Here is a 144179-nt window from a genome sequence, read left to right as displayed (position 1 = left end):
ATCTGATCAGCAGAGCAGCTGAACACGTATATGTGCATGCACTGCTCTGCTGTCCAGATGTCAGGGAGTGATTCAAAAGTATCACTTTCCCTGCCAGCAGCGGATCGTCGGCAGACTTTTAGTGCCTATACTCACCTGCTGTTGCTAGGTGGCAATCCTATTCCCTATACTAAAGAAAGTTTGCAGATAATAGATTCCTGCAAACTACAGTATTCTTTCAGTGATGAGAGACTAGCAGCTAAACTGGATGGATATGTCTGGATGGAGGATACCTCCACTATTGCTGTCTCTTGGATGTCTGTTCAATGAATTTAGGAACCTGCTTGGTAGGAATATTCTTCAGGTTTAGCAAGATATTGTTTAATTTGGCATTCTCATCTTACATTGAGGATGATCCTTGTAGTCCACAAGTAGAAGACTGATAAAGACAAAAAATGTAATATTTGTGTTGCCTGTTTACTGTCCAAGGTTGAGTAAATCAAATCAATTGCATATACATTATTAATAAAATATAAGTTAATATTTAAACTAGTCTTAGTGTTGCATGTTTCATACCTTTTCTTACATTAACAGTCAAACAGTGTCCACAAAATTGACATGTTTTTCCTCCATGACTATTAAAATTGTATTTCATTAAGCTCCCCAAAATCGGATCCTCTTTGCAGCCTGTGTCCCTTGCTGGATGAGGCGCGGCTTTCTTCCCTGTATATAACTGTAAAGCTAATTTAAGGTTTCCTTCTTAGGATCTAATAGGCCTCTTTTATGAGAGTAGCCTGGAGCTGCTGCTCATTCCTCCCCCATTTAATCAGACAATGGTATCCATAAGCATTAATGTGATTAAGCAGTGTTCACTTCAATACCCCCTTTTTTATAACGAGCACCTCTGTTGTCTGGAAATATTTTTTTTTAAAGTGCAAGTCTTAGAGTATTTATTCAACTGCACCTTCTTTATCCCCCATTAGTTTTATGGTACACTCAAGTTAAAAAGAGCAGTGAACCACGCTTGACATGCTAAACTAAGGGTTGGAACTTTGAAGTGTATGAATGGGCAGGAGGAGGTGCTGGACACTGCTGTGGATGACTGATGTGCTCATAATGGACATACCATACAGATAAATGCAGCAGCACTCCTGCATAACAGCTTTTTATGTGCCATACAGCTTTTAGGGCCCTCCTGGGACTCCAGGACGTTTTATATGACAAACTGGAAAACTCAGGGGCATAACCAGAGGTACAGTATGGGGGCCCCATAGCAACATTTTCTCAGGATCCCCATAGGTCTACCTATACAGTGCCCCAATAGTTGTGCCCATTATGCAGTACCCCCTGTAGTTGTGCTCATTATGCAATGCCCCCTGTATTAGAGCCCATTATGCAATGCCCCCTGTATTAAAGACCCTTATGCAGTACCCCCAGTAGTACCCCTTATGCAGTGCCCCCAGTAATGCCCCTTATGTTGTGCCCCCAGTAATGCCCTTGATGAAGTGCCCCCAGTAATGCCCCTAGTAGTGCCCCTTATGCTGTGCCCTCAGTAATGCCCCTAGTAGTGCCCCTTATGCTGTGGCCCCCTCCCCTGAGCAGTACTTACCTATTTTCACGCTGGCCACTGGGCAACACTCCACTCCATGCTGTCAGCTCTCCAACATAACGCTGCCACTGACTGGATCTAACTAGATACAGCAGCAGGAGCAGGCTCCTCTCATCATGGGTGACATCATGACGTCACCTGCGCACTGCATCACTGGGAACGTTGGCCTCTGAAACGATCAGAGGTGTCTTTAGTCTCTGATCGCTTCAGAGACCAGCGTTCCCAGTTGCACCAGTAAGTCTTGGCCGGCCATGCTACAGAGGGTGCAGGGGGATGCTTGCTGGGCTGGCGGGCCCCCTAAGCCACCGGGCCCCATACCAAGCGCACCCCATGCACCCTCTATAGTTACGCCACTGGGAAAACCCATGTGTATTTGGGGTTTGCTCAGTTCACAAAATCACCAGGCACTTCCTATATGTCCCAAATAAGATCAAAAAAGTATAGGAAATGATGGACACTTATCCTGTTAATTTGGGCTTAAAAGGAGTTTGATTAACAGGATATATAGGAGCCCAGGGCATATATCAAGATGTTCTTAACTCCTACCTGATGACTGCTAAGCTATCTGCACCACACTACAGTAAACACTACATCACATCACTAAACCTTTTATGTTTTGGCTTTTTCTGTTACCGAGACAGCCACACTTCAGCGATGGTGGTGCATAGTGAGTGCAGGGCTATTACTTTAGTATAGTATACTTGTTGCTCCCCATGAGCCAAGGAGCCTGGGAATGTACTACCAAATATTAACCATACGGACAACTGTCAAACAAAGCTCCAAGCATTTGTAAAGTGCAATAGAAAATTCTGGGGCTAGGTAAATAGGTGTTTAATAAATAAGTCATTTACTAGAGAGAAAAACACCATATATGCAGCAAGAAGTTCCATCTCTAAAACCAACATGGCCACATGACAAAGAGAACTCTACAGACAAGAATGTGGCACCATCAGATTGGATTCGAAATGTTGGATGCAATTGTTTATAAAGCAAAATCTCTGAGCAGTGGTATAGGAAATATGTGACAAATCTTCTACATTGAACACACTCAGATCTGCCAGGTCCTATTACACAGGTAGGGAAATAAAACTAAAACATACTTCCCAACTTTTTCCAAATGCAGATCGGGACATCTGTGATTGAAAAGGGGGTGTGGCCTTGTGTCAAGATCCATGGCCTCCCGAGAAAAGTCGTGCCTGCCCCAATCTTCATCACGCTGGGGGCATGCCCAGCACTTCGGGAGCTGCTGCCATGCCCTCAGTGCCTCTCTGCACTTAATAGAAGCAGTGTGCATGCACATGGCATCTATTCACCGCTGCTCTGCTAAGAAGAGCAGTGGGTGAGAGACCCCCCTCCCACTGCGGAACACTGTGGCACGCGGATGGGACGGCGGGACAGTGCCCAAGAGCAGGACTGTCCGGCCATAATCTACACGGTTGGGAGGTATGAATAAAATATAGTTACTGTGCTTGTGTGTATAGATTGCTTTCTCTAGTTACAAATTTACAGCTACAACTGAATTGCTTGCTCATTTACAGAAATGGGTCCCTGCATAGTCTTTCAACATAAAATTGTAGTGTACTACCAAATAATAAACTAACTACAAATGCTATTTTAATAGTCATCATTTCTAGAACTACTTACATTTCCAACAGTTACGCTTTCATAAAGAAACATAATTTTAGCTGGTAGCCAACAGCAATTAAAGGAACTACACTATTAATCTAAAAACGAATTATAGCTCTTAATCTGACTCATAGTCTGGGTCCTGGGCCAAAAAAGGTTATGAACTTGTGTAATAAAAAGACGTTTTATCTGGCAGGCTTTAAAAAAAAAATGACACCACATAAAATCTAGGGTATGATAAATGTAAATGTATGTGCATATAGAAAATAAAACAAAAAAATCTGTATCATATCTTGTAAATTGATGGTCTTCTCTATTCTCCTTCATAACCAAGACCATAGGATCTGAGGACCTGATTCAGAGCCGCTTGCAAAAAGCGAGCGCTCGCTCTGAGTCAGGGCGGCCGCTTTTATTTTTAAACCGACCTCCTGGCCGCTCGCTAAGCTCTGGGTGACCACCCACAGCTTTTGCGAGTGGCCAGGTGATGGTCACGATGGTCACGACCATCAGGCTTGCGACGAGACCCTTGTGGTAGGGTGCGTGCGCAATGCCCCAACATCAACCCGCTTGCGAGCGCATAGCGCTTGCGAGCGGGTCTGAATCAGGCCCTGAGTGTATTATTATGTATAATAATTCTTGGAAAACATTACTGCATGATTCGTATGACAAACACAGACTACTGGTGAAACAGCACTAGCACTGTAAGTACATGATAGCAAATAATAACAACACGTTCAATAGCTCAGAATTAATGTAATAGTTCATAGTCGTTTGTTTGCTGTTTATTATAGGGATGAAATTTGCTAAATCAGGAGGAACTGTCACTATGTTTTACAACCTTTGGAATTAGATTTTTAAGCAACATTAACTGTTTAGATACCAGAATTGCTTACAGCATCGTCACTGAATCATCATTTAAAGCTGAAATTGTGAATTGAAATGTGCATTTATAATAGAGGTAGTCTCTTAGAGCATAGTTTCCCAAACTTCGCCATTACAGTCCAGGTTTTAAGAATATCCATGATTGAGCACAGGTGACTTAATTAGTACCTCAGTCAATTTGATTTAACCATCTGGACTCAAGCATGGATATCCTTAAAACCTGGACTGTAATGGTGGCGTTCGGGAAACTCTGGGCATAACTAAGCAGCGTATGCCTATGCGATCGCAGCTGTGATTTTGCATGGAACGCAGCTGCGAAAATATGTTAATGCCTGCCAAATCTCAGCCAGCATAAAGACGCCCATTGCTGCTTTCTCATATGCGTCCAATGTCGCTCTTCTGCGTAAACATCGGCACCATCGAAGCACATCGACCAGTCACGCAGCATTTACAAAAAGTCTGACCAGCCGCAGACACTGCAAGTCTCCTCACATACAGAGAGCTCTCATGCTGTGTATGCAATTGTAGTCGCTAATTTAGGCACGCCCATGAAATGGTGTTCAAATGGACAGACACGCCTGCGTTTTTACGGCCACTCCCCCAAATGAATACAACCTGTGATGTACTGACTGGTGCACCACTAGCACCGGGTTCAGGTGTGTTTAGAAATGCTTAGGTGGCTGAGTTCTTCGTAGCTTATATAGGACACACCGTGACAGAGAGGCAAGTTTGCTAATGTTCCCTTTTTTTGCAGACACAGTGACCAGACCGGAAGGAAGGTACAACACAATTTTATTGTAACCAATCAAAGATTAACAATTAACACAGGAAATGTTTACCATTCACAGATTGAATGAAATAAATTACACTTTTTAATATAAAGATCTTTGCTTATTACCTTCCTGTCCTCTACCGGTGACCCCAGCTGGCAAGCAAGTGACACCAACAAGAACCACAATTCCTACAGAACTTTTAATTTATCTAAAACAAATGAGAGACCTAAACATGAAACCTGCTGGTCGAGCTTGTATCAATAATGCATCGGCAACTGATATATTTAATATACAGTCTGTGCTACGTTTCTTTTTGCTAAGAAAAATGTGGGAAAACACATGCAGGTTAGGCTTGGATCAGTAGTGCACCAGCAGCCTATAGCTTTGAAACACAGTCTGTGCTGATAGCAGTAGTTCCCCGGCAACTTGCAGTAATTTACACAGTCTTTGGGCCTTGAGAAAAATGAGGACAACACTGAGGCTATGCTGATAGCAGTAGTTCACCAGCAGCAATAATGTAACACAGTTTTTGGGCCTTGAGAAAAATAAGGACAACACTAAGGCTATGCTGATAACAGTAGTTCACCTGGCAGAAATAATGTAACACAGTTTTTTGGGCCTTGAGAAAAATAAGGACAACATTGAGGCTATACTGATAGCAGTAGTTCACCGGGAGCAATAATGTAACACAGTTTTTGGGCTTTGAGAAAAATAAGGACAACACTGAGGCTATGCTGATAGCAGTAGTTCACCGGCAGCAATAATGTAACACAGTTTTTGGGCCTTGAAAAAATAAGGACAACACTGAGGCTATGCTGATAGCAGTAGTTCACCGGCAGCAATAATGTAACACAGTTTTTTGGGCCTTGAGAAAAATAAGGACAACACTGAGGCTATGCTGATAGCAGTAGTTCACCGGCAGTAATAATGTAACACAGTTTTTGAGCTTTGAGAAAAATAAGGACAACACTGAGGCTATGCTGATAGCAGTAGTTCACTGGCAGCAATAATATAACAGTTTTTGGGCCTTGAGAAAAATAAGGACAACACTGAGGCTATGCTGATAGCAGTAGTTCACCTGCCAGCAATAATGTAACAGTTTTTGGGCCTTGAGAAAAATAAGGACAACACTGAGGCTTTGCTGATAGCAGTAGTTCACCGGCAGCAATAATGTAACACAGTCTTTGGGCCTTGAGAAAAATAAGGACAACACTGAGGCTATGCTGATAGCAGTAGTTCACCAGCAGCAATAATGTAACACAGTCTCTGAGCCTTGAGAAAAATAAGGACAACACTGAGGCTATGCTGATAGCAGTAGTTCACCAGCAGCAATAATGTAACAGTCTTTGGGCCTTGAGAAAAATAAGGACAACACTGAGGCTATGCTGATAGCAGTAGTTCACCGGCAGCAATAATGTAACAGTCTTTGGGCCTTGAGAAAAATAAGGACAACACTGAGGCTATGCTGATAGCAGTAGTTCAAACTGTAACACAGTTTTTGAGCCTTGAGAAAAATAAGGACAACAGTCTTCCTAAATGCCTATGCCACAAATTACTATCACCAGAATTGCCAGCCGGGGTTACACAGGGCTAAATAAACAAGCAATGTACATTACACCACAGAAATTGACAAGGTAACAGATTCACAGTAAACATGCACCTTTTGCTAATGAGATGACAGCACAAGTAATATACATTACATCAGCATGAATGGACTTTTATTATTTATTTATTACCAGTTATTTATATAACGCACACATATTCCGCAGCGCTTTACAGAGAATATTTGACCATTCACATCAGTCCCTGCCCCAGTGGAGCTACAATCTATATTCCCTTCCACATGCATAAACACAGGTTAATTTTTTTTAACCTACCAGTATATTTTTGGAGTGTGGGAGGAAACCAGAGTACCCGGAGGAAACCCACGCAAGCACAGGGAGAATATACAAACTCCACACAGTTAGGACCATGGTGGGAAGTGAACCTATGACCTCATTGCTGTGAGGCAGTAACGCTAACCATTACACCATCTGTGCTGCCCAATGGATACCGGGCCAAACAGTGTATAAGAGACAATTTGCATTAACACCAGTACCAGTAACTATTCAAACATTTCATGCAAGCAAAATATTAATCAGCATTGACAATAATAACACAGCGAGCAGTGAACAGCTTTACAGAGTGCTATAACAGATAAAGGGCCACGGAGGGCCACTATCAACCACTTTAGCTAACACATGAGTCAAACAGTAAACAGAGCCAAATACATATCACAGGGCATTACATTTAGTTTACAGCTAGATATAAAATACTTTATACATAACCAACAGTGGCATCGGACATGAGCCGACACCCATAAGGCACGTCCCCTCCTGGACATGAGCCAGAGGTTCACAGGAAGGAAAATGACCACCAATACAATACTTGGGGAAAAGAGGGGGTGACCTATCTTTTACTTCCCCCCTATTTCAACATTACACACACACTTTACCTAATTTAAGACACTATGACTCCTTTCTACACCCAGTTGTGTGGGAGACTAACCCCCGGTCCCAGCTTTTACACAAAACCTAGTCTCCCAGTCTAATCATGGTTAGCCACAAGGTAAAGGATAATGCAATAGACCCATGGGACCCAGATAGGATAGGTGTACAGAGGGGCAGGGCCTTAATGGAGGGAAGATAGATGCTGTGGAGGGACAGAGTATAGGGAGGTTATGGTATGATCTCACCTCTGGCAGTGGCTATTCAGCCTCCTCCGATGTCCAGGGCAACTCTGGGATGCACAGCACCGCACCAGAGCTTCCAGCTGCAGACCCCCGGCAGGTGTTTTACAAGGACCAACAGATGCAAAATCCCTTTCCACAGGGGCTCTGTACAGCAAACATACAACAGCAGCAGGAGGGGTCCTGAAGCACTCTTCCTCTGGGGCTGTCTTTTCTTCTGCCCGTGCTGATGCCAGCAGGGTTTTTGTCACTGGCGGGGCCTTTTCCTCAGCTGGGGCTTCATCTGTGACGATGGAGCGATGAGACCTCCTTCCCAGGCAGCTCCTCTTCTCTCCCAGCATGCACAGATTTACAAATGTGGCTCCTGATAACAGATACTTAGGAAGGCAGTCCTTTATTCAGAGGGGGCTTCTTCCAAAGCAGGGTGCTCTATGCAAATCCCCAGGCAAGCTTCCTCCAGGGACCCACATCCAGCATCAGAGCACCTCTCCTGGCAGATTGGATAGGTAGCCTTCCGGGCTAATGTGAAGTCTGGTAATTGTAATCCAGGGCAAACATAAAAGTTATAACATCCTTAAGTTTACAGCTCCAAGGGCACTCCACTGAAACTTCTTACAGACAGCACCAGGTGCAGTATTTGTAATCCAGGATAAATGAGAGGGGTTACTGCTCCCCTATTTGTACAGATCCAGGGACACTCCACAGAAACACCTCACAGACAATCCTTTTTTCAGAAATTCCTCCCAGACTCAGCACTGACAGCCCTGGGAAAAGGATTTTATAAGCTCTCCCTCACTCTCCTCCCTGTTGGTCTGGCATCTATGAGTGGACAGGGATAACCCAGCAACAGGCCGCCTACAGGGATCTCTGCCTGGACACTAGGGCTGCCTATCAATGGGGCAGGATTTTCCCTCCAAAAATGGGTTGCTGACCAAGTGGCACTTTCTACCTCCCTGTCTGCACATGCTCAGTAAGGTCCGAGGGAGAAAGGTCAGCAAAAGTTCATTGAATTATCCTATGGGACCAATGGTGCTATATGATCTTATAAAAAAACTAACAGGGGCTTGTGGGGTAACTATATCCCCTAACTAGTTAAGGGGGTAACCCCATAACTATGGGGGTACCACAAACCTGTCACATTGCGAAGTATTCCTCTGTGCGTCCGTAATCGCCAAAGCGTACGCTGCTGAATCAGAGTAAATTCTTTGTTTGATAAATTTGTAATTTGGTTACATAGAGAGTTGAGGATTAGGGAGACACAGGCAGAAGTTATGCTGGGCCAGAATTGGAGAGAAGCAAGTAATTTCTAAGGGTTAGACTTTTTTACTAAAACACCAGAGCAACCAATCAGATTCCAGCTATTTCCTAGCATGTACTAGATGTATGATCGCAAGAATCTGGCCAACACCCTCCACTTCTCCGTTTTAGAAGCTTCAGAAAATCTATTGCAGCTGAACCTTAAGGGGCCTCAAACCCATCTCATCCCAGAGGACATTTTATTTCTCACCTCAGACTTCACAAAACTCCAAATTTTAAATATCTACTAGCGATGGCCTGGCCATCCTGTGGTTCTCCATTTGTTGTGAAACTACAAGTCCCAGCATACCTATCAGCTGGCAAAGTGTGCTAGGACTTGAAGTTTCACTACAGCTGGAGAGCCACAGGTTGGCCAGGCCTGTGGTCAGAGAACTACAGATCTGCATTAGTTACATGGATTACAGGTTTCCTTACTCTCATACAACTGGTGTTTCCAGATGGTTTTATAAATACTGATGGAATGACGTGAGTATCCAAAATTATGTGTAAATAAGTACCCGATATTAGTTAGATTGCACATACTAGTGGGGAAAAGGTGTGAAAAAATATATTTCCACATCTGCCAGCAAGATGTGCAGCCTGCCTGACTTACATTTTATGTTGGACAAAAACAATTTAGCTTGGAAGAAATTATCACAATTTCACTTCCTATAAACTGCAAAGCAGTAAACTATACAAAGGCTCTAATGGACAAGCATTACCAACACAGAGGGCCTGATTCAGAGCCGCTCGCTAGATTCAATCGCTTGCACAATGTGTATGCAAATTGCGTAGGCAGTGCTACCGCACAGCAAGCCGCAAGCACTGCGAGCACTTCAGTGTAAAAACAACCCAGGTGACGTGTACTATGATGCTGTCTTTTAATTATACATACCTCTAAAATGCCATTGAGATGCTCAGGCACGCCTGCATTTGCACCTCCACTCCGGCAAACGGCTTCTCCTGTCACTCACTCTGCTGGGCTGTCTATGCGCAGCGAGCGAATGCATTGTGAACTTTCGCTAAGGCATGTGCACAATGCATACACACTGCATACCATCGACATTAGCGAGAGTATGTATCTTAGCGACCGGGTCTGAATCAGGCCCAGAGTCCCTTATAAAATGAGATAAGTATATGTTAGTCCTTCTCACTTTTTCTAATTGTAGTTTGCAAACATCATTTTTAATATAAACTACTGGTTTTACAGATGGCATGTGCCTTTGCTTGTCAAGATGTCGTCTTTAATCGGTTGCAGAAATAATTGCTGAAGATAGTAAAAAGTCCTGGTTGGATTGGAGAGCTCCTTACGTAATACAGAATAGGTGTATTAATGCAGCAGGTTATGTGGTCAGATACAAACGAAGATCTATCAACATGGCTGTGCTATGCTTTGTGGATGATTTCCATCTATGGAAAGACATAAACTCAATTTGAAAAATGCTGGAAAAGATTACTTTGTCTAATGCATATCTATATAATAAGTGAGAAAGCATGTCTGTCTGTCCATCTTTTTGTCCTTTATGCAGGGCCAAAGTTTTGGACCTAGCTCCAGCAAATTTAGCATGGGATGGGTACGGGATGCCGGCGCTCGGGATCCTGGCGGTCAGAATCCCGATGCCGGAATCCCAACCAGGTTAAAGTCTGGGCGGCTACAGGTCAGTTATCCTAACCTAACCCCTATTCCTAACCCTAACCCCCCCTCCCTGCAGCCTAAACCTAGCCTTCCCCCTAGTGCCTAACCCTAACCCTTAACCTTCCCCCTATCCCTAGTACTTTACTTCGGGATCCCGGCAGTCGGGATGCTGGCGCCAGTATTCTGATAAGTGTCGGGATTCCTGGCGTCGGCATTCTGAATGCTGGAATCTCAGTGATCAAGATACTGACCACATTCCATTTAGCATGGTAGTTTAGTTTAACCAGGATTAGGATTTTGCCTAGGTTTGAACTTCATCAGGGTAAGAGCGGTCCTTTGCAAATGAGGGACTCTCAGTCACAAGCCGCACAAGAGACCCCAGAATCAGACCCCGTCACTTACCTTTGCAGACTCTGTCCTGCGGTTTCTTCCGGCTTCCTCGCACTGCTGCGGTGGCTCCATTCTCTCCGGGGGGTCCCGCTGCTGTCCTCTCTCCTTGCAGATGCTGGTGTTCACTCTGCTGTGACCAGCCCAGCATTCTACGTGCTGCTGCTGTCCGAGATGAATGGGCGCAGCTATTTTGGGCGAATCCATGTGACTCCACTACCTCCAATGGGATTGCTTCTCCTTCATTCTCGGCCATCAGCATCCGGTAGTTTCTATAAAAGAATCTCCTGTTGCACTCTCAAGTTGCCAGTGCAACAAGTCCCTTAGCTTGACAAAGTGAGCCTCCTCACTGCGCTCCCCAGAGCATTTACTACTTTTCAGCCACCAAGCAGCTCCCGTGCTGCTACCATTCTTCATACGGCTTCATAACCGCACCAAGCAACACCCGTGCTGCCAGCATTCTTCATACAGCTTCCTAGCTGCACCAAGCAGCCCTGTGCTGCCACCATTCTTCATACGGCTTCCTAGCTGCACCAAGCAGCTCCTGTGCTGCCACCATTCTTTATACAGCTTCCTAGCCACACCAAGCAGCCCTGTGCTGCCACCATGCTTCATACGGCTTCCTAGCCGCACCAAGTAGCTCCCGTGCTGCCACCATTCTTCATACGGCTTCCTAGTCACACCAAGCAGCTCCCGTGCTGCCACCATTTTTCATACGGCTTCCTAGCCGCACCAAGCAGCCCAGTGCTGCCACCATTCTTCGTACGGCTTCCTAGCCACACCAAGCAGCTCCCTTGCTGCCACCATTCTTCATATGGCTTCCTAGCCGTACCAAGCAGCTCCTGTGCTGCTACCGTTCTCCATTCAGCTCATAGCCACACCAAACAGCTTCCGAGCTGCCATTTATTATCAGCCGCCCTTCTACACTCACTCAAAGACCCATTTACATATTTATACTCTTTCATGTGTAGAAATTTCATTAAACCTAGTCTCCTCCAGAGAGCATCCGAGTCAAACAAGACAGGTCCAAGACCCAGCCCGTGAACACAGCCTGAAATCCCTTCGACTGTGACACTTCGGGGCTATGACCCAAAAGTCCCTCTGGCATCCTTCTGTGCATGCCACGGGGGATGCTGGTAGGGATCTGATTCTGCTTACTCTTTGGAGAGAAGCCCATAGGCTTCTATAGGATAACTCCATCTGAAAATGGCGTTACCCACCACATCCAAACCCCAGAATGCATTGCAACCTGAGACTTGTTGCATATGAGAAATGTGGTCAAACCTGCAATTTTGGGCTTTGACCACATTCTCCCTTTGCTGCATCCTGCACACTGTCACACAATCGCTAAAAATTGGGACACTCTTAAATTACACAGGTTCCAGGCTTGGCTCCAGTGGAAATTGTTAGTCTGCCAAAAACCTGTGAGAATGCAGCAAAAATATTCTTTTAACCTCAGCCTGAGCAAACTTGATCACTCATGCAAGATCATGTTAAATCCAGAGCCTCTGTGTTTGCATGCAAGGGTGTAACGAGGGTCGTAGCAAGCAACCCTGGGGGAAGAGGGCATGGCCTAATAATTGGAGGCGCAGCCATGCCCCCTTAGAAAAAATATATATATTTTTGCTGCGGCGCTGTGTGTTGGGGAGGAGGGTACTGTGAGCCCCTCAGCCCAGCTCAAATCCAGGGGCAGAGGAGACTGCTGCAAGCAGTCTCCCATTGCAGCCCAGCAGACAGCAGCATGTGCTGAGCTGCCGACAAGTAAGAGGGGGGGCGGCCCTGGGTAATTAGTTCCCACCCCACCCTCAGCACCCTTGGGAGAAACTAGAATTTTGTGGGCCACAGAGCAAGCTCTTAAAAGGGCCCCCACAAAGGAAAAAAAAACACATACATTTGCCCCAACACAGAGCCCATTCTTATTATGCCACACAGACCCCATTCAGATTATTCCACACAGAGCCCATTCAGGTTATGCCACATAGTAGTACCCCTTATACATGTTATGTCATGCAGTAGTAGTGCCCCTTACACATTATACCACACAGTAATGCCCATAACACATAATGCCACATAGCAGTAGTACCCCATATAACACATTATTCCACACAATAGTAGTGCCCCTTACATATTATGCTCCCCCGCAGCAACTCACCTCCCCATGTCCCTCCAGCAGCCTCTCAACTCCCCCTGTGTCAGGGCCGGTGCAAGGCTACTAGACACCCTAGGCAAAACATCTGCCTGCGCCCCCCCCCCTTCCACTTTGCAAAGGTGGAGTGCCAGATAAGTTTTGTTTGGGTTGAGTATGAGATCCCAGCAGTCAGGATGCCACTGGTCAGAATACCAACAGCGGCATCCCAACAGTCAGAATCCTGACACCCATAAGGACACAAGGTAAGTTTGACCCTTACCCCTACCTTTCCCTCCCCGGTGCCTAACCCTAACCTTCACCTACCAGCACCCTAACCCTATCCCTCCCTCCCCAGTGCCTAAACCTAACCTCCCCCTCATCGCACCCTAAACCTGACCCTCCCCTTTAGTGCCTAACCCTTCCCCTAACGTCGGTTACTTATCTTCGGGATGCTGGGTCGGAATTCTGGTGCCGGAATTCCAACGCTGTCAAGATTTTGGCGCCAGTATTTCTACTGTCTGCATCCCGCACGCCAGGATGCTGACTACATCCCGTTGTGTATAAATACTTAATACATATATACACATAAATACATATACATACATTATATATACACAATATATATATATATATTATATATATAATTATATATATATATACGTATAGTATACATACATACATACAGTATATATATATATATATATATATATACACACACACACACATTGTAAATATATATATATATATATATATATATATATACTTACAATTGGCACCCACTTCACTTGTACATTTTCCCTAGCCTACTTTCCTTTGCACTGCAGTTTGTGGTCCACGGACTGTGGCCCTGTTTCAGAGCTGGACGCTCTGACAGAGCGCTCACTCTGAATCAGGGCCGGCCTTCTTGTTTTTTAGAGCGGCCTCCTGGCCGCTTGCATAGCTGTGGGTGACCACCCACAGCTATAGCGAGCGGCCAGGAAGATGGTCGCGATGGTCAAGACCATCACGACCATCGGGCTTGTGACGAGACCCTTGTGGTAGGGTCTCGTTGCCCCAAGCCCCAGAGAGATTTCGACTCTCACAGAGCCGAAATCTCTCCCACTGACATCACTTGTGATGTCAGTGGGGCCGACCCCAGACGGTAGGCGTTCCCATGGGAATGCCTCTGTCTGGGAAGCCACGCCCCTGGCCCGCCCACCAAAGGGGGTGTGCTGTTACTCAACATCGACTGCACGCCCCCTTTGGTACGAGACCCGGAGCGACGGTTTGCCCGTCGCTATCTGGGTCTCGCGCATGCGCACGACGGAGCCGGCTCCATCATGCGCACTGGGCCACCATCGACCCGCTTGCGAGCGCATATCGCTCGCGAGCGGGTCTGAATCAGGCCCTGTGTGTGGAGACTGGAGAGCACCTTCACCCCCCCCCCACCCTCGTGGTGGAGAGGCCATCAGGCTGTAGAGTCTGTGTGGCTCGAGGGTCAGCATCAGCACAGGAGGCATATAGGGAGACATTGAAGCAGCTGCCGTCGGGAAGTCTGTAGGCGGAGCAGCAGAGTGGACCAGCCGGTGACACAATGACATCGCCGGCGCCGGACCCAGTTGCCGCAGCCTATGCCGTTGTAAGTGTGGGGTTTTTTGCCTTCTCCGGGGGTGGTGGGGGGAAGCGGGTGTAGATGGGCGCTGGGGTTTCACTGGATCTCTCAGCCAGCAGGAGTGACTTCCGTGCAGGGGTAGACAATGCCCTATCTCCAATGCAGCCTCAGCAGGCCTCCCATAAGGTCCCGGCGCCCTTAGGCAGCTGCCTAAAGCTGCCTAATGGAAGCGCTGACCCTGCCCTGTGTGCCATCAGCAGCCAGCCGGTGTGTATTTGGTGCTGGGCCACCAACTAGTTACAGCTGGTGCACTGGCAAGCAATGGCAGACATGGACAAATATCGCTGGCGCAATTTGAATCTGGCGCCGGTCGCGAGTCAATTGGAGCTCGCGGACCTGCAGCCAAATTAGGAGCTGCCACTGCGAGCTCTGATTGCCTCGTGAATGGCGGCGCTGTCTCTCCATGACGGCCTGTTTACAGCTTGCGGGCTGGCACCAAATCAATATTGTTGACACCAGGACCCCCTCAACGCCCCTCACTGGACCAGCCCACCCTTTGTGCATGACTGGGTACAGTGGGAGCGGAGGGACACAGAGGCAGCTCGGGCACCATAGCAGCCGCACCCCTTGCACCCATGGTAGTTACATCAATGTTTACAAGAATGTTAGCAAACAGTGGGGTCATTTTCAGGATCTATGGGGTTATAGGTGAGGACAATGTAAACAAATAAAGGATGCAGGTGTACTTCAGGGTCCAGTCTTCAACCCAGGCAACGCCAGGTATCCCAGCTAGTAGATAATAAATAAAATCCTGCAGCTACATCAACCAGTGCATTGATTTGTAATGACCATTTTGAAGAATAAGCATAGATCAAAAACAAAACTGTTGTCTAAGGGCCTCATTCAGAGATGAACGCAATGGCGATTACAGATGCAGATCGAGTGATTGTTTACCAGTGAGCATGCATATAAGTCACACCGTGCTTGCATAGTAATGGGGGTGGTCAGAAAAACGCAGACGTGTCTGACTGCTTGAACGCTGTTACATGGACGTGCATAAATTGGCCCTTGCGATCTCCTACACAGCATGAGAGCCCTCTGCATGTCAGGAGAGCATAATACATTACAAGAAGTGCTGGTTGTTATGAGAGTGTCAGCTGATTGTTAATGTGAAGACTGTGAGTTAAATCTTTCATAGGTGTCTATTTATAACCTTTTTATCTGGAGAAAACAGGTGCTATTTCACCTATACACATCGAGTAAGGCAAAAATAACCATCAATGTATAGTGCACTAAGGGCCTGATTCAATAAGGATTGCTATTGCGATCACAATAGCGATTACGCACACAGTCTCGTTGCGAAGATATGCTAATGATTGCAATTGCAACGCCATTGCAGCCTAACATAAGGACGCCCCTTTTACATTACACACACCTGTAATACTTTGCAAGTCTGCAAAACAATCGGGAACATCGAGTACAATCAGAGCCTCACGCCCACTTGCACAAGGTCTGAGCTTACTCAGGAATTGCTAACCTCATCGCACGCAGTGAAAGCCCAAGCTACGTATGGCATCACAATGGCTAATTTATGCACGCCCCTGTAACGGCGTTCAAACGCACTGGCAGGCCTGCATTATGCCGACCACCCCTCCATCACCACCCCGAACGGTGTAGAACGCAACAATCAGTCGGTTGCGTGCGTAATCGCAATTGCGATCCTTACCGAATCAGGTTCTACGTTGTCTCTTAGAAATATATTTACTTTATTCAATGCTAAATGTGTTGTACCGTATAGTCAATAAAATTTCTACAGGGATTATAATATGTTTCTTCCCTTTGTGCTCTTATTTTAGATAGGTCAGTAAAAAGAGCACATTTTCAAGGTTTGCCCTCAGTAGTAATATTGCCTAGAAACAGCCCACAACATGATGTCATGTTACAGTACATGGCAGTTCTGCAGCATGTGGGAATATACCACCAATATCATAGGGGGGACAACATGGAGTAAACACAATCAGCTCCACACTAGTGTGATTTTCTCACAGCTCACGCACAGTCCCCACACTAAGAGGTGTCTCCATGAGGTTGTATAAATTCAGGTCTTCACAGTATTTCTGTTGTGAAATGGGACATCATATCACCAAATGCATTAGCTGCAGTATGTTCCCAGCACTGCTGTGCAGGTGGTGTTGCACTATAATCTTTAGATGGATTTCTAAGTGGTACATGTAGTCTTGCTCATTGCTTCCCTTTTAAAGGTCATCTCAGGATATAATTTCCCTGCCTCTAAAGCAAGATGATCAATATTCCTAACAGTGCTTTGCAGTTGATGACACTGTAGAACCGTTTCCCTGACCTTTTTCTATAGCTATATCTAAAAGTTACCCAGGAATTTCTCAGAATGTCAGAATGTAGGTGAAGTATACGTTGTAGGTAGTTCTGCTATAAACATTCTCTGGGGAACCAATCCATCTAATTACATCTTAGCCCATAAAAATAATTGTCAAAAAGTGCAGCATTGGAATAAAAAAAAATAATTATTTGAACATCCCAGAGACCATGGGCCCTCATTCAGAGCCGCACGTTAACAACAGTACGCTCGTTGCGTTCCGATGTTGACTAACCACGCATGCGTCGGTGTTACACTGCGCATGTGCGTACGGCAGATTGCGAGCTTTTTTTCTCTCGTTCCTAAAATAGCGTACAGGAAGTGACATGTCAAATGTGATTGACAGAACAGGGCGTTTTTGGGTGTTGACGGGGGTGGAGATGAAAAAACGCAGGCGTGGCGAGGCGTTTTTGGGGCGTACATACATTAGCAGATGCGAACGTCAAATGTGTTCGGACCGTCTCATACGTCACTGGAACATCCGCTTTCCCTTCAAAATGCTCGCACAGCTTAGGGTCAGGATTACTCGACCACATTGGCGATGGCCTTCTCCTCCGTCCCGGGACTCAACGATGGTGCTGCGATTAATCGCGGCTGGTCAGTAAAGTAATTAGTGTTGGATTGAAAACCGGCTTGGTATGTGTTTGGAAAGCAGTTTATTGGGATAGCACAAAAGCGTACGCAGGTGGAAATCAGAGCTGCTAATGTCATGATTACACAATCAATTAGCGTACATTTTGGGTGTTTTATTTTGGCCACAATTTGTTGGTTATGGCCTATTGTAACAATAATGTCATCATGTTTTAATTAGCTCCCCTTTTTTTTGGTTTACTGTGGAATTTGCATCGCTATGTGATTTTTGAAGCGTTCCTTAAAGAGGCCTTTTTTTTTTTTTAAGAGGGTCAGTTTTTGCCTTTAGGGCCAGGATTAAATGTAACCCATTTGTACAATAATGTCACAATACAATGTCAGTTTTTTGTTTTTAATTTATTGTATAAACACCAACAAATTGGCCTAATATTTTTTGGCCTTTTTTTGTGGCAAAGATATTTGTTAAAATAAAAAAAAATGCCATAACTGGTAACATAAACGTAAATACCAAATTTATAAAAATTTCACAAGAAAGGAGAGGGAAGTTTTGACCAGAAAGGAATATGAGCCAAGCACAGAAGGAGTGTGGGCAAAGTCGCCATTGCTGTCACCGTTTTCTCGCCCGTTTGGCTGGGTGAGGGTGGGCGCCAGACCGGGTCCGGGATGCCATCGGGCTGGCCTGTCCAGAGGCAGATGTTGTGGCCTCTGGACTAGGCACAGGGCTAGGCACATTTGGAGGATTGGCTGATGTTGTGCCAGAGGTGGAGGATCCGGATGTTCCGGCAGGAAGGGAGGTCGGCTCCAACATGTGCTGGCGAACGAGCTGCTCCAGGGCATCGGCGATGCGGATGTTGGCCCTGGTATTTTCCGCCAGGGCCTGAGCAATGGTCACGTTGGCCGCAGCATTTTGCTCCAGGGCCTCAGCCACCCGTATCAGACTGGCGTCCATCCTCTGCAGAATCTCCGTATGGAAATCCGATTTAAAATTGAGTTCTGTGAGGAGGCCCACTGCCTGCGAGGGGGCACGCCCTGGACTGGCTTCTGCAGGGTCCTCAGCCGGATGTACTGGTTCCTCCCCTGCAGAGCCAGCAGAAATTCTGCGGCCAAGGCTCCCCTCTGGAGCAGACTCATCCGCCTCTGTCTCTGTTAGGAAAAATGCGAAAAGACTCACATTAGAATCTACATATTGGCACAATAGCATTTCAGAGTTGGTGACATCACAAGACTTACCTTTGCCAACATGAGGAGCCGCAAAGTCTGGCATGTCCGTATCCATGTTGGACACGCCAAACACCTCCACAGCCTGCACACACCCCTGTGCCAGCTCTTCTAAGTCTGTCAACTCCAATGACACAGGGGTGGGACCCCCACCTGTCCCTCTTGCATGCCTAGCCCTGTCGGCAAGTTTTTGCTTGAGACGATATTTGAAGTCTGCCCATCTGTGGAATGAAATTGGAACCATTATCCTTTGTTTTACAATGGGGTTTGTTTATAGGATGGGAAAGTGTTTACATACCGCCGTTTGACATCCCGGGCTAGACGGACATAATCACCCACCCTATTGACAGCAACGGCGACCTCCTCCCACATTCTCCACTTCTGGCTTTGGCTCATATTCCTGGCTGCCTGGGGCAGGATGTCAACGCACTTCTGGATCAAAACCTCCATCTCCTTGCTTGTGAAATGTGGCTGCCTTTTTTTTTTGGCAGCTTTGGCGGGTTGACTGGGGCCAGCAGTCTCTTCCATGTCATCCTCCTCACCTATTTGGGTAAATATGCAGATTTAGCCACTTCACAACTTGCACAATATTATGTTTTAAAAGAATCATTGAGACAAAATGCATGAAGGCCTTACCGCCGGATTTTTGGCCATTGTTTCCCTGGTCTGAAGCCATGTCTCTGCTTCCAGAATGAAATCAACCAGAAATTAAATGTGATTTCGTGACGTATTTATACATGCGTCCTTAGTTTGCGGCCGCATCATTGATTGTGCGTCCCTATGATTCATCCTTAATTTGTGCGGGAAAATAAACACTATTTATGGCTTGGTGTGTGTGGAGTCGAGGTTGCGTTGTTGGTTTGTTGGCGGTTAAGGTGGTTGGATTTGGTTGTTTGCGGTTGGAGGATTTGGCGGAGTTTGTTTATTTTTGGTTTTGCTACAGTTGTTTTGGTTTTCCGTTCGCATTTTTTGGGTTGATTTTTTTCCATCGTTTCCTGATTTGGTAAGTTTTGTGCAGTCTATTTTGTGGGCAATTGGTGTCTACTTCTGGTTTTTGGTTTTATATTTTTTTTTTTACACTAATTTCATCTATTTTAGTTTGTTTTGGCTTTCGGACCCAAAGACCTTTTTGTTGGAAATCTTATATATTCGAGTTGGGTAAGTCCATTTTTTTTCTTGCATTTGCGAACTAATTAACGCATTTTTGACAGTTGGTGTAGTGACTTGCATTTGCGAACTAATTAACGCATTTTTGACAGTTGGTGTAGTGACTTGCATTTGCGAACTAATTAACGCATTTTGGACAGTTGGTGTAGTGACTTGCATTTGCGAACTAATTAACGCATTTTTCGAGGCTTATTCATCATGTAAACCAGTTTTGCTTTGCCCTTTTCCATTTTTGGGGTCCATTTGACCCCTATTTGACGTACGGTGTGCAATGTCGTTTTCATCGATGGCCAAATGTGTGTTTCGACTATTTTATGTGTTGGCTTGCACCAATTTGACAAACAAAAAATCACCCTCTAAATTTTTGATGTCTCATTTTTGGCTTTTTTACAGTTTATACGTATCATGACAATACCCCGGCATGTAAGCAGCTATGGATGGTATCATAAAGCTAAGTTGTTTTATGTTACTTTTGGGGTGACTCAAAAGCCTTACATAGTAAACTTTGAATTTCAGGTAGATCTGGGGCGAATTGTTCTGGCCCTGCTCCCGGAAGACGACCAACCTCAAACTCGTCCCAGGCGTAGGCATCGTAGGCATGCAAGGCCCCAGATATTTCGAACACGTGTCACCCTTTTTGGAATGCCCGATGATGAGGTTTTAAGACGCTACCGTCTACCTCCCAAAATCATCATAGACACTCTCTCATTAATAGAAAGTGATCTTGAGCGGCAAATTGACAGTCCAACAGCAATACCACCACTGACGCAATTTATGGCGGTGTTACATTTCTGTGCCTCAGGATCGTTCCAAACAACGGTGGGCATAGTGGCGGGCATCTCCCAATCCTCCTTTTCCCGGATCCTGAGGGCAGTGATGGAGGCACTTTTCAAGCACCTCCATCATTTTATTAAAATGCCTTTGGATATGGGTGCCCTTAGTGTGGCCAAGGCCAATTTTTACCAAATAGCTGGCTTCCCACACATCATAGGGGTTGTGGATGGTACTCACATACCACTTCAGCCTCCAGCACGGCTGGAGGCAATATTTAGAAACCGTAAACACTATCACTCCCTGAATGTAATGGTGGTATGTGATGCCTCCCTCCAGATCCTGTCCCTGAATGCTAAATTACCAGGAAGTGCTCATGACTCCTTCGTCATCCGGCAATCAGGGATATGGCAGAAATTAACCAACCTACAAGCTGGTGATGCGTGGCTTCTGGGTAAGTGGAGACCTTTAGTACATAACAATGTTAAGCTTGATACACAGTGGTCCTGATGTTGGCTAATTTTTTACACAGGAGACAGTGGATACCCTTGCATGTCCTGGCTGCTCACTCCTTATTTGGCTCCCACACCAGGGCCACAAAGTGCGTATAATTCCGCACTTACAGCCACCAGGCAAGTGGTGGAGCGCTGTATCGGCCTTTTAAAAGGCCGATTCAGATGCCTCCACCGCTCTGGTGGCGAGCTCATGTATGTGCCGGATATGGTGTCTAAAATTGTGGTCCTGTGTGGGATATTTCACAACATTGCCATAAGGAGTGGTGTCCCAATGCAGCCAGAGGATGCCTTACCTGAGGATGGCCCCCCCGAGGTTGGTCGTAGGTCAGTATGTGGGGGGGCCATACGCGATGATGTGGTGGCCAGATTTTTTAGGTAAGTTGTAACAAAACTACAGTGTTTATACCTAATGTGTTTGTGTTTGTTTGCGAACATCTAATTTTGTGTTTTTTTTCTCACCATCTTCTGTTTGTTCACATAATCTTTGGCACTCCAACGCTCACTACTTCCTGCTACCCTTACCAAACCTGGATCTGGTCCTTTTGGGCATATATTCTGGAACCCATATTGCAACGCCATGTTTGTGGAATCATGTTGGCATGGTCCTTCGTCAACCAGTTCTTGATTTTTTGTTTTTATTTAATTATTTCTTGGTATGTGTTGTATTTGAATTTATCACTGTGTTCTTTTTTTGGGAGTGACCACTTTGTTTTCTCTGTTATGTTGTGAATAAATGTTTGGAGAGTGAAATGGTCTTCCTTTTTTGGGACGTTAACAGCAAGTGTAACCAGGTTAACACAAGTTACATTTGACTAAGGGGTAATCCAGTACTGACGCCAGTTGAGCTAAACTGAAATATGTTTTCAGATTCCCAACCCACACCAAAAGGAAGCCTGGCCCAACCTTGGGATTTGTAAGATTGGCCTAAGCAGCTTGCGCACCAACTAGGAACCTGTAAAATGTCGAAATATGTAATTGACACTACACCCAAAAAGGGAAATGACATTGTTACTGTTATGTGTTTCTTGTGTCTGTTTGACATACAAAGACAAAACACAATCTAACTTTTAAAAAAGGGAAATCCTTGCAGGAACAGTCTACTTATGTCATGCTAAACTATCTTGGTTTTGGATTTAAAAAATGAGCCAGAACGTATATTTATCAGAATAAATTTATTTAGAAACGATAACAAAAATAAAAAAACTACTGGCGAAGGAGGCCAGACAGCCGGTCGAGGGCCACCAGAATGCCGATTACATGTTGCCGCATCTGGCCAACACAATCCGCCACCTCTTGCCGACGCCTCTGTTCCTCTGTGGGTGAGAAAAGTGTGTGGGTTAATACAACAATAGGGAATCCACATTAAAAAAAAAAAAACACAACGAAATCACTCCTAAACCTAAAAAAAAAAAAAAAAAAGGGGGTGCTGCCAAAAATACAAGGCCTATGTACAAATTCCCACAGGTGTGATATGTGTATGTTGAAATCACCAGGAAGAGGTAAAGGCAAACTGCAAAATCACCAAAAGTCAAGCCACAAAAACACGAAGAAAGGCACGACACATGATTACATACAAACAGTTTGTGCTTTAAAAAAAATAAAAATAAAAACATACCGGGAGCCAAAACGGGAGCTCCGGAAATGCCTCCATGATCCTCCTCGGAGGATCCGTCATTCCCCAAAGAATGGGGAGGAGTTATGATGGACTCCGGGGAGGGGGTAATTGGAAGAGGGGTGGGTGGAGGAGAGGGGGAAGTGGGACGGAGGGGAAGGAGGCCCGACATTTCCGGGAGAGGGTCTGGGAAGGATGGGGAGGAGTGGGGAATAGGGGAAAGATTTGGGGTGGAGTGTTGGCTGGGGGTTGGGAATAGTGGCCGGGAACGCCGTCTGGACGGACGGTGACGGCGGAGTCTTGGCTGTCCCCCTAAAATATGACAAAGAAATTGCGGTTAGTTTCTGGACAAATCCGGGGACCAAAACTAAAAAAAAAAAAAAACCCAAAAAATAAGCCAAATAGGAGTAGAATGAATAAATCAGAAATAGAGGGAAAACATGCACACGCAGATATGAGTACAAATAATACATAGGACAGACAGGAAAACATGCACACGCAGATATGAGTACAAATAATAAATAGGACAGACAGGAAAACATGCACACGTAGATATGAGTACAAATAATAAATAGGACAGACAGGAAAACATGCACACGCAGATATGAGTACAAATAATAAATAGGACAGACAGGAAAACATGCACACGCAGATATGAGTACAAATAATAAATAGGACAGACAGGAAAACATGCACACGCAGATATGAGTACAAATAATACATAGGACAGACAGGAAAACCTGCACACGCAGATATGAGTACAAATAATACATAGGACAGACAGGAAAACATGCACACGCAGATATGAGTACAAATAATAAATAGGACAGACACGAAAACATGCACACGCAGTTTGCCCCACAAACACAAACATTAAAACCACAATACATAACACTTACTTTCCAGGATCTCCATGCGAAAGCATGCCAGCAAGCGGGGCGTTCGCCGTTGCAGGTCGGACCACCTGCGCTCCAGCTGCCCGATGTTGCGGCGTGAGCCGAAGGACCGCAGGCGGGACCGTGCCTCCGCATACGCGGAGCGCTTCTGCCGGTTGGTCATGGGTTGAGGTTGGCTGGTGATCCGGCGATCCATGACCTCCGTAAGTACCAGCAGCTCGTGCCTGGTGAATGCGGAGGCTCTCATGATGGCAATGGTGTTTTTCTTAAAAATCATTTTTGATAAAGTGTTTAAAAAATTTCTGATTGGCTAATGTATTTTGGAAATTAACAGGAGCAATTTTATTGGTTAGTGTATGAGTCATGTGTTCGACAGGGCCAGAAATCTCTGGAGAGTTATGATAGGCTTGATGCAGTGACATGCGTAAGCAAATTTAAATAAAGAAATGAACCCAGGGAAATATGCGGGGATCCACAGCAATAGAACAATTGTTTAATTGTGGTTCACATGTTTTTTGAACAATAAAAGCGAATGTTTCATCCGTACGTATTCTGCGGGTAAACACAAACACGGACAAGAGTAAAGTTTCTTGCATTGTGTTGAAAAAAAACAAACAATTAAGCTAATTGATACATTGATTGGCATGATACGATTGAGGGAGGTAGGCAGAATAAAGGAGCAGGTAATCGACATCTGACAAGGCCACTTCCTGTTTATACTTGTGCGTGCGTTCCTTTCAAGCCATTTCGGGGATGTACGCTCGCTATTTCGTACGCTCGTTAGTTAGAGGAGGGGTCGTCAGAGATTAGGGAGGAATTTTAGATGCGAACGAAAATACGAGCGAGCCATTGAATTTAAATATTTTTGTACGTACGCCTAACGTACGTGCGCTCGCTTGCGAGTGGGTCTGAATGAGGGCCCATATGTATATACTAGGGGTGTGCACCGGCCACTTTTCGTGTTTTGGTTTTGGATCTGGATCTTTCCTCGTGTTTTGGATCTGGATTGGTTTTGCCAAAACCACCCTTCCGTGTTTTGGGTTCTGGGTTTTGTGTTTTGGATCTGTATTTTTTTTAAAAAAAGCATAAAAACAGCTTACATCACAGAATTTGTGGGTTTTTCTGCTCCTATGCAATTATTAACCTCAATAACCTTCATTTCCACTCATTTCCAGTCTATTCTGAACACCTCACACCTCACAATATTGTTTTTATGGGCAAAAGATTGTACCGAGGTAGCTGGATGACTATGCTAAGCGACACGAGTGGGCGGCACAAACACGTGGCCCATCTAGGAGTGACACTGCAGTGGCAGACAGGATGGCAGTTTGAAAAACTAGGCCCCAAACAGTACATACTGCAAAGAAAAAAAAGAGGTGCAAGATGGAATTGTCCTTGGGCCCTCCCACCCACCCTTATGTTGTATAAATAGGACATGCACACTTTAACAAACCAATCATTTCAGCGCCAGGGTCTGCCACATGACTGTGGCTGAAATGATTGGTTCGTTTGGGCCCCCACAAAACAAGCTGGCAATTAATGTGTCCCTGCACAAACTGGCTCTACGGAGGCAAGATGTCGTCCTCATCCTCCTCATCCACCGATTCCTTGGATAAAACAGGAAAAAGGGATGTAGGTGTCCCTGGACTGCTTACGGTCTTAGCCAAAGTTTCTGAACTTGACAGTAACTTTTTATGAACGCGCTGCAGGTGCCGTATAAGGGAGGATGTTCCTAGGTGGTTAACGTCCCTACCCCTACTTATTTCACCTTTACATATGGTACATATGGCAAGACAGTTGTTGTCCGGATTTGGATAGAAATATTGCCAGACCAAAGAGGTGGAATGTTTGGTCTTCTGCCCAGGCATGACCGTGATGGGCTTTTTCATCCCATGGACAACAACTGTCTCCCCCGGAGCCTGATTTAAACAAACCACATCACCATCAGAATCCTCCTCGCCAACTTCCTCCTCAGTGCCAGCTACACCAGTATCCTCATCCTGTTGTACTTCAACAGTGACATCTTCAATTTGCATATCAGCAAGTGGACTGTGGGTGCTCCTTTCAGCACTTGCAGGGGGCGTGCAAATGGTGGAAAGAGCCACCTCTTCCCGTCCAGTGCTGGGAAGGTCAGGCATCGCAACCGCCACCACACTTGGACTCTCCTTGGGGATTTGTGATATCTTCTTAGAACGCATAGTTCTTCGCTGTGCTTTTGCCAGCTTAACTCGTTTGATTTTTTTAGCTGGAGGAGGGCTTCCATCGTCATGTGAAGCTGAACCACTAGTCATGAACATAGGGAAAGACCTTAGCAGTTCCTTGCCACTCCGTGTCGTAAATGGCATATTGGCAAGCTTACGTTTCTCTTCAGATGATTTAAATGTTTTTTCAAGGTCATTTTCCTGAACTTTGTCATTTGGGATTGTATGTGCCCTCTACTATGACATTGGGCATCGGCCTTGGCAGATGACGTTGATGGCATGTTATCGTCTATGTCATGACTAGTGGCAGCAGCTTCAGCACTAGGAGGAAGTGGTTCTTGATCTTTCCCTATTTTATTTTTATCGGAGAAAGTTTGGTCCTCCATTTATGTTATATTGATATATACGTGCGGCTAAGGCGCACACAAACACAGAAAATATTTTTTTATTTTTGTTGGAGACTAGTGCACTTTGTGGGTTACACCACCCTTTAAGAAATGAGCCAGCCAGCCCTTTACTTATGGGACACAGGCACACGCTTGGCGCTGCTCCTTCGTTGATGCACGTGCAGCCACAGTGCACACAATTCACAAACACAGAAAAAAAAAATTATTTTGTTTGGAGTGCCCTTTGGGGGTTACAGCACCCTTTAGCGGTCAATCCAGCCGCCCTTTATTTATGGGACACAGGCGCACGCTTGGCACTACTTTGTTGATGCACGTGCGGCTACTGCGCACACAATTCACAAACACAAAAAAATATATATTTTTATTTTGTTTGGAGTGCCCTTTGGGGGTTACAGCACCCTTTAACGGACAAGCCAGCCGGCCTTTTACTTATGGGACACAGGCGCACGCTTGGCGCTGCTCTTTGTTGATGCACGTGCAGCCACAGTGCACACAATTCACAAACACAGAAAAAAAATTTTTATTTTGTTTGGAGTGCCCTTTGGGGGTTACAGTACTCTTTAGCGGTCAATCCAGCCGGCCCTTTATTTATGGGACACAGGCGCACGCTTGGCACTACTTTGTTGATGCACGTGCGGCTACTGCGCACACAATTCACAAACACAGAAAATATTTTTTATTTTGTTTGGAGTGTACTTTGGGGGTTACAGCACCCTTTAACGGTCAAGCCAGCCGGCCCTTTACTTATGACACAGGCGCACGCTTGGCACTACTTTGTTGATGCACGTGTGGCTACTGCGCACACAATTCACAAACACAGAAAATATTTTTTTATTTTGTTTGTAGTGTACTTTGGGGGTTACAGCACCCTTTAACGGTCAAGCCAGCCGGCCCTTTACTTATGACACAGGCGCACGCTTGGCACTACTTTGTTGATGCACGTGCAGCTACTGCGCACACAATTCACAAACACAGAAAATATTTTTTTATTTTGTTTGGAGTGTACTTTGGGGGTTACAGCACCCTTTAACGGTCAAGCCAGCCGGCCCTTTACTTATGACACAGGCGCACGCTTGGCACTACTTTGTTGATGCACGTGCAGCTACTGTGCACACAATTCACAAACACAGAAAAAATATATATTTTTTTAGCACTTGGGGGGAGCACCCCTGACGGACAGAGCACCCCATGGACAACACTACAGCACCCCTTTAGGACTGGGACACTGCACAGGACTTTGGAGTGGACACAGCCCCTATGGACAACTGACTGCACAACACAGTCCAGCCAGCCCCTATGAACTTTGAAGTAGTGGACACAGCCCCTATGGACAACAGCAGCACAGCACAACACAGCTAGCCCCTATGGACTTTGAAGTAGTGGACACAGCCCCTATGGACAACAGCAGCACAGCGCAGCACAGCACAGCACAACACTACTCTGCACTACACTACACTACACTACACTACACAGCCCAGCCAGCCATAACTCCCACCCTCCCTCTTCACTGTCCACAGCCGAGTGAGAAAATGGCGCCGACGCGGGTACCTTACATAGGATCCAAAACCCGCGAGACCCGGAAGGCGGGATGATGACGTTTTGCCTCGATTTCAGATCCGAGTCAGGCGGGAAAAGTCGAGCCTGACTCGGATCGGCCTCGGATCGGGGGGGTTCGGATTTCAGAAATCCGAACCCACTCACCCCTAGTATATACCATAAACATCCATGTCCCTCCATCTTATAACACCCATGCTTGCTTAACAGTAAGGTCTCACTTCCATAGAACTTGTCTCCTCGTCTGCACTGATTGCTGCCTTCCAGGACTTCTGGTACTAACAACCACCCAGACAGACAGAGCACACCGGTCCACATTCCTATACATGCCCAAAGCCAGGCCGAATTAAGTCTCCAGGGGGCCCGGGGCACTTAAGACAGGGGGCCCGTCCCCACTCCTCCGGCCTTCCCCATCTTGTTAGGGCCTACCTAACTTATCATTGGGTCCACCCCAACTTATCATCTGGCCTGCCCCCACTGGTCATCCAGCACAGGGGAAGGGGGGCACAAACAGAAGAGGCCCCACATTGTACTGTATAAGGCGAATTACAGAACTATTGCTTGTATAATCTACACTGTGTCAGTCTCATTGTATTTACAATGTAACAGACAACACCTCCATAATTCTGGATGAGGGCAAAGACTATACAATTATCTGGGCGATCGGCCTAATATCAGTGGTTCGCCCAGATAATCTTACTGTGTTTGTTCCCGATCGACCTGAAAATGCTGAATTGTCCAGCATGTCCGTCTGATGTGATATTTTAAAGTTACAAGTCGGCCACATCGCGTAGTGTATGCGCTTGCCCAGGCTGAGGGACCGACATTTCCCCTGTTCCTTCACAGGGGAAGAACAGGGAAATATTTCCTCCCCAGGGGAGCAAGATAGATATTGTGGCCATTACATTGGGAATTATCTCATAAGGTTAAATTTACTAAGAATCATGTTGGTCCCGAGTTGATCTATTTTTAAACATGGATAGGAACGATAAAAATCTGGATTTTTTTTCTTTTTAAATAAAATCGGGTATTTACCTAGCTCCTGTGTTTGTCAGGATCGTGTTTCCCAATGGTGTATTTGATCGTTCCTGTGTGTTTCCCTCCCGAACAAGAAGCCTGGACATATCAGTGAGATATGTGAAGGCTGTTTGTGTGTGTATAAGTGTAATAGAGGGTTAAATGTAAAAAAAAAAAAAGCATAACCAGCCCTGGGCTCCTGACCCAGTCCTGGTTCTTAAAATTTTGGGGAAAAAACTAGTAGGGTTCCCCTCTATTTTAAGAACCTGCACTGGGGTGCCTTGTCAGTCCTGGGAGAAAAAAATGCATAGGGTTCCCCCTATTTTTAAAACCAGCAACGGACTCAATTCCAGTTGAGGTGTAATGCCACAGCCAGGGGACCCTTTCACCGGGTCACCCAGGCAAAAGCATTATAACCCCACACTGGTCAGCCCAAGCTGGGGATCTCAGGGGAGGTGGGAACCCCCCAATAAAAGGGTTCCCTCTCTCCCGAGCACCCCAAGCTTAAGCTGAAGCCCGGGGCTCTTCCCTGTATCCCTGGGCGGTGGTTCAGTTGTAATAGTGTTGAAATAGAATGAAACTATTGTTTTTTTTACAGTGGAACTACAGGTGCCAGCGTACCTGTCCTTTGGCACTTGTGGGACTACAAGTGCCAGCAGGTGGCTTACACCCGTATCCCCACTGTAAAAAAAAATGTTAAAAAACCACAAGACACACACACCGTAGATTTTACAATTTTAATACTTACCTAACACACTCACACATACTTACCTACTGCCAGATGTTTATGTCCCCTTCTCCAGGTAGAAATCCAATGGGTTACCAATAAAAAAAAAACAGTACTCACCTACCTCCTGGCGTAGATTCTGCCTTCTTTTCCAGTAGGATCCAATGGGTCTTGTCAAAACAAAAAAACGAGTGACCCATACCAGCTTGGACAAACATGGTATATGTGTTATCACATATACCTATACTACGTGGATTGACAGAAGATGCAAGTCTTCTGAAATTCTCACTGTCTGCCAGCCAATCAGAGACCGCTCTACATGTAGCAGCCGCTGATTGGCTGTGACCCACGTGCTGTAGAGTGACAGGCACATGGGTCACAGCCAATCAGTGGCCGCTACATGTAGAGCGGCCTCTGGTTGGCTGGTTGACCGTGAGAATTTCAGAAAACTTTTGTCGTCTGCCGCTGGAGGGTGGGGACGGAGGAGCCACGGCTTGTGAGAAGCAGTGTCTGCCGGGGAAGAAGCACTAGCAGAGAAGAAGCCAGAAGAAAGGACTGGGAGCCATCCCAAGGAAATAAGGTAAGTGGGAAAAAGCTGGGCAGTGGGCACAGTGTACAGGGCAGATGACAGAACCCTGGAGGGGGAGTGTAAAAAAAAGCCACTGGGCAGAGCACTGGATTTAATAAAAGGGAGGAGAGTAAAAAAAAAATTAGCTGGGCCCTGGGCAGAGCACTGGATTTAATAAACCATGGGGGGCTGCCTGTTTTGTCAGTCCCGGGCCCCACAATTTCTGATTGCAGCCCTGAGAACCGGGACTGCATCAGGAGCCCGGGGCAGGTTATGCTTTTTTGGGGGGGACACCGACTTTTTTTTTTTACATTTAAGCATTTAATTTACAATAACAAAGCAGGAACATACACAGATCACACTAATCTGTGTATATTTCTGCTAGACACGCTGGTCAGGAGAGGAAACTTCTATTTGGACACAGAGGGCCTGATTTAGACCCGCTCGTAAGCGCTATGTGCTCGCGAGCGGGTCGATGTTAGGCCACTGCGCATGCCGGAGCCGGCTCCGACGTGCACATGCGCGAGACCCGGCTGGTGAAGGGCGCTCCATCGCTCCGGGTCTCGCACCAAAATGGGGCGGCTGTTGATTTTGATTGACAGCTCGCACCGTTTTGGAGGCGTGGCGTGGGGGTGGCTTCACAAACGGAGGCGTTCCCATGCGAATGCCTGCCGTTTGTGGCCCCACTGACATCACCAGTGATGTCAGTGGGAGAGCCAGAAGCTCTCTGGGGCTTGCGGCCACGAGACCCTACCACAACGGTCTTGTCGCAAGCCCGATGGTCACTATGGTCTTGACCATCGCAACCATCATCCTGGCCGCTTGCAATAGCTGTGATTCAGAGTGAGCGCTCTTTCAGAGCGTCTGGCTCTGAATCAGGGCCAGAGGTCCTGATTCAGACCCGCTGGTGAGCGCTGAGCACTCGCAAGCGGGTTGATGTTACCCAAGTGCGCATGCGCACGACGGAGGCGGCTCCATCGTGCACATGCGCGAGACCCGAATAACGATGGCCAAGCCGTCGTTATGGGTCTCGCACCAAAGGGGGCTTGCTGTCGATGGTGATTGACAGCACGCCCCCTTTGGCGGGCATGCCGGGGGCGTGGCTGCCCAGACGGAGGCATTCCCATGGGAACGCCTACCGTCTGAGGCCGGTCCCACTGACATCACTAGTGATAGAGCCAAAAGCACTCCAAGGCTTGCGGCAGCGAGACCCTACCGCAGGGTCTCGTCGCAAGCCCGATGGTCGCGATGGTCTTGACCATCGCGATCATCATTTTGGCTGCTCGCTATAGCTGTGGGTGGTCACCCACAGCTATGTGAGCGGCCAGGAGGCCGCTCCAAAAAGGAGAAGGGACGGCCCTGATTCAGAGCGAGCACTCTGAAAGAGCGTCCGGCTCTGAATCAGGGCCAGAGGGCCTGATTCAGAGCCGGACGCTCTGACCAGAGCGCTCGCTCTGAATCAGGGCCCTCCTACCTAAAAATGGAGCGGCCTCTTGGACGCTCGCATAGCTGTGGGTGACCACCCACAGCTTATGCGAGCGTCCATGATGATGGTCGCGATGGTCAAGACCATCGCGACCATCGGGCTTGCGATGAAACCCTGCGGTAGGGTCTCGTTGCCGCAAGCCCTGGAGTGATGTCAGTGGGGCCGGACCCAGACGGTAGGCATTCCCATGGGAACGTCTCCGTCTGGGCAGCCACGCCCCCGGCACACCCACCAAAGGAAGCGTGCTGTCAATCACCATCGACAGCACGCCCCCTTTGGTGCGAGACCCATAACGACTGCTACCCCGTCGTTATTCGGGTCTCGCGCATGCGCACGACGGAGGCGCCTCCGTCGTGCGCATGCGCATTTGGGAAACATCGACCCGCTTGCGAGCGCTCGCGAGCGAGTCTGAATGAGACCCAGAGTTTGCTATCATTACACCCATGATAATAATCATGATTTTTGGTAAATTCCTGTGTTGTATTCCTGTATAGGGAAAGTACTGCCATGTTGAGATGATGGTGTATTCATTTCTCTTTGTATTTTCGGCTGCATTTTAACTTTGAATTTGGCCGTGATTAACTTTAAAGATACGGGAAATACTCCTGTTTTTGCAAAAGTAAATTCCCATGTTAGAAGAAATTACTCAATACTCCCATAAATTTACCCCATAGTGTATGGCCATGATATCTGCTGGGTGTCAGGCTGCCAGAGAAAATATCTGTCGGTCTGACACACATTTCAGCTGTCAGTGTCTGCCCACCATATGTTTTTCAGTACTACTTTAACTCCACCTGACAAACTGATTGTAACATTCAGTTAACTGCATCATGTACTAATGACGTAGACAGTTATAGACAATAGCTAGTATAGTATGTTCAGTATAATAGAAAAACTCCACAGGTGGGAAGACCACAGTTCAGATTTTTTTTTTGCCTTGTTAACTTTCTAAAGGAAACATCTGCTTGTGGTTGTGAAGTTGACTGTGTGTTGTTGTGGTTTTACAGTGAGTTACTAGATGGCACTGCTGCTTAACACTGGTCCTGAGTAACTCTACGGTTACTCAGAATGGTCACCGTAACTGAGATTGCCGGAGCCATATTAACTGTGTACGGGGTTGCAGTCGCAGGCTGAGACACGCCCACATCTGCGTATAAGTCACAACCCTCCATTGCCAACCACAAGCGGTCAGTGTCTGTCAATTACTTTGCAAATAAATCCTCACTGCAAGTGACAACAGTAATTAAATGTTACGCATGCGCAGTGCAACTAATTCACATGCGCAAATCACTGATAATTGCTCAAATTTATCAAACAAATGTTTGACTTAAATCTAAGTCCGTTTCTAGGGGCGGACGAGCAGTGCAATCACACTGGGTGCCCCACCCCCGACCCTATCTGGCAAGAACCAGGAGGACTACAAAACCCTCTCAATTTCCACCGCAGATTAGATTTGGCCAACCTGTGGCTCTCCAGCTATTGTTGTTATTATTATCCTTTATTTATATGGTGTCATACCGGTTCCGTGGAGCCTTACAAACTACACAGAAAACAGTGACTTACATTACAAAGAATTGCAGGACAAGGACGTGGTTTATATTCATTGCTGCAACAGCCGTCATAATACTCAAATAAGCAGCAGGGTAACAGAAACCAAGGGTTAGGTATCGTTGTAGGGTGTATGAAATAGATGATATTATAAGTAAGGGAAGGAAATGCACATGAGGGAAGCGGGCCCTGCCCGTAAGAGCTTACATTCTAAAGGGGAGGGGCAGACATACAGAGGTGACATGGATGGGGGTGACAGTGAGCAGGGGGCATAGATCAGTGTGTTAGGATGAGATCTGGACATCTTTTGATGAAGAAGTTGGTCTTGAAAGCCCTTTGAAGTTTTTAGAGAGGTGGAGAGTCTGATAGGGAGAGGAAGAGAGTTCCAGAGGTAGGATGCAGCACGGGCAAAATCTTGAAAGTGGGAGGAAGTAATCAGTTATCAGAAGATACAGTGTTCCATCTGTGGAAAAAGTGAGTGGGTGGAAGTGTGAAGGGAGATTAGAGATGTAAGTAGGAGAGGATGGGTGAGGGTTTTGTGAGCGAGTGTGATAACTCCAAGACGGCGCACTTGGGGGATAAAGGATGTGTTTGTTCTGTCAACAGATAATAAAATTGTGGGAAGTGAGGTTATTCGGGATTGTTGGAAAATGATCAGGTCAGTCTTATGGCACACATCCACTAGACAATTTCTATGAGCAATTAAAGATAACGATATCGTTATCGTTCAATCGCTCATGAATCGTGCAAGAATCGGCCACATTAATGTTGGAAATGACCAGCGATGCGCACTCCCACTGGCCGTTCCCAACAAACATCGGCCGAACATGCTGAACAACCTGACGATAACATCAGGTTGAGCATGTTAGGGGATGATTGATGTGACTACACTGAATGACTGCTTGCTCAGTGTAGACACAGCACAGACTGTCAAACAACTGCACGATTACAATGTCGTAATCGTGCAGTCGCTTTTAGGTCTGTTAGTGGATGTGTGCCTTTTTTACATGCTAGGTTTAAAAAAGCTCTGGGACATCCAGGAAGAAATAGCAGTGAGACAGTTGGAGATGTAAGTGAAAAGAGAGGGGAGAGGTCAGAGGAGCTCTGCGTGTCATCAGCATAGAGATGATATTGGAGGCCAAAATAGCTATTGAACTCACCTAAAGAGGACATATAGAGGGAGAAAAGGAGAGTTGAAAGAACTGAACCTTGGAGTACACCTATCGTTAGTGGAAGGGAGGGGGCAAGTGAAGTAATGAGAGGAGACAGAGAAGGAGTGGTCAGAGAGGTAGGAGGAGAGCAAGGAGAGGGCAGTGTCATGTAGACCAAGGGAGTGAAGGATTTGTATGAAGAGAGGGTGGTCCACAGTGTCAAAAGCATCAGACAGGTCGAGGAGAATAAGCAGAGAGTAGTGGCCCTTAAATTTGGAGTCTTCAAATACCCCAACAGACCGTGAGTAGTCTTTTAGGAATATTTTATTCAATGTGTAAATGTATACAGGCAGAGAGATTACAAATACTGTAGTTTACCTCTTTACACAATTCTATATTTACCTGATTTTATTTAGCTGTGTTTTTTTTTTTAAATATTTACTATAATAAAAGTTATGTTTTATTGTATATGTTTGGTAAGTGTGCACCATACATGACAATCTTTTCTCTTCCCTGGATTATTTTTGTATATGTTGATTGTCAGTGGTAGCGCCACCACACTATAAGGTAGTTAATAATAGGATCAAGATATCATATGTATGTGAAAATCTTTCTGGTGGTATTTAGTTGGTAACCTCTTTAACCCATATATTTACATTCCATTCATTAAAATAAATGTTTACCTTCACAGGCAGCACGATTGTGCAGTAGTTAGCATTGCTACCTCACAGCGCTGAGGTAATGGGTTCAATTCCCTGCAGGGCCCTACCTGTTTGGAGTAAGTAGATTCTCCCCATGTTTGTGTGGGTTTTCTCTGGGTATTTAGGCTTTTTCCTACAATCCAAAACAAATACTAGAAGGTTAATTGGCTTTAGACAAAAAAAATTAACCCTAGTATGTGTCCATGTGGTTGGGAATATAGATTGTAAGTTCCACCATGTGAATGACTAAATGACACAGGGTCTATTCATCATTACTTAATTTCTACAAAAGCAGGTAAAAATTAAGAATTTGATAACTTTTGTAGAAATTAAGTGTCAGGGTAATTCATCATTCATGTAACGCAGGAGATATCACTGATATCTCCTGGTTACAATTGTCCCCGGATAATTCCCATAGTCCCCATACTTTAGTATAGGGATGTGCAAATTATGTAATTCATCAAGTTCCAAAAAAGCATTTTTTTAAAAAATTGATAGTGATACCGTACACCATCCTGAGATGGCGTACAGCACCTGATGAAGCAGAGGGATCAGAAAAGATCTCTCCCTGCTGTGTCCTCTTACCTGTGGCATCTCCCTCCTGGCTCCCAGAGTAATCGGCGGCTGGGGACCTCCCTCCCGGCTCTCAGAGCAGGCGGCAGCGGGGGACCTACACCTACCTCCATGCGCAGCTTGAATACAGGCAGTGAAAACAAACAGCAGTTTTTCACAAGTGATAGTTTAGGGCAGGAGGCATGGGAAATGCCTCCCAAAATTAGGGCCTGATTCACTACTGATAGCAACTGGATTACGCACGCAATCGGCCGATTGTTGCGTACTGCACATGCATCGCACTGCAAGTTTGCAAACCGACCACTGCGATCACAGTGACTACATAGATCCATCGCAGAGTGATTGACAGGAAATACCATTTGTGTGAGGTGACGGGGTGGTCAGGGATACGCAGGCATGTCAGTGCGTTTGAACGCTGTGGCATGGGAGTGCATAAATTATCCACTGCAATGCCGTAACGTAGCTTGAGGACTCATAGCATGCAATGAAGTTAGGAATTCCTGAGTAAAGTCAGAGCTTGTGCAAGTGTGCGTGAGGCTGTGATGGTTCTCTATTATATCGATGGTTTTGCAGTCTTTCTAAACACTATGGATGTGTGTAAGGTAAACTGGGCATCCTTATGTAGTGCTGTGATGGCATAATGATTGCAATGGATTAGCATACTATCGCAGGTGAACTGCGTGTGTAATCACTATTGCAATCACAGTTGTGATCGGTAGTGAATCAGGCCCTTTGTTTGAACTTGCAGCGAGTTCAAACCATAATTATCACACGTGATATTTATGTTTTGATGAATGGAACCCTAAATATTCTTTGTAACACTAAATAAATGTTAATAGATAAAATATTCACTCATAAGCAGAATTGTCAGCCCCTATCCAGACACTTCATTCCCTAGCTGTCATCATTATCAGGGTGCACTTGCACCAGCCATATACCTGGCGCAAAATATAGATAGGTATAATTATGTGTATGCACAATGCTGCATTGCCAGAAACTCCAACCACATGCCTCTCTGAATGTAGCCAAGTTATGTGACCTTAGTCCAAGTGAAGATGCATTTGTTTTGCCTACAACTCTGTATCACCCAGTGTGGAAAATCATGTTCTTTTGGAGTGAAACATGAGGGTATATGTAATAGGCTGCAGAATTCATGCATCAGCAAGTCCCGTCCGAGACTGCCCAATGTTTTGAAAGTAGCAGTCATTTAAAAGGCAAAACCAGGCTGATTTTGCCTATGAAATGACTGCTTATTTAATATATTGGGCAGTCTCGCATCGGATTTGCCAATGCTTGAATTCTGCAGCCTATTACATATACCCCATGCTCTTTGCAAACATAATGCCTGCATCGATCCTAAATGTGCCTTTTCCAATCCTCATTCAAATAATCTTGTTCTGCAGGAATAAATCTTGTAGGAGAATTCATGCTTTCAGTCCATACTCGGAAAGCCGAACGCCGAGACAACACTGGCGCCGAAATCCTGACATGACTGGGGATGCCGACATCGTGATCCCAGCAGACGGCATCCTGATCGTAAGGACACCACGGAAAGGTGAGCATCAGCCGCGGGGGGGATAACACTTAGGTTTAGGCGCCCCGGGGGGTGATAGCGTTAGGCTGCGGGAGGGGGAGGTTAGGGTTAGGCTCCGGGCAGGGGGGGTTAGGTTCAGGCACCACCTGGGGGGGTTAGGGTTAGACACTAACTGGAGGGTTAGGGCTAGGCACAAAGGGGAGAGGGTTAGGTGTAGGCACTTACTGGGGGGTTAGTGTTAGGGTGCAGGGTAGGGAGGATTAGTGTTAGGGTACAGAAAAGGAGGGTTAGTTTTAGAGGGTAAATAGGACAGGGGAACAGTACTCACCATTCCCCTGTTGGGATTTGAACCTTATTGATGCCGCTGTCAGTGTACTGACAGCCGGCATCCCGTCCATCGGTATTTCATACCGATTCCGTATCAAACATTGGGGAGAGATAAAGTACCAACTATTTAGCTTCTAACTGCCATTTCAAAGGTTGTGTTTGAAAAATTACAGTTAGAAGCTGATTGGTTGGTACTTTATCCCTAATGTTTGATACATCTCCTCCTCATACTGATTACCTGCTCCAAATCCTGGCTTTTTTTCATGCTGCATTCACACTGTGAAATGATCTCCCAGCAGGGGCATAACTAGGTATTTGAATGCCCCATATTAAAAGTATGTAAAGATCCCTATGTACCACCCAGTGGTGGAAAATGTATATAACAAATGTGACTTTGACAAGGAAGATGGCTCCCCCTCAGTTTTGGGCGCCATAGCAGCTGCAGCCTTGCACTTATGGTAGTTATGCCTATGTCTCGCCATATACAACATAACTTTCCCCTATCCTCCTCCAAAAATTCCCAAATTACATCAATACCTCCTTAGGCTATGTAACCACATTAAAAACTCTCTACACTGTTCATATTTATTCGCCTTCTATACTTAAACAACCCTCTGACCCCCAAACCAACATTATCATGTTACTGACCCATGTAGCACCACTAAGCACTGTTTCCCATTGTACCAGTATGCAATATGTGACACTTAACATATTGTATCAAACTTCAATTGCCCTATACTGTACATTGACAGTTTGCAAGCAGCTTTGTTTGTTAATGCCCTCCCATGCGTTATTACTGTGTTTGTTCGCAATGGTAAAACACTATGGAGAATTTTGACACTATGAATAAATGTAAAAAATAAATAAATCAATCAATCAATCTCTGGCACTAGTACATTTTAATATGTCCACTTTAATATTCCTACTTATTTCTCTGTACATCTTATGAAGCCCTGTACTCTAGTAGTATTTGCTTTAAAAATAATAAGATTTGAAAATAGAATTTGTGAGACATCAGACAACCTTTGGCTGTTCTCTGATGACAATAAAAAGTTAGTGAATAAATTAGATGGTTTATTGTCACTTTCTCTAATACGAGCACAGAAGGGCGCGGGCCGCGGCGGGAGATGGGAGGAATCCGATCGGAAGAGGCATTCCAAAAAGAAGCCCACAGACTTGTATTGGGTATCGCCACCGGAAAATGGCGTTACCCACCAAGACGAAGCACCAAAATGCATCGCATTCCGGTGCTTAGTACATATGGGAAATGTGGAAAAATGCCTGAAAACGGCATTTTCGAGGGTTTTTATTGGATTTTCCCCTTTAGTACATCCCGCCCTATGTTGTATAATTGTGTTTTTAATCCTTCAATAAAGCTTTTTTTGTGGAATCTACTCCACCATTGTGCGCCCCTTGTTTTTTTCCGTTCATTGGTAAAAATATATTTACTTATTTAAAGCATGTTAAGCCACAGTACAATATAGTCATATTAATAATAAAAATAAAATAAACAATAAAATCATGAGCGGACGGGAACTTAATGGTAAACGTTCATTGAATCAGATTGAAATAGTCAGTAATAAACCACAATGGTATGATATCACTTTAAAAAGGAAAAAAAATAGAGCTTTTCACAGTACCAAGCAGCATAGGACATGACCTGGTATATTGGGACTTGTCAGTGGAGCTTTATGTATGCTGGAATGTTGTTACTATTTCAGAGTCAGACGTAAACGTGATCTGCTACTCTTTGGGGGAGCAAGTTGTATTCGTCTTTACTGCACATGTGCATTTTTCTGCAATTAACCGTTTTTTTGTTGTACACCAGACATGCGACTGCCTATGACTAGAGGACCAGGGTCAGAATGAGCATACAGATGTGGGCAGTGGGCAGTGGGCATGCACATGCAGCCAAAGTATAGTAGTTCCTTACTGTGATTAAACAGATTGGCTAAACATTGCAGAGCACATACGGTATATGTATCTGGTGTAACTGGTGTGTGGTTTGATAATGGTGCACGTTAGATGGTTTGATATATGATGGGGTACATGCAATTTAATTCTCTCCTGCCTCTCAGTCTTTCTTATTATAGTATAAATCTGTAATATAGTAGGACTCTGTGGTCCCTTGATGGCGGGCTACAAGCTTAAATGTTTTGAGTAAAATCTAAACTAAATCCCCATTCTTTATTATAGTGAGTGCAGAGCCTCTGTAATTTTTATTTAAACAATGTGGTTACATACAACAAGCAGGGATCTATGAGTGGGGGTGCAGTGGATCAGTGCCTTCTGTTTGTTTGATTAAATTTTGAATTCATCTTTTTGTGATCACATCTTCTCCTACACCCCAAATGTTAGCTCATTTAAACTAGGGATGAGTGGATCCGAACGCCCCCGACCGTCCGATCCGAGCTGGGAACCGAGTCCTGCTCGGGTTTTCCCGCCAGACTCGGTTCCCAAAACGAGGCAAAACGTCATCATCCCGCTGTCGGATTCTCGCAGGTTTTGGATTCTATAAAGGTCCTGTGATCGCCGCCATTTTTCGTTCCAACTGTGGAGTTTGCAGAGTTAGGGAGCTGGAAGAGCAGTGTTGTGTGTTAGTTACAAATATAAAAAATAATAAAGTACTGCTGGCTGGCTACTGTAAAGAGGGAGGGAGCTGGGAGCTGTTGCTGACGCTGACCATAGGGGCTGGCTACTGTTGTCCATATACAATACATAGGGGTTGGCTACTTTTGTCCTTGTCCATATAGAGGCTGGCTGTTGTCCTGTCCTTTGGGGCTGGATGGATGTCATGCTGTGTTGTCCAGGGGGTGCTCTGTCCTTCAGGGGTGCTCTCTTCACCCACCCCCAGTGTGAAAAGCTGGGCTGGCTGGCTGGCTACTGTTGTCCATATACATAGGGGCTGGCTGGCTACTGTTGTCCTTGTCCATATATTGACTGGCTGTTGTCCTGTCCATAGGGGCTGGCTGGCTGTAGTGCTGTGTTGTCCAGGGGCTGCCCTGTCTGCTGTAGGGGTACACTCATACAAATAATTTTTACAGGGGCTGCCCCATCTTCTGTAGGGGTATGCTCATACAAATAATTTTTACAGGGGCTGCCCTGTCTCCTGTAGGGGTACGCTCATACAATAAATTTTTACAGGGGCTGCCCTGTCTGCTGTAGGGGTATGCTCATAAAAATAATTTTTACAGGGGCTGCCCTGTCTCCTGTAGGGGTACGCTCATACAAATAATTTTTACAAGGGCTGCCCTGTCTGCTGTAGGGGTACGCTCATACAAATAATTTTTACAGGGGCTGCACTGTCTGCTGTAGGGGTACGCTCATACAAATAATTTTTAAAGGGGGTGCCCTGTCTGCTATAGGGGTATGCTCATACAATTAATTGTTACAGGTGCTGTCCTGTCTGCTGTAGGGGTATGCTCGTACAAATAATTTTTACAGGGGTTGTTCTGTCTGCTGTAGGGGTACGCTCATACAAATAATTTTTACAGGGGTTGTCCTGTCTGCTGTAGGGGTATGCTCATACAAATAATATTTACAGGGGCTGACCTGTCTGCTGTAGGGGTACGCACATACAAATATTTTTTACAGGGGCTGTCCTGTCTGCTGTAGGGGTACGCTCGTACAAATAATTTTTACAGGGGTTGTCCTGTCTGCTGTAGGGGTACGCTCATACAAATATTTTTTACAGGGGGTGCCCTGTCTGCTGTAGGGGTACGCTCATACAAATAATTTTTACAGGGGCTGTCCTGTGGGTTGTACGCTGCCCTTCATCAAAGTAATTTTTACAGGGGCTGTCCTGTGGGTTGTACGTTGCCCTTCATCAAAGTAATTTTTACAGGGGTTGTACACTGCCCTTCATCAAACCAGTGCTCGAAGTGGGAATTTAGAGGTGGGGGTATGGAAATTTGAATCTCCCCCCACACTCCCTGCTACCCTTTTAGCCCCTGGTTCTCTCACCCACTGCACCTCTCAGTCTCCTCTCTCACCCCCTAACACTTCTCCCTGCCTGCATCCCCCTCTCTCACCCCTTCTATTCTCCCTAACAGAATCCCTCTACCAGCCCCTCTCTCTGATTCCCTCTTACCTCCTGCTGTGCATCTGGAATAGAGCGGGGGCCTGGGAGCATGGGGTCCCTGCTTCATTTTCACTACAGTATAGTCACCACCGGCCACCAGCCAATCTCGGCTTGCGGACTGGCTCACTTGCAAAAGAAGGGAAGGCTTTTTAAATTTGGTGTCTGAACGCGAGCCAATGAGAAGCTGCCACTTGCCAGCTTCTCATTGTCGGGCACTCTGTGAGCCATGATTGGCTGGCTGTCAGTTCTGCTGCCGCTGCTTACTACTGCAGTGCAGCCGAGACCGTAAACTCCCGGCTCCAGGGCTGGACTGGGACTAAAAGTAGACCCTGGCATTTCAAGCGCACAGGTCCACCTTGGCGTCAGCATCTGGCCCTAGGAATAGACTCCTCCCCTTACTATTCCTGGCTCCTCCTACCTAGTCTATGCTCTTTATAAATATAATTAACAACATACAATTTAAAACACACAAGTATATATCATTCTTAGTATTAAAATACACACAACAGAGCTCATCCTGCAGGGGATTCAAACATGTGCTATAGGCATACATTTTGGTATTTGGTCGGTTAGGTATAGCTGGCACTACATTAGTGTAGGTCACGCACAAAGAAAACGGAAGGCCTTTTTTCAATTGACCAAGACCTAGTTTAGCAGTTGTGGAGAATAAGATAGTGCTCACTGTAGGAATTTTTTAGGGCAGAGGTGCTGAACACAGAGGAGGACACATCTGTGCACACCAAAGCAGAGTCGTAAGTACATATTTTGGTGCCTGAGTATATTAAGAGCATTGGTGTCCCCCTACACATTTTAGAAACAGAGAGACTGCGTGCCTAAGGCGCGCCCCCCAAAAAAAGGGTGTGGTCTTGCTGGGAATGGTGTGTGACCACACAATAGTATCACCAATTCAACCTTAGTCACATTACACCATACAGTAGTGTCCCTTATTCACATTACACGACACAGTAGTAGCGCCGTATAACACAGTAGTAACCCTTATAACACATTAGGCTATGCAGTAGTAGTGCCCCTTATAACACATTATGCCGCACACAGTAATAATAATGCCCCTAACTAGGGATGAGCGGGTTCGGTTCCCTGAGAACCGAACCCACCCGAACTTCGGGGATCCGGGGCGATCCGAGCCCAAGCTCGGATCTCCCTGTCTGCCCCGGATCCCTCTCCCGAGGCAAAACCTCGAGATCTGCTGTCGGATCTCGAGGTTTTGCCTCGAGCGGCCATTTTAAAAAAAATGCCTTTGCCTTTAATGGGCAAAGTGCTGATTGGCTGACAGAGCCGTCTGTCACGGCTCTCAGCCAATCAGCATTATGGTGCTCATTTGCATGTAGCACGGACTCGTGAGATCCGTGCTACATGCATCTGTGTGATTGACAGTGACACAGAGCACAGATGGGTCAGTGAGACCCGTCTGTGCTGCTGTGTATTTCAATGACACAGATGCACGCACGGACCAGGAGATCCGTGCTACTTGCATCTGTGTCATTGACACAGAGCACTAACGGGTCCGTGAGACCCGTCTGTGCTGCTGTGGTAAAAAAAAAAAAAAAAACCTGTGTAAAAAGAGAAAAAAATGGCGTGCCCCCCCCAAAAAAAAGAGCAACCAGCCCCGGGCATTAGTGACCCAGTGCTGGGTGTGCTTAAATACAGGGGACAAACGACATAGGGGTCCCCTGTACTTAAACACAACCGGCACCGGGCTAGTCAAAACCAGAGCTGGTTGCCAAAATACGGGGGACAAACGACGTAGGGGTCCCCCGTATTCTGCGCAACCAGCTCTGGGCTCTGATCCGGTCCTGGTTCTGGAAATACAGGGGGAAAAAATGAGTAGGGTTCCCCTGTATGTTCCAGAACCAGCACTGGACTTTTTCTAGCGGGGGGCTGATGCCACAGCCAGGGGAGCCCTTTCACCGGGCCCCCCAGCCGCAGCATCAGCCCTGACCGCTAGTCAGCCCAGGCCGGGGATCCCTGGAGAGCTGGGGACCCCCCCAATAAAGGGGTCACCCTCTCCAGGGCTCCCCAGGCCCATGCTGATAGCCCGGGGCTATCCCCGCCACCCCTGGTGGCGGTGGGTGGCGGGTTGATTGTGTGGTGTGGTGTAAATAAAGAATATCAAACATTGTCTTTACAAGTAGAACTGCAAGTCCCAGCAAGCCTGCCCCGCATGCTGGTACTTGGAGAACCACAAGTACCAGCATGCAGGGCATTAAGGGCCCACTAGTACCTGTAGTTCACCTGTAAAAAAATGTTTAAAAAAAACACAGGACACACACACCGTGACAGTATAAGTTTATTAAACATACATACACACACACATGTACACATACTCACCTATGTAACCCTGTAGCATCGGTCCACTTGTCCGGTAAAGTATCCATAGGGGACCTGTGAAAAAAAACATACTCACCATCTCCTATGCGAGGTTCTGTCCTCTTCGTTCCAAAGTAGGCATCCCCGGACTTGGCAAAAAAAAAAACGAAAACGCGATCCACGAACTTAGTACCGTTCTATAGAACGGTACTTCCCGAATGAGAGCTTAGCGGCGGGGTATCACCATGGAAACCCCGCTGCTAAGCGTTCATTGGCTGAGAGAGGCCATCTCCCGTCTCTCTCAGCCAATGAACGGCTCCCTCCATTGTAGTCAATGCTGGGAGCCGCAAGGTTATTAAAGTTTACCCTGCGGTTCCCACCATTGACTACAATGGAGGGAGCCGTTCATTGGCTGAGAGACGGGAGATGACCTCTCTCAGCCAATGAACGCTTAGCAGCGGGGTTTCCATGGTGATACCCCGCCGCTAAGCTCTCATTCGGGAAGTACCGTTCTATAGAACGGTACTAAGTTCGTGGATCGCGTTTTCGTTTTTTTTTTTGCCAAGTCCGGGGATGCCTACTTTGGAACGAAGAGGACAGAACCTCGCATAGGAGATGGTGAGTATGTTTTTTTTCACAGGTCCCCTAGGGATACTTTACCGGACAAGTGGACCGATGCTACAGGTTACATAGGTGAGTATGTGTACATGTGTGTGTGTGTATGTATGTTTAATAAACTTATACTGTCACGGTGTGTGTGTCCTGTGTTTTTTTAAACATTTTTTTTACAGGTGAACTACAGGTACTAGTGGGCCCTTAATGCCCTGCATGCTGGTACTTGTGGTTCTCCAAGTACCAGCATGCGGGGCAGGCTAGCTGGGACTTGCAGTTCTACTTGTAAAGACAATGTTTGATATTCTTTATTTACACCACACCACACAATCAACCCGCCACCCACCACCACCAGGGGTGGCGGGGATAGCCCCGGGCTATCAGCCTGGGCCTGGGGTGCCCTGGAGAGGGTGACCCCTTTATTGGGGGGGTCCCCAGCTCTCCAGGGATCCCCGGCCTGGGCTGACTAGCGGTCAGGGTTGATGCTGCGGCTGGGGGACCCGGTGAAAGGGCTCCCCTGGCTGTGGCATCAGCCCCCCGCTAGAAAAAGTCCAGTGCTGGTTCTGGAACATACAGGGGAACCCTACTCATTTTTTGTCCCCTATATTTCCAGAACCAGGACCGGATCAGAGCCCAGAGCTGGTTGCGCAGAATACAGGGGACCCCTACGTCGTTTGTCCCCCGTATTTTGGCAACCAGCGCTGGTTCTGACTAGCCCGGTGCTGGTTGTGCTTAAGTACAGGGGACCCCTACGTCGTTTGTCCCCTGTATTTAAGCACACCCAGCACTGGGTTACTAATGCCCGGGGCTGATTGCTCTTTTTTGGGGGGGTGCACGCCATTTTTTTCTTTTTTTACACAGGTTTTTTTTTTTTTTTTTTACCACAGCAGCACAGACGGGTCTCACGGACCTGTCATTGCTCTGTGCCAATCACACAGATGCATGTAGCACGGATCTCCCGGGTTCGTGCTACATGCAAATGGGCACCATAACGCTGATTGGCTTCCTGTCTGCCACTGCAGTGCCACTCCTAGATGGGCCACGTGTTTGTGCCGCCCCCTTGTGTCGCTTAGCATAGTCATCCAGCTTCCTCGGTACAACCTTTTGGCCTAAAAACAATATTGTGAGGTGTGAGGTGTTCAGAATAGAGTGGAAATGAGTGGAAATTAATGTTATTGGGGTTATTAATAGCGTAGGAACAAAAAAAGGCCCATTTATGTGATTTTAGCCTTTTTTTTTATTTTTTAAGACAAAACCCAGAACCCAAAACACGGAAGGGTGGTTTTGGCAAAACCAATCCAGATCCAAAACACAAAGAAAGATCCAGATCCAAAACCAAAACACAAAACACGAAAAGTGTCCGGTGCACACCCCTACCCCTAACACATTATGCCACACACAGTAGTACGTAATGTCCTTTACAAATTATGCCACACACACGTAATGCCCCTTCCACATCAAGCCACATATAGAAATGCCCCTGCCACATTATGCCACACATAGAAATGCCTACACATAAAGATATGCTTGGCAGGTATCTCAGCAGCCGGTATGGTGTTTGTCTATTTCTAGAATTTATAACAGTGGGACTGAGAAAACGGAAATATAAGGTTCCTCATATGCATGCATGGCTGTGTACACTACAGTACTTATAATAAGACTTATTATATGGCAGCCACTGCAAGTTGGCACAAACCACAGAGGAGCCCACCAAACCAAGGGGGTTAGAAATGCTGCACAGTGCACACTCTAGTAAGGTCACGGGTCAGGTCACTGATGTTGCTTAATCCAAGTTGGAGAAAGGACCTCAGACGTCACAACCACGTGACCGCTACAGCAGGGCCGGTCAGCTAACAGTATTACTATCTATGTGGGTATAGAGGAGGAATATAAAACTGTGGCAAGTGAAGAGAGCCACCGTGCCCGAAGCAAAGTAAAGTATGTAGTCCAAAAAATTGTTCAGTAATAACACCAGTCACAGCACCCTTTTTTACCCTCCCTCAAGGGCAGCATATGGATAGTCTAAAACATAAAGAAGAGGGAGTGCAAATAGTATATTAATTTTAAAACAATTATAGATTTACTTTTACGTACATCAGAGATAATTAAGATGGCATATTAGGGAAACAGGCCTGTATGAAGTCAGCGTCAAACGGTCCATTCCCACTTGGCTATCTCCTTCTGGTGACACAGACGTAGTGATGTCATCAAACAGGGACACATCTTGGAGCGCACTTAAATGATCTGTAAAGCTTGGACTCAGGAAACAGAGAATTGGTGCTGACTTCATACAGGCCTGTTTCCTTGACATGCCAGCTTTTATCATCTCTGATATACCTGCAATTAATAAAGTAAACCATTCATCATTTTAAAAATACTACACTAAGGCACTCAGCTGCCACGTGACATTGCTACACCACCTGCGTGCACTCCCCCCCCAAAGTTCAATATTCCCCTATGATATCATTAATATACAGCCTATAACTTAAATACACCCCCCATATAACATAATATTACACCCCTCAGATGACATTAATACACCTCCATACCACATAATATTACACCCCACAGGAAAAAAAATAATATGCTCCAGCCCCCTCACAGAAGACTGACCTGTCAGTAGCAGAAGCTGTGGGCGGCACAGGTCAGGTGTTTGGCAGGATGAGAAAGTCTTTGGGTACAGGTCTGGTGGATGACAGGTTAAGAATGCAGGGACAGGTATGGTAGGTGACAGTGTGAGTATGCGGGGAGTGGTCCGGTAGGTGACAGGGTAAGTGTGTGGGGAAAGGTGTGGTAGGTGACTGGGTAAGTGTGTGGGGAAAGGTCTGGTAGGTGACAGGGTAAGTGTGCGGGGAAAGGTGTGGTAGGTGACTGGGTAAGTGTGCGGGGAAAGGTGTGTTAGGTGACTGGGTAAGTGTGCGGGGAAAGGTGTGGTAGGTGACTGGGTAAGTGTGCGGGGAAAGGTGTGGTAGGTGACTGGGTAAGTGTGCGGGGAAAGGTGTGTTAGGTGACTGGGTAAGTGTGCAGGGAAAGGTGTGGTAGGTGACTGGGTAAGTGTATGGGGAAAGGTCTGGTAGGTGACAGGGTAAGTGTGTGAGGAAAGGTCTGGTAGGTGACTGGGTAAGTGTGTGGGGAAAGGTCTGGTAGGTGACAGGGTAAGTGTGCGGGGAAAGGTGTGGTAGGTGACTGGGTAAGTGTGCGGGGAAAGGTGTGTTAGGTGACTGGGTAAGTGTGCGGGGAAAGGTGTGGTAGGTGACTGGGTAAGTGTGTGGGGAAAGGTCTGGTAGGTGACAGGGTAAGTGTGTGGGGAAAGGTCTGGTAGGTGACAGGGTAAGTGTGTGGGGAAAGGTCTGGTAGGTGACTGGGTAAGTGTGCAGGGAGAGGTGTGGTAGGTGACTGGGTAAGTGTGCAGTGAAAGGTGTGGTAGGTGACTGGGAAAGTGTGCAGGGAAAGGTGTGGTAGGTGACTGGGTAAGTGTGCGGGGAAAGGTGTGGTAGGTGACAGGGTAAGTGTGTAGGGAAAGGTGTGGTAGGAGACTGGGTAAGTGTGCGGGGAAAGGTGTGGTAGGTGACAGGGTAAGTGTGTAGGGAAAGGTCTGGTAGGTGACTGGGTAAGTGTACGGGGGACAGGTCTGGTAGGTGATTTGGTGAGTGTCTGTGGGGCAGATGTGACAGGATGAGAGTCTGTAGGCTGGTCTGGGCACAGCACCCCTTTCTCCCTTCAATGTCCTCCTCTCACAGAACTCCCCCACTTCATTGCACTCTTCCCCCTTCATCATATCACAACACCCCCACCTTCCTTCAGTAGTCACAGGTTTATATTTCCCCTCTATGCCCATGTGTATAGTAACTTGTAGCTGACCAGCCCTGTAGTAGTGGTAACATGGTTGTGACAACAGAGGTCCTTCTGCCAACTTGGATCTAGCATCAACCCCCCCTTCCATGTACTGTACCCAGCCTCAGCAGCTCCTCTGTGTCCCCAGCAGCCCCCCTTCTATGTACTCAGCCCCAGCAGCCCCTCTGTGTGCCCAGCAGCCCCCCTTCTGTGTACTCAGCCCCAGCAGCCCTCCTTCTATGGACTCAGCCCCGCCAGCCCCTCTCTGTGTCTTCAGCAGACCCCCTCTTCTATGTCCTCAGCCCCAGTCCCTCTTGTATGTACTCAACCCCTGTGTGCCCAACAGCCCCTCTCTGTGTGCCAAACAGCTCCCTCTCCTATGTACCCAGCAGCCCGTGTGCCCAGCAGCCCCCTCCTATGTACCCAGTAGCCCCCTCCTATGTACCCAGTAGCCCCTCTGTGTGCCCAGCCCCCCCTCCTATGTACCCAGCAGCACCCCCTCCTATGTACCCAGCAGACCCCTTCCTATGTACCCAACAACCCCCCTCCTATGTTCCTAGCAGCCCCCATTCTATGTAACCAGCAGCCCCCCCTCCTATGTACCCAACAACCCCCCTCCTATGTTCCTAGCAGCCCCCATTCTATGTATCCAGCAGCCCCCCTCCTATGTACCCAGCAGCCCCCTCCTATGTACCCAGCAGCCCCCCTACTATGTCCAGCAGTCTCCCCCTATGTACCCAGCAGCCACTCTGTGTGCATATTAGCCCTCCTCCTCCTATGTACCCAGCACCCCCCTCCTATGTACTCAGCAGCCCCCCCTCCTATGTACCCAGCAGCCCCGCCCTACTATGTCCAGCAGTCTCCCCCTATGTACCCAGCAGCCACTCTGTGTGCACATTAGCCCTCCTCCTCCTATGTACCCAGCACCCCCCTCCTATGTGTCCAGCAGTCTCCCCCTATGTACCCAGCAGCCATTCTGTGAGCACATTAGCCCCCCTCCTATGTACCCAGCAGCCGCTCTGTGTGCACATTAGCCCCCCTCCTCCTATGTTTCCAGCACTCTCCCTCCTGTGTACTCAGTAACCCCCCCTCCCTGTACCCAACCGCAGCCCCCACACTTACCTTGTTGCTGCTCACACGAAGGTTGTAGACCTAACCCTCACACGAAGCGGCTCCTCGATCAAGCGGCGCGGTGTGACGTCACGCGCGCCGGGTCTTTTTTTCTTTTTTTTTTCCCTTGCATGCGCCGGTGGGCGAACACGCGGATGGCTGACACAAGCAGCCGCATCCTGGTGCGGCCGTGCAGCTCTAATAGGTGTCCGCCTATGAGCACATCACTGGTTCAGGTCTAGACAGTGGCGGCCACACACCGCCCCTATGGGCCGGCCCTGCTGCCGGACGGACCTCCAGATGGCCGGACTGGCCCATTTGTCCTGCCTGGCTACGTGACAGCGCCGTCGACACCGCTAGAGGTGTGTCCCCAGCGGGACACATCTTCACACGCTGATGTTCCAGCGCTGGGATCCCATACTCGATCCCAGCGCTGGTACATCTTCTGCAGCAAAAATGAAGTGGCAGCGGAAGTGGCGGTATGTCATACCGCCGTATACCGCCCCACTTCGACCACTGCATCAAACTAATTTTTACAGGGGCTGTCCTGTGGGTTGTACACTGCCCTTCATCAAAATAATTTTTACAGGGGCTGTCCTGGAAAAAAGTCCATGAAAGATGACATTTTGCCTCTTTCTGAGACCCGATTTTTGGCGGGAAAAATCCAAACTTGGAGGAAAAACTAATCCGAGCCTGCACATCCCTACTCTCTGCTACTGTGGTAACTCTCCTTTTGATAAGAATGAGAGCTATGGATTTACTGAATCGGTGGCTAGAAGAGGGAGCATATCTGTGTTGGGAAGAATGATCGGATCCGTGACTGTACCGACTTTGGTGAGGGGGATAATGTGATGGTGAGTAACTGGGTTGGGCCATCATTGCTGTGCTGGATCCATGAGAGGTTTCCGACCTATAGAAGTTATTCATCATTGTTTGTCTTTGAAGATTGTCCGGAGAAGAGTAAGATCTCTGATAGTTTGGAACAGGAGGTGAAAGTTCAGAGTATTTCGTGAACTCCCCATTGCCATCATGCCTGACGTCATGTTTTGCTGGACTGTTTCCAGTAAAACTGCCATTTCCTTGTGGTGAGTAGGCTGCGCTATTTGCTTCCGCGGAGCCATGGCTGCTTCCTGATCTGAATTGAATTTTCTGCGGCCTCCCAAAGAGTTTGATTCCATTTAACAAACTCATTCCATAGGGAACAGACTCCTCATGTTTGAAATTGACAAAAGCAAATTGTTTCGACTTTCCATCCTTGTCCTTTGGAATTTTAACGTTAATTGCAGGACCAGCCTGCAGAAACAGCTCAAACAGGATCTTCTCGATGGTCCTGGGATCTAAGTTCCCCACGAACAGCGTCTTATCAGCCTTGGCGGCGCCCTTCTCTCTCCTGAGTCCCGTCCTGTGTGCCCAGCAGCAGCAGTCTATGGGTGACGCGATAAGTCACCGCGCAGCGCCTTTTGGGGCCTAGTTTTTCAAACTGCCATCCTGTTTGCCACTGCAGTGCCACTCCTAGATGGGCCACTTGTTTGTGCCACCCACCTATGTCGCTTAGCATAGTCATCCAGCAACCTCGGTGCAACCTTTTGGTCTAAAAACCATATTGTGAGGCGTGAGGTGTGCAGATAAGACTGGAAATGAGTGGAAATTAATGTTATTGAGGTTAATAATAGCGTAGGAACAAAAAATAAATAAATTCTGTGATTTTAGTTGCTTTTACGCTTTTTTTCCCCAAAAAATACAGATCCAAAACACATAACTAGAGATGAGCGGGTTCGGATCTCAGAGATCCGAACCCCCCTAATTTCAGGGATCCTGGGCGATCGGAGCGCAGCTCGGGTCTCCCTGCCTGCCCCGGATCCCTGACCCGAGGTAAAACCTCGCGACCCCTCTGTCGAGTCGTGAGGTTTTGTTTTGAGCGGGCTTAATGCTGATTGGCTGAGAGAGCCGTCTGTCACGGCTCAGCCAGTCAGCGTTAAGCCCATTGAAAACAGCACAAAGGATAAAAAGAAGATGGCACCCGCCATCCCCCGCCATCTGACACTGCCGGCATCCCCTGCTGCCGACACCGCAGGCACCCCCACTGGCAACATCCCTCGCTGCCCACACCACCACTGCTGACACTCCTGCACTGCTGCCCAACATACTGAGGACACCATCAGTGACCCCCACACTGCCGACACTCCTACACTGAGGACACCACAAGCACCCCTGCACTTCCGACACAGTCAGAAAACCTGCACTGAGGACACCACTGGCACCCCCGCTCTGCCAACACCGCCGGCACCCTGCATTGAGAGCACCCCTGCACTACCGACACAGTCAGCAAACCTGCACTGAGGACACAGCCGGCACCCCCGCTCTGCCAACACCGCCGGTACCCTGCATTGAGAACACCCCCGCACTGCCAACACAGTCAGCAAACCTGCAATGAGGACACCGTTGCACCCCCGCACTGCCGACACAGCCAGCAAACCTGCACTAAGGACACCGCTGGCACCCCCACACTGCCGACACAGCCAGCAAATCTGCACTAAAGACACTGCTGGCACCCCCACACTGCCGACATCACCGGTACCCTTCACTGAGGACACTGCCAGCACCGCAGCACTGCCATTCCATGTACTGAGGACACTGTCAGCAACCCCGCTCTGCCGACACTGCTGTCACAGTAAGTGCACTATTGGTGTATCCAACCCACACTGTATAACACACTGTATCCGTGTTGGAAATTAGAAGCTGAACTGCCACTTGTTAGTGCCGCCCACTGTGTCACTGTAGGAACAAAAACAGGCAAATTTTATGTGAACACAAAAACAAAACACCAAGGAAAAAAATCCAAAACCAGATTTAGTTCCAAAACCAGGGGAGATCCAGATCCAAAACGAAAACACAAGGGTCAGCGAACATCTCTACACAAAACACAAAACCCAGAAGGGTGGTTGTGGCAAAACCAATCCAGATCCAAAACACGAACAAAGATCCAGATCCAAAACACGAACAAAGATCCAGATCCAAAACACAAAACACGAAAAATGGCCGGTGCACACCCCTAATTTAAACCAGCTTGAGTCAGGTGCTTTCCTAGGTCTTGTATGGCTGATATGCTGGTGGTAGTTTCACAGCCTGTGTGCAGGTGAGCTTCAAACCAGGGAGCATATCTTAAGGTTAATTCTAATGTGATAACAATTGCCATGTTTATAATTCTGAATGATAGAGTATGACTTTGAGAAAATTGGGGTCCCTTGACGGGGGGCTGAAAACTCAAATATTTTGATCAAAGTAAATCCCCATTGCTTTATTATGAAGAGTGCAGATTCAAACATTTTTTATTAAGTTTTGTTCTTCAAGAACACATACATTGGTAAAATAATAATAATTCTTGAAATCCGTATTTACCATTAGGAGGTATGTTTCGGAGCACATTTTTGAAATTCATTAATTACCAAATGAAAGTATTACTGACTATCTAAATATTATATACAGACGGGAAGTAGTTAGGAGAACGGCAGATGGGATGCCGCTGGTCGAAATCCCGACGTCGCAAGCCCGACACAGGCCTAAAGATAGGCATCAAAATACCAACACCTATCTCAATCCCGATGCCAGAATCTAGACAGACGCCATCCCAAATGTGGTAAGCCGGGGCATTTTAGCTGTTAGCCGTGGGGAAGGAGTGTTAGGTTTAGGCAGCATAGCAGGGTTAGGGTAGGTTTTTGGGGGCGGAGGTTAAGGATAGGCACCCCTACGGGGGGGGTTAGGCACCACTGGGAGGGTTAGGGTTGGGCACTAAGGGGGAGGGTTAGGTTTAGGCGCAAAGGGGGGATGGGGAGGGTTATGGTTATGCTACAAGAAGGGAGGGTTAGGGGGAGAAGGGGGGAGGGTTAATATACTTACCCGACTCCTGTCGGAATACTGACCATCGGGATGCCGCTGTCTGTATTTTGACAGAAGGCATCCCGATTGCCGTTATTTTATACCCATTCCATACAGACAAGTAATTATTCTTACTGCAGTTATAAAATACAGGCAGATTGAAATATTACAGTTGCTTCTAGGTGGATCATGTGACTGCATTACATCATAAAAGGCTTTTTGTGATGTCACTCAGCTTGGATATCAAAGATATTACTTATTTAGCACAGTACAGTCAGCTATCAACTGCTCTGTGTTGTGTGTATATTCACTAACTCTGTGACTACATCTGACAGAACTGATACGGTGTAGTCTAAGGTAAGTTTATTTTATATATGGGAATGGTATTACAAATAAGTTACTACATTTTTTAAACATATATTAAAATAATGTAAGGATACTGAATTTAAACCTCTATACGCTCCTGCCTATACCTTCTAAAAACATGCCTATACCTTCTAAAATTTACGCTATTTGCGTATGCCCTCAGACCTTGAGAAAATGTGTTTCCAATGCACAAGGTATATTATCCAAGCAAAGTACAGATAGTTACACGCTGTGATCTAAATACAATTTAGTGCAAAGAAATTATACAGACACAAGGTACAGTTATATATACGCACGTGCTCTGGGACCAGATTCCGGCATCAACAAGAAACCTCCATCAACAGCATCAGCATGAAGACTGGGGTCAGAACACACATATATATACCCTTACAGAAATAGACTATACAATAGAGAGGTTTGTTGCGATCCCATTGGTTCTCCATCACGGTGCTTCTGTTACAGGACATTTAATAGGTTGATTCAAATGGACACAGACCAGCCTCCGACAGCCTTTTGTCTCCATTTTCCCACCTCATGCAAACCTAAGCTGTTAATTTTACAAAGTACATTTTGGTGCTTTAACTTTCTACGGTCCATAAGTTGAGAATACATGTTGCGATCTTCACACCGATGATACCAGTTGAGAAAGTGCAGATCAGTACAACACCAAACACAGTTTACTTATCATGTATTAAACCTTAGATACCAAATAGTCTATATTTCACAGCAATAGTGCTAAATGAATAAAACTTGAATCTTATACGTTGAAGCTATGGAACCTTTTATGTGAGTGTGCATTGTGTAAGTATTAGGGGTTTGGGAAAAGATGCTAGTTAACTTGTGGCAGATGCGTAAGCACAAAGCTAATAAACAGTGTTCGCATGCGGGGTATTATGCATTCGCTAATGTGCGACATGTTAACAGCGCAACTGTGTGTATTAATGTGTGTACGGGGTATGGTAAAATATGCGATTGCATGATGCTAATAGCATCGCCATATGTACTTAAGTGTGAGTTTAGCTAAAATGGCGCTGAGCGGCCATTCGCAAAATGGCGTCTCGCAGATCTCATTTTCAAGATGGTGTCTTGCGGCCATTCGCAAGATGGCGTCGTTTCGATCTAATTTTAAGCTGATCTTGTCTCAGCCAATTATCCAGCTTCGACAGTCCACCCTTTGATAGTGAACAACATGCTATCACACTCTGGTTTTAAAAATATTAATTTAGGCTTACATTTATATATATTATTTAATGTTATTATGGGATGGCACAAGGTGGTTCTTAATCCATCAATAATGTGTCTCTGGGAGGGGACATAAGACTACCATTATACGCACACCGCGGATCTTGGAAGATCATGGGAGTGATGTGGGGATGCATCAATCCTATAAAGGCAGTCTTGAAGGGGGAATAGGGACTTACATTATTTGAGATGTTTTTTTTTTTTTTAAATAACCTTTTTATAATACATTTCATGCACATCTAAATATAATACATTATATGATGGTATTACCTAGTTCAGGGTTGTAATGCAGTTCTATATTTACCTCAGTATTCATACTGTCATTACTGACCACCATCATAATTTCGTTCTTTCTTTTTACCTTATCTTTAAATTTTCCACACTTCACCACAGTAGGAACACACTGGACACATATGCCAATTACTATGATGACAACCAGTATGAGGATCAGGAGTTTACCTATGCTTGCGATCATTTCCTGGACCCACTCCCCTAGACCTGAGAACCACTTTACTGTGTTCAACCATGACACCCACTCCTCTACCTTCTCCTCTACTTCAGCCACTGAAGCATTATGGTTCTACCGAAATTCCAATTTTAGCTGCAGAATTTCATCCATCTTCCGGTCTATCACCTCCTTGGGGTCGCTGGTATCATTGGTGACATAGGTGCAACACTTCACCCCAAATTGGGTGGCCAAAGTTACACAGTACCCTCCAGTGACAGCGGTTAAATAATTTAACACTAGCCTGTGTTGCACCAGTTCTTTCTTGTATGCTTGCAATTCCCTACCTGTATACCTGAAGGTGTCATCATACATCTCGGTGATATTATCTATCTATTTAGCAAGCTCCTGAATATATCTAAAATTTAATGTACCCCGAGCGATCCTGGTGGGATCCAGTGCTACTAAAACTTGAAAGCCAGTTGTCTCACTAATTAACTGAGTGGCTTTATGCACGTCACCAGGTATCATATTTCTTTTGCCTCTGTGTTCATACTGCGAGTGAAGATCGCATAACAGATCATGATTCATAGACTCATTATCAGCTCTCAGTGAGAAGGTCATCGTCTGATTATTCCCCGTCACTTCCCAACTCCCTGGTTTATTGGGGTTGGTTATGTTTAAGCACAAAAGTGATCTATCTACTTGGAATTGATAGAGTTTAAAACGAGGTGGTTTGGATGAGAGGAATTTTCCATCCAATGTTTTCCCTTTTTGCAATTCTAAACTTTCCGTAATATTCAGCGGAAATGGCACCAACCCTACATTATGCTGACCCTGTGGCACGTGTGAGCACACCCAACAATCAGTCTAGTTTAATACTTTGCCTACCATGCTATGGTACTCCTCTAAAGGATACCCACCCCAATACGGGTTATATTTAGGCTGGCACCTTTGGATACAGTTCTCATCAACTAGGGACCCACAAAGCTCACAAATACAGGAATCTTCAGACGATAAACCTCCACACCGTCCCCTAGTATCCGGAATAGCAGCTCTCTTAACAATTACAGTACTAAGATTGGTCAGACACTCCCCTGATTGGCATAGCACTCCTCCTTCTGACTCCACTCCATCAGCACTGCCATCAGCTACCATATCCTCTATCGGTCCCCCATCACAGAAACCGGACATTCCCAAACCAAGCAGAATGGTGAAAACTCTGTAAGAGAAATGAAAATGAACACAGCAGGCCAGTCCATTGCCACAACAAAGACCTGCAAATTTCTTTTAGTTCAGGTATCTCACTACAACCTTTTAATCCTCCCGGAACAAGCTCGCGTTCGACAGGTCCACGTTATCAGCCTTGTCTCCGCCTTGTTTCTCCACCGGTTGGTTGACCTGTTTGCAGTGAGTGGAATAGACCCAGGTATCTCTCTCAGCTGCCTTCAAGGATGTGGTACTCATTAGCCTTCCCACCGATCAGTCAAACAACCTGAACGCAAGAAATTTCTGATCATAACATATTCTCCAGGTTCAACATCATGACAGTTAGTTTCAGGCATATCATGGGACAACAATTTCAGTTTCTGTTGTTGCTGTTTTAACAGTTTACTCATTGATATAAGATATCTTACAGTTACCTCTTTGTTACCCTTCAAGTCTTCCTGTGGACTTATAATCAAATGAGGTTGTCTACCAAACAGTGTTTCAAAGGGGGACAGATTTAGAGGGGGTCTAGGAGTGGTCCTTATACTATGTAGGACCAACGGTAATGCTTCTGGCCATCCTAGTCCCGTCTCTGCCATGATTTTACTTCACTTATTTTTAATAGTCCCATTCATCCTCTCTACCTTGGCGTTGGCCTGCGGTCGGTAAGGGGTGTGAAGTCGACTATTAATACCCATAAGTTTACACATATTTTGAAAAACATTACCTGTGAAATGAGTACTCCTGTCACTCTTGATAATTTTAGGGATACCATATCTGCATACAAACTCCTGTACAATTTTCTTGGCAGTAAACGCAGCAGTATTAGTGGCCGCTGGGTAGGCCTCAACCCAATTGGAAAATACGTCACTGCACACTAATACATACTTGAGATTCCTGCAGGGTGGTAATTGGATGAAATCAATTTGTATTACCTGGAAAGGTCCGTCAGTCGGTGGAATGTGGGATGGTTCGGTAGGGATCGCTTTCCCTATGTTCTTCCTCAAGCAGGTCAGACAGGACATTGCTCTCTTTTCTGCTTGTGAAGAAAAACCCGGTGCACACCAGTATGCTCTCACCAAGTTGCACAAACCTTGCTTTCCCAGATGAGTCAGACCGTGTGCTGCCTCAGCCAGGCTGGAGTAATATGCCTTGGGGGCTACTGGCTAACCTTGTCCGTCCCTCCAGAGCCCGGTGGACTCTTTCCCACATCCCTTGGACTTCCAGACTGACTTTTCCTGGATTGAACACAAATTTTGCATCTCAATTAATTTCAATTAATTGTTTGAAAAGACATAATTTGTTCTGTTGGTATGTTCATTTTTAACCCTGCTGCCCATTTTGCAGCTTCATCTGCTCTGTTGTTGCCCAGTGACACCGGATCATCCTCACATGTATGGGCTTTACACATAATTACTGCCACCGTTTTGGGCAGTTGGATTGCTTTTAATAATTGTTTTTAATGTCTGGAGTGTGAAACTGGTGTGCCTGCTGCTGTCATAAAATTTCTCAGACGCCATAGAGCTCACAAATTGTGTACCACTCCGAACGCATACCTAGAGTCAGTGTAAATGTTAGCAGATTTGCCTGCTGCCAGTTCACACGCTCTAGTTAGTGCTACTAACTCTGCCACCTGGGCTGAGTGAGGAGGACCAAGGGGTTCAGCTTCTATGATGTCTGTGTCATTTACAACAGCATAACCTGTACATAATTCACCTGTGTCTGTTTGTCTATGACAACTCCCATCCGTGTAAAATGTCACATCCACATTCTCTAAAGGTGTGTCACGTATGTCAGGTCTAGCAGTAAAGGTCTGATTCAGATATTCCATACAATCGTGTGTATCATTATGTCCGCTGAACTCACTTTCCGCCAGAAACTCGTCTCCTTCCACCCTTTGTACATCATGTTGTACATATGGTAAATACATTGCTGGATTCAGCGTATTGCATCGTTTAACAGTGATGTTTACAGGTGCAATTAGAGCTAGTTCCCTTTTTTGGTAAACCTAGCTGAAGAAACATGTCTGGTTTGGGCAGAGTTCAGCAGAGCAGATACAGCGTGGGGAGTATAGACAATCATATTATGGCCCAATACTACGTCCTCACTTTTACTCACCAATAGAGCCATTGCTGCCACACTTCTTAAACACATTGGGAGTGATCTTGCCACAGTGTCTAATTGGGCACATGGCATCACCATGTTTTTGTGTGAGGACACCTGCAGTACAACCATCGGCTTCTGGGGGTCATTCAGACCCGCTCACGAGCGCAGGACACTTGCAAGCGGGTCGATGTTGCCCCACTGCGAATGCGCACGATGGAGGGAGCTCCGTCGTGTGCATGCGCGAGACCCGGATAGCGACGGGCTCTCCGTCGCTCCGGGTCTCGCACCAAAGGGGGCGTGCTGTCAATGTTGATTGACAGCACGCCCCCTTTGGTGGGCGTGCCGGGGGCGTGGCTGCCAGACGGAGGCATTCCCATGGGAATGCCTACCATCTGAAGCCGGCCCCACTGACATCACTAGTGATGTCAGTAGGAGTGATTTTGGCTCTGATAGAGCCAAAATCACTCCAGGGCTTGCAGCAGCAAGACCCTACCGCAGGGTCTCCATCGCAAGCCCGATGGTCGTGATGGTCTTGACCATCGCGACCATCATCATGGACGCTCGCATAAGCTGTGGGTGGTCACCGACAGCTATGCGAGCATCCAGGAGGACGCTCCATTTTCATGGAGGAGGGCCCTGATTCAGAGCGAGCGCTCTGGTCAGAGCATTGTACAATACAAATCAAAAGGTTTTTCATAATCAGGTATTCCAAATGCAGGTGCTTTTGTCAGACTATCCTTAAGATTAAAGAAAGCCTGCACTGATTCCTCTGTGTGTATGACACGATCAGGCTTTGAGGAAGAGACTAAGGGCCTCATTCAGAGGCGGTCGGAGGATGCAAGCGGTCGCTCAGAAACTGGGCGGCCACTTGCATCCTGACCGGCCGCCTCTGTTGCGGTTGTTAGGCTGTGGGTTAACACCCACAGCTCTAACGACCGCTCGGGTGATGGTCAGAGACCATTGCGACCATCGGGGCTTACAACGAGTAGGTAGGGTCTCACTTGGGTAGGGTAGGGTCTCACTTGTTGTAAGCCCCAGAGAGCTTCTGGCTCTGTCTGAGCCGGAAGCTCTCCACTGACATCACTAGTGATGTCAGTGGGGCCTCCCTCAAATGGTCGGTGATCCCATGGGAACGCCTCCATTTGGGCTGCCACCCCCCCGGCCCGCCTTCCAAATGGGGCGAGCTGTCAATCAACATTGACAGCTCGCCCCCTTTGGATCGAGACCCGCTACGACCGGCGCTGTCACTTGCCAGCTTCTCATTGTCGGGCACTCTGTGAGCCATGATTGGCTGGCTGTCAGTTCTGCTGCCGCTGCTTACTACTGCAGTGCAGCCGAGACCGTAAACTCCCGGCTCCAGGGCTGGACTGGGACTAAAAGTAGACCCTGGCATTTCAAGCGCACAGGTCCACCTTGGCGTCAGCATCTGGCCCTAGGTATAGACTCCTCCCCTTACTATTCCTGGCTCCTCCTACCTAGTCTATGCTCTTTATAAATATAATTAACAACATACAATTTAAAACACACAAGTATATATCATTCTTAGTATTAAAATACACACAACAGAGCTCATCCTGCAGGGGATTCAAACATGTGCTATAGGCAGACATTTTGGTATTTGGTCGGTTAGGTATAGCTGGCACTACATTAGTGTAGGTCACGCACAAAGAAAACGGAAGGCCTTTTTTCAATTGACCAAGACCTAGTTTAGCAGTTGTGGAGAATAAGATAGTGCTCACTGTAGGAATTTTTTAGGGCAGAGGTGCTGAACACAGAGGAGGACACATCTGTGCACACCAAAGCAGAGTCGTAAGTACATATTTTGGTGCCTGAGTATATTAAGAGCATTGGTGTCCCCCTACACATTTTAGAAACAGAGAGACTGCGTGCCTAAGGCGCGCCCCCCCAAAAAAGGGTGTGGTCTTGCTGGGAATGGTGTGTGACCACACAATAGTATCACCAATTCAACCTTAGTCACATTACACCATACAGTAGTGTCCCTTATTCACATTACACGACACAGTAGTAGCGCCGTATAACACAGTAGTAACCCTTATAACACATTAGGCTATGCAGTAGTAGTGCCCCTTATAACACATTATGCCGCACACAGTAATAATAATGCCCCTAACACATTATGCCACACACAGTAGTACGTAATGTCCTTTACAAATTATGCCACACACACGTAATGCCCCTTCCACATCAAGCCACATATAGAAATGCCCCTGCCACATTATGCCACACATAGAAATGCCTACACATAAAGATATGCTTGGCAGGTATCTCAGCAGCCGGTATGGTGTTTGTCTATTTCTAGAATTTATAACAGTGGGACTGAGAAAACGGAAATATAAGGTTCCTCATATGCATGCATGGCTGTGTACACTACAGTACTTATAATAAGACTTATTATATGGCAGCCACTGCAAGTTGGCACAAACCACAGAGGAGCCCACCAAACCAAGGGGGTTAGAAATGCTGCACAGTGCACACTCTAGTAAGGTCACGGGTCAGGTCACTGATGTTGCTTAATCCAAGTTGGAGAAAGGACCTCAGACGTCACAACCACGTGACCGCTACAGCAGGGCCGGTCAGCTAACAGTATTACTATCTATGTGGGTATAGAGGAGGAATATAAAACTGTGGCAAGTGAAGAGAGCCACCGTGCCCGAAGCAAAGTAAAGTATGTAGTCCAAAAAATTGTTCAGTAATAACACCAGTCACAGCACCCTTTTTTACCCTCCCTCAAGGGCAGCATATGGATAGTCTAAAACATAAAGAAGAGGGAGTGCAAATAGTATATTAATTTTAAAACAATTATAGATTTACTTTTACGTACATCAGAGATAATTAAGATGGCATATTAGGGAAACAGGCCTGTATGAAGTCAGCGTCAAACGGTCCATTCCCACTTGGCTATCTCCTTCTGGTGACACAGACGTAGTGATGTCATCAAACAGGGACACATCTTGGAGCGCACTTAAATGATCTGTAAAGCTTGGACTCAGGAAACAGAGAATTGGTGCTGACTTCATACAGGCCTGTTTCCTTGACATGCCAGCTTTTATCATCTCTGATATACCTGCAATTGATAAAGTAAACCATTCATCATTTTAAAAATACTACACTAAGGCACTCAGCTGCCACGTGACATTGCTACACCACCTGCGTGCACTCCCCCCCCAAAGTTCAATATTCCCCTATGATATCATTAATATACAGCCTATAACTTAAATACACCCCCCATATAACATAATATTACACCCCTCAGATGACATTAATACACCTCCATACCACATAATATTACACCCCACAGGAAAAAAAATAATATGCTCCAGCCCCCTCACAGAAGACTGACCTGTCAGTAGCAGAAGCTGTGGGCGGCACAGGTCAGGTGTTTGGCAGGATGAGAAAGTCTTTGGGTACAGGTCTGGTGGATGACAGGTTAAGAATGCAGGGACAGGTATGGTAGGTGACAGTGTGAGTATGCGGGGAGTGGTCCGGTAGGTGACAGGGTAAGTGTGTGGGGAAAGGTGTGGTAGGTGACTGGGTAAGTGTGTGGGGAAAGGTCTGGTAGGTGACAGGGTAAGTGTGCGGGGAAAGGTGTGGTAGGTGACTGGGTAAGTGTGCGGGGAAAGGTGTGTTAGGTGACTGGGTAAGTGTGCGGGGAAAGGTGTGGTAGGTGACTGGGTAAGTGTGCGGGGAAAGGTGTGGTAGGTGACTGGGTAAGTGTGCGGGGAAAGGTGTGTTAGGTGACTGGGTAAGTGTGCAGGGAAAGGTGTGGTAGGTGACTGGGTAAGTGTATGGGGAAAGGTCTGGTAGGTGACAGGGTAAGTGTGTGAGGAAAGGTCTGGTAGGTGACTGGGTAAGTGTGTGGGGAAAGGTCTGGTAGGTGACAGGGTAAGTGTGCGGGGAAAGGTGTGGTAGGTGACTGGGTAAGTGTGCGGGGAAAGGTGTGTTAGGTGACTGGGTAAGTGTGCGGGGAAAGGTGTGGTAGGTGACTGGGTAAGTGTGTGGGGAAAGGTCTGGTAGGTGACAGGGTAAGTGTGTGGGGAAAGGTCTGGTAGGTGACAGGGTAAGTGTGTGGGGAAAGGTCTGGTAGGTGACTGGGTAAGTGTGTGGGGAAAGGTGTGGTAGGTGACTGGGTAAGTGTATGGGGAAAGGTCTGGTAGGTGACAGGGTAAGTGTGTGTGGAAAGGTGTGGTAGGTGACTGGGTAAGTGTACGGGGAAAGGTGTGTTAGGTGACTGGGTAAGTGTGCAGGGAGAGGTGTGGTAGGTGACTGGGTAAGTGTGCAGTGAAAGGTGTGGTAGGTGACTGGGAAAGTGTGCAGGGAAAGGTGTGGTAGGTGACTGGGTAAGTGTGCGGGGAAAGGTGTGGTAGGTGACAGGGTAAGTGTGTAGGGAAAGGTGTGGTAGGAGACTGGGTAAGTGTGCGGGGAAAGGTGTGGTAGGTGACAGGGTAAGTGTGTAGGGAAAGGTCTGGTAGGTGACTGGGTAAGTGTACGGGGGACAGGTCTGGTAGGTGATTTGGTGAGTGTCTGTGGGGCAGATGTGACAGGATGAGAGTCTGTAGGCTGGTCTGGGCACAGCACCCCTTTCTCCCTTCAATGTCCTCCTCTCACAGAACTCCCCCACTTCATTGCACTCTTCCCCCTTCATCATATCACAACACCCCCACCTTCCTTCAGTAGTCACAGGTTTATATTTCCCCTCTATGCCCATGTGTATAGTAACTTGTAGCTGACCAGCCCTGTAGTAGTGGTAACATGGTTGTGACAACAGAGGTCCTTCTGCCAACTTGGATCTAGCATCAACCCCCCCTTCCATGTACTGTACCCAGCCTCAGCAGCTCCTCTGTGTCCCCAGCAGCCCCCCTTCTATGTACTCAGCCCCAGCAGCCCCTCTGTGTGCCCAGCAGCCCCCCTTCTGTGTACTCAGCCCCAGCAGCCCTCCTTCTATGGACTCAGCCCCGCCAGCCCCTCTCTGTGTCTTCAGCAGACCCCCTCTTCTATGTCCTCAGCCCCAGTCCCTCTTGTATGTACTCAACCCCTGTGTGCCCAACAGCCCCTCTCTGTGTGCCAAACAGCTCCCTCTCCTATGTACCCAGCAGCCCGTGAGCCCAGCAGCCCCCTCCTATGTACCCAGTAGCCCCCTCCTATGTACCCAGTAGCCCCTCTGTGTGCCCAGCATCTTTCCTATGTACCCAGCATCCCCTCGCTGTGTGCCCAGCAGCCCCATCCTATGTACCAGTCAGCCCCCCTCCTATGTACCCAGCTGCCCCCCCTCCTATGTACCCAGCAGCCCCCCCTCCTATGTACCCAGCAGCACCCCCTCCTATGTACCCAGCAGACCCCTTCCTATGTACCCAACAACCCCCCTCCTATGTTCCTAGCAGCCCCCATTCTATGTAACCAGCAGCCCCCCCTCCTATGTACCCAACAACCCCCCTCCTATGTTCCTAGCAGCCCCCATTCTATGTATCCAGCAGCCCCCCTCCTATGTACCCAGCAGCCCCCTCCTATGTACCCAGCAGCCCCCCTACTATGTCCAGCAGTCTCCCCCTATGTACCCAGCAGCCACTCTGTGTGCATATTAGCCCTCCTCCTCCTATGTACCCAGCACCCCCCTCCTATGTACTCAGCAGCCCCCCCTCCTATGTACCCAGCAGCCCCGCCCTACTATGTCCAGCAGTCTCCCCCTATGTACCCAGCAGCCACTCTGTGTGCACATTAGCCCTCCTCCTCCTATGTACCCAGCACCCCCCTCCTATGTGTCCAGCAGTCTCCCCCTATGTACCCAGCAGCCATTCTGTGAGCACATTAGCCCCCCTCCTATGTACCCAGCAGCCGCTCTGTGTGCACATTAGCCCCCCTCCTCCTATGTTTCCAGCACTCTCCCTCCTGTGTACTCAGTAACCCCCCCTCCCTGTACCCAACCGCAGCCCCCACACTTACCTTGTTGCTGCTCACACGAAGGTTGTAGACCTAACCCTCACACGAAGTGGCTCCTCGATCAAGCGGCGCGGTGTGACGTCACGCGCGCCGGGTCTTTTTTTCTTTTTTTTTTTCCTTGCATGCGCCGGTGGGCGAACACGCGGATGGCTGACACAAGCAGCCGCATCCTGGTGCGGCCGTGCAGCTCTAATAGGTGTCCGCCTATGAGCACATCACTGGTTCAGGTCTAGACAGTGGCGGCCACGCACCGCCCCTATGGGCCGGCCCTGCTGCCGGACGGACCTCCAGATGGCCGGACTGGCCCATTTGTCCTGCCTGGCTACGTGACAGCGCCGTCGACACCGCTAGAGGTGTGTCCCCAGCGGGACACATCTTCACACGCTGATGTTCCAGCGCTGGGATCCCATACTCGATCCCAGCGCTGGTACATCTTCTGCAGCAAAAATGAAGTGGCAGCGGAAGTGGCGGTATGTCATACCGCCGTATACCGCCCCACTTCGACCACTGCATCAAACTAATTTTTACAGGGGCTGTCCTGTGGGTTGTACACTGCCCTTCATCAAAATAATTTTTACAGGGGCTGTCCTGGAAAAAAGTCCATGAAAGATGACATTTTGCCTCTTTCTGAGACCCGATTTTTGGCGGGAAAAATCCAAACTTGGAGGAAAAACTAATCCGAGCCTGCACATCCCTACTCTCTGCTACTGTGGTAACTCTCCTTTTGATAAGAATGAGAGCTATGGATTTACTGAATCGGTGGCTAGAAGAGGGAGCATATCTGTGTTGGGAAGAATGATCGGATCCGTGACTGTACCGACTTTGGTGAGGGGGATAATGTGATGGTGAGTAACTGGGTTGGGCCATCATTGCTGTGCTGGATCCATGAGAGGTTTCCGACCTATAGAAGTTATTCATCATTGTTTGTCTTTGAAGATTGTCCGGAGAAGAGTAAGATCTCTGATAGTTTGGAACAGGAGGTGAAAGTTCAGAGTATTTCGTGAACTCCCCATTGCCATCATGCCTGACGTCATGTTTTGCTGGACTGTTTCCAGTAAAACTGCCATTTCCTTGTGGTGAGTAGGCTGCGCTATTTGCTTCCGCGGAGCCATGGCTGCTTCCTGATCTGAATTGAATTTTCTGCGGCCTCCCAAAGAGTTTGATTCCATTTAACAAACTCATTCCATAGGGAACAGACTCCTCATGTTTGAAATTGACAAAAGCAAATTGTTTCGACTTTCCATCCTTGTCCTTTGGAATTTTAACGTTAATTGCAGGACCAGCCTGCAGAAACAGCTCAAAACAGGATCTTCTCGATGGTCCTGGGATCTAAGTTCCCCACGAACAGCGTCTTATCAGCCTTGGCGGCGCCCTTCTCTCTCCTGAGTCCTGTCCTGTGTGCCCAGCAACAGCAGTCTATGGGTGACGCGATAAGTCACCGCGCAGCGCCTTTTGGGGCCTAGTTTTTCAAACTGCCATCCTGTTTGCCACTGCAGTGCCACTCCTAGATGGGCCACTTGTTTGTGCCACCCACCTATGTCGCTTAGCATAGTCATCCAGCAACCTCGGTGCAACCTTTTGGTCTAAAAACCATATTGTGAGGCGTGAGGTGTGCAGATAAGACTGGAAATGAGTGGAAATTAATGTTATTGAGGTTGATAATAGCGTAGGAACAAAAAATAAATAAATTCTGTGATTTTAGTTGCTTTTACGCTTTTTTTTCCCCAAAAAATACAGATCCAAAACACATAACTAGAGATGAGCGTGTTCGGATCTCAGAGATCCGAACCCCCCTAATTTCAGGGATCCTGGGCGATCGGAGCGCAGCTCGGGTCTCCCTGCCTGCCCCGGATCCCTGACCCGAGGTAAAACCTCGCGACCCCTCTGTCGAGTCGTGAGGTTTTGTTTTGAGCGGGCTTAATGCTGATTGGCTGAGAGAGCCGTCTGTCACGGCTCAGCCAGTCAGCGTTAAGCCCATTGAAAACAGCACAAAGGATAAAAAGAAGATGGCACCCGCCATACCCTTACAGAAATAGACTATACAATAGAGAGGTTTGTTGCAATCCCATTGGTTCTCCATCACGGTGCTTCTGTTACAGGACATTTAATAGGTTGATTCAAATGGACACAGACCAGCCTCCGACAGCCTTTTGTCTCCATTTTCCCACCTCATGCAAACCTAAGCTGTCAATTTTACAAAGTACATTTTGGTGCTTTAACTTTCTACGGTCCATAAGTTGAGAATACATGTTGCGATCTTCACACCGATGATACCAGTTGAGAAAGTGCAGATCAGTACAACACCAAACACAGTTTACTTATCATGTATTAAACCTTAGATACCAAATAGTCTATATTTCACAGCAATAGTGCTAAATGAATAAAACTTGAATCTTATACGTTGAAGCTATGGAACCTTTTATGTGAGTGTGCATTGTGTAAGTATTAGGGGTTTGGGAAAAGATGCTAGTTAACTTGTGGCAGATGCGTAAGCACAAAGCTAATAAACAGTGTTCGCATGCGGAGTATTATGCATTCGCTAATGTGCGACATGTTAACAGCGCAACTGTGTGTATTAATGTGTGTACGGGGTATGGTAAAATATGCGATTGCATGATGCTAATAGCATTGCCATATGTACTTAAGTGTGAGTTTATCTAAAATGGCGCTGAGCGGCCATTCGCAAAATGGCGTCTCGCAGATCTCATTTTCAAGATGGTGTCTTGCGGCCATTCGCAAGATGGCGTCGTTTCGATCTAATTTTAAGCTGATCTTGTCTCAGCCAATTATCCAGCTTCGACAGTCCACCCTTTGATAGCGAACAACATGCTATCACACTCTGGTTTTAAAAATATTAATTTAGGCTTACATTTATATATATTATTTAATGTTATTATGGGATGGCACAAGGTGGTTCTTAATCCATCAATAATGTGTCTCTGGGAGGGGACATAAGACTACCATTATACGCACACCGTGGATCTTGGAAGATCATGGGAGTGATGTGGGGATGCATCAATCCTATAAAGGCAGTCTTGAAGGGGGAATAGGGACTTACATTATTTGAGATGTTTTTTTTTTTTTAAATAACCTTTTTATAATACATTTCATGCACATCTAAATATAATACATTATATGATGGTATTACCTAGTTCAGGGTTGTAATGCAGTTCTATATTTACCTCAGTATTCATACTGTCATTACTGACCACCATCATAATTTTGTTCTTTCTTTTTACCTTATCTTTAAATTTTCCACACTTCACCACAGTAGGAACACACCGGACACATATGCCAATTACTATGATGACAACCAGTATGAGGATCAGGAGTTTACCTATGCTTGCGATCATTTCCTGGACCCACTCCCCTAGACCTGAGAACCTACTTCTAACCTCTACCTTCTCCTCTACTTCAGCCACTGAAGCATTATGGTTCTACCGAAATTCCAATTTTAGCTGCAGAATTTCATCCATCTTCCGGTCTATCACCTCCTTGGGGTCGCTGGTATCATTGGTGACATAGGTGCAACACTTCACCCCAAATTGGGTGGCCAAAGTTACACAGTACCCTCCAGTGACAGCGGTTAAATAATTTAACACTAGCCTGTGTTGCACCAGTTCTTTCTTGTATGCTTGCAATTCCCTACCTGTATACCTGAAGGTGTCATCATACATCTCGGTGATATTATCTATCTATTTAGCAAGCTCCTGAATATATCTAAAATTTAATGTACCCCGAGCGATCCTGGTGGGATCCAGTGCTACTAAAACTTGAAAGCCAGTTGTCTCACTAATTAACTGAGTGGCTTTATGCACGTCACCAGGTATCATATTTCTTTTGCCTCTGTGTTCATACTGCGAGTGAAGATCGCATAACAGATCATGATTCATAGACTCATTATCAGCTCTCAGTGAGAAGGTCATCGTCTGATTATTCCCCGTCACTTCCCAACTCCCTGGTTTATTGGGGTTGGTTATGTTTAAGCACAAAAGTGATCTATCTACTTGGAATTGATAGAGTTTAAAACGAGGTGGTTTGGATGAGAGGAATTTTCCATCCAATGTTTTCCCTTTTTGCAATTCTAAACTTTCCGTAATATTCAGCGGAAATGGCACCAACCCTACATTATGCTGACCCTGTGGCACGTGTGAGCACACCCAACAATCAGTCTAGTTTAATACTTTGCCTACCATGCTATGGTACTCCTCTAAAGGATACCCACCCCAATACGGGTTATATTTAGGCTGGCACCTTTGGATACAGTTCTCATCAACTAGGGACCCACAAAGCTCACAAATACAGGAATCTTCGGACAATAAACCTCCACACCGTCCCCTAGTATCCGGAATAGCAGCTCTCTTAACAATTACAGTACTAAGATTGGTCAGACACTCCCCTGATTGGCATAGCACTCCTCCTTCTGACTCCACTCCATCAGCACTGCCATCAGCTACCATATCCTCTATCGGTCCCCCATCACAGAAACCGGACATTCCCAAACCAAGCAGAATGGTGAAAACTCTGTAAGAGAAATGAAAATGAACACAGCAGGCCAGTCCATTGCCACAACAAAGACCTGCAAATTTCTTTTAGTTCAGGTATCTCACTACAACCTTTTAATCCTCCCGGAACAAGCTCGCGTTCGACAGGTCCACGTTATCAGCCTTGTCTCCGCCTTGTTTCTCCACCGGTTGGTTGACCTGTTTGCAGTGAGTGGAATAGACCCAGGTATCTCTCTCAGCTGCCTTCAAGGATGTGGTACTCATTAGCCTTCCCACCGATCAGTCAAACAACCTGAACGCAAGAAATTTCTGATCATAACATATTCTCCAGGTTCAACATCATGACAGTTAGTTTCAGGCATATCATGGGACAACAATTTCAGTTTCTGTTGTTGCTGTTTTAACAGTTTACTCATTGATATAAGATATCTTACAGTTACCTCTTTGTTACCCTTCAAGTCTTCCTGTGGACTTATAATCAAATGAGGTTGTCTACCAAACAGTGTTTCAAAGGGGGACAGATTTAGAGGGGGTCTAGGAGTGGTCCTTATACTATGTAGGACCAACGGTAATGCTTCTGGCCATCCTAGTCCCGTCTCTGCCATGATTTTACTTCACTTATTTTTAATAGTCCCATTCATCCTCTCTACCTTGGCGCTGGCCTGCGGTCGGTAAGGGGTGTGAAGTCGACTATTAATACCCATAAGTTTACACATATTTTGAAAAACATTACCTGTGAAATGAGTACTCCTGTCACTCTTGATAATTTTAGGGATACCATATCTGCATACAAACTCCTGTACAATTTTCTTGGCAGTAAACGCAGCAGTATTAGTGGCCGCTGGGTAGGCCTCAACCCAATTGGAAAATACGTCACTGCACACTAATACATACTTGAGATTCCTGCAGGGTGGTAATTGGATGAAATCAATTTGTATTACCTGGAAAGGTCCGTCAGTCGGTGGAATGTGGGATGGTTCGGTAGGGATCGCTTTCCCTATGTTCTTCCTCAAGCAGGTCAGACAGGACATTGCTCTCTTTTCTGCTTGTGAAGAAAAACCCGGTGCACACCAGTATGCTCTCACCAAGTTGCACAAACCTTGCTTTCCCAGATGAGTCAGACCGTGTGCTGCCTCAGCCAGGCTGGAGTAATATGCCTTGGGGGCTACTGGCTAACCTTGTCCGTCCCTCCAGAGCCCGGTGGACTCTTTCCCACATCCCTTGGACTTCCAGACTGACTTTTCCTGGATTGAACACAAATTTTGCATCTCAATTAATTTCAATTAATTGTTTGAAAAGACATAATTTGTTCTGTTGGTATGTTCATTTTTAACCCTGCTGCCCATTTTGCAGCTTCATCTGCTCTGTTGTTGCCCAGTGACACCGGATCATCCTCACATGTATGGGCTTTACACATAATTACTGCCACCGTTTTGGGCAGTTGGATTGCTTTTAATAATTGTTTTTAATGTCTGGAGTGTGAAACTGGTGTGCCTGCTGCTGTCATAAAATTTCTCAGACGCCATAGAGCTCACAAATTGTGTACCACTCCGAACGCATACCTAGAGTCAGTGTAAATGTTAGCAGATTTGCCTGCTGCCAGTTCACACGCTCTAGTTAGTGCTACTAACTCTGCCACCTGGGCTGAGTGAGGAGGACCAAGGGGTTCAGCTTCTATGATGTCTGTGTCATTTACAACAGCATAACCTGTACATAATTCACCTGTGTCTGTTTGTCTATGACAACTCCCATCCGTGTAAAATGTCACATCCACATTCTCTAAAGGTGTGTCACGTATGTCAGGTCTAGCAGTAAAGGTCTGATTCAGATATTCCATACAATCGTGTGTATCATTATGTCCGCTGAACTCACTTTCCGCCAGAAACTCGTCTCCTTCCACCCTTTGTACATCATGTTGTACATATGGTAAATACATTGCTGGATTCAGCGTATTGCATCGTTTAACAGTGATGTTTACAGGTGCAATTAGAGCTAGTTCCCTTTTTTGGTAAACCTAGCTGAAGAAACATGTCTGGTTTGGGCAGAGTTCAGCAGAGCAGATACAGCGTGGGGAGTATAGACAATCATATTATGGCCCAATACTACGTCCTCACTTTTACTCACCAATAGAGCCATTGCTGCCACACTTCTTAAACACATTGGGAGTGATCTTGCCACAGTGTCTAATTGGGCACATGGCATCACCATGTTTTTGTGTGAGGACACCTGCAGTACAACCATCGGCTTCTGGGGGTCATTCAGACCCACTCGCGAGCGCAGGACACTTGCAAGCGGGTCGATGTTGCCCCACTGCGAATGCGCACGATGGAGGGAGCTCCGTCGTGTGCATGCGCGAGACCCGGATAGCGACGGGCTCTCCGTCGCTCCGGGTCTCGCACCAAAGGGGGCGTGCTGTCAATGTTGATTGACAGCACGCCCCCTTTGGTGGGCGTGCCGGGGGCGTGGCTGCCAGACGGAGGCATTCCCATGGGAATGCCTACCATCTGAAGCCGGCCCCACTGACATCACTAGTGATGTCAGTAGGAGTGATTTTGGCTCTGATAGAGCCAAAATCACTCCAGGGCTTGCAGCAGCAAGACCCTACCGCAGGGTCTCCGTCGCAAGCCCGATGGTCGTGATGGTCTTGACCATCGCGACCATCATCATGGACGCTCGCATAAGCTGTGGGTGGTCACCGACAGCTATGCGAGCATCCAGGAGGATGCTCCATTTTCATGGAGGAGGGCCCTGATTCAGAGCGAGCGCTCTGGTCAGAGCATTGTACAATACAAATCAAAAGGTTTTTCATAATCAGGTATTCCAAATGCAGGTGCTTTTGTCAGACTATCCTTAAGATTAAAGAAAGCCTGCACTGATTCCTCTGTGTGTATGACACGATCAGGCTTTGAGGAAGAGACTAAGGGCCTCATTCAGAGGCGGTCGGAGGATGCAAGCGGTCGCTCAGAAACTGGGCGGCCACTTGCATCCTGACCGGCCGCCTCTGTTGCGGTTGTTAGGCTGTGGGTTAACACCCACAGCTCTAACGACCGCTCGGGTGATGGTCAGAGACCATTGCGACCATCGGGGCTTACGACGAGTAGGTAGGGTCTCACTTGGGTAGGGTAGGGTCTCACTTGTTGTAAGCCCCAGAGAGCTTCTGGCTCTGTCTGAGCCGGAAGCTCTCCACTGACATCACTAGTGATGTCAGTGGGGCCTCCCTCAAATGGTCGGTGATCCCATGGGAACGCCTCCGTTTGGGCTGCCACCCCCCCGGCCCGCCTTCCAAATGGGGCGAGCTGTCAATCAACATTGACAGCTCGCCCCCTTTGGATCGAGACCCGCTACGACCGGCGCTGTCGGTCGTAGCGGGTCTCACGCATGCACACGACGGCGCCGGCGCCGTCGTGCGCATGCTCTGTGGGGGGCCATCGACCCGGTCCGAGCGCATCGGCGCTAATGACCAGGTCTGAATGACCCCCTAAGTCCTGTAATGGCAAGGCCAAAATACAAAAACCTGGGATCCACATTCTACAGTATCCACACATTCCCAAGAAGGTACAGATTTGCTGTTGGTTCTGCGGCAGTGTCATGTTCTGTATGGCTTGGATTCTGTCATTTGTGAGATGTCGTAACCCCTGAATTAGGCAGTGTTCCAAATATTTTACTCTGGATTGGCACAGCTGTAGTTTGTCCTTAGCAACCTTGTGTCCTGTGTGCGAGAGGTGAAGCAACAAAAGTTTAGTATCATTTAAACATGACATAAACGAATCAGAACATAGCAATAAATCATCCACATATTGAATTAGAACAGACCCATTGGCAGTTTGGAAAGATTGTAAACAGTTGTGCAAGGCCTGGGAGAAGATACTGGGGCTGTCTATGAAACCTTGGGCCAATCGTGTCCATGTGTATTGTACACCCCTGTATGTGAAAGCGAATAGGTACTGACAGGATGGAGAGGCACAGAGAAGAAAGCAGAACAGAGGTCAATGACAGTGAAATGGGTTGCATTGGGTGGGATCTGCATGAGAATGACAACTGGATTTGGCACTACGGGAAATTGGCTCTCTACTACCATATTAACACCTCTAAGGTCTTGTACCAGCCTATAACCCCTCCCACCACTCTTTATTACCATAAAGATGGGACTGTTGGCTACACTAGCTGTACAAACTAAAATTCCCTGTTGTAATAATCGCTCAATTATTGGATAAACCCCTAATTCTACCTCCTGTTTTAGTGGGTACTGGGGAATTTTTGGAGCTTGCCTACCGCCTTTTAAATTTACCATTACGGGGCTTATGTTTGCCATTAATCCAGTGTCCTATCCAACCTTGGTCAAAAGTGAATCTGGAATTTGGGATAACATTTGATCTACCTGGGATGGATTTTCATTTAAACTGGTAGAGTGATACATTATCCTTTGGGGAGTGTCCAACATATCCCTCACCTCGTGCGCAACTCTCTCTGGGATATCTAAAAATACACTATCAGGGGTACAATATATGACACATCCCATCTTACATAACAAATCCCTTCCCAGTAGGTTAGTAGGAGCTGCTGCTGCCAGGAGGAAAGAATGCCTGGTATGCAGCGGCCCAATAGTAACCTCTGTGGATTTTGTTAAAGGATAGTGTTGCACTTTACATGTTACGCCCATTGCTTGTACTGTCTCGTTGGTTACCTGTAAATTAACGGGAGATTTTATCACTGACCTGGTCGCAACTGTGTCTACAAGAAAAGGATATTTAGTACCAGCTACATCAAACATCATGAATGGCTCTTCCCTAGTACTTCCCATTAACCTGACTATCTGTAGACTACAGGTATGACCTGACCCCTAGCGTTGGCATCCATTCTCCAATAAAGCATTAACGGCCACAATTGGAGCTGGTGCCTATGTATATCCTTTATGGGGATATCCAGGTACTCCCTGGTTTGGGGGTCCTACCCTTTTTGCTTTACAGTTCTTACTTTAATGTCCTGACTGGTTGCAATTAAAACACTTTCATGGAAGTGGATGAAAGGATTGTTGTGTGGGTTGAGCAGGAGAGAAAGGTGGTGGGTATGGGTAAGGATATTGAGGAAAAGGATATTGTGGGAGGTATGGAGTTTGTGGGTAGTATGGGACCTGTGGTTGTGTATGATAAGTGGGGTAGGGCTGTGTTTGCTGTGGTGTGGGATTAGTGAGGACGTGTAACTGTTCAGGTGCAGGTGCAGGTGCAGTTGTGGATGTGGGTGCAGGTGTGTCTGTTGGCTGTGATGTTACCGTCATTCCTTCTAGAGCTTGAATACTGACAGCCATTAGTTTCTCGCTCTGGGTCTCTCTCTTTTTAGAGATGTTTTTGTCGTGTTCTATGGCAGATTCTATGAGGGTATCTATTGTGACTCCCCTGCTGCCAGGCTGTGAGGTCTGAACCCGGGTCTTTAGATTCTCTTTAAGACCATCCATGAGTACAGTGACAATCATTCCCCTGTGGTGAGTGCTATCTTTAAAATCTTCTAACCCAGTGCCTGCAGAGCCCGGTCGCAATAATCTTCTGCAGATTCACTCTCTTTCTGTTTTATGGTGAAGATTTTGTTCCAGTTAACTACTACTGGAAAATATATACCCAATTGAGTTACAATGCGGGAAATGTTATCTTGATTAATTCGGTCTGTTAAGGGAACTTCTCCATCCAATACACAATCCGTGATAAATTTTGTCACGTCGATATTGCGTGGAAGACAAGCCCGTAACACTACTCGCCAATCTTTGTTAGTTGGCTCGTGGGAACTACCCAAATTTCTCAAAAATCTTTGACATTTGGCTAATTCCTTCTTGGGATCTGGGAAATCATTCATGACAGAATTTAGTTCCGCTCTTGTCCGAGGACAATGCATCACTACTTCCCTTGTGGCAACTACTCCGTTCGCATCCGCATTCACATTCGGAACAGGTATTGTCCGGATGGGATGCAGACCGGCCGCACTGCTACCTTTGACCTTATTACCTGGCTGGGGGTTTAGTCTGTTGCTGCAACGTATAGTATTAACAACTTCCTCTATGGGTGCAGAGGATGCTGTTACTGATGGAGATGGTGGCACCACTTGTCGTGGTGCAGCATCCAACATGTGTACAGCATGGGAAATGGCAGACATGACAATAGGCTCATTATCCACATCATAAACATTTTCCTTATGGTTACTTAAGAGAGGGTACAAATTGCTTGTTACATTTTTATGGGTTTTTTCAATAACTGTACCTACACCCCCATCCACATAAGGTGGTGGTGGTGCGCGTGAACTACTGGCAATACCTTCCGCAACGCTACCTTGCCGCACATGCGCGCCGTTTTGCGGCTCGCACGCATTGCAATTTAGCGTTACATGTGTACTTTCTGGCAATGCGTTCGCAACGCTAGTTTGCGTCGCTTGCACATTTTTAAGCCACACATCCCCTTCATGCTGCCACAACTTTAAACATTTGTTATGTTTTACATTTTTCACTGGAGAACACATCAGGCTGATGTGATCCCAGACATTATTCAATACATCTTTATCAAAACTACCAATTCTGGGAAACGGCCTAACACTCTTCATCGTTATCTTAAACCATACGTCACAATACATTATTGCATAAGCACCGTAATTAGTATGCATAATACGACGGGCCGATCCAAGCGGCGCTTCCATTAGCAGCACATCATTGTCTAACATCTCTATCGTTTGCGTGGCTATCATCCTGGGACAACTCCTACTTTTTCAATAAAGATTTAAACTGGTGAAAGACAGTCAAGATACTTTCACTTACCTGCGGACGCCTTGGAAAAGGGGTGTATCCACGAACCCTATGGAAGACCTCTAGATGCCTCCACTCACCTATGGAAGAAAGGCCACTTCCACTCAGCAATCCCTTTATGAGTACTTTCCAACTGCAAGGGGGCAGTTGATTTCGTCCACCCTCTCACCAGTTCACAATCATAGTTTATTCCAAAACTATGCGGTTCAATTATAGTGCTCAAATAAGCCTAACAGATCACACACATTGATTACTGAATTGTATAATCACACTATGAGCCGAACCCTAACAAAAATAACAACCCATACACCCGCCTTGTGTAAAGTAAATGGTAAGCTGCTACCAAGTTACTAGGCCAACTCCTCCTTAAGGGTCCTATGATACCCTTAACATTTAGGTCCCGTGTTACACCCTAAACAAATACTCACAGTTCCACACTTTTTCCCTGCGCTGAAAAATACACGTTAACCCAGTTATTGGCAACAGTTGATAAAGTAAACTCAATGGCTTTGTTTAAACATGTGGCAGCACAACCAGAAATACGTATACGCTGTTGTGCGACTAGTTGCATACACAATAATGCGACTACTACATGACCGTATGACTTTCCCTTAGCTGCGTACGCAAAAGTGCGTCTCTACTGCGCGTGCAAAAATGCGACTCAGCCGCGTACGCAATACTGTGGCACCCTTTTTAGCATGAAATTCTATCACCAAAGGAAAACAAACCCTGGATTCTAGTCAGCATACCTTGACTTCACACGATAACGGGTAGCGACTTCTCAGCATCAAGTGGTTGCAGGTAAACTGCGTGTGGCCACACTCCACCCTTTGTTGAGATATCGATAACCGTATGTTTATCGTGTGAATAGGTAAGTGACCTCACTCTACGAGCCCCCAACTAAGGATACTGAATTTAAACCTCTATACGCTCCTGCCTATACCTTCTAAAAACCTGCCTATACCTTCTAAAATTGACGCTATTTGCATACGCAGTCATACAGTAAATAAATACCCTCAGACTTTGAGAAAATGTGTTTCCAACGCACAAGGTATATTATCCAAGCAAAGTACAGATAGTTACACGCTGTGATCTAAATACAATTTAGCGCAAAGAAATTATACAGACCCAAGGTACAGTTATACATATGCACACGCTCTGGGACCAGATTCTGGCATCAACAAGAAACCTCCATCAACAGCATCAGCATGAAGACTGAAGACTGGGGTCAGAACACACATATATATACCCTTACAGAAATAGACTATACAATAGAGAGGTTTGTTGCGATCTCATTGGTTCTCCATCACGGTGCTTCTGTTACAGGACATTTAACAGGTCGATTCAAATGGACACAGACCAGCCTCCGACAGCCTTTTGTCTCCGTTTTCCCACCTCATGCAAACCTAAGCTGTTAATTTTACAAAGTACATTTTGGTGCTTTAACTTTCTACGGTCCATAAGTTGAGAATGCATGTTGCGATCTTCACACCAATGATACCGGGAAGCTGTTGAGAAAGTGCAGATCAGTACAACACCAAACATGGTTTACTTATCATGTATTAAACCTTAGATACCAAATAGTCTATATTTCACAGCAATAGTGCTAAATGAATAAAACTTGAATCTTATACGTTGAAGCTATGGAACCTTTTATGTGAGTGTGCATTGTGTAAGTATTAGGGGTTTGGGAAAAGATGCTAGTTAACTTGTGGCAGATGCGTACGCACAAAGCTAATAAACAGCGTTCACATGCGGGGTATTATGCATTCGCTAATGTGCGACATGTTAACAGCGCAACTGTGTGTATTAATGTGTGTATGGGGTATGGTAAAATATGCGATCGCATGATGCTAATAATAGCATCGCCATATGTACTTAAGTGTGAGTTTAGCTAAAATGGCATCTCGCAGATCTCATTTTCAAGATGGTGTCTTGCGGCCATTAGCAAGATGGCGTCGTTTCGATCTAATTTTAAGTTGATCTTGTCTCCAGCTTCGACAATGTTAATATCAACACCACTAGCATTATTTGAATATATTGTATACTGAAAATTGTGTTTAACAAAAACATCATGGAAAGCATATAATGGAAGCATACTATATATATATGGAAAGAGGTTTGCGCCTAATAGTGTAATAAGTTACAAATAAAGTGCACATGCTCAAAATAAAGATGTGCATACCAGATAGAAAATGTGTTAAGCTTATCTCTAATTACTGAGAACCAGCAGCTGGACCTAAAACACAAACCACTCTGCCAGCCAGTTTTATACTCATTTAGGAGGAGCGTTTCCTATTCCAGGTGTTGCCCACAGCTTTGTCCACATTGAAATCGTCTCTTAAATGTTTTTATTTGACGTGTTCTAGCTGTGATGCTTTGCATAGGGGCCCGGTCGGCATAAAATCTGTTCACTAGTATTTGTACCAACTTGGAACAAACTGACAGACACAATATTTTTATTATATTAGCATATATATATATATATATATATATATATATATATATATACTGTATGTTCCCCTTTAAAAACATCAGTTGTTTCCACCATGGTTTCATAATATTACATTAAAGCTAAATTTTCAGGATTATTATCAGTGTATTTACATAATATAATGAAATGTCAGTGAGGGAACTATATGGGGTGTAGTGGTTACTGGGTTACTTTAGGACCATATTCCCTTTATTGATGTTACAGAATTTCTCCATAAATACTTAATTCTTAAGCTTCATACATGTGTTAAATTAATCAGTAAAGTGAAGGGGTATCTAGACTGTCTTTATGGGAAGGGTATGGGATGCCGGCGCACAGGATCCCGGCGGTCAATATGCTGACGCCAGCATCCCGACAGGGTTAGGATACTGACACCTGTTGGTAGGTATCCAAACCCTTCCCCTCTGTCTACCCTAACCCTCCCTCCCCAGTGCCTGAACCTAACCTCTCCTCCTAGTGCCTAAACCTAACCCTCCTCCCCGCACCCTAAACCTAACCCTCCCCCCTAGTGCCTAACCCTAACCCTCCCCCTAGTGCCTAACCCTCCCTCCAACCCCGCTGCTTACCGGATTCTGGTGACTGGGATGCTGATGTTGGGATACCGGTGCCGGTATTCTAAGCACGACATCCTCTGTGCCGGGAACGTAGCTTGTCTTTATTACATGTGTCATGTGTAATATGTGTGCCAAGATATACAGCTCGATGTCCTGTGATACCTGTGTCACAACATCCTATATACTATCATATGCTGGCCTACAGTATATAATACGTGTGCCTCAATATACTGTTTTTTAATATGACATGCTGCCCTGCAATACCACTGTCCAACTAACAATCTGTGGTATCATACAATATATGCAGCATTAGCACTATCTATGTTCTCTGTATTCTCCGGGAACCTCCCACACCCCAAAGACATACTGGAGGTTAAGGTGGCTTCTCATAAAATGAACGCTAATGTATGTTCGTACAGTAGATAATATAGTTTGCAAACTACACCCAGACAAGGACTGATGTGGATCCTTAGATATTCTCTCTAGTCTAAAGTGCCTGTAATCTATTTTCCATTTTGTATGAATTCATATATTATATATAAAGAGAGACAAAGCGCTCTATTTACTACAATCCACATTTGTAATGCAGAATGTAGTGTGATATTCCCGACTGAATTTGCATTGTTTTTTTCTTTTACTATTTTTTTTTTCTTTTTTTTACAGTGTATCAACGTGTTGTCTGTTTAGACCACACAGCTGATCACTGGGGCCAGCTCCCGGCTCTGCTCTCCCTGTTAGAGTGGAGCAGGAGTCCGGTAACCGGTGTAGACCCTGGATAACGCCACCTCCAGATGGCGTTATTATAACAGGGCCTCCCCCAGTATTATTTTCACAAGTTATTTTTAGTAACTAACTACCAGGCAGATCGCATTTCCCATTACAATGATGGGAAATGCGATCTGCTTACTAAAAATAAGTGATAATTATGGGTTGGAGTGGAATTTTACGAATTCTACTCCAATTGTCCTTTAGTAACTTTAGGTGAAACTAAAATAATGTGAAAAGGGTGTGAAAACACCCTTTTTCACTTTATTTTAGTAAAAATAATGTTAATAAATAGAGTCCAAAGTCATCATCCGCACAAACCTTTGCTCCTGGGATAGAGCACCACTTCCTGACTGGCATGTCTGCGGCTGTATCTTTCTATAGAAAGAGAATACATTAACGCACCTTTACTGCATTTAGCCTTCATCAACCTGCCTATCCCTCCCCTTTTCCACATGTCCAGATGCAAGGAGGCAGAAGTCAGTAATATGGACACAGGGATACACATTTTATTATGCAAGGTTGCAAAAATGTTACTTGTTGTCAACTCTAAATAAGCCTATTTATGTGACTATGAGGGAGATGTATCAAACCTTGGAAAGGTTTACTAAGCGGCGGGTTCTATACCCCGGCGTTTTGGTGGTGGTTTGACGGCAGGTTCTAAATGACAGCCCTGTTCTATTCTATTCAAAATTTGTTTTGATGGTGGTTTTGCAGCGGTTTTGTCCTGGGTAAATCTGTGAATAGCAAAACTGCCACCGAAAAGTGCCAGGATTTGGAAACTGCCGCTTACTAAATTTTGCCCAAAGTACAAACCAATAAACTCTTAATTTTCATTTTTCTAAAACACAACCTGTAAAATAACAGTAAAGAGCTGATCGGTTGAGACTTTGGGCAAAATTTACCAAACAGAGGATTCTAAACCCCAGCAGTTTGGTGGCGGTTTGACGGCGGGTTCTAAATGACAGCCTTGTTCTATTCTATTCTAAAATGTGTTTTGACAGTGGTTTTGCAGCGGTTTTGGCCTTAGTAAATCTGCGGAAAGCAAAACAGCCACCAAACCCGCCACTTAATAATTTTGCACTTTATCTCTCTCCAAGGTCTCATACGTCTCACTCCCATGTTTACGTGTGTCTATTTTTGTTTGCACAAAAACAATGTTAATTTTTAGCTTAAAAATTAACTAACTGACAAACCTTAATCGTTTGAGGAGGAGATTTAATTAAGAGCAAGGTTATATCTGTACCTTGCTCGATGTGCGGCTGTGCCTATTATGGGTAAATTTTGTTGGTCTTTGCTCACACCTCTATGTCATGCGAACAAAACCTACATATAGTAGCGTGCAAGGGGGTATATTTACTAAAGATGGATTTTGGATTCTGTTCAATTTGCCATTCGATTTTGATTCAATTTCAATTTAATTTGACAGTGGAGATTTATTAAAGCCAAAATCGAATGTCAAATCGAACATGAAACCAAATTTCACTCAAAATCGAATATAGGCAAAACATCAATGTTTTCCCATAGTCGAATTTAGGATCCCTTAATTTACTAACATTCAATTTGCAAACCAATCATAAATCAAACTCAAAAATCGAACTTCAAATCCCCTAATTAATATAATAATGAGGGACAGTCGATTTGAGCTTCTAAACACCATTCTATTGGCTGGAAATTGATTGTGATGCCTTTAAAAGTTCCCAAAAGCATGTGGGGTGGTCTGGCTGTAGGAATAATGGTTGCTCTAAGGCTATGCTGTGCACCTACCTGCGGTATACAAATCATCTGACCGAGAGAACCCAGGAGCATCAATCAGAGCAACATCAGCAGCTTCATGATGTATCCCGCAACCTACGCAGGCCTAGGTTCTTTCACTGTTGGATAAACCTCAATGTTTTGTCTGCTGGTGAGGTCATACCTCACCAGCCTCTCACGTTCCAACATCACGAGAATGCTGTATGTCCTCATCAAGACTCGAACTTGAGCCAAACATAGCATGGTCACATACCGTATCAGGCCTGCATAAGCTGCTGTGTGCTTTGCATTTTTTTGCTTCTGGCTCCTTTCAGTCATTTTCAAGTAGAGTGCTAGGTATTTCCCAGCCTACCTTTAGCAGGCACCTGACCCAAGTCATGCAAGCACTGATCCCCCTCTGCAACACTTATATCTGCTTTCCCAGCCAGGAGTCACACTGGCATGAACTTAAGGTATATTTCTATAGTCTCTCAGGCATGCCTAATGTTCTGCGAGCTATAGATTGCACGCACATTGGGTTGAGACCATCCAGGAATACTGCACATGTCTATACCAACAAACATCATACATAGTCTATGAATGTGCAGATGGTCTGTGATGCAAAACTAAAAATCATGAGTGTTGTGACTGCCTATCCTGGTTCATGCGATGATGTCTACATCTTCAGCAATTCATCCCTCTGTGCAAAATTTGAGGCGGACCAAATGCCAGAAGGATGGTTGTTGGGTAAATTACCTGTATGTCGGAATTAAGCAGCTAATACTACATGTTACCATATTGTTCTAATTTTTTTTCCCCAAAAGGTGATTTAGGCTATGGCATAATCTCGCATTAAATCAACCACTCTCCCCAGATTATGCAATAGACAGCGAGCAGGTAGAGGTCTTGTTACCAACAACTAACTATGTGAGCACAGAAAGTGGGCATTTGAGGTTTGATTTTGGAAGGGATTTCATAAACTGAACACAGAGGGCCTGATTCAGAGCCGGACGCTCTGACCAGAGCGCTCACTCTGAATCAGGGCCCTCCTACATGAAAATGGAGCGGCCTCTTGGACGCTCGCATAGCTGTGGGGGACCACAGCTGTGGGTAATGGGAGTGACGTCATGACGTGACGTCACTCTCATAATGCAAAGCGGTGGACGGAGGAGCTGATATCGGCGGCGGGACCAGGAGCAGGAGCGGGTTTCAGGTAAGTGTTTTTTTTTTTTTTTATTACGTCTCTACTGCGGGGGGCGGGGGAAGGTGGAATACTACTGGGGGCACTACAAGGGGGGGATTACTAGGGGGGGAATACTACTGGGGACACTACAGGGGGTAATATTACAGGGGGCACTACAGGGGGGGATACTACTGGGGTCACTACAAGGGGGGGGAAATACTACTGGGGGCACTACAAGGGGAGGCTACTACTGGGGGCACTACAAGGGGGGGCTACTACTAGGGGCACTACAAGGGGGGGGACCACTACTGGGGGCACTATATAAAGGGCACTGCATAGGGGGTACCACTACTGGGGGCAATGCATAGGGGGGGGAGTACTACTGGGGCACTATATAAGGGGAATACTACTGGGGGCACAAGGGGCACTGCACAGGGGGGACCACTACCGGGGGCACTGTAAAAGGGGCACTGCATAGGGGGTACCACTACTGGGGGCACTATATAAGGGGAATAGTACTGGGGGCACATGGGGCACTGCACAGGGGGGACCACTACCGGTGGCACTGTAAAAGGGGCACTGCATAGGGGGGCACCAAAAAATATACTTGCTTACCAAAAAATTTGGGCTAGGGCCGGCCCTGCACACAGCCTGCAGTTATTTTAAACAATATTTTCAATAATTTTGTGGCAAAAGTCCAGGAATGATGATGTTCGTCCGTGCAAGATGACGTTTTGCCTCTTTCTGAGTTCCGTTTTTTTGGAGGGAAAAATCCGAACTCCACGTGCAAACTCGAACCTATCCGAGCCTGCACATCCCTAGTCTTGACCATCGCGACCATCTTCCTGGCCACTCGCTACAGCTGTGGGTGGTCACCCACAGCTATGTGAGTGGCCAGGAGGCCGCTCTAAAAAAACAGAAGGCCGGCCCTGATTCAGAGTGAGCGCTCTGTCAGAGCGTCCGGCTCTGAATCAGGCCCAAAGTTTGTGTACATACATGAAATTAATTTATGTTTCATATACACCTTATACACAGAGCCTGAAGGTAATTGTATACAATATTTCTAATAATTTGTGCTTTAAACTAGGTTTATGTACATTGAACCATTAAAAAGCAAAGGTTTCACTATCTCAGTCATGCTAAAATAATTCCGTATTTGGGAATATTCCGTATTTCGGAATATTTGGATATGGGAGACTCAAGCTGTATTAGTAAATGAGGGATTTGTTAAGGGATTTTGCATTTTAAATTTGATTTCAGTTGATAAAATCGAATACCAAATCGAACTTTATTAAATTTACCCCAAGATTTCAATGGAACCTCACAACTAATTGAATCTCCCTCTACAAATCTTCTTTCTATTGCTCAATTAGTCTTTGACTACCTATATTACTGTAATACATAGTAGTGTTTTAGTTGAATAAGATATACAGTATTCAACATTTTTTTACTATAAAACTATGTGATGTGAACTTCAAATATATACAGTGGCAAATTGCATACTAAGCAGTTCAGATATTTATTGTTGAATGGTTGCAATACCATGACCAAAAATTCGTATTTTCTATAAATTGCCTCTATGACCATGTTTGCCTTTGTTCCCCTTACAATCGGCCTGCCACTTGTGATTGAATGGGGCTTATTACTCATGTCTAGGTGATATCACAGCAGTGGGTTAATCAATTACATCTACCTTATAATTTAAGAAAACTACATTTAAAGACAAACCAGGAACACAATAGTGCACCACACAGCTCTCCATTGTTATGACCCGCAGTGACGGGCTGGCGTACTATAATGAGTCACTGAGACTCATTATTAGTATAGTCCCATATGTCGCTGGCTGCAGGCCCTTTCATTGCCACGGCTCTGGGGAAATGCACAGGCTGCATCCCACCCACCTGTGTTTCCGCCTCTGCAGTACAATACAGACCTCAACCTGATAGTGTACAGTACAGACTGTAGGCCTGACTCAGAGCCGATCGCAAAATGCGAGTGCTCGCTCTGAATCAGGGCGGCCGCTTTTTTTTTTAAACCGGCCTCCTGGCCGCTCGCATAGCTGTGGGTGACCACCCACAGCTTTTGTGAGCAGCCAGGTGATGGTCGCGACCATCGCAACCATCGGGCTTGCAAGGAGACCCTTGTGGTAGGGTCTCGTTCCCGCAAGCCCCAGTGAGCTTTCAGCTCTAATAGAGCCAGAAGCTCACCACTGACATCGCTCGTGATGTCAGTGGGGCCGCCCCCAAACGGCAGGCGTTCCTTCGGGAATGCCTTCGTTTGGCCAGCAACCCCCCCTGCCCGCCTCCAAAACGACAGCCGCCCCTTTTGGATGCGAGTGCTGCAGCGAGTGATTTCTCGCTCGCTCCGGGGCTCGCGCGTGCCCACTGCCTGGCCATCGACCCGCTTGCGAGCGGGTCTGAATCAGGCCCTGTGTACAGCAGTGGCGTAACCAGGGAGTGCATGTGAGGAACCTTGCCCTGGGCACCCCGGCTGCAATGTCCAGCGCTGGGGTCAAGTCTTGATCCCAGAGCTGGAAGTCCTCCAGTCTGGTGACATGTGTCCCCAGCGAGACACATCTTGCTGGACCGCTCCCAGCGGCGCCCCGACGGGTGACAGCTGGGTTCAGCTCGCGGACCAGCGGCCATTTAAATTTGGCTGCTGTGGGCATCTTCACCACTTGTCCTCTTCTCCACTCTTTAGAAGGTTTGAAACAGCTCCCCCACAGTGAACGACTGCACCCCCCACCAGAGAGGAAGCCACCTCCGCTGCACAGCTTGACCCTGCACATGTCTGAGGGAGAAGACAGAGACCTGCAGAGGAAGTCTGACCATGTCCCATAAAAAGGCTTACAGCTGTAGGCTCAAGTCACTTACTGAAACACATCAAGAGTGATCTGTTACAGCCAGCCTCCAGAACACAGCACCCACCACCAGTGGCAGATTGGCTATAGACCTCACAGGGAGTTTTCTCGGTGGGCCGGACAGTTTTGGGACCACTGTAAACAATTTATTTTTCTGATTTATTTTTTTTCTTTTTAAATATGTGACCCAACCTACCAAATGAGAGTCGGCCCTGGCATATTAATGGCTGAAACCATCATGATTTGTTCATGGTGGCTGACCCCTCCCCAGGGATCAGCCACCTATGGCTGTGCTTCGCAGATCAGTCCACCCCTTCCTGATCCACCACTCACCCTCCCTTGGTTACCCACTATTGGCGTCAGGTGCTGGAAAGTAGGGATGTGAAGTGAGCAACACAGGCAGCGTCTCAAAGCCGGTGTCACACATATACACTGACTGCTTGTCAATCTACTCTGTGGATGCTGGGATTGGCAGCTGCTGCCCCTCCCGGTCGCTGCGGCAGAAGTCACCCATCACTTCCGCCCCCCTGCCTGCAGACCCCCGGAGATAATCTTCTCTTTCATCACCGGGCATGAGTTAGCCAGCAGTGGACACCAAGCAATGCCTGCTGCTGGATGAATTCCGGAGTGTGCATGCACCTGGGGGGCTGCTGTCTGGGGGGCTGCTGGGAGTTTACCCATCTGGTTGTCTGTGAGGGCTGCAGCATCTTTCATTGCATTGTATTACAGGCCCCTGGAAGTATGCCAGGGTATATAGCCAGGCAGACTGGAAGTATGGTAGGGTATAGGCTGGCGCTTTATGTGTTCCCCTCTCTGCCCTTACAGGACCTGGTCAAACTTTGAGGCTCTGGAGCTGGGTGCCTTCTACTCCTGGTAATCCAACTCATGTAGCATCTGCAAACGTGTGAACAAGTTGTGACTCTTGTTGTTAGTGTAGCTGGGGACTGCCCCATGGGTACTCACTGGTAAAGGTGGTACCTACACTGGGACCAGCCCCTTGGGCACTCACTGCTGAAGGTACACCTACACTGGGCCCAACACACTGGACTAACTGCTGAGAGGGTACCTACACTGCGGTTAGCACTCTGGGCACTCACTGCTGAGGGGACACCTATACTGGGGGCAGCCATGAGCACTCAATGCTGAGAGGGCACATACACTGGGGCCAGCCCACTGTACACTCACTGCTGAGGATAAGGGTGGATTGGCCATAGCTTCTCCAGTAATTCCCAGTGTACTGTTTTGTGTTTTTATTTTGTATATATTGTAAATTTTTACATTGCCCAGTGATGTAACTTCCCTATGTGCAGCCATTCAAATAGGCTGCATAACACTTAGGCTACGTACACTTACAGTGTACTGTGCAAATATCTCTCCCCCCCCCAGGTGAAATTCTACCACTTGAGACTAGATGGGCCAAGTGGTTCTTATCTGCCATCAAAATTTATGTTTCTATGTTCTGCTCCCTTTGAAGAATAAGCAGCCTTGCTTCTCCTAACCATGGCTGACAGGCAGGGTTGCATTAAGGGCTACATGGGCCTGGGGCTGTAAATGTACAATGGCTTATATTGAGAAGGGGATAATCTGTGACCAGTGCTGTGTGGTTGTGGCCAGTGCTGTGGGTGTGGCCAGTGCTGTGTGGGTGTGGCCAGCGCTGTGTGGGTGTGGCCACCTGCTACACTCTCAGCCCCACTGTCTCCCTATATACATAAAAAGAGAAAAGTTGCAGAATTTTGTGAAAAAAATAGAAATACCATTTTAATAGTTAAGATCTATGGCCGACTATTTGATGCAGCTGGTCACCACCATGCTGCCATGATGATAGACCTATTTTCTACTTCAGGGCTCATAGGGGGCCACAGGGTTGATCTTGGGGGTATAGGTTGGGAACCAAATCCGGGCACCATGCAGTTAAAGCTTTCAGCTCCCAGGGTGCACTGGGTCCACTCTCCCTATAACCCCGCCCCCAAGCAAGAGGCACCTTAGTTTAAGTTGGTGCCCGGCCGGAGTCAGGTCACCGTTAACGCAGGGGAGGCTAATTAGCAGCCTCTAAGCTTGTTTTTATTTTATGAGTTTATAGTTTTATTTTACTTTTAAAACTCGGCAGAGCGGCAGCGTCGGACTTTCCATTGAACGTCCAAGCTGCCGCTCCTCCACCCCACTGGCTCCGCAATGCCAGTACAGATATGGGGATCTCAGCGGGACCCCAGAGTCTGTGCTAGCCGGACTCTGCGGGCGCCCAGGACTGCTGCAGGATCGACAGGGACAGGTAAGGTCACAGATTTATGCAGTCTCTTGCCTTCGGTTGTTGGGGACACACCAGAGGCGCTCTCAGGAGGCATACCCCACGTGTCCACTAGACCACCATGGACTAAACGTTCGGCAGCAGGAGCCGGCATCCCGGGGGTTAATAGTCGGCCAGGGGAGGCAGCCTTCCCTGTTACAGCGGATCCTCCCCTCAGCACAGCGCGCCTTTCCAAGAAGTGTCACACATTTTGACATAGACCAAGGGTCTCCTCCCAGCCATCTCTGCAATGTTCATTCCGGGAGTTCTCCATTGGGAAGCGGACTTCCTCAGCCATCACGACGTGCATTCCAGGGACTGGTCTCTTCTCCAAGAGAGGTTTCAACTCCTAGTGAGCAGAGGGGGCCTCCCAGGGGTGGTCCTCATGGCCTCCTGACTCTATCACACACTGCCGGTGTTAGGGTCCAGAACTAGAGGTACTGAAGCAACCTTCGGTGATGCGTTGTCAATGAAGTGGACCTTCAAATTTGTGTACCTGTTTCCTCTGGTCTCCCTTCTTCCTTGAGTTCTTCGGAAGTTCAATCGAGACGGAGGTACTGTCCTATTGGTGGCTCCAGATTGACCCAGACGTCACTGATACTTAGATTTTTGGAGTCTCTCCATCGACACTCCGTTCCTGCTGCCTCAATATCTGGACCTGTTGTCTCAGGGTCCTTGCCTTTCCCTGAACCTGGATCGTTTGACTTTGACTGCGTCCCTACTGTGGTTCTAGGGCTTCTCTGGCTCTGTCATCATCGGGATGTTTAGAGCGTGTAGGCCAGCTTTTGCTGGGATCTACCACAGAATGTGGCATACATAATTCTTATGGTATAGTACCTGTAGCTACGATCCTCAGGTGTTTAGGATTTCCAGAAGTTCTGGCATTCCTTCCAGCTGACTTGGGTCTAGCCCTCCGCCTGGCCTCCCTGAAAGTGCGGGTCTCTGCACTGTCAGGATGGTTCGGATGTGGCATTGCTCCACTCTCGGGTATCCACTCTCTCCTTTAGGATGTTTTCTGGATTCTACCTCCCTTTATCCCCCCTAGTGGCTCCTTGGTATTTGGCAGTGGTTCTTCGTGCCCTCCTGGAGCCTCCATTTGAACCACTAGTTTTGATAGCCCTTTATGTTTATATTTATGTCTAAGTTTATGGCTTAGACTCTCTTTCTTTGGCGTTTGAATCTGCCAGGAGAGTGTCGGAATTGGGAGCGTTCTCATGCGGCTCCCACTGGATATTTCACCAAGACAAGGTTGTGAGTCGCACTTGCCCTATGTTTCTTCCTAAAGGATTTACGTGGTTCGTTCAAGTTCCTTCAGGAAATCAGACTCCTTATTTGTGGTCTGTGGATTTCACAGGAAAGGATGGCCGGCCAATAAACAGACATTGGCTGGATGGCTTTGTATGACTACCTCAAGGGCCTACACATAGGAAGGCCTTTTTGTTACTGTTGATGCTTATTCTACTCGGGCTGTGGGCCCCTCGTGGGCGGATTGCTGTGGCGCCTCGGCTGTTCTGCCTTGCAAGGTGGCCATGTGCATAGGCAAACACAGGGTGGGTTTCCGACTACGTGAAAACCCCCCTCCCCGGCCCACACCATGACCACAAAAGAAATAGTAATATAATAGATTGTTGCTAGTGCTGCATGTTCTTCTCAGTATCACAAATGAAATAATTAGCACCACCTGTGGATCATTTAACATGTATCAGCCAGTAATAAATAACCTGTGCACCAACTAGAAGATTTGGAAAACATGTACTGTTAGAGATGCACTACTATAGAGCCCAATATGTACATATACAGTGCTAGGTCCTTCTGCTGCTCTCCAGGCTCCCATTCTTGTTCCAATAGTCTGGAATGGTGCCCACATCTAAAATAAATACGTTCAGCTCAAGCAGGATGGCCTACTGGCGCATCTAATGGCTTACTGCGGTCACTGGTCCTGTATATGCTGGAATTAATACACACAATACACTTTGTATGATGCATATTAAAGCTTGTTAAGTACTAATTCTGCCCTCTTCATTGACAGTATTAGGAGGGTATGGGAAAAGGAGCCATTGCTGCACAGGAGTGTAAATAATAAGTGTAATAATAACGAAAAAGGTTTAGAATAAGCAGGGGGTGCTCTCTGAAGTAATGTATAGTAGAAACAAAGAAAGAAAAAGGACTTCATACATGAGGCACACCCCAGACAAAGAGTATAGAAGAATATAGTGTAAATTGCTGAATGAGTGAAATAAAACAAATACTTTTATTAAATAATTCTAAAAATAGAAAACTAACACTAAACCAAAACACAAAATATCAATTGACGTATAACTACATAGCAAAATGACGAAAACAGTTATCAAATGGTTCAGAGTTGGTGACACTGTAAGTCTACTACCATTGGTATGTAGATAGAGTCTAAGAATAGGTATTGATGTACATCAAAACAATGATTTAATGAGAAGAGATATATATATATATATTAGAATAATATCTAAAATAATCGAATACCTTTTAGAGACCCTCTGTAGTATTAATCGCAGAGACCATATAGCAGTAATTCAGTAGACTATTAAGGTGCCACACCTGGCAATAAGGCTAACAAAAAATAAAGTATACATATATTGTATATAGTGTGTTTAGAGAGGATAAATCCTCATCACTAGGCGAAAATAAGACAAAGACTAAACATACATAACCAGACAAAATGACATGTATAACATAGTTAAAAAGCTGCACATCCCACCCCAAAATTGGACCAGAGAAAATGCTGGAGTATAATAAAGAGGCGTCCCTCTATTCAATATAGGAGAGTGTATGATGATCAAACAGGATAAATATCTAAATAGATATGAAAGACAGGATAAGTGCTCTTACTGGCCAGACTCTGCTGTTCCACGTCATGAGATTCAGAGGACGAGGAATGAGTATCACTGTCTCATGGCACTCATAGAACCATGCAGCCTGCTTCTGCTGTAAGTGCCACATCCAATGTAGCATCCCTGTTGCTCAAAGCAGCGCAGGAATCCACATAGCGGGCATCTAATGAGAGAGCAGGGAAAAAAGATAAAGATAGTACCTGACAGGAACACTCTCCAAGGGGTGTAGGGTGAAGGGGTCCTCAGTGCGCACTGGGAACCCCCAGCTGGTGAGCCGACGCGTGGGATGTGCAGCTTTTTAACTATGTTATACATGTCATTTTGTCTGGTTATGTATGTTTAGTCTTTGTCTTATTTTCGCCTAGTGATGAGGATTTATCCTCTCTAAACACACTATATACAATATATGTATACTTTATTTTTTGTTAGCCTTATTGCCAGGTGTGGCACCTTAATAGTCTACTGAATTACTGCTATATGGTCTCTGCGATTAATACTACAGAGGGTCTCTAAAAGGTATTCGATTATTTTAGATATTATTCTAATATATATATATATATATCTCTTCTCATTAAATCATTGTTTTGATGTACATCAATACCTATTCTTAGACTCTATCTACATACCAATGGTAGTAGACTTACAGTGTCACCAACTCTGAACCATTTGATAACTGTTTTCGTCATTTTGCTATGTAGTTATACGTCAATTGATAATTTGTGTTTTGGTTTAGTGTTAGTTTTCTATTTTTAGAATTATTTAATAAAAGTATTTGTTTTATTTCACTCATTCAGCAATTTACACTATATTCTTCTATACTCTTTGTCTGGGGTGTGCCTCATGTATGAAGTCCTTTTTTCTTTCTTTGTTTCTCTTCATTGACAGGTCACACTCACTCTAAAATTAAGCCTTTGGAAAACCCCCTCTGGAAATCCTGCATTTGCTACTGACGTGGTCTTCTGTCCAGACCTTTCTGAGATTCTATGCATTGGATTCCTTTGCCTCTTAGGATGCTTCATTTTCCGCGACAGATTCTCCTCTCAGCACAGGAGTGTCCCCACCCTTATAAGGACAGTTTTCGGACATCCCAAAGGTCAACCCTGTGGACTCCCTATGGACCCTGAAGTAGAAAACAAGAGATATGGTAAGAACTTACCTTTGTTATCTCTGTTTCTACGAAGTCCTTAGGGTCCACAGGGTGCCGCCCTGACGCACCTGGCTTCATATGGGCTGTGTGGCTGGTCACCGGTTTCCCATCTCCTTCTCTGCGAGTATGGTTCTTGAGTATTCCAGTCTTCTCTCTTTTTCTTTCCTTCTCCGACCTTTGGCTACTTACAAACTGAGGTGCCTCTGACATGGGGGCGAAGTTATAGGGAGAGTGGACCCAGTGCATTCTGGGTGCTGAAAGCTTTAAGTGCGTGGTGCCCGGATTTGGTTCCCAACCTATATCCCCAAGGTCAACCCTGTGGACCCTATGGACTTCATAGAAACAGAGATATATCTCTTGTTTTTATGTGGAGGCCGTAGCTCCATCAGGTCCATTGTTAATCTGGCCCTGCTGAAAGGAGGAGAACAAACGCCCCAAGTATAGCAGCTGGGAAACTCCCTCACAGAGAGGAAAGTCCTGTCTACTCGGTTACCAATGAGCTTGAGGATTCACATCTGGGGATTAACTGAGTGAGTCCCAAGCTAACAAGACCTCCCCTCTCCAACATTTAATTGACTCCTCTCTCATAAATGTGGTAATGGAAATATTACATAATCACCCAAACATACAGTGCACATATGAAGATCCCTTTATCCAAATAACAGAAACACACGTTATTTAGATTGCCAGCTATCAAAATACAATTGTGATTAAACCAACTCAAGGATACATAATTTGGCATTCTCGTATTCTAATCTGCAGAATACTAACTTTAACTAGTTGCAGGTTATGAGAAAACATACCTCTATATAATAAATAATTAAACCAAAATACTGTCTAATTTTACTAAACTATAGGAAACAATTACTTAAAATACTGATGTAGATTAGAATAACTATGCACACCTAAACAGCATGGTCGATTGGTTGTAGGCTTCACTAGTAGATGTATTAAATTTGTTTTGTTCAACATGCAACAGCAATTGGGCAACAAGGGTCACTTAAGTATGGTGATCTCCTATGCTGGTCTCCACACAGTCTTTTGGACACGGGCTATGGCCAGAATGCTGTTTCATGAGTTTGTCATCCAGAAGTGATCAAGCTAGAAGTCTGGGGTTCTGTGTACATTATGATGTACTGTATGGCATCACCTTGATTGTAGCGATCGCCCCCCTAGAAGTGAGACTCGGCTACCGCAAGACAGCACAAACTCCGCTGCCGCAGGACAGCGCTCCGCATCCAGTAGCAGGTCATGTCATGCTGCTGCAGGCATCAGGGGGAGATCCGGGCACTAGAGTGTGACTTAACGTAGTAACAGGTGTACGCCTATCTGTTTGCAAAATATAAGGAGCGGCGGCCATTATCCCGAGGACCAGCCCCCATCAGGGTAGCATGCTCGGCTCCCGAGTGCTGCATGTCGCATCAACCAACCCCCCCTTCCTTCAGCTCTGCTATAGTAGGTTAGGTCCAGGAGCTGTGGGGAGCGTGCAACTGGTGAGACTGGAAGAGGGGACTGATGGAGGAGAGTGCCGGGGCAGAGACAACTGTAGAAGTTCTAAAGTGCATCACAGGAGAGTACCCAGCTCAGGCATAAAGTGGTACCATATAACAAGGTAATAACAGCACATACAGTAAGTTCCTTATATTTCAGTGTTTGTATATATGTGGCTATCTGTGTATGCATATGTGGCCGTGTGTGCATATGTGGCTGTGTATATGTACTGTGTACATATGTGGCTGTGTGTGTGTATATGTGGCTATCTGTGTGCATATGTGGCCATAACTCCTAACATGACTCTCTCCATGAGGGACACAATGTTCTGGTCCTGGACTTCCCTGGTAAGAGGTGGGGCTGCAGCATACTTGCCAACTCTCCCTCATTGTCAGGGAGACTCCCTGAAACAGTAGCAATCTCCCTGTCTCCCTGAAGAGTCTACCAATCTCCCTCATTTCACCTTACCCCCATTATGACACTGTTATATAAAAGAAAAAGCAGAGATATATACTAGGGGTGAGCGGGTTCGGATTTCTGAAATCCGAACCCCCCCGAGCCCCCCCGATCCGAGTCCGATCCGAGTCAGGCTCGACTTTTCCCGCCTGACTCGGATCTGACATCGAGGCAAAACGTCATCATCCCGCCTTCCGAGTCTCGCGGGTTTTGGATCCTATATAAGGTACCCGCGTCGGCGCCATTTTCTCACTCGGCTGTGGACAGTGAAGAGGGAGGGTGGGAGTTAGTGCTGTGTAGTGTAGTGTAGTGTAGTGCTGCTGTTGTCCACTACTTCAAAGTCCATAGGGGCTGGCTGTGTTGTGCTGTGCTGCTGTTGTTAATAGGGGCTGTGTCCACTACTTCAAAGTCCATAGGGGCTGGCTGGACTGTGTTGTGCAGTCAGTTCTCCATAGGGGCTGTGTCCACTCCAAAGTCCTGTGCAGTGTCCCAGTCCTAAAGGGGTGCTGTAGTGTTGTCCAGGGGGTGCTCTGTCCATCAGGGGTGCTCCCCCCAAGTGCTAAAAAAATAATATATTTTCTGTGTTTGTGAATTGTGTGCGCAGTAGCCGCACGTGCATCAACAAAGTAGTGCCAAGCGTGCGCCTGTGTCATAAGTAAAGGGCCGGCTGGCTTGACCGTTAAGGGTGCTGTAACCCCCGAAAGTACACTCCAGTCCAAACCAAAAAAAAAATATTTTCTGTGTTTGTGAATTGTGTGCGCAGTAGCCGCACGTGCATCAACAAAGTAGTGCCAAGCGTGCGCCTGTGTCATAAGTAAAGGGCCGGCTGGCTTGACCGTTAAGGGTGCTGTAACCCCCGAAAGTACACTCCAGTCCAAACCAAAAAAAAAATTATTTTCTGTGTTTGTGAATTGTGTGCGCAGTAGCCGCACGTGCATCAACAAAGTAGTGCCAAGCGTGCGCCTGTGTCATAAGTAAAGGGCCGGCTGGCTTGACCGTTAAGGGTGCTGTAACCCCCGAAAGTACACTCCAGTCCAAACCTAAAAAAAAATTATTTTCTGTGTTTGTGAATTGTGTGCGCAGTAGCCGCACGTGCATCAACAAAGTAGTGCCAAGCGTGCGCCTGTGTCATAAGTAAAGGGCCGGCTGGCTTGACCGTTAAAGGGTGCTGTAACCCCCGAAAGTACACTCCAGTCCAAACCAAAAAAAAATTATTTTCTGTGTTTGTGAATTGTGTGCGCAGTAGCCGCACGTGCATCAACAAAGTAGTGCCAAGCGTGCGCCTGTGTCATAAGTAAAGGGCCGGCTGGCTTGACCGTTAAGGGTGCTGTAACCCCCGAAAGTACACTCCAGTCCAAACCTAAAAAAAAATTATTTTCTGTGTTTGTGAATTGTGTGCGCAGTAGCCGCACGTGCATCAACAAAGTAGTGCCAAGAGTGCCCCTGTGTCATAAGTAAAGGGCCGGCTGGCTTGACCGTTAAAGGGTGCTGTAACCCCCGAAAGTACACTCCAGTCCAAACCAAAAAAAAATTATTTTCTGTGTTTGTGAATTGTGTGCGCAGTAGCCGCACGTGCATCAACAAAGTAGTGCCAAGCGTGCGCCTGTGTCATAAGTAAAGGGCCGGCTGGCTTGACCGTTAAAGGGTGCTGTAACCCCTGAAAGTACACTCCAGTCCAAACCAAAAAAAAATTATTTTCTGTGTTTGTGAATTGTGTGCGCAGTAGCCGCACGTGCATCAACAAAGTAGTGTCAAGCGTGCGCCTGTGTCATAAGTAAAGGGCCGGCTGGCTTGACCGTTAAGGGTGCTGTAACCCCCGAAAGTACACTCCAGTCCAAACCAAAAAAAAAATTATTTTCTGTGTTTGTGAATTGTGTGCGCAGTAGCCGCACGTGCATCAACAAAGTAGTGCCAAGCGTGCGCCTGTGTCATAAGTAAAGGGCCGGCTGGCTTGACCGTTAAGGGTGCTGTAACCCCCGAAAGTACACTCCAGTCCAAACCAAAAAAAAATTATTTTCTGTGTTTGTGAATTGTGTGCGCAGTAGCCGCACGTGCATCAACAAAGTAGTGCCAAGCGTGCGCCTGTGTCATAAGTAAAGGGCCGGCTGGCTTGACCGTTAAAGGGTGCTGTAACCCCCAAAGTACACTCCAGTCCAAACCAAAAAAAAATTATTTTCTGTGTTTGTGAATTGTGTGCGCAGTAGCCGCACGTGCATCAACAAAGTAGTGCCAAGAGTGCGCCTGTGTCATAAGTAAAGGGCCGGCTGGCTTGACCGTTAAAGGGTGCTGTAACCCACAAAGTACACTCCAGTCCGAACCAAAAAAAAATTTATTTTCTGTGTTTAGCCGCACGTATATATCAAATCGATATAACATAAATGGAGGACCAAACTTTCTCCGATAAAAATAAAATAGAGAAAGATCAAGAACCACTTCCTCCTAGTGCTGAAGCTGCTGCCACTAGTCATGACATAGACGATAACATGCCATCAACGTCGTCTGCCAAGGCCGATGCCCAATGTCATAGTAGAGGGCACATACAATCCCAAATGGCAAAGTTCAGGAAAATGACCTTGAAAAAGACATTTAAATCAGCTGAAGAGAAACGTAAACTTGCCAATATGCCATTTACGACACGGAGTGGCAAGGAACGGCTAAGGTCGATCCCTAGTATGTTCATGACTAGTGGTTCAGCTTCACATGACGATGGAAGCACTCCTCCCACTAAAAAAATCAAAAGAGTTAAGCTGGCAAAAGCACAGCGAAGAACTGTGCTTTCTAAGAAGATATCACAAATCCCCAAAGAGAGTCCAAGTGTGGTGGTGGTTGCGATGCCTGACCTTCCCAGCACTGGACGGGAAGAGGTGGCTCTTTCCACCATTTGCACGCCCCCTGCAAGTGCTGAAAGGAGCACCCACAGTCCACTTGCTGATATGCAAATTGAAGATGTCACTGTTGAAGTACAACAGGATGAGGATACTGGTGTAGCTGGCGCTGAGGAGGAAGTTGGCGAGGAGGATTCTGATGGTGATGTGGTTTGTTTAAATCAGGCTCCGGGGGAGACAGTTGTTGTCCGTGGGATGAAAAAGCCCATCACGGTCATGCCTGGGCAGAAGACCAAACATTCCACCTCTTTGGTCTGGCAATATTTCTATCCAAATCCGGACAACTGTCTTGCCATATGTACCATATGTAAAGGTGAAATAAGTAGGGGTAGGGACGTCAACCACCTAGGAACATCCTCCCTTATACGGCACCTGCAGCGCGTTCATAAAAAGTTACTGTCAAGTTCAGAAACTTTGGCTAAGACCGTAAGCAGTCCAGGGACACCTAAATCCCGTTGTCCTGTTGTATCCAAGCGCCTGCAAACCACACCGTCAACTCCCTCCTCGTCAATTTCCTCCTTAGTTAGGATCGGAAGTAGTCCTGCAGGCCATGTCACTGGCATGACTGACTCTCCTATCCGGGATTCCTCCGGAGGATCCTGCATTGCTACGCCTACTGCTGCCGCTGCTGCTGTTGCTGCTGCTGGGAGTCGTTCATCATCCCAGAGAGGAAGTAGGAACACCACTACTTTTACTAAACAATTGACCCTCCAACAGTCCTTAGCGAGGAGGATGAAGTACGACAGCAGTCATCCTGAAGCAAAACGTATAACTGAGGCCTTGACTGCTATGTTGGTGTTAGACGTGCGTCCGGTATCCGCCATTAGTGCAGTGGGATTTAGACAATTGATGGAGGTAGTGTGTCCCCGGTTCCAAATCCCGTCTAGATTCCACTTCACTAGGCAGGCGATACCGAGACTGTACAGAAACGTCAGAAAAAGTGTCCTCAGTGTCCTGAAAAATGCCGTTGTACACAATGTCCACTTAACCACGGACATGTGGACAAGTGGAACAGGGCAGACTAAGGACTATATGACTGTGACAGCCCACTGGGTAGATGTATCACCTTACGCAGCAACAGCAGCAGCGTCACCAGTAGCAGCATCTCAGAAATGCCAGCTCGTTACAAGGCAGGCTACGCTGTGTATCACCGGTTTCAGTAAGAGGCACACCGCCGACAACCTCTTAGAGAAACTGAGGGAAATCATCGCCCAGTGGCTTACCCCACTTAGACTCTCCTGGGGATTTGTGATATTTGACAACGCCACCAATATTGTGCGGGCATTACATCTGGGCAAATTCCAGCACGTCCCATGTTTTGCTCACACAATAAACTTGGTGGTGCAGAATTTTCTGAAAAGCGACAGGGGCGTGCAGGAGACGCTTTGGGTGGCCCGAAAAATTTCTGGCCACTTTCGCCATTCAGCGACTGCGTGCCGAAGACTGGAGCGCCAGCAAACACTCTTGAACCTGCCCCGCCATCACCTGAAGCAAGAGGTTGTGACGCGGTGGAACTCAACCCTCTATATGCTTCAGAGGATGGAGGAGCAGCAAAAGGCCATACAAGCCTATACATCCACCTATGACATAGGCAAAGGAGGGGGTATGCACCTGACTCAAGCGCAGTGGAGAATGATTTCCGTGTTGTGCAAGGTTCTCCAGCCCTTCGAACTTGCCACACGTGAAGTCAGTTCAGACACTGCCAGCTTGAGTCAGGTCATTCCCCTCATCAGGCTTTTGCAGAAGCAGCTGGAGAAAGTGAAGGAGGAGCTAAGACGGAGCGATTCCGCTCGGCATGTGGGACTTGTGGATGAAGCCCTTCATTCGCTTTGCCAGGATTCCAGGGTGGTCAATCTGTTGAAATCAGACCACTACGTTTTGGCCACCGTGCTCGATCCTAGGTTTAAAGCCTATGTGGTGTCTCTCTTTCCAGCCGACACAAGCCTGCAGAGGTGCAAAGACCTGCTGGTGAACACACTGTCAGCTGAAGCGGAACGTGACACGTCAACGGCTCCTTCTTCATTTTCTCCTGCAACTGGGGCTGCCAGGAAAAAACTTAGGTATCCTAAGCAACCCGCTGGCGGTGATGCAGGGCAGGCAGGACCAAGTTTGGACATCTGGTCCGGACTGAAGGACCTGGCAACAATTTCTGACATGTCTACTGTCACTGCATATGATACTGTCACCATTGACAGAATGGTGGAGGATTACATCGGTGACAGCATCCAAGTAGGCATGGCAGACAGTCCATACCTGTACTGGCAGGAAAAAGAGGCAATTTGGAGGCCCCTGTACAAACTGGCTCTATTTTACCTGAGTTGCCCCCCCTCCAGTGTGTACTCCGAAAGAGTGTTTAGTGCAGCCGGGAACCTTGTCAGCGAAAGGCGTAGGAGGTTGCTTCCACAGAATGTGGAGAAGATGATGTTCATCAAAATGAATTATCAGCTCTTCCAGGGAGACCAGCCTCCAGAAGGTACAGAGGGACCTGTGGTGGTGGATTCAAGTGGGAACGAGTTAATACTTTGTGAGGATGAGGATGTACACACTGAAGAGGGTGAGGAATCGGTGGATGAGGAGGATGAGGATGACATCTTGCCTCCATAGAGCCAGTTTGTGCAGGGACACATTAATTGCCAGCTTGTTTTGTGGGGGCCCAAACGAACCAATCATTTCAGCCACAGTTGTGTGGCAGACCCTGGCGCTGAAATGATTGGTTTGTTAAAGTGTGCATGTCCTGTTTATACAACATAAGGGTGGGTGGGAGGGCCCAAGGACAATTCCATCTTGCACCTCTTTTTTTTCTTTGCATTATGTACAGTTTGGGGCCTAGTTTTTCAAACTGCCATCCTGTCTGCCACTGCAGTTTCACGCCTAGATGGGTCACGTGTTTGTGCCGCCCACTCGTGTCGCTTAGCATAGTCATCCAGCTACCTCGGTGCAACGTTTTGGACATAAAAACACTATTGTGAGGTGTGAGGTGTTCAGAATAGACTGGAAATGAGTGGAAATTAAGGTTATTGAGGTTAATAATAGCATAGGAGCAGAAAAACCTACAAATTCTGTGATTTTAGCTGTTTTTATGCTTTTTTTAAAAAAAATACAGATCCAAAACACAAAACCCAGAACCCAAAACACGGAAGGGTGGTTTTGGCAAAACCAATCCAGATCCAAAACACGAAGAAAGATCCAGATCCAAAACCAAAACACAAAACACGAAAAGTGGCCGGTGCACACCCCTAATATATATATATATATTAGGGGTGAGCGGGTTCGGATTTCTGAAATCCGAACCCCCCCGAGCCCCCCCGATCCGAGTCCGATCCGAGTCAGGCTCGACTTTTCCCGCCTGACTCGGATCTGAAATCGAGGCAAAACGTCATCATCCCGCCTTCCGAGTCTCGCGGGTTTTGGATCCTATATAAGGTACCCGCGTCGGCGCCATTTTCTCACTCGGCTGTGGACAGTGAAGAGGGAGGGTGGGAGTTAGGGCTGTGTAGTGTAGTGTAGTGTAGTGTAGTGTAGTGTAGTGCTGCTGTTGTCCACTACTTCAAAGTCCATAGGGGCTGGCTGTGTTGTGCTGTGCTGCTGTTGTTAATAGGGGCTGTGTCCACTACTTCAAAGTCCATAGGGGCTGGCTGGACTGTGTTGTGCAGTCAGTTCTCCATAGGGGCTGTGTCCACTCCAAAGTCCTGTGCAGTGTCCCAGTCCTAAAGGAGTGCTGTAGTGTTGTCCAGGGGGTGCTCTGTCCATCAGGGGTGCTCCCCCCAAGTGCTAAAAAAATAATATATTTTCTGTGTTTGTGAATTGTGTGCGCAGTAGCCGCACGTGCATCAACAAAGTAGTGCCAAGCGTGCGCCTGTGTCATAAGTAAAGGGCCGGCTGGCTTGACCGTTAAAGGGTGCTGTAACCCCCGAAAGTACACTCCAGTCCAAACCAAAAAAAAATTATTTTCTGTGTTTGTGAATTGTGTGCGCAGTAGCCGCACGTGCATCAACAAAGTAGTGCCAAGCGTGCGCCTGTGTCATAAGTAAAGGGCCGGCTGGCTTGACCGTTAAGGGTGCTGTAACCCCCGAAAGTACACTCCAGTCCAAACCAAAAAAAAAATTATTTTCTGTGTTTGTGAATTGTGTGCGCAGTAGCCGCACGTGCATCAACAAAGTAGTGCCAAGCGTGCGCCTGTGTCATAAGTAAAGGGCCGACTGGCTTGACCGTTAAGGGTGCTGTAACCCCCGAAAGTACACTCCAGTCCAAACCAAAAAAAAAATTATTTTCTGTGTTTGTGAATTGTGTGCGCAGTAGCCGCACGTGCATCAACAAAGTAGTGCCAAGCGTGCACCTGTGTCATAAGTAAAGGGCCGGCTGGCTTGACCGTTAAGGGTGCTGTAACCCCCGAAAGTACACTCCAGTCCAAACCAAAAAAAAAATTATTTTCTGTGTTTGTGAATTGTGTGCGCAGTAGCCGCACGTGCATCAACAAAGTAGTGCCAAGCGTGCGCCTGTGTCATAAGTAAAGGGCCGGCTGGCTTGACCATTAAGGGTGCTGTAACCCCCGAAAGTACACTCCAGTGCAAACCAAAAAAAAAATTATTTTCTGTGTTTGTGAATTGTGTGCGCAGTAGCCGCACGTGCATCAACAAAGTAGTGCCAAGCGTGCACCTGTGTCATAAGTAAAGGGCCGGCTGGCTTGACCGTTAAGGGTGCTGTAACCCCTGAAAGTACACTCCAGTCCAAACCAAAAAAAAAATTATTTTCTGTGTTTGTGAATTGTGTGCGCAGTAGCCGCACGTGCATCAACAAAGTAGTACCAAGCGTGCGCCTGTGTCATAAGTAAAGGGCCGGCTGGCTTGACCGTTAAGGGTGCTGTAACCCCCGAAAGTACACTCCAGTCCAAACCAAAAAAAAAATTATTTTCTGTGTTTGTGAATTGTGTGCGCAGTAGCCGCACGTGCATCAACAAAGTAGTGCCAAGCGTGCGCCTGTGTCATAAGTAAAGGGCCGACTGGCTTGACCGTTAAGGGTGCTGTAACCCCCGAAAGTACACTCCAGTCCAAACCAAAAAAAAAATTATTTTCTGTGTTTGTGAATTGTGTGCGCAGTAGCCGCACGTGCATCAACAAAGTAGTGCCAAGCGTGCACCTGTGTCATAAGTAAAGGGCCGGCTGGCTTGACCGTTAAGGGTGCTGTAACCCCCGAAAGTACACTCCAGTCCAAACCAAAAAAAAATTATTTTCTGTGTTTGTGAATTGTGTGCGCAGTAGCCGCACGTGCATCAACAAAGTAGTGCCAAGCGTGCGCCTGTGTCATAAGTAAAGGGCCGGCTGGCTTGACCGTTAAGGGTGCTGTAACCCCCGAAAGTACACTCCAGTCCAAACCAAAAAAAAAATTATTTTCTGTGTTTGTGAATTGTGTGCGCAGTAGCCGCACGTGCATCAACAAAGTAGTGCCAAGCGTGCGCCTGTGTCATAAGTAAAGGGCCGGCTGGCTTGACCGTTAAGGGTGCTGTAACCCCCGAAAGTACACTCCAGTCCAAACCAAAAAAAAAATTATTTTCTGTGTTTGTGAATTGTGTGCGCAGTAGCCGCACGTGCATCAACAAAGTAGTGCCAAGCGTGCGCCTGTGTCATAAGTAAAGGGCCGGCTGGCTTGACCGTTAAAGGGTGCTGTAACCCCCGAAAGTACACTCCAGTCCAAAGCAAAAAAAAAATTATTTTCTGTGTTTGTGAATTGTGTGCGCAGTAGCCGCACATGCATCAACAAAGTAGTGCCAAGCGTGCGCCTGTGTCATAAGTAAAGGGCCGGCTGGCTTGACCGTTAAAGGGTGCTGTAACCCCCGAAAGTACACTCCAGTCCAAACAAAAAAAAAATTATTTTCTGTGTTTGTGAATTGTGTGCGCAGTAGCCGCACGTGCATCAACAAAGTAGTGCCAAGCGTGCGCCTGTGTCATAAGTAAAGGGCCGGCTGGCTTGACCGTTAAAGGGTGCTGTAACCCCCGAAAGTACACTCCAGTCCAAACCAAAAAAAAATTATTTTCTGTGTTTGTGAATTGTGTGCGCAGTAGCCGCACGTGCATCAACAAAGTAGTGCCAAGCGTGCGCCTGTGTCATAAGTAAAGGGCCGGCTGGCTTGACCGTTAAGGGTGCTGTTACCCCCGAAAGTACACTCCAGTCCAAACCAAAAAAAAAATTATTTTCTGTGTTTGTGAATTGTGTGCGCAGTAGCCGCACGTGCATCAACAAAGTAGTGCCAAGCGTGCGCCTGTGTCATAAGTAAAGGGCCGGCTGGCTTGACCGTTAAGGGTGCTGTAACCCCCGAAAGTACACTCCAGTCCAAACCAAAAAAAAAATTATTTTCTGTGTTTGTGAATTGTGTGCGCAGTAGCCGCACGTGCATCAACAAAGTAGTGCCAAGCGTGCGCCTGTGTCATAAGTAAAGGGCCGGCTGGCTTGACCGTTAAAGGGTGCTGTAACCCCCGAAAGTACACTCCAGTCCAAACCAAAAAAAAATTATTTTCTGTGTTTGTGAATTGTGTGCGCAGTAGCCGCACGTGCATCAACAAAGTAGTGCCAAGCGTGCGCCTGTGTCATAAGTAAAGGGCCGGCTGGCTTGACCGTTAAAGGGTGCTGTAACCCACAAAGTACACTCCAGTCCAAACCCCAAAAAAAATTATTTTCTGTGTTTAGCCGCACGTATATATCAAATCGATATAACATAAATGGAGGACCAAACTTTCTCCGATAAAAATAAAATAGAGAAAGATCAAGAACCACTTCCTCCTAGTGCTGAAGCTGCTGCCACTAGTCATGACATAGACGATAACATGCCATCAACGTCGTCTGCCAAGGCCGATGCCCAATGTCATAGTAGAGGGCACATACAATCCCAAATGGCAAAGTTCAGGAAAATGACCTTGAAAAAGACATTTAAATCAGCTGAAGAGAAACGTAAACTTGCCAATATGCCATTTACGACACGGAGTGGCAAGGAACGGCTAAGGTCGATCCCTAGTATGTTCATGACTAGTGGTTCAGCTTCACATGACGATGGAAGCCCTCCTCCCACTAAAAAAATCAAAAGAGTTAAGCTGGCAAAAGCACAGCGAAGAACTGTGCTTTCTAAGAAGATATCACAAATCCCCAAGGAGAGTCCAAGTGTGGTGGTGGTTGCGATGCCTGACCTTCCCAGCACTGGACGGGAAGAGGTGGCTCTTTCCACCATTTGCACGCCCCCTGCAAGTGCTGAAAGGAGCACCCACAGTCCACTTGCTGATATGCAAATTGAAGATGTCACTGTTGAAGTACAACAGGATGAGGATACTGGTGTAGCTGGCGCTGAGGAGGAAGTTGGCGAGGAGGATTCTGATGGTGATGTGGTTTGTTTAAATCAGGCTCCGGGGGAGACAGTTGTTGTCCGTGGGATGAAAAAGCCCATCACGGTCATGCCTGGGCAGAAGACCAAACATTCCACCTCTTTGGTCTGGCAATATTTCTATCCAAATCCGGACAACAACTGTCTTGCCATATGTACCATATGTAAAGGTGAAATAAGTAGGGGTAGGGACGTCAACCACCTAGGAACATCCTCCCTTATACGGCACCTGCAGCGCGTTCATAAAAAGTTACTGTCAAGTTCAGAAACTTTGGCTAAGACCGTAAGCAGTCCAGGGACACCTAAATCCCGTTGTCCTGTTGTATCCAAGCGCCTGCAAACCACACCGTCAACTCCCTCCTCGTCAATTTCCTCCTTAGTCAGGATCGGAAGTAGTCCTGCAGGCCATGTCACTGGCATGACTGACTCTCCTATCCGGGATTCCTCTGGAGGATCCTGCATTGCTACGCCTACTGCTGCCGCTGCTGCTGTTGCTGCTGCTGGGAGTCGTTCATCATCCCAGAGAGGAAGTAGGAACACCACTACTTTTACTAAACAATTGACCCTCCAACAGTCCTTAGCGAGGAGGATGAAGTACGACAGCAGTCATCCTGAAGCAAAACGTATAACTGAGGCCTTGACTGCTATGTTGGTGTTAGACGTGCGTCCGGTATCCGCCATTAGTGCAGTGGGATTTAGACAATTGATGGAGGTAGTGTGTCCCCGGTTCCAAATCCCGTCTAGATTCCACTTCACTAGGCAGGCGATACCGAGACTGTACAGAAACGTCAGAAAAAGTGTCCTCAGTGTCCTGAAAAATGCCGTTGTACACAATGTCCACTTAACCACGGACATGTGGACAAGTGGAACAGGGCAGACTAAGGACTATATGACTGTGACAGCCCACTGGGTAGATGTATCACCTTACGCAGCAACAGCAGCAGCGTCACCAGTAGCAGCATCTCAGAAATGCCAGCTCGTTACAAGGCAGGCTACGCTGTGTATCACCGGTTTCAGTAAGAGGCACACCGCCGACAACCTCTTAGAGAAACTGAGGGAAATCATCGCCCAGTGGCTTACCCCACTTAGACTCTCCTGGGGATTTGTGATATCTGACAACGCCACCAATATTGTGCGGGCATTACATCTGGGCAAATTCCAGCACGTCCTATGTTTTGCTCACACAATAAACTTGGTGGTGCAGAATTTTCTGAAAAGCGACAGGGGCGTGCAGGAGACGCTTTGGGTGGCCCGAAAAATTTCTGGCCACTTTCGCCATTCAGCGACTGCGTGCCGAAGACTGGAGCGCCAGCAAACACTCTTGAACCTGCCCCGCCATCACCTGAAGCAAGAGGTTGTGACGCGGTGGAACTCAACCCTCTATATGCTTCAGAGGATGGAGGAGCAGCAAAAGGCCATACAAGCCTATACATCCACCTATGACATAGGCAAAGGAGGGGGTATGCACCTGACTCAAGCGCAGTGGAGAATGATTTCCGTGTTGTGCAAGGTTCTCCAGCCCTTCGAACTTGCCACACGTGAAGTCAGTTCAGACACTGCCAGCTTGAGTCAGGTCATTCCCCTCATCAGGCTTTTGCAGAAGCAGCTGGAGAAAGTGAAGGAGGAGCTAAGACGGAGCGATTCCGCTCGGCATGTGGGACTTGTGGATGAAGCCCTTCATTCGCTTTGCCAGGATTCCAGGGTGGTCAATCTGTTGAAATCAGACCACTACGTTTTGGCCACCGTGCTCGATCCTAGGTTTAAAGCCTATGTGGTATCTCTCTTTCCGGCCGACACAAGCCTGCAGAGGTGCAAAGACCTGCTGGTGAACACACTGTCAGCTGAAGCGGAACGTGACACGTCAACGGCTCCTTCTTCATTTTCTCCTGCAACTGGGGCTGCCAGGAAAAAACTTAGGTATCCTAAGCAACCCGCTGGCGGTGATGCAGGGCAGGCAGGACCAAGTTTGGACATCTGGTCCGGACTGAAGGACCTGGCAACAATTTCTGACATGTCTACTGTCACTGCATATGATACTGTCACCATTGACAGAATGGTGGAGGATTACATCGGTGACAGCATCCAAGTAGGCATGGCAGACAGTCCATACCTGTACTGGCAGGAAAAAGAGGCAATTTGGAGGCCCCTGTACAAACTGGCTCTATTTTACCTGAGTTGCCCCCCCTCCAGTGTGTACTCCGAAAGAGTGTTTAGTGCAGCCGGGAACCTTGTCAGCGAAAGGCGTAGGAGGTTGCTTCCACAGAATGTGGAGAAGATGATGTTCATCAAAATGAATTATCAGCTCTTCCAGGGAGACCAGCCTCCAGAAGGTACAGAGGGACCTGTGGTGGTGGATTCAAGTGGGGACGAGTTAATACTTTGTGAGGATGAGGATGTACACACTGAAGAGGGTGAGGAATCGGTGGATGAGGAGGATGAGGATGACATCTTGCCTCCATAGAGCCAGTTTGTGCAGGGACACATTAATTGCCAACTTGTTTTGTGGGGGCCCAAACGAACCAATCATTTCAGCCACAGTTGTGTGGCAGACCCTGGCGCTGAAATGATTGGTTTGTTAAAGTGTGCATGTCCTGTTTATACAACATAAGGGTGGGTGGGAGGGCCCAAGGACAATTCCATCTTGCACCTCTTTTTTTTCTTTGCATTATGTACAGTTTGGGGCCTAGTTTTTCAAACTGCCATCCTGTCTGCCACTGCAGTTTCACGCCTAGATGGGTCACGTGTTTGTGCCGCCCACTCGTGTCGCTTAGCATAGTCATCCAGCTACCTCGGTGCAACGTTTTGGACATAAAAACACTATTGTGAGGTGTGAGGTGTTCAGAATAGACTGGAAATGAGTGGAAATTAAGGTTATTGAGGTTAATAATAGCATAGGAGCAGAAAAACCTACAAATTCTGTGATTTTAGCTGTTTTTATGCTTTTTTAAAAAAAAATACAGATCCAAAACACAAAACCCAGAACCCAAAACACGGAAGGGTGGTTTTGGCAAAACCAATCCAGATCCAACACACGAAGAAAGATCCAGATCCAAAACCAAAACACAAAACACGAAAAGTGGCCGGTGCACACCCCTAATATATATATATATATATATATATAATGTGCGGTTTGGTTTTCCTGGAAAACAAACACACGCGAACTTTGGGGTTCTGAGTCAAATAGGGACACTGCTCGGATCACTTTTAGGGTTTAGAGTAGGACCAAGTCCCGACTCGGGTCTGCAGTAAGTTTGGAATTCGGAATTTAAATAACAAATCTCGGTTTTGGATTGCATATACACAGGTCCAAATTACATGATTTTAACTGTTTTTATCAATTTTAAAGAGATCCAAAGCTGAAACCGGTGCTGGTCATTGATGTTTCTGAGACTGTACCTGCCTGTGATTCCTATTCAACACCAGTCCATCCAGAGTTCTGCTTAGGGATGAGCGGTACGGATTCTGTGGAATCCGTACCGCTCCGAACAGCAGGGATCTGAGTCCACCCGAGCCGCGGCTTGCGTGTTCCCGCCTGACTTGGATCCCACTGCGAGGCCAAACGTCATCCTCCTGACGTCGGATTCTTGCGAGAGTTCGCCTCTACATAAGACGCCAAGACCGGGACTCGGCGCCATTTCACTCCCACGTTCCGCACGTTGCTCACTGCTCTTCTGAAAGTGATACTCACTGACTGTGTACAGAGACTCACAGGTGGCTGTGCTGGCAAAGTGACTGTGTAAGGGGGCACACTGCATGCTGATGTATTCTGCATTATACTCTGCTGATTAAGTGGCTGTGTCCAGAGACTCACAAGTAGCTGTGCTGGTAAAGTGACTGTATAGGGGGTACACTGGACGCTAATGTATGCTGCGCTATACTCTGCTGATTAAAGTGACTGTGTCCAGGCTTACAAGTGGCTGTGCCGGCAAAGTGACTGTGTATAGGTGGCACACTGCACACTGATGTATGCTGCGCTATACTCTGCTGATTGAAGTGTCGAGACTCACAAGTGGCTGTGTGTACAAAAAAAAAGTTTAAAAAGTAAACACAACTTTCAAGAAAGTTAAAAGTTTAAAAATAAAAAATAATTTTTTGGTGCTGTACCCCATTGTGTATAAAAGCACCGTGACTCCTTGGGCCATAGCCCTCTGTGTATACAAGCACCATAACTCCTTGGGCCTTAGCCCACTGTGTATACAAGCACCGTGACTCCTTGGGCAGTAGCCCTCTGTGTATACAAGCACAGTAACTTCTAGGGCAGTAGCCCCTGTGTATACACGCACTGTGACTCCTTGGGCCTTAGCCCTTTGTGTGTCCATAACACACAAGTGACTCAGTAGTGAGCGGCAGTGAGTGGCAATGTTTCATAGATGTGCTTTAAACTGCGGTGTCTGTTGCTTAGTAACCAGCCAGCTCACTGCAGCCTTTGGCCAATAATGGTGAAAACAATATTGTGTGCTGTGAGGTGGTCTAAATTGACTGTAAATGAATGTTATTGGGGTTAATAACACTCTAGGATCAAAAAAAGGCCAAATTATGTGATTTTACCATGGTAACAGGCCACTGGTTGGCTGAGAATGGCTGTCTCTATGTATCTATACATAAACAAGGCTATAGCACACGTGTCAGGGGAGCATCCTATAAAACGGATTGAAAAACCAGGTTTTACTGATCACTCAGAATTATTTTACTAAAAAAAAAAAAGTGCAATTAGGCAGAAATTTTTTTTCACTATGGGAGCCAATGTATTTTATATTTTGCCTGTAGGGGCCAATATGTTTTATATATTTCCTGTGGGGAACAATGTATGTGTTTTTTTCCCATGGAGGACAATGTGTGTGTTTTTTATTATTATTATTATTATTAATAATAATATAATAATAATAATAATAATAATAATAATAATAATAATACAATTATTGATTATGGATATAGTTTGAATTGGGGGGAGCGCTCTGCTTGAGATTTTGGGGTCTATGTTCAGACTTGTAGGGGGCACTGGCGTCACAAGGAGGGTGCGGGGGGGTGCGGGCCACACCCAGGTTTCACCAGCCGAGCGGTGACACCAAAGTGCAGCACTCGGCTCCTAGCACAGTGAGGTACTTCACACAGGCTGGTCTCGGGGGGCAGCCTGCACTTCTGACATCCCTGGTGTGACAAAAAATGGGGGTTTGGACCGCTAGGCCATGCTGCATCTGTGAGGCACGCCCACCCCATGAGGCCATGCCCCTTATAATCCGGCACGCTGCGCTGCCGCGCACAGTACAAGCTCCCCTCCGCTGCCCGCACCAGGTGCAAAGAGATGTAGGGACGCCACTGGGGAGGGGGGTGTTATTTGCAATGTGAAGGTTTGGGTATTGTCACAGTGCTTAAAGGCCTGTGAGTGTTGGGGCCACTAGACTGCCAGGCATATAGAAATCAACAGCTTCCACTTATATGTAGTGATGTACTTATCCAAACTACTTTGGTGTTGGTTCCGCCTACAGTTGATTTGGTGATGCCCACATGAGGCCACTTCTAGAAATTTTAGTTCCTAGTCTGCACCTAAATACTATACTTTAAATTTTGCCTCTTATTCACATTGCAGACACAGCAAAATACCCCTCATAATGTACTAGAGATGCTGGGCTGCAACTTTAAATGCACAGGAATTAGTTTAAAAAACGTAGAAATTTGCAGATTATTACCAGTTATTTATATAGCGCACACATGTTACGCAGCGCTTTATAGACAATATTTGGCCGTTCACATAAGCATGAAGCACACAGAACTTGGCATGAGAAAAAGATATGCTGGCATCAGGGCCCTTAGGATCCCTTTCTTATACAGATTCAGACTCATTCGCACACAGATATACAAATGTTGGAAAGCAAATTGATCAGTGATAAAGTTATTTTGTCGCTCTCAGTTGTTTTATTTTTGCGTATAGGACACACATTTTCAGTGAGTAAGATGCTCGGTGTCATCGAGTCGCCCAGGATCTGGTGTACCAAGAGGGGCTATATGCAGCCAGGGCCAGCTCGTAACCCGGTTCAGTGAAGCAGAAGCTCAAGAGTGCCACCCCATAATGGGCATTAGCGGGACCCACAACCAATAGCGCGCTGCATTCATTAGATTTACTCATTGTCTGGGCAGCAATGTGCACTTCCAGGTGTCCCAGAAACGGCCCGGTCGTGACCCTGCTGACAGCGGCACGGCGGCGTGACATCATAGGTTATGTTGCTGCACACCGTCCCTGCCCACCCACAGTGATCTAGTGGCTTACTGATGCCACAGCAGCAGGACAGGCTGTGGTGAAGACTGAGGAGTAGGGCTGCACAGTGCTGACAATCCCGATCGTCCCTAAGGTAAGTATCGCTAATCTAATTCCCCCCCTAACCCTCCCTTAGGGGTGCCTAACCCTAACCTCCCCCCCAAGTGCCTAACCCTAATCCCCCCTCTAACTGCCTAAACTGCCTAAACCTAACCCCCCCTTCCCATAGCCTAACCCTAACCTCCCGGGGGGTGCCTGACCCTATGTCCCCCCCGGGAGCCCTAAACCTAACCCTCCCCCCCCCGCGGCTGTCCGCGCCCGGCATCACTTCGATCGGGATGCCGGGCGTTGTTCTTCCAGCGTCTGGTTAATGACAGGCATCTAGATTTAGACGCCTGTCATTAGTACCACGCCGGGATTAGAACGTCTGGAAGCTGGCAGTCAGGATTTAGACCATCGGCTTCCAAACTACATCCCAATTGAATATGGGGATATTGGTAATAGGCGAAAATGACGTTATCGCTCATAACACACTTTTCGCCCCATATTGAATATGGCCCATAGTATTAGGGAAAATTTATTTGTGTACTGAAAAGTGGGTTAGAAGGAGTTTTAAAGAAACCACACTAAAAACAAGAAGAAACCTGCATAGCATCCATTTGAGTCAATGCTGTAATCACTGGGGTTTTAAAGCTTGACATGGGCCAAATCGATGTCCAAATAATGACCAGTGCTCAGGGTAGGGTCTCTGCTGGTGATTGCTTGGCCTTGCTAATCAATTAGATGGACAAATATTTCCAAACAGATATAAAAAATAATAATGTTGCAGCACTGTGAATGGATGTGCTTTTTTGGAGAACTGATCTTCAAATGCATTAGTCATACAACAATGACCGTTGTTAATCACCAACAAACCATGTATTGTATATACGAGTGGGGTTCAATAAATAAGGTAACAAGACCTCTCATTGCTTAAATTTATTCAACTAGTACATATACGTATAATTAGCAGTTTGTCTTTAGTAAAGATTATTATTCCACATATTCCCCATACTTGTCTAAGCATTTGTTCCAAGAGTACACCAAGGCATCTATCCAGGCATGGAAGAAATCAGTGTCAAGCGCCTGAAGCCAGAATATGACATCTTGCTGAACTTCACCATTGGTTGCGAATCGCCTTCCACCCAGGTGCTTCTTCAATGGTCCAAAGAGTTAGAAATCACTCAGTGCCAGGTCAGGGCTGTAGGGAGGATGGTCCAGTGCTTCCCAATGGTAGTGCAGTAACAGCTCACTTGTTTGGCTGGCCGGATCACTGCTCATTTTGAATGTCTGTTCTGCCGTTATCAAAGGCAGTGCACCAAACCCAAACATGTTACCTTGACATGACATTATCACCATACACCTCGACAAGTTGGTGATGAATTTTAGCTGCTGTTATGCCCCTTAGACCCAGATATCTGCTCACACTACACACCTCAATGTTTGACCATGTTTTAGATAGCCTCGCCATCTTACAACTGATGTTGGGACAGTATGACTGATATGAGGTGCAGTCTAATGGCAGTGAAGGAAGGCAGTGACCTACCTGCTCTGGCCTGATGGGAAATTAGAATGAAATAGAGAACAATTCACACGTGAGAGGTCTTGTTACCTTACTTATTGAACTACCTTTGTATAAGCCTCTCGGGACACAAACACTCACTCACCTTAAGAGATGGCTTGCTTGGAGCTTTGTCACTAGAGTCAGCTTTTGACAAGATCATTTTCCTGGTCACCGGATCTGGTATTGCGCTTGTTATGTGCAGTTTATCAGCCGGGGGCAGCTCACATTCGTGTATGCTGGTACGTGAAATCTCTGATATCTCCGAGTATTTTTCCTCCAGACTGGACCCATCATCGCTGTTCTTGGCATTGCAAAGTATAAGAGACTTGGATATAGAACGAAAGTTTTTGGCTTTCTTCATCTTTTTCCCGCTACTGTTCTGTCTGTCCATCCTTAGGGAGGACATAAAGATGCTGGCTCTCTCGTGACCATATTTATTGGGCATCTCAGGAGATTTTTCTATTTTACCAACAGTGTAACATTATTGCTGGAAGTACAATGGAAATTATTATAGTGTAACATTTCCAAGCCAAGAACTCATGATTTCAATTCATAATAGCACCATTTACTCATACGACATAACAGAATTATTTCTTCTACTTATGTATGTACCTATAAACTATATTTTAGTTCTATTTGTATTTTCCTAATGCCTCTGCTGCAAGAGAAATTGCTACAAGTCTGTGACTCAATGACGTAGCTAAAGAGCTCTGAGTCCTATTGCAAAATGTGAATGGGGTCTTTTTTGCTTCTCACAAATTTTGTATTGACTTATTTTATATCCATATGGTGAACAGGCAGAATCAATCACACATAGATGTGTCCTCATACATCGAGCCTCATTATGCCATGTAGCAAGACTTGCCTGGTGTGAGTGAGCTGCCAGGTCCCGTGCTACTCTGCTAGCATCAGGCGACTTTTTTGCCAGGATGGACTAGTAGACTGTGCTGATTAATTTGATATGCGACACTTGTGTATCTATGTGCATCTGAGTCTGTATGTGAATGACAATGGAACTTGGAATGAAAAAAGCTGCAGCAGCTACATTGTAGCACTTCGTATACAGATTCAGAGACTCAGTCGCACACAGATATACAAGTGTCGCATATCAAATTAATCAGCACAGTCTGCTGACTCACAGCACATTGCGACTCTGATGCATTTTTGGCAGAAAAGATGCAAAGGAAATGCCCAGCACTAGCAGAGTCTCGGGGGACCTGGCTTGTCGAGAGGGGCTTTTTAGCACAAATGCAGCAGATGTATAAGGACACATCTGTATAGGCTGTTTGCCTGCAATGAACATGCTACAGGTAGGGGTCAGATGTATGTGGTCTGTGAGAGAGTGATGTGCCACCAAACATCTCACTATATTTGGCTGTGCATATAATTATACAGTAGGAGGAACATCACTAGTTTTCCTGCACAGTACAGTGGAGTGCAAGAAAAAAACTAGCCAACTGTCTAATTCAATTGCCCTCTTGGGGGGTATATTTAATTGCCTGCGAGTTGCAGGTAGCTGCGAGATTTCCGCAATTTAGCCACTTTATTTATAGCAGTACTTTTTCAAAAGATAAAACCAACCTGGTTTTGCGTTTTGAAAAATAAAGTATAGTGGCCAAATCAACAAAATCCTGTGACTGCCTACCACCCCTGAGGCTATTACACATGCCCCCCAGAGACTTGTACACATTTGCACTTCTGTGACCTTTTAGACATTTTGGAGGTTTAGAGTTGACACTTAAGAAATTTCAGTCGCTCACAACAGACTTTGCAATATCCCAGAAATCCTGCAGTATACACATTTACAAACTTAATTATTTCTTGGTATACATCAGCTTTTATTTCTTGCTTTTAAATAACTTGGACAAGGAAGGCATTTTGTCTGAATGTGGGCCTGATTCAGACCCGGACGATATTTGTGGATGCTCTTTCTTAAAAAGGGGCCGGATATTTAAATTGAGCGCTCGCTCTTTGCGGTGTTTTGACGCCTCTATGTCTGAGCGAACGTCCGAAAAATGCGCTCGCTATTTTGTAAAGACACCCCTTTGCCGTTCGCATCACACGTCATCTTCGTTATTAGATTAATCGGGATCATCGAAAGGCATCTGAACTGCTCGCAGTGCTTGTGGTAGGATTTACTTCCCGCTATCACTGCGAGCAGTTCAGGCTACAGGACAACCAAATGACATGGTCGATGATGCTCCTTTACTAATTATGCACTCCTATTAAACGCCGTTTTGACTGTTAGGCACGCCTGCTTTTGGATCTCCAAAGCACCTTCCCTTGTTACCACCCACAAATGGTACATTCTGTCAATCAAATTAGCAGGCCCTCGCTGTTTTACGAGTGCACGATTTCCGACCGCAATGACTGGTTTGCGCATGCGCATTGCAAACCATATGCATGCACAGTTATGCGAACATCGCTCAGAGCGAACAAGCGGCCGCTTACGAGCGGCTCTGAATCAGGCCCTGTGTCCCTAATTCATGTTGACTTGTCTTGTTAAAATTAATTATACAGAGTTTATTACTCCTTAGTCTAGTCCACAGGTTCTCAAACTCGGTCCTCAGGACCCCACACAGTGCATGTTTTGTAGGTCTCCTCACAGAATCGCAAGTGAAATAATTAGTTCCACCTGTGGATCTTTTAAAATGTGACAGTGAGTAATGAATACACCTGTGCACCTTCTGGGAGACCTGCAAAACGTGAACTGTGTGGGGTCCTGAGGACCGAGTTTGAGAACCACTGGTCTAGTCTGTACACAGTTCATGGTTAATTGCTTATACAAAAATTACTGTATATATATATATATATATATATATAATTATATATATATATATATTTATATTGTGGTTAGACGTGTTGACTTTTCAATTATCTACATTTTGGGATTGCTCTTACCTTCATGAATCAGTGTTAAATAGTAAAACAGAATGAGAACATAGAAATATATCACTGTGTTTATAATATGTTTCAGCTTTACAGGTTAGTAAACTATATAGTATACTGTCCTGCACGACATGATCCAGTCACACCTAGGCTGAACTGCACTTTATTTGAGTGACCTATGGGCCTGATTCAGACCCACTCGCGAGCGGCTGTCCGCTCGCAAGTGGGTCGATGTTATGCACTGAGCATGCGCACGACGGAGGGAGCTCCGTCGTGCGCATGCGCCAGACGCGACGAGCGAAGGAAAGTCCTTCGCTCGTTGTGTCCGATAAAAGGGGGCGTGCTGTCAATGTTGATTGACAGCACGCCCCCTTTGGTGGGCGTGCCGGGGGCGTGCCTCCCTGACGGGGGGCGTTCCCACGGGAACGCCTCCCGTCAGAAGCCGGCCCACTGACATCACTAGTGATGTCAGTGGGAGTGATTTTGGCTCTGATAGAGCCAAAATCACTCCGGAGCTTGCGGTTGAAAACCTCAACCGCAGGCTCCGGCTCGCAATTTCGATGGTCGCGATGGTCTCGACCATCGCGGCCATCAAAAAGCACGCTCGTATAGCCTGTGGGTGGTGACCCACAGCTATACGAGCGTCCAGGAGGACGCTCCATGAAAATGGAGCCCGGCCCTCATTCAGAGCGTGCGCTCTGCTCAGAGCGTACGGCTCTGAATGAGGGCCATAGTTGTGACAGTAGCAACCTAACATAAAACACTGAGACACAATCAGTTTATGTTTTTATATGGACAATAGCTCACACACTGTAGCAGTTATAGGTAAGCACAGTGACAACCTTAGCTGTATCCTAGATGCAGAAGTGAATTGAAGCTTCCATGATAACTGTGTATTTCTCAAGTAATGGACCAACAAATCTCCACATCCTTCTTGTGCGCCCTTCCCTTTCAGAACATAATTTGCACCCCCCCGCCGGTTAAGCCCCCCCACAGGGTCCGCTCCCCCCTTGTATCAGTGGCCAGTCCAAGAGGACCCGATGAAGGCAACCCCGCCCCCGGCAGCACAATACTGGTAATCTCAGCAATGATTAGCTGGGGTGGGGCCGCGATGACACAATCATGCAGTCACGACCCCAGTTCTAAAAAAATCATGCCATGCCCCCCCCCTCCCGCTCCTGCTGTGGCGACCTGGCTGTCTCCTCTCATATCAAAGCCGTCCAGCTCTCATCCTAACCCACAGCTCCATGATCCTTGCTCACTGTCTCTCCCCTCTGTGTCACCCCAGTCTGTCTCCCATTTCCCCTTTAGATTACAAACTCTCATGAGCATGGTCCTCTTCCCTTATGTGCTTTTCCTCACTTACCCTGCTGCTTGTTTGGGTATTATGAATGCTGATGCAGCAATGTCTAAAAACATTGGCCCTCATTCAGAGCCGTACGCTCTGAGCAGAGCGCACGCTCTGAATGAGGGCCGGCCTCCATGAAAATGGAGCGTCCTTCTGGACGCTCGTATAGCTGTGGGTCACCACCCACAGGCTATACGAGCGTGCATTTTGATGGCCGCGATGGTCGAGACCATCGCGACCATCGAAATTGCGAGCCGGAGCCTGCGGTTGTGGTTTTCAACCGCAAGCTCCGGAGTGATTTTGGCTCTATCAGAGCCAAAATCACTCCCACTGACATCACTAGTGATGTCAGTGGGCCGGCTTCTGACGGGAGGCGTTCCCGTGGGAACGCCCCCGTCAGGGAGGCACGCCCCCGGCACGCCTACCAAAGGGGGCGTGCTGTCAATCAACATTGACAGCACGCCCCCTTTGATCGGACACAACGAGCGAAGGACTTTCCTTCGCTCGTCAAGTCTGGCGCATGCGCACGACGGAGCTCCCTCCGTCGTGCGCATGCTCAGTCCAGAACATCGACCCACTTGCGAGCGGACAGCCGCTCGCGAGTGGGTCTGAATCAGGCCCATTGTCCATGTTCTGCAATGTTCTGTACTGTAAGCCATTTTTACCTTGTTCTGTTCATACTGTCCCTGTTTATGTACATTGTAAGGTGCTGCAGACCCCTTGTAGCACCATATAAGGATAATACAGTAATAATAATGGGAAGCAATCAGGAAGCCAACTGCCTAAATACCGGCAGCCGGCTTCCCGACTGTAATATCCCGGCAAGGGTGAAATGCCGGGCGTCTAGATGTAGACGTCCGCATTTCCCCGACACCGGGAGACCGGCGCCCGGCATCCCAATCTCCATGCGGCCGGCGGTATTTCATACCCATTCCATAATAATAATAAGGGCCGGTGCAAGGTTTCTTGGCACCCTAGGCAAACCTGCCTATTGCCCACACACACACACACACACACACACACCCTGTAAAACTGCTAGTGCCAGTTACAATTATTTGTAAAAGTTACGCAAAAAAATGTTTTATTATTATTATTGTTATTAAACAAGTAAGATAAAGAAAGTATCTGTGTACCTGGACAAACCATGTCACAATGCAAGGGGTGCAAGTACATAAAAAATTTTTTGCATGCATGGTAACTACTGGCTACTTTTGCATGTAGCCCACAAATGCTGGACAGCTTTATTTTTACACTGCAATTAGATGTCAGTTTGGACACATTCCTCCCAAATCTAACTCTCTCTGCACATTTTACATCTGCCCTACCTGGTTTTACCAAGATGCACAGTTACTTGCTCTTTCTTACTCTGGGCCTGATTTAGCAAGGATCGTAACTGCTAATACGCACGCAGTCGGCCAGCTGTTGCGTGCGCATGTGCAAACCGAGCAGTGCGATCAGAACTGTGATCGCAGTGACTATGCAGACCCATCGCAGAGTGATTGAAAGGAAGTGCCGTTTGTGGGAGGTGACGGTGGCGGTGGTGGTGGTGGGGGGGGGGGGGTTGCAGAAACTCAGGTGTGCCAGTGTGTTTGAATGCCGTTGCATGGGGGTGCATAATTTATCCACTGTGATGCATTACGCAGTTTGTGTACTCAAAGCGTACGATGAAGTTAGCAATTCCTGAGTAAGATCTGAGCTTGTGCAAGTGTGCGTGAGGCTGCGATGGTATTCGATGTTACCGATGGTTTCGCAATCTTGCTAAGGATTATGTATGCGTGTAAGGTAAAGTGGTCTTCCTTATGTTGTGCTGCGGTGGCATAGCGATCACAATGCTATTGCGATCACAGTTGCGATTCGTAAGAATCACGCCCCCTATTCCCAAATCTGAATCTCTCCCATTGTTAATATATATACTACAACAGGGGTGGCCAACCTGCGGCTCTCGATCCACATGCGGTTCTTTAGGTTTTGCGATGCGGCTCCCCCCACTGGAACTGTGGGCCTAATTCAGACCCGCTCGCGAGCGCTGAGCGCTCGCAAGCGGGTCGATGTTGCCCAGGTGCGCATGCGCATGATGGAGGCGGCTCCGTTGTGCGCATGCGCGAGACCCGAATAACGACGGCCGAGCCGTCGTTATGGGTCTCGCACCAAAGGGGGCGTGCTGTCGATGGTGATTAACAGCACGCCGCCTTTGGTGGGCATGCCGGGGGCGTGGCTGCCCAGACGGAGGCGTTCCCATGGGAACGCCTACCGTCTGGGGCCGGCCCCACTGACATCACTAGTGATGTCACTAGTGATGTCAGTGGGAGTGCTTTTGGCTCTGATAGAGCCAAAAGCACTCCAGGGCTTGCGTCAGCGAGACCATACCGCAAGGGTGTCATCACAAGCCCGATATCATATTGGCTGCTCGTTATAGGTGTGGGTGGTCACCCACAACTATGCGAGCGGCCAGGAGGCCGCTCCAAAAAGGAGGAGGGACGGCCCTGATTCAGAGCGAGCGCTCTGTCAGAGCATCCTGCTCTGAATCAGGGCCTCGCTTCAGAGGCCAGCATTCCCAGTGATCCAGTGCGCAGTTGACGTCTTGTGAGGAGCCTGCCCTGCGCGCCTGCTGGATCTAGTTAGATCCAGTCAGAGGCAGCAGCAGCAGGAGCGGGAGCCAGTGTGGTCAGGTAAGTACTGGGCTGGGGGCACTACTTTAGGGGTCACTGCATATGGGCTAGAACTACGAGGAACACTGCATAAGGGGCACAAATACAGTGGGCACTGCATAAGGGGCAAAACTACAGGGGGCATTGCATAAGGGGCACAAATACAGTTTATTAAATGTGCCGGGCTCGCCCCCAGTGTGACTAAAAACGGGGGTGTAACACAAAGTCCAGTGGCAAACGCAGGATTTTGAAAGGAGGGGTTCCAAATAATCGCCCGCCCCCCCCCCCCCCAGCAGTAGAATAATATGGCACCTGGCTGCAGTCACAAAAAATAAAAAAAAACTGGGACTCCCAGCCCGCCCCCCACCCCCCCACAGCAGCAGTATAGCAGACTGGCAGTGGAATATGGCAGTGCATACCCCCCCCCCCCCCAGCAATAGATGGCACCTGGCTGCAGTCACAAAAAAAAAAAACTGGGACACCCAGCCCGCCCCCCACCCCCCCACAGTAGCAGTATAGCAGACCGGCGGTGGAATATGGCGGTGCCTACCCTACCCCCCCAGCAATAGATGGCACCTGGCAGCGGCTGCAGTCACACAAAAAAAAAATACTGAGACTCCCAGCCCGCCCCCCACCCCCCACAGCAGCAGTATAGCAGACAGTCTGGCAGTGGAATTATATGGCAGTGCCAGGGGGGGGGGGAGCGCGGCGGGCGGCGGGGGCTGGGAGTTCGATTAATACTCGGACTCCCAGCCCCTGCCGCCGGCCTGCCTGCAAGATCCCCGGCGCTCCCCCGACACATACTGGCCGCAGGATCAACAATTCGGCGGCCGGGCCACTTACAATTTACGGCCGCCGCCCGGCGCCGAACTCTGCAGGTACGGAGGCGCGGCAGACAGTCCACAGCGGCACTGAGTGGAGTCACGGTGCCTGCCTGGGAACTGGCTGGGAGGGGCTTGCGCGCTGCAGCTCCCCCCTACAGCCAGCCCAGGCAGTGTCACAGTCTTCCTGCAAAAAAAAAAATGTTTTAAGCAGCGCTGCTCGCCGGGTCGAACAGGGGGGGTTTCCAGGGACTCGGAAACCCCCCCTGCGTGCGCGGGTGAAGTCAGCTCCTGCAAATGTCATACCAAAGGCATGCGCACAAAAATGCGGAGTGGCCTTGTGACAGCTATTGGCTCTGTAGCTTGACTACAGATATATATTAGCTATTTGGCTCTGACTGGTTGGCCACCCCTGTACCACAGCAACAGCACAGCAGTACACTTACTAATTTACTATCTATGAAGACTCAGGGCCTGATTCAAAGATGGACGCTAATGTGATCGCAGCTGCAATTCAGCATGGAACGCAGCTGAGAAAATATTCCAAAGCGCACCTGAGCATAATGACGTCCACTCACATGCACATGACGTCACTTACCTGCATAAATATCGGTAACATAGACGCACATCGAGCAGCCATCTAACCTTTGCGGCATGTCTGACCTGCCGCAGCCTTGGGAGCTCTTCTGACAGGCAGAGCTGTGTAGGCAATCACAGTGGCTAATTTATACACGCCCATGAAACGGCGTTCAAATGGACAAACAAGCCTGCGTGTTTCAGACAACCCCGTCACCACTCCCTAACACTGACAGCCTGTCACTCACTCTGTGATGGATTCCTCTGTGCGTCTGTAGTAATGCAATCGCTGCGCATGTGCAGTGGGGCTTATATGCATGTGTGATGGAAAACAATCGCTCGATCTGTGCGCGTAATCACCTTTGCGTCCATCTCTAAATCAGACCCTCAGTCTCTTCTCAGCTCGGACGACATCCCTGCTCCTTGTCTCTGAGAGGAAGAGAAGGAGCTAAGGGGACGATAGATGAGGCCAGGGGTTGAAAGCAAGCGCACGTCAGCGCTGATGATAGGCAGCCGGGCAGACGCTGTAGGGTGCACACTGCCACAGTGACTGACAGTGGTGGCTGCAGCATGCTAGACCAGTGCCATGGGCGCCACTAGACCATCACCACAGACACAGCACACAATATTATGTATGTTACATTTATCAGTGGCATGCGGTGCCCTCCAGTGGCTGGCACACCTAAGCAGCTGCTTATTGGTAGCGCTGACCCTGATAATAATGCTTAATTATCCACCATATCACACAGAAAAATGTGTCGTCGTACATCTTTGCTTCAGTCACGACAAATAACCCCTCTTGGCACACCTAGGCCAGTGAGACTCTGCTAGAGCTGGGTGTGTTTTTCACGTCTTGTTTTGTCGAAAAACTGCTTCTAAGTCGCAATGTGATGTGCTTAGGACACACCACAGGACTGGGCTGATTATTTTGATATGTGACACTTGTATATCGGTGTGCAGCTGAATCAGCATGCAAAGTGCTATGATGAAGCAGCGGCGGCTTTTTTGCACGCAAAATCAACCAATTTTTTTGTTTGCTAAACTGTCCTGTTGTCAGACTTTTCCTAAGGGCTTTTGCAACGTATCAAAGCTTGTCCTTGACTTGTCACTTTAACTGCCAAACATCCCCAAAAAAACCTGTACTATAGTAAGTTAAGATAACCAGCAGGAGTCTGAGTTCTAAACTGCCACCCCATAAAAGCAATATGCTTCATGCATTGCGTTTTGTTTGAAATAAGGGATTGGTGAACAGAGCACATCTCCTTATTCCTACAAAGACAAATGTCTATATACTAGTTAAGTATGCACTGTGCAGCCAATTTTAATCCTCCTAATCCTTTTCCAGTTATAATGGCTCATTAAAAGTAGGGATGAGCGCGTTCGGTTCCCTGAGAACCGAACCCACCCGAACTTCGGGGATCCGGGGCGATCCGAGCCCAAGCTCGGATCTCCCTGTCTGCCCCGGATCCCTCTCCCGAGGCAAAACCTCGAGATCTGCTGTCGGATCTCGAGGTTTTGCCTCGAGCGGCCATTTTAAAAAAAATGCCTTTGCCTTTAATGGGCAAAGTGCTGATTGGCTGACAGAGCCGTCTGTCACGGCTCTCAGCCAATCAGCATTATGGTGCTCATTTGCATGTAGCACGGACTCGTGAGATCCGTGCTACATGCATCTGTGTGACTGACAGTGACACAGAGCACAGTTGGGTCAGTGAGACCCGTCTGTGCTGCTGTGTATTTCAATGACACAGATGCACGCACGGACCAGGAGATCCGTGCTACTTGCATCTGTGTCATTGACACAGAGCACTGACGGGTCCGTGAGACCCGTCTGTGCTGCTGTGGTAAAAAAAAAAAAAAACCTGTGTAAAAAAAGAAAAAAATGGCGTGCCCCCCCCCCAAAAAAGAGCAACCAGCCCCGGGCATTAGTGACCCAGTGCTGGGTGTGCTTAAATACAGGGGACCCCTGTACTTAAGCACAACCAGCACCGGGCTAGTCAGAACCAGCGCTGGTTGCCAAAATACGGGGGACAAACGACGTAGGGGTCCCCCGTATTCTGCGCAACCAGCTCTGGGCTCTGATCCGGTCCTAGTTCTGGAAATACAGGGGAAAAAAATTAGTAGGGTTCCCCTGTATGTTCCAGAACCAGCACTGGACTTTTTCTAGCGGGGGGCTGATGCCACAGCCAGGGGAGCCCTTTCACCGGGCCCCCCAGCCGCAGCATCAGCCCTGACCGCTAGTCAGCCCAGGCCGGGGATCCCTGGAGAGCTGGGGACCCCCCCAATGCCTCTCCAGGGCACCCCAGGCCCAGGCTGATAGCCCGGGGCTATCCCCGCCACCCCTGGTGGCGGTGGGTGGCGGGTTGATTGTGTGGTGTGGTGTAAATAAAGAATATCAAACATTGTCTTTACAAGTAGAACTGCAAGTCCCAGCAAGCCTGCCCCGCATGCTGGTACTTGGAGAACCACAAGTACCAGCATGCAGGGCATTAAGGGCCCACTAGTACCTGTAGTTCACCTGTAAAAAAATGTTTTAAAAAAACACAGGACACACACACCGTGACAGTATAAGTTTATTAAACATACATACACACACACACACATATACACATACTCACCTATGTAACCTGTAGCATCGGTCCACTTGTCCGGTAAAGTATACATAGGGGACCTGTGAAAAAAAACATACTCACCATCTCCTATGCGAGGTTCTGTCCTCTTCGTTCCAAAGTAGGCATCCCCGGACTTGCCAAAAAAAAAACGAAAACGCGATCCACGAACTTAGTACCGTTCTATAGAACGGTACTTCCCGAATGAGAGCTTAGCGGCGGGGTATCACCATGGAAACCATATCATATCACCATATCATTGGCTGAGAGAGGTCATCTCCAGTCTCTCAGCCAATGAACGGCTCCCTCCATTGTAGTGAATGGTGGGAGCCGCAAGGTTATTAAAGTTTACCCTGCGGTTCCCACCATTCACTACAATGGAGGGAGCCGTTCATTGGCTGAGAGATGGGAGATGACCTCTCTCAGCCAATGAACGCTTAGCAGCGGGGTTTCCATGGTGATACCCCGCCGCTAAGCTCTCATTCGGGAAGTACCGTTCTATAGAACGGTACTAAGTTCGTGGATCGCGTTTTCGTTTTGTTTTTTTGCCAAGTCCGGGGATGCCTACTTTGGAACGAAGAGGACAGAACCTCGCATAGGAGATGGTGAGTATGTTTTTTTTCACAGGTCCCCTATGGATACTTTACCGGACAAGTGGACCGATGCTACAGGTTACATAGGTGAGTATGTGTACATGTGTGTGTGTGTATGTATGTTTAATAAACTTATACTGTCACGGTGTGTGTGTCCTGTGTTTTTTTAAACATTTTTTTTACAGGTGAACTACAGGTACTAGTGGGCCCTTAATGCCCTGCATGCTGGTACTTGTGGTTCTCCAAGTACCAGCATGCGGGGCAGGCTAGCTGGGACTTGCAGTTCTACTTGTAAAGACAATGTTTGATATTCTTTATTTACACCACACCACACAATCAACCCGCCACCCACCGTCACCAGGGGTGGCGGGGATAGCCCCGGGCTATCAGCCTGGGCCTGGGGTGCCCTGGAGAGGGTGACCCCTTTATTGGGGGGGTCCCCAGCTCTCCAGGGATCCCCGGCCTGGGCTGACTAGCGGTCAGGGCTGATGCTGTGGCTGGGGGGCCCGGTGAAAGGGCTCCCCTGGCTGTGGCATCAGCCCCCCGCTAGAAAAAGTCCAGTGCTGGTCCTGGAACATACAGGGGAACCCTACAAATTTTTTTCCCCTGTATTTCCAGAACCAGGACCGGATCAGAGCCCAGAGCTGGTTGCGCAGAATACGGGGGACCCCTACGTCGTTTGTCCCCCGTATTTTGGTATCCAGCGCTGGTTCTGACTAGCCCGTGCTGGTTGTGCTTAAGTACAGGGGACCCCTACGTCGTTTGTCCCCTGTATTTAAGCACACCCAGCACTGGGTTACTAATGCCCGGGGCTGGTTGCTCTTTTTTGGGGGGGTGCACGCCATTTTTTTCTTTTTTTACACAGGTTTTTTTTTTTTTTTTTACCACAGCAGCACAGACGGGTCTCACGGACCTGTCATTGCTCTGTGCCAATCACACAGATGCATGTAGCACGGATCTCCCGGGTTCGTTCTACATGCAAATGGGCACCATAACGCTGATTGGCTTCCTGTCTGCCACTGCAGTGCCACTCCTAGATGGGCCACGTGTTTGTGCCGCCCACTTGTGTCGCTTAGCATAGTCATCCAGCTACCTCGGTGCAACCTTTTGGCCTAAAAACAATATTGTGAGGTGTGAGGTGTTCAGAATAGAGTGGAAATGAGTGGAAATTAATGTTATTGGGGTTATTAATAGCGTAGGAACAAAAAAAGGCCCATTTTATGTGATTTTAGCGTTTTTTTTTATTTTTTAAGAAAAAATCCAGATCCAAAACACAAAACCCAGAACCCAAAACACGGAAGGGTGGTTTTGGCAAAACCAATCCAGATCCAAAACACGAAGAAAGATCCAGATCCAAAACCAAAACACAAAACACGAAAAGTGGCCGGTGCACACCCCTAATATATACATTCAAATGGGTTCATTAGTATAATTTCCCTGTATTGGTTATAAGGCACAACGATCCCTATGGCTACATTTGGCATTTGTTCTCCTCCTGCACACCCTGCACTATGTAGAGCAGCGGTATGTGCTCTCCCCAACTTCCCACAACTGCGGGACACTGCGGCCCGCGAGCGGGACAGCGGGACAGCGGGACAGTCCCAGAAAAACGGGACTGCCCCGCTGAATGCGGGACAATTGGGAGGTAAGGTATATGTGGCTATCTGTGTGTATATATGTGGCTGTGTGTATATATGTGGCTATCTGTGTGTGTGTGTGTGTGTGTGTGTGTGTGTGTGTGTGTGTGTGTGTGTGTGTGTGTATATATGTGGCTGTGTGTATATATGTGGCTATTTTATGTGTGTATATATGTGTGTGTGTATATATATATATATATATATATATATATGTGGCTATCTGTGTGTATATATGTGGCTGTGTGTATATATATATATGTGGCTATCTGTGTGTGTATATATGTGGCTATCTGTGTGTCTGTGTGTGTGCATGCTTTGACAAAGTCTTCTCATATGTCCTGTTTGTAATATATAAAGGTTTGTTGGAAATTGTGAATATAGCTTTCTCATGGTTTCAAACTAGGGCACTGTACCACTATCACACCCACTTCATTGTCTAGCAAGGCAAGGTGTTAATTAAATTAATTGGAGTGGGAGGAGTTGGGACTGGAAAGGGGAGGAGTCTGTGCTGAACAGTAAATCACCCCCCCTAAAAGAAAAGTCTAGATCCGCCACTGCCTTGATGCTCAATGTACTTTATGACATTCAATGGAGTGCTGTCTGTACCATATGGCAGTCACTGGGATGCTGTAGGGTGATGATGGGATATAGCCTTTGCTGTATGGTGGTAGCTGTTTGTGCTGTATTGCCAATAGGATGCTCAATTTAATGTGTGCCAGTCCCTGGAATGATCTATGTACTTTATGGTGGTAACCAGCTGGTGGTTGTGATTGAGATGCTCTTTGTACTGTAAGATGTTTACTGGGATCGCAAACAAGACCTATGGGGGCCCAATAGCAAAATTTTCAAAGCCCCCCACCCAGGGCAAATTTTGAATGTAAATTACCTAATATCTACCTACTTAGCTGACATACAGGATTAAATAAATTGTAATTAGCGTATAGTAAGCATTATAAACTATATATATATATATATATTATATATAAAAAATATACAGTCCCCCTAATCCTAAATGTTTCTGACACAACATGGTATATAAGGAGGCTATGATTCACTAATAAATCAGTTAATGAAAAGAGATGAAGGGAGAGACAACTGGGCCAGTGACAGCAGATGCCCGGCAGCAACACTCATAGGTCGCCTGGGCCCCATAGCAGCCTCATTCTCTGTACCTACTGTCTGAGATTTGCTGCAAAGTTGGACAGGTGTGTAGGCATATACTGGGTGTTGAATCTGCGACCAGGTCTCCAGCAGGATTGTGTTAACAGTCTGGCCTGGAGTTGAATCCTCCAGTGTGTATCCATCTTAAGTCATGCAGTGTCATAACAGATAAATAATTTGCTTCATCCATTGTTTCTAAATTAAAAACCGCAGGTAAAATGGAGGGAGGGGTAAGGGTGACAGGCCAACATTTATTATAAAGTCCTTACCTTAAGATGTTATTCAGATTATTTTTATAAAAATGTTGCTGTTCAGGACCTTATTGGGAGATATAATCCAAAGTTCATATCAGTAGTCATTATCCAAAGTCGCCTACATAAAAAAGGAACTACTCAGATAGTATCAATGTAGGACAAAATGTCACCACAAAATGGCTGCCAGTAGCTGTGCATCCTTTATATAGGGCTGTGACCTGCATTGTGACATCACAATGCATACAGCCAGCAGCTAGAGATGGCTGTAGCTTGGATCATCCCTGGGCCCAGATACCCTGCAGCAGCACTCTGGTGAGAATAGAAAAGCTGGGGCTCAGGAGATGGCGTTTTACTCAGTGCAGGGAGAGGGTGCCTGTTGCAGCCGCATTCTCTGCACCTACTATAGCTAGGGCCTTGGCTGGGATGCTGTTTGTGCTGTATGGCAGACACAAAGCTACTCTCTGTATTGTATAGCTGTCAAGTTGGCTGTTTGCTAGCACAACTTATGATTGTTTTGGGGCGCCAAATTTGAATGAGGCCACTCTCAGATGTTTTTTCCAGGGCCACTTTAAGTTCCCAATCCGCCCCTGTATACTAATGTCTGGCAATATCCCCACTATGTCAAAAAATACCTCAAATCTGCCCTGAATCTGTGCTACGTCTATCTACCAGGTTCCCATTGATCCTTAAATCATGTCTCCACCATGTCTGTTCTACTCACTACTCACACACAAGCTATGAAAATGTGTCCATTAACATATACCATGTACTCACTTTGTTATACAACTCTGTGCACAATATGTGACATAAGATTACACCAAGTGTTGCTAAAACATGCCCCAAATGTCACTGGGATCACATTATACAAACCTGTTCCTTCATTTTGCCAGTCTCTGGTTCCCTCATTAAGTCACCTGTGTGGCCTCTCAGAGAAGCCTTTGCTGATATAACGAGTTACAGTCCCATACAATGGGCTTATTCCTCTCACAAATCCCGGTAAAGTTGCTGCAAGTCAAGTGACACATGATAGGGACAGCTCTTTCAAAATGAGGACTATCCATTAACTCTGCCAACGACTTGCATAATACAACATATACAAGGCTTCTTTAAAAACAACTGGTGCTACATAGTGTCACATGGGGTGATCAGTGGACATGGACTGCACATTTAACACCCCAGGCCCTTCAAGCAAACATTTGCAATCACAGTCTGCATTGTGCGAGGTCAGATGGCATGTGGGGAGTCCAAGTTATCGGCATGTGGCAAAGTCAAAATTGATGCTCCTCTATTGTTTGTAACCCTGATGTAAGTTTCTATGTGTGCTGTTATTAAATACTGTGACTTGTTACGCACTATGATGTGCACCTTGTTTTTCTTTGGCAAAAATTTCTCTGAGCAACTACCATGGAGGTGGAACGTTTTCAAGGGAGCCGCAGATAGTGACTGTGACTTGATTGCTGACAAGGACTCATTTCTACTTACTTAATTGTTGGACTAACACATGGTGATTTACAATTTTCCTTGGTTATATAGATATACACATACTTAACTGCTCTCCCGATTCGGCCGGGAGCCTCCCAAAAATCAGGTTGCGCTCCCGGCCCCGGGAAAAAGTAGGGAAGCCTTCTGACCGGCCGCTGACCATCAAGACCCCTCTGCAATTTTTGGACAAACCCCCGCAGGGGGAGGGGGTGTTGACACAATTTTCACTGATACCTCTTTTCCACCAAAAACCCAGGTCCGACCTGGGTTTTCAGGCATGGTTCCAGCCAGGGAAATTTTAAGAGAGGAGGGGGGCTGTGTGCATTCCCCGTGCCGGCCGCCTCTCTCCCCGGTGGCAGGCAGCCAAATGACGTGGCTGGCTGGCCACCGCAAAAGCAGTAGACTCTGGGCACTAGAGTGTGCCCAGAGTCTATGGCACATGCGTAGAACGCCAGAAAAATGGCCGCTGCGGCCATTTTCTGGTGTTCTGTGCAGCGCCTATACCCGACGTGGGACCACGGACAGGTGAGTTTTAAATAATATGGGTGCAGGGTGTGCGGTGTGAGCCCCCCCTGTAGCCGTGTGCCCCGCACACCCTGCACCCATTATAGATACGCCCCTGGTTCCAACCCAGGTCAGACACCATTTACACAGCACCATTGATCTGGGTTATTCTCAGGTCAGCCCCGTTCACACTGAACCTGGGTCTGCCCTGCTAAACTTGTGAGGTCATAAAAAGTGGGAAGTGACTGCTTCACAACCACCAATTAGCCCAGGTCGTGTAACCCGAGTTGTGCAATTTACATTGCACAATTACCCAGGTCCATCCTGGGTCCAACCCTGGTAGCTAGCTGGGTTGGATTGCCGGGTCACTTGACCCGGGTTATTTTTTAGGGACCCTTTCACATTAAGCTGTGACCCGGGTAGACCCAGTAAAATCCCAGGTTTTTACTCTGGTGTAAAAGGGGTATGAATCGAAATTTGCCTTAATCTAGGCAAAGGAATTCCTCCCTCCGAAACTCACATAGATTATGTAGGATACAGCATGTAGCCACAACGTTAGGCACATAGGCAAATGCAGGTGGGTTTCTGTCTGCCTGGAAACCCTCCTCCCCAGCACATACCATGACCACAATAGAAATAGTAATATAATAGAATGTTACTAGTGCTGCATGTTCTTCTCAGTATCATAAATGAAATGATTAGCATCACCTATGGATCTTTTAAAATGTGTCAGCCAGTAATAAATAAATATACCTGTGCACCAACTAGGAGATGTGGAAAAGATGCACTGTTAGAGGTGCACTGCTACAGACCATCAATGGAGTTAATTATTAATACTGTATAATAATACACTATCCAGTACATAAGGAGACCGATATGTACATATATGTCCAGGGCAGTGCTAAGTTCTTCTACTGTTCCCTCAGACTCCCGGACTTGCTCCAATGCTCTGGAATGATGCCCACATCTGAAAAAAACATTCTGGTCAGACAGGATGGACCTACTGCCGCATATAATAGCTTATTGTGATTACTGGTCCTGTATATGGTGGAATTATGCAACACAATAATCTATGTATGTAACATATTAAAGCTGGTTATGCCCTCTTCATGGACTGGCTACACTCACTCTAAAATCAAGAATTTGGAAACCCCCCTCTACAAATCCTGCGTTTGCCACTGAGGCATAATCAAAAGGTCGACATCATTACGCTTCAAAAGACCACGCCAACATCCTTTCAAGCGTCCGAACACATTTTCCACAACCACTCTTGCAGAGCTTAGGATGTGAGTGTACGTAATTTGATTTTGGGACAGCTGGACGTGTTGCGTGAAGCCCTTCATCAACCATCTTCTTAAAGGGTAGGCTGCATCACCAATTATATGAACCGGTACTTCCACTCCATCAATTGTTTTAGATTTCTATTTTAAAAAGAGACAAATTGCATTCAGAATAGGACCAGAATTTTCCATGAGGGGCAGAATGGTGGGCACAGAAGGGGTGTTGTTGTTTGCAGGTATGGAATATTTGTGTGCAATGGTCACTGAATCACATTCTTTAGGAAACATTAACCGCTGTATAAATGCTTATGATGACAGGTTACAAAAATATACGCATGAACAACAGGGCCTGCTATTATAAAAAAGATTAATTCATATTTACTTACCTCTTGGAAAAAAACAGCCACCTTGCTTGTCCTCTGCTAGCCAGAAAATTTGGGAATTGGCAAGTGCTCGAGCATCATGTGCCTGTCCAGGCCACCCTATGAAGCCATCTGTGAAGCTGGGGGAAAACAAAAATTAGTTTTAAGAAAGGGGCTGCCAAACTAAAATAATAAACAAATAATGGACAGAACAGTCTTACCAATATTTATGATCCACCACAGCCTGTAAAACAATGGAGTGCCATCCTTTTTGTTGTAATAGTCTGCATGGTTTTCGCTAGGGGCAATTATAGAAGTGTGGCTACCATCAATTGCACCTGTGCACCTTGGATATCCACGGGCCACTAAACCATTTATTATGTCCTGTAAACGCTGTCCTTGGGGAAGACAAATAAATCGATGGTATAGACTTTGCACCAGTGCCCGTGTGACCTGATAAACAATGTTGCACACTGTCAATATGCCCACACCAAAGAGACACGACAGGGTGCGATATGCACCCGGAGTAGCGTACCACCACAAGGCAATGGCTAGCCTCCTGCTTGGCTCGATTGGTGTCCGGAAGTTAGTGGTCTGCCTAGAAAGTGCTGGGGTCAGTAGATTCAAGAGGTACTGGAAGGTCGGCCGGAACATTCTGAAGTGTGACTTCCACTGGACATCCTCAAAATGAAGTACACTTTGCATGAACGCTTGCCCATGCTGCCATTCTCTAGACCACAATCTTCAGTCGGAAGAGAGGTGGAGGTTCAAGATAGTTGTCACCGAAGCAGTTATGAGGGGTCTCCTCCTACGCAGATACTGTCTCCGCAAAATATCACTTTCAGCCAAAACCTGCACCATCCTTGGGCTTGGAACATAGCTGCAGAAGAAGCTACAGAAAGTGAGATGCTCTAATAACTTCTCACAGGTTGAATCCACCAGCAGTACAGCAGAAACAATCATAAATGCAGGACTCTGTGCTGTGACATCTGCTCTGTCGGCCATAATTGCTGCACTGCAAGCATTCCCCAGCCCCTCCTTAAAATAAAATCCTTTAAAATTTACATCACAGTTTTAACATGGGCAACCCGGGTTGAGTTAAAAGGCACCAAATCTGCAATAACCAGGGGAAAGGCCCTGACCCGGGTTCAAAACCCAGGTCCGACCCATTTTTGCAATGTGAAAGGGGTATAAAGGGGGGATCGCTTGCACAGTCTCATATTCCTACATGTACTGTATACTCTGCAACCATTTAGATACATCACATGTAGTAGCAGGACCTGGCCATGCCCAGAAATAGGGGACCTATATTAAAATAAAGGGATTATTAAAATAAAACAGTGCTTGATGCACAAACATGCTGTAACATACAGCAAACATCTGGTTGTTATGGGTTACGGAACATCTGTACACACAAACATTTTATTCAATACAGATGGAATCGTGAGTATTGTGTGTATACAATGTATATATAATCATATATAATTATTTGATCAAAAGCCTCTGTAGACATCCCTTTTACCCTTTGTATTTCATATAGAAGGCCGAATCGTTTTATGCTACAGTATGCAATAAATAAATGTATCAATAGAATTTAATATGACATGGTTATGTGTATCACTCACACATGTGACTGTATAGCAATTAGTTTTGCAAACAGAAAATAAATAAAACATTTTTAATTGTCTGCTTAAAAATGCACCATATTGACAGAACATTACAGCAATTTCTTTAAATCTGCTTTTTATTTTTATTATTATTATTATACTAACCCTAAAAAGTGCTAGGATATCATCACTTAATTGCAATGTATCAGCATTTAACATGTTAAGCAAACAATATTTTTTCATATTTTTTTTCTTTCCTATTATTTAATTAAACTCTTCTCATTCAGTGGATTATGTTAAATATTACAGCCTCCCACACACTTGTCAGCATGTCCTTATGTTTTGATCTGTGGTATAAGCATTACTAGTGTGGCTTGCAAATCAGTATTTCAAATCTTGATTTTTCAAGAGAAATACCATTCTTTTCATCCACAGTTTCAAGTTTTAGATTAAGAGCAGTTCTATTTTTAGCAATGTCACAAAACAGATAAAAGTGCATGGTATGCTGCTATTTGCAGGCTAGCTGTTACTATGACAGCTGCTCAGGGTCTGCATACCGAACTGTAGGTATTTGCAGGGATGTTTTGATTGATATGTATCTAAAAATTACAGACTATTTTTGTGCTTTATTAAATTAATTTATAATAGATAAAGTAGATGAACCCCAAAACATAGGCTTCTCTATCAGAAACCATATTGCAAGTATTTATAAGCACCTCAGGGTTCTGCCACTGTTAGGATATCACAATCTTAAAAGTGGGAACAGCAGTGGAAGCATAGAACCCAACTTCTGATAATATCTGCAAGTTATCCAAAACATTATCAGTATATTGCCTAAATATTCACCTACTAGAGCGCTACATTTTTTAATTAAACCATATGCTCCCTGACTGCATCAGATGACTTAAGGTGGGTACACACCTGAAAGATATATCTGCTGAACTAGTTATATCTTTAGATGATGGTCGTTCATACACACTGAATGGCCATCATCTATCCGGCAGCCGCGGTTCTGCTGGCAGTGTCTTCCCCCCTCCCTGCAGCTGCCGCTGTGTGTGTACGGGCAGTCTGAAGACCTCCCGTACACACTTGTGGAAGGACAGTTATGTCTGCAGACATATCTGCCCATCAGCTATACAGCACAGCCAATACGATATGTCTGTGAACGACGCGGTTCACACACATATTGTCTGTATACACTGGCCGCCGGTCGGCAGATATATTGGCCGATCAAATGATCGGCCAGTGTGTACCCAGCATTGTTCTGCTAATCTTTTCCATGCTATTCCTGAGAAAACCAGTTTCCTGTTTAAAAAGAGCTAGCTAGATTGTACTACAACCTCTTATGATGATTGACAGTCCCAGCGCTAGTGAAGGGAATGGTAGTGGTACTGTCAATGGACATGTTTGGTTTGCTGTCATATTCTACATGCAGGGCATTAACTGTGAGGAAGTACATGTTATAACTAGGCGTTTATGAGGGCCGGTATGGGGTTATTTTGTAACAGCTGCTTGGGGGATGCAGTCATAAGGTCGACAAACACAATGTCATCAGTCATAATGTTGTCACCACAATGTCGACAGGTATGATGTCAACATTGTTCAAATGTCAACAGGCAACATGTCGACATCATCAGAATGTCAACATTTGGGTTAGGCTGCGGGATGGGATGGTTTGGGTTAGGCATTAGGGGGGAGGTTAGGGCTAGTCTGCTAGTATATGAAGTTAGAGTTAGGCACTAGGGAGAGGGTTAGGTGGAGGGGTTAGGGATAGAGAAATGATACTTACCGGAACCGCTACTCCTTCAAATGTTTGCACCTTAACCTCTCCACATGTGAACGCAGGGACCCGGAAGCCGCCACTGGAGACACCTCTGCTGTCAGAGCAGGTAAGTCACCACTGGACCACCAAGGACAGTCTGTCGACATTCTATGATGTCAAAATGTCAGCAGCATCCATATGATGTTTGGCATTATCTGGCTCCCTCTAGATGCATAAACCATTACCTTTAATCATGACCTTTTTCTAGTAGAACCAGCAGATAAATATGACCAATCATTTTTATTAAAGTTTTGTTTTTCAGTAAACATGGAAGGGAAGTGGTACATAAAGAAAGAGGGGAATCATAAGTCACAGTTGGCAATTGCAACATCAGAAGAGATACATGCCATAGTTGCACTGAATGGTACATTTCAAAAACAATACAGAAAATAGCATTAAAGTAAAAATCTTGAAAGTAGTAACATCCAAGAGAGAGTTTAAGGTACTCCAAGGAGCAACGTAGCACCTTTCCCATCAGTAACATATTTGTGCCATTAAAACCATTTTACCAACAAGGAGGAGGAATACGGGATGCCTAGCCTTTTCATTTGGAAAGCATACTTTACTTACAAATCAAGATATGGCCTAAGAGAAATCTATCAGGGTTAGGTAAGTCTGAGGGATATAGATGGAAAAGAGCCAGGGAGAATGACTCTGGGAAGCGCACATTGAGAGAAGACCTCTCTCCAAAATGGCTGTATTTTGGTGAATCCCCAAAAGATGAAAGATACAATTCCGCCAACAGTATTTTGACAGTGAAGGCCATATCGTGTGGAGTTTAGTCGGTGTAAAGTACAGCCTGTCGGTGTAACTTGAATTACATCTCCAAGTGATTATAGCATTAGAGAGGCATTGAGCCGTAAGGTATATCAATTTCCATTGTTGGGTTGTAAATGTTACTTGTAGATCTGTGTCCTATTGTAGTTGCGCTTTGGTTTTATCTACAGCCTCATCTTCCATAGGAAGCGAGTACCAAATCGTAACGTACCTATAGAGTTGTATGTCGAGATTTTGGATATAATGTCAGGTGGGGGAATACTCAGAGAACCACAAATCTTAAGCATTCTAGAACCCAGTGGCCAATGCACATATAAGTAAATAATTCCGGAATCAGTATGAATGACCGTCAGCCCTATGGCCAGTGGTTCAAACCCCGATGCCGGAAGACTGGCAGGAGTGAAGATCCCGACCGGGGATTAAGGTAAGTAAGACTAACCCTACTTCCCACCCTAACCCTCCCTTAGGGGTGCCTAACCCTAACCCCCCCGTCCTCACAGCCTAAACCTAAGTCTCTCGGGGGGTGCCTAACCCTAACCTCTCCCCGGGGATGCCTAACCCTGACCCCCCTTCCCCTAGCCTAACCCTAACCCTCCCGAGGGGGTGTCTAACCGTAAGGGGCATATTCAATTGGGTGCGAGAATAGCAAAAAACCCGCACCTGTAAGGTTTTTCCTGCAGATGCGGGTTTTTTACTATTTAATTAGGTGCATGTTTTTTTTTTTAGAATTATAAAGCGCCTTGCTATTACCACATTACACATATATACAGAGTTAAAACAGTGGACTTTGATCTAATACCCATCATTATATTCTTACTGTTGCTGCACCTGACACAAAAACTGTCTATCTGTCCATCTTTTTCTTGTCAAGCAGCAGGATGCAGCAAGCAGATAGCATAACAAAGATTCCAGAATGAAGTCATCACTGATCTGTTTTTATGTAGATAATAAAGGATTTCATTCTAATTTGGTGCTCACTGAGTTACTATGAAGGTAGATGGATAGGCGTCCTGTCAGGCAGATCAGTGTTCATCACTGTGAAGAAATGATCACCAGCAGGAAACTTGACATCTATTCTGGGACACAAGGAATGACTATAATTCTACAGCAGAGTCCTTCTCTTGCACCACAGAGGGTCATTTTCTCAAAAACTAAACATGTAGTGCTGTCTAATCGTCACATGTGCTGACAGAGAATACAAGTCCAGCATAAAAAACACACTCTGTGCAAGTGGCTTTCCACTCTGCAATTTCCTTAGAACAAGTTCAGCAGGCATATCTGGTTTTTGGGTAGGGACAGAGGGCCTGATTCAGAGCTGAACGCTCTGACCAGAGCGCTCGCTCTGAATCAGGGCCCTCCTACCTTTTTTTGGAGCGTCCTCATGAACGCTCACATAGCTGTGGGTTACCACCCACAGCTATAGCGAGCGTCCATGATGATGGTCGCGATGGTCTTGACCATCGCGACCATCGGGCTTGCGACGAGACCCTGCGGTAGGGTCTCGCTGCCGCAAGCCCTGGAGTGATTTTGGCTCTATCAGAGCCAAAATCACTCCCACTGACATCACTAGTGATGTCAGTGGGGCCGGCTTGAGACGGTAGGCGTTCCCATGGGAACGCCTCCGTCTGGCAGGCACACCCCCGGCACGCCCACCAAAGGGGGCGTGCTGTCAATCAACATCGACAGCACGCCCCCTTTGGTGCGAGACCCGGAGCGATGGAGAGCCCGTTGCTCGCCGGGTCTCGCGCATGCGCACGACGGGGCTCCCACCGTCATGCGCATGCGCAGTGGGGGAACATCGACCCGCTTGCGAGCGTACTGCCACTCACGAGCGGGTCTGAATGACCCCCAGAGATCCCTGTTGACCTACAGATCTTTACCACTTATTCCCATAAGCACATTTATAATATTCTGAATTGTGTGTTATATACATTTACATGGGCATGCATTCTACTTTACTACTGACCTTGTATGAAAGCTGAGCTCAGTTTACACATGTACTCCATATAGTAATTTAGGCAATATACTCTGGCCAGACACAGAGATATTCAGGAAGAGCAGCTGCATTGGGAACATCTATACTCAAGGGCATAAGTCCAGCAGGGAATACAATAGCTGAGGTCCCTGCTTAAGCATCAGCTGCTGTCCATATACAGAGCTCAAGATGCCTTCCGATTGGTAATAGCATCATATGTGTCTGATTTACATTAGGCAACATGTCACAGACACTTAGGGGTATAATTACTAAAGTGCAGGTTTTGAAAAGTGGAGATGTTGCCCATAGCAACAAATCAGATTCTTCTGAACATTTATCTAGCAGCTTCTAAAAGATAATAGCTAGAATCTGATTGGTTGCTATGGGCAACATCTCCACTTTTAAAAACCTTCACTTTAGTAAATATGCCCCTTTAGATCCTTCTTGTCAGGGCTGGATTAACAATGGGAAGGGTGGAGCTGCATGAAAATAGGTCAGGAGACTGACGGACAGCGTTGACAGGAAAAAACTAATAATCTGACTGACAAGCCTTCTACAGGAATACGACACCGCAACTTCCACTCTCATCTGGCTGTCAGTGAGATCAGTCAGGGCTTAGATCCATGCAGACAGTGTGGTGAACACCCCTTCCCTCTACTCCAGTCCTCTCCTACACTAGGACTCCTGAGCCTGTCAATCACAAGCTCCGCCCCTACCCACCTTTCCCCGGACTACACAAGGAGCTTCTGCTAAATGGAGCATGGTAAATTATTTATTGAATGGCTTCTTGATGAGAATTGAATAATGATTGATAGGGTGAGTGAATGAGGGCACTGGGATGTTGAAATTGATTAATTAATGGGTCAATGAGTGCTAGGTGGGGGAAGTTAATAGGAAGTTAATAGGTGCTGTGGGTGAATAAATTAATGGGTACTGTGTGAGGGGAGCTTTAGGGAGCTGATAGGGTGGATGATGGGTGCTGGGACGGTGGATTGATAATGAGTTAGGGAGAGATGGGTTAGTGGATGATCAGGGGGATTGATTAATGGGTTCTAGGGTAGCGGATACTGTGTGTAAATTGGTTAATGAATTCTTGGGGGGTATGGCTACTGGACGGGGAAGTTTAATGGGTGATAAAGGGGTTGATGGGTGCTGGCAGAATTGGTTGCTTGAGTAAATGGGTATGGAGTTGAATGGACATATTGGAGACAATTCAATTATTTGTAGGAGTTTAGCTCTTGTCTAAAGCTATTCAACTGTTTTGCTTGACCAGCCCCGAGGTTGCACTTATTGCCTTACTTCTGCTCACACACTTCTGAGGTGTGAGCAGAAATCCACGTTAAGTAAGGTTTTGGAGACGGTCACGTGTGTCTGTTACTCAGCCGGGCAGAAGCTGCTTCATATGGCTTTCTCAAGTGAGAATGCGGCCATTACAACCAGCGCGAGGCTGGTCGTGCAAAACAATTGAATAGCTCCCGTGCAGTTTAGAATGATACCATATTCTGAGCTGTGCATATGCAGAGGGGATGCCTATTTCAGTCGTATCTCTTGCACCAAGTGAGGGGCAGGTATAAGTGGTGATGATAATGATGAAGGCTGCTCTTGCATAGAGGAAAAATGAGGAGGTGCAAATTAGACACATAAGGATCTGTGCAGTCACATTAGCTCTCTGTTTGCAATTCATTAGCATTCGGAATGCGGCCACATTCGGTCCTGCACTCTATGTGCTTTGTAAATGACCCTGTACATGACTCTTCTTGATGAGTAAAGCAAAGGTAGTACTATACCTAACATAGAAATGCCAAGTATGGATTCTGCATTTTCCATGATAATGTGGGAGATGTATCTAGCCTTGGTGGTAAATTTACTAAAAGTCGATTTTGGCTCTAGTTTAAAATGAACCATATTAGAACCAACATTCCCACAAAATCGAACCCAATGTTTCTAATCAAAATAGATTATTTACTAAAAGTCGATTTTTGGTTCCATTCTGATAACAATGGTGCATTGATTTCTATTGGAAGTTCTAAATCTGTTCCAATCACACTCAAATAAAACCAAAAATGGACTCAAAATCAACTTTATTATACAAATGCATCCCTATTGGCCAAAACAGGTCACATGCACAGCATTACCCACAAACACCTTCATTCAAGTGCTAATTTACATACTCCCCGAAAATGTAAAAGCATTGCTGTGCCTTTAAATGCCATGATTTGGAAACCCAGAATGCCCAACATGCTTGTTTCCCGTGTAATACGCAGGGGGGACTTAGGGTTAGCCACCCCCCCGGGAGCGTTAGGTTTTAAGCTAGGGGAAGGGGGGATTAGGGTTAGTCACCCCAGACGGGAGGTTAGGGTTAGGCACTCCCCGGGAGACTTAGGTTTAGACTGCGGGGAAGGGGGGTTAGGTTTAGGCACTTGGAGGGGGGCTAGGGTTAGGTACTAGGGAGGGTGGTTAGGGATAGGCACCCTAAAGGAGGGTTAGGGTTAGGGGGGGAGTTGGGTTAGTAAATACTTACCTTTGGAGCTGTCGGGATCTTCACTGCTGCCGGTCTTCCGGCATCAGGATTTCATACTGATACCATAATTGTGAGGTGGCAAAGATCCAGTTTACTTAATTTTGATAAAAAAAAAAACAAATTACCATATATACTCAAGTATAAGTCGACCCGAATATAAGCCGAGGTACCTACTTTTACCACAAAAAACTGGGAAAACTTATTGACTCGAGTATAAGCCTAGGGTGGGAAATGCAGCAGCTGGTAGTGCCCCCAGTAGTAATTCCCCCTGGTTGTGCCCCCAGGAGTAATCCCCCATGGTAGTGCCCCCAGTGGTGATCCCCCCTTTCAGTGCCCCCAGTAGTAATCCCCCCCTGGTAGTGCCCCCAGTGGTAATGCCCTCTTTCAGTGCCCCCAGTAGTAATCCCCCCCTGGTAGTGCCCCCAGTGGTAATCCCCCCTTTTAGTGCTCCCAGCAGTAACCTCTCCCCTGGTAGTTCCTCCAGTGGCAATCCCCCCTTTTAGTGCCCCCTGTAGTAATCCCCCCCTGGTAGTGACCCCTGTAGTAATCGCCCCCTGGTAGTGACCTCTGTAGTAATCGTCCCCTGGTAGTGACCCCTGTGGTAATCGCCCCCTGGTAGTGCCCCCAGTGGTAATCGCTCCCTGGTAGTTACCCCTGTAGTAATCGCCCCCTGGTAGTGACCCCTCTAGTAATCGCCTCCTGGTAGTGCCCCCAGTAGTCCCCCCCCCCAGTAGAGAGAGACGTAATAAGAATAAAAATAACAATCACTTACCTGAAACCCACGCTCCTGGTCCTGCCGCTACAGGCTCCTCCGCCCGTTTTGAATGGGAGAGACGTCATTACTCATGACGTCTCTCCCATTACCCACTGCGGGAGCCGGAAGATGGCTCCCGCAGTGAGAGCAGCAGCAACCGATGAGAGTCTGACAGACTCTCAGCGGCTGCTGATTACAACAAGCACACAGCTGACGGCTCCGGCGGCTGTGTGTTTGTGCTGTGTAGCGCTGACCGAACTCCGTCCGGTCAGCGCTACACTTCACTCGAGTATAAGCCGAGGGGGTACTTTTTCAGCACAAAAAATGTGCTGAAAAACTCGGCTTATACTCGAGTATATACGGTAACCTGTGGTTGTAATTAAATAACCACTTTAGTTGTACATGTGAGGAGGAAAATGTTGAGAACTTGTAAAGTCAGTTTTATAGATAGAAACATAATGATTACAAAAAAAACATGCTGCAGTTGTAAGGAAATTATTTTGGATATAACCGTAGTATTAGCATTGTCTATTTATTTTCCACTTTGGAGAAAAACAAAAGAAAAACTTATTTATGTCACCATGAAGCCAGTTGGTATATGATCATCATGTAAACATTCAGGGTTTTGACATTCAGAATGTCGACAGCTGATCTTTGCAGATTTTAGGGTTAGGGTAAGTCCGTGGTTCGGGTTAGGGAGCGGGTTATGGGATCAGTCTATAGAAAATGGCATTGTCAACATCCCAATATTCCCAATGTCATTTTGGCAATTTCGACATTTCACATGTTGACGTCCACATCGACATTCTGGTGCCAATATTTTAAATGTCAAAATTTATACCACACCCAACCAGTTTCCTACTATCATAAAAGAGAAAATAAGCCAGTGACACTGCATGTCATTCACAATTGTGGTGTATATTGTAACCACTGTGGAGGGTGGATGGTGGGGTGCAATGAAGGGCACTCCATGAGAGTTTACAGTCTAATATGGACTCGGGGCACAGCTGAAACAATAGAGCACAGGTTCTCAAACTGGGTCCTCGGGACCCCAAACAGTGCATGTTTTCCAGGTTTCCTCACGGAATCACAAGTGAAATAATTAGCTCCACCTGTGGATTTTTTAAAATGTGTGGGTGAGTAATGATTACACCTGTGCACCTGCTCGGTGACCTGGAAAATATGACCTGTGTGGGGTCCTGAGGACTGAGGGTCTGATTCAGAGACGGACGCTCTGAAAGAGCGCTCGCTCTGAATCAGGGCGTTTTTTGTTTTTTTTGGAGCGGCCTCCTGGCCGCTCGCATAGCTGTGGGTGACCACCCACAGCTATAGCGAGCGGCCAGGTTGATGGTCGCGATGGTCAAGACCATCGCGGCCATCGGGCTTGCGACGAGACCCTTGTGGTAGGGTCTCGTGGCCACAAGCCCCAGAGAGCTTCTGGCTCTAATAGAGCCGGTAGCTCTCCCACTGACATCACTGGTGATGTCAGTGGGGCCACCCACAAACGGCAGGCGTTCGCTTGGGAATTCTTCCGTTTGTGAAGCCTCCCCACGGCCACGCCTACCATCGACAGCTCACCCCCCTTGGTGCGAGACCCGTAGCGACGGAGCACCCGCCACTAGACGGGTCTCGTGCATGCGCACAACGGAGCCGGCTCCGTCGTGCACATGCCCAGTGGGCAAACATCGACCCGGTGGCGAGTGCTCAGTGCTCGCGACCTTGTCTGAATCAGGCCCCGAGTTTGAGAACCACTGCAATAGAGAATGAGAGAGAGAGAGAGAGAGAGACGCTGGGCCAGAGAAGGTTGATTTAGAAAAAAAAATTGGTAGTTTTATTTTCCACCAAAATAGCCTATTTTGATTGCCTTTGTGATGGTAATGCAGCACCGAGATGTCACTACCAGAACAGGCCATGATCTAATATCAAGAGAAGCAGGATCAAGGGAAATGTGAAACATGGATGGACTAGTCTCAGGGTATTTAGAATGTAATATAGCTAATTCACTCTGAAACCTTGGAGAATATAAAGTTAGCCTGGTTGTAAAAAGGTCAATATTTCAATGGTCTCTCATGTGAATAAAACAAGTTAAATTAATATTTTTAATTTAAAAAAGCAACAATGTAAACAGAAACGTTTTCACGCTACAGTATATAGGATTTGATTCATTTTTTATTAAAGTTTGATTAGTTTTAGGTTTAATTATTCAGGGAACTCTAAATTTAGTACAGGGTGCAATTATCAGAGCAACACATAATGGGAGACATAACTTAATTTGATTCTGACTTAACTGAACGAAAGAAAGTGATATAGGGCCTGATTCAGAGACAGGCGCTAATGCGACCGCAGCTGTGAAAAAATGGTAATGTCTGCAAAGATCACCTGAGCATAAGGACACCCACTGCTGCCTTCTTATCTTTGTGCGATGACGCATATCTGCGTAAATATCGGTACCATCGATGCACATCAGTGGCCATTTTGCTCTTACAGCAGGTCTGACCAGCCGCAGATGCGGAAGGTCTCCTCTCACGCAGAGGGCTCTCATACTGCGTATGCAATCGCAGTGGCTAATTTATGCACGCCCATGTAACAGCGCTTAAAAGGACAGCCACGCCTGCATTTTTCTGCCACACCCCGCTAACCCATCAATCACTGTGCGATGTATTCCGAAATGCATCCGTAATCGCAATGTGAATGCAGCGCACGCTTATACGCATGTGCAATGGTAAACTATCACTCGATCTGCATATGTAATCGCCATTTTGTTCATCTCTGAATCACGCCGATAGTGCTTTAGCAAATTGTTATGCAGCGCTGATAGCTATCAAAGATGAAACGTGACACTGACATATCGTACTTCACTTTATAAAATAAATATTAGGGATGTGCAGGCTCGGATAGGTTCGAGTTTGCACGCTGAGTTCGGATTTTTTCCCTCCAAAAAAACGGAACTCAGAAGAGGCTAAACGTCATCTTGCATGGACAAACATCATCATTCCTGGACAAAAGTCCAGGAATGATGATGTTTGTCCATGCAAGATGACGTTTAGCCTCTTTCTGAGTTCCGTTTTTTTGGAGGGAAAAATCCGAACTCGGTGTGCAAACTCGAACCTATCCGAGCCTGCACATCCCTAATAAATATATATTTTAATCAAATTTTTAGCACATTGTTCTTGTCACAGCTTCAGTGAATAAGGGAATCCCAAAAAAGAAAATAGTCCACTATGCGACCAGGATCTCACACTGCGTCAGGGCTTTCTCATACAGAGCCTGATACAAAGAGGGACAGAAATCAGCCATATGTGCTCCTGCATTGTGTGAACAGAAAAATAATGTGTATATTTACCTGTATGCAAAACTGTATGAATCTTGTGCTGGCCCCCTAACTGTACACTTCGTTTGCTCTTATGCTGGGTACACATTAGAATACTGATCCGCCATCTGAGCAGCCGATTAGTAAGCTATACACACTTACCAATCGGCCGCTTGATGTGTCTGGCCTAGCATCACAACTGGGTGGGCATTTAAATTTGCTCACCCAGTAGTGATGTGAGTGTTGGCGGTCCCTGCAGCAAGTGTACTGGCGGTCAGCGGGTCGCCCGTACACACATGCAGATACTCCAATAAATCTTTTAGATGTAATAGCATCGGCTGTGCTGAAGGGCCCACCTGATATGTCTGTGAATGACATAGCTCACAGACATATCGGGTGTACACACCCTGCGATGCACTTGTGATATATCGTCCGTCGATCAAATGGACGATATATCGACAAGTGTGTACCCAGCATTAGTTGTCCTTATCATCAGTGAATACTTACACCTGCCTGTACTATCTCATGTGCAATTATTATGTTAAATACAGTTCTCAGACAACTATGAGGACAGCTGTTGTGAATGGAAGGTTAAGATTTAAAGGGGCCCATTTATCAACAATCGCATTTGCAATGCTATCTGGGTGCGATACTAGCGCCCATGATCGCATTACAGGATGCAATCATAGAGCCGGCATGTATCAAATAGCACATGCAGGGACATGGGCTCCCAAAGGCCTGAAAACACATTGGTGTCTTTCTACAAAAGTTAAAGTGCCATGAATTGTGGCATATACTATTGACTTCTCTGGCACCCTTTATTTGGACACTGACACAATTTTCATAGTGTAATTGTACAAATTAACATAATCATAAATAAAATGTTAATTTTTAATACTTTGTGCAGCATCCTTTGCAGACAATGGCTGCCTAATTTGGAACCCATGGATATCACCAAATGCTGGGTTTCCTCCTTTGCCATGACTTTACTGCAGCTGTCTTCAGTTGTTGTTGCTTGTTCATGGGTCTTTCTGCCTTAAATTTTGTCTTCAGCAAGCGAAATACATGCTCGACCTGGTTGAGATCAGGTGATTGACTCAGCTATTATAGAATATTCCACTTCTTTGATTCAAAAAACTCCTGGGTTGCTTTTGCCATATGCTTTGGGTCATTGTCCATCTGTACTGTGAAGCGTTGTCCAAGCAACCTTGTTGAGTTTGGCTGAATCTGAGCATACAGTATGTCCCTACATAATTCAGAATTCATCCA

The sequence above is a fragment of the Taudactylus pleione genome, unplaced genomic scaffold (genome assembly GCF_031769625.1).
Source record: "Taudactylus pleione unplaced genomic scaffold, aTauple2 ptg000129l, whole genome shotgun sequence".
Lineage (NCBI taxonomy): Eukaryota > Metazoa > Chordata > Amphibia > Anura > Myobatrachidae > Taudactylus > Taudactylus pleione.
The sequence above is the reverse complement of the archived record's forward strand: the minus strand, read 5'-3'. Positions refer to the sequence as shown.